At 41.3% G+C, this 108,325-nt stretch overlaps 5 protein-coding genes across 5 annotated transcripts in view; 4 read left to right on the plus strand and 1 right to left on the minus strand.

The window, feature by feature from the left end:
- Window positions 1-1,006: 1,006 nt before the first annotated feature.
- On the minus strand, window positions 1,007-5,406 carry gpr137ba (G protein-coupled receptor 137Ba). The gene is made up of 7 exons (XM_038737460.1): window positions 4,727-5,406; window positions 3,328-3,377; window positions 2,961-3,183; window positions 2,429-2,575; window positions 2,057-2,185; window positions 1,662-1,783; window positions 1,007-1,535 (listed from the first exon to the last, which is right to left on the minus strand). Exons 1-7 carry the CDS (start codon window positions 5,099-5,101, stop codon window positions 1,421-1,423), a joined length of 1,161 nt encoding a protein of 386 aa, XP_038593388.1. The 5' UTR covers window positions 5,102-5,406; the 3' UTR covers window positions 1,007-1,420.
- A 3,707-nt stretch (window positions 5,407-9,113) lies between these two features.
- On the plus strand, window positions 9,114-24,568 carry nid1a (nidogen 1a). The gene is made up of 20 exons (XM_038737452.1): window positions 9,114-9,404; window positions 11,155-11,457; window positions 11,531-11,757; window positions 11,866-12,164; window positions 12,318-12,458; window positions 13,072-13,323; window positions 13,601-13,801; window positions 13,934-14,167; window positions 14,375-14,512; window positions 15,087-15,215; window positions 17,664-17,807; window positions 18,804-18,923; window positions 19,464-19,682; window positions 19,854-20,017; window positions 20,825-20,951; window positions 21,371-21,542; window positions 22,208-22,365; window positions 22,455-22,578; window positions 23,269-23,381; window positions 23,974-24,568. Exons 1-20 carry the CDS (start codon window positions 9,201-9,203, stop codon window positions 24,102-24,104), a joined length of 3,600 nt encoding a protein of 1,199 aa, XP_038593380.1. The 5' UTR covers window positions 9,114-9,200; the 3' UTR covers window positions 24,105-24,568.
- Window positions 24,569-25,805: 1,237 nt separating this feature from the next.
- On the plus strand, window positions 25,806-86,869 carry lyst (lysosomal trafficking regulator). Its single transcript, XM_038737026.1, is given in 55 exon segments — window positions 25,806-26,098; window positions 27,821-28,080; window positions 38,076-38,167; window positions 44,011-44,209; window positions 47,406-47,496; window positions 48,393-50,496; window positions 53,642-54,590; window positions 54,707-54,892; window positions 57,067-57,220; window positions 59,165-59,376; window positions 59,501-59,567; window positions 61,602-61,711; window positions 62,461-62,818; window positions 62,901-63,060; window positions 63,177-63,350; window positions 63,451-63,611; window positions 64,259-64,449; window positions 65,124-65,369; window positions 66,343-66,516; window positions 67,396-67,545; window positions 68,366-68,503; window positions 68,587-68,785; window positions 68,870-68,998; window positions 69,487-70,004; window positions 70,006-70,112; window positions 71,126-71,306; window positions 71,676-71,845; window positions 72,009-72,239; window positions 72,464-72,630; window positions 73,311-73,463; window positions 74,152-74,343; window positions 74,456-74,667; window positions 74,771-74,980; window positions 75,433-75,609; window positions 75,824-75,900; window positions 76,019-76,207; window positions 77,610-77,755; window positions 77,858-77,954; window positions 78,115-78,176; window positions 78,385-78,440; window positions 78,551-78,703; window positions 80,288-80,532; window positions 80,919-80,985; window positions 81,067-81,223; window positions 81,813-81,953; window positions 82,079-82,296; window positions 82,385-82,615; window positions 82,740-82,929; window positions 83,030-83,166; window positions 83,330-83,428; window positions 83,907-84,046; window positions 84,201-84,298; window positions 84,414-84,570; window positions 84,675-84,746; window positions 84,884-86,869. Coding segments are annotated over 54 exon segments (11,514 nt in total). The 5' UTR covers window positions 25,806-26,098; window positions 27,821-27,999; the 3' UTR covers window positions 85,023-86,869.
- Window positions 86,870-87,444: 575 nt separating this feature from the next.
- LOC119917555 (guanine nucleotide-binding protein G(I)/G(S)/G(O) subunit gamma-4) lies at window positions 87,445-100,503 on the plus strand. Its single transcript, XM_038737927.1, has 3 exons — window positions 87,445-87,809; window positions 89,156-89,261; window positions 98,352-100,503. The coding sequence occupies exons 2-3, from the start codon at window positions 89,163-89,165 to the stop codon at window positions 98,478-98,480; spliced, it is 228 nt and encodes a 75-aa protein (XP_038593855.1). The 5' UTR covers window positions 87,445-87,809; window positions 89,156-89,162; the 3' UTR covers window positions 98,481-100,503.
- Window positions 100,504-103,599: 3,096 nt separating this feature from the next.
- Window positions 103,600-108,325, plus strand: part of b3galnt2 (beta-1,3-N-acetylgalactosaminyltransferase 2) — a 9,070-nt gene continuing 4,344 nt past the window's right edge. Inside the window, exons 1-7 of the mRNA XM_038737804.1 lie at window positions 103,600-103,846; window positions 104,489-104,615; window positions 104,982-105,082; window positions 106,819-107,018; window positions 107,249-107,344; window positions 107,940-108,050; window positions 108,166-108,244. Of these exons, the coding sequence (XP_038593732.1) occupies window positions 103,738-103,846; window positions 104,489-104,615; window positions 104,982-105,082; window positions 106,819-107,018; window positions 107,249-107,344; window positions 107,940-108,050; window positions 108,166-108,244 (823 nt within the window). The 5' untranslated portion in view covers window positions 103,600-103,737. The remainder of the gene's footprint in view (window positions 103,847-104,488; window positions 104,616-104,981; window positions 105,083-106,818; window positions 107,019-107,248; window positions 107,345-107,939; window positions 108,051-108,165; window positions 108,245-108,325) is intronic.

Consider the following 108,325-nt stretch of genomic DNA (forward strand, 5'->3'; position numbering starts at 1 on the left):
AGTGGCTTTATGTTTACACTTTCTGCATTAGATAACACTTCATTGCTCTGATAAAGTGAGTCCATAATCTGAAACATTTTAAAACCAATGCATTCCTCTTCCAAGATAATCTCTTAATTTAAGGCTTGCATGTACGTTGTGAGAATGTTAGTTACTTAGTTTTAAGTTTTAAAATATTAATATATAATTTCCATGGTACATAATGTATTAAGGCTTTTAGAATGAAAACAGTTCTGCACTAGTGCAAAACGTGTCCAGCCTGCTGGTCTTTTTGTTCCGCTGAAATTCTAATAAATGTTCCTTTTGGCTTTAATGTCCAGCTCTGAACCACAGTTTCAGTGGTTTGAGTCAGTAAAACTCTGCTTTATTATTCTTATTCTTCCACTAGGCTACTTGTTTCTGATCTACCTGGAGCAAGGCAAGGTGGAAAATATTTACCACCCAGTTCCTTACTGGAATGGAAAGTATATCTTTTTGAGCGGCTGTAAATTCATCTGGCTGTGTGCTGTATTCACTCAATTAGATTACCATCAGGGCAAAGTGCCTCCGGGCCACCGGAGTCATGCAGTGGTCATTATTACTAGAAGTCAGTAAGCATTTTATTATAGTGATCATGTAAGATAACTTTTAATGTAAATATGTGTGTACACTTTTAAGTGGTGTGATTCAGAGATGTATTTGTCACATACACAAGTAATCTGTGTAGTGATGCAATGTGGCTTGAAAAATAGGGATTGGAAAAGAAATCAATATACATAATCTGATATAAGTACAAATATGGTAGTGTACTTGCTGTCTGAAAGGATGGGACTCATACAGGAAACAGTTAACTTCTCTGCCCTGGTATTAACCTTTTTTTTTTTTTTTTCTTTTCTGTAATTCAATTCAATTCAAATTATTCCTCTCCCGCTCTCAGAATGAGACCGTTTTATTGGATTTATGAATATAATGAAAACTTTTGACGGTCACATGTTTTTAAAATGGTGACAAAAGAAATGTAACTGCATTTATCACAACACTTACAAATTTTAATATGAATTAAATGAATACCTCCTCTATATAAACAAATCTGTATGAAAAAAGAACATAGTACATAAAATATTAATACAGTACATATTACAAATGTCAGGAAATATATTAAGCAGTATTCAATATAAACTATACAATGAAGATGTTTTAAGTCAAAAATTAGATCATACTTTGTACAAGGAGTGTGCAAAATTAATGTCCAGTGGACCTTCATATACTGGCAGAGAGAAAAGTCGGTTAGTCCTGCTTCTCTAGACTAAATAGAAAATTGAATGTATCGAGTGGAGGGGCTGCGTTCAGCCCCATGTGCCTCAGTCACAAAGAGAGACCGTGCAAAAATATACAATAAAAAACAATGCCACAGGTCAGCAGGAGTCACTGTGAACTCCTGTCAGTAATGGCTTAGCTCCTCTGGAGGAAGAGGGAGGTGACAACTGTCGTCCCCTCCGATGTAGGCACCGATGCCGCTGCTTTGGCTCCCCCACTCATAGCTGTCAGCAGCCAGACTGGAGAATCAAATGCACACATTAAAATAAGCCATATTACCTCTCTATCTTTTGCCACATTCCAACTTCATGTGCAGTGTTTCTGCGATTAGATCATGGTGTTGGTTTGTTTTGGGGTTTTTTTACCTGGCTTGAATGTTCTGAGGCATGACGCTCCATGCCAGGTCATCATCGCTGTCATAACGCCGTGGGTTGTCGAAGAAGTAAGACCTAGAGGAGAAGACATGACCAGGAAGCCCAGAGCCACTCTGCAGGACATGCAAACAAGACAGTAAATATAAGGCATCATAGTAAGCAACAACAGTAATTTCTTACATTATAAAAACCTCTTGACTGTGTTTCACATAATTTGCTTATGACCCCTTAAAATAAAGCAATATTTACTTGCATCCTCATGAGCAGTGTAACCAAACAATGATTTTCTGAAACTGCAAAATTGTCTAGTAATTCAGAAGAAGCAGAACCACATTATCATGACCCCCAGTTTGGAAGCCGCTGGATTAGGGTAATTGCTGACTCACCCTGTCTTGGTTCGGCTGCCGAACTCTGAAGAAGAAAACTACGAGAGAAGTGGGGAGCAGCTCCCATACAAACAAGATCACTCCAAAGACGATGTAGCCGGCGTCGCCCAGAGTCGACTGTAAATCTGCCTGAAAAACACAACGCGTTCACTATTCCAACAGCCTGCAGTTTTACCCAGAGATGGAGGAAACTGTATAATCATACCACCTCCAATAAGGTTGAGGTTGTGTCTGCTGAAGAATTGAGCAAGAATTTAAAGAAGGTAGATCACATTCATTACACCTGATCAACTAGTCTGAACAGTCAACCAAAGTGTGTTCTTTTCACATGAATGAATAAATCTTAAGGCATTATGACCTCTAGTGGCTCACCTGGTCTGAAACGTTGTACCAGTCGTAGTCAAAGGAGTTAATACTCTTGTTAGAGAGTCCCAGGACGACCAGATTGTAGCAGGCCCTGGATGAGTACAGGAGGATGACGGTGGCTCCTACTGCTGTCACCTGGCACACTGACGTCCCCTGCACAGTTTGAAGAGTTGCAATAAGACGTTACACATTAGTCTGTCTTCATGAGGATGTCTGACATAATCTGATTACAAATCCTATAGAACAGCTGTACTTGTTCAAAGCAGTAGATCAGTACCTGTCATTCTTTGGGTCAGTGTTAAAGGACATAAATGAAAAAAATAAATATGCCGACCCAACTGTGCTTGATTCGAGCTTGTGAATGCACCCCAGTACAACCAGCAATGCACAAGAATGACACTGTGCTGCAGTCACTATGTACAAAGCATAAATTTGGAGGAGAGATCTTCACACAAATCTTTTATTCTGTTGATCCCAGAGAGTGTAAGCACAACTATTCAGATTGGATTTCTACACAGGGCAGGGGAGGACTTCTCACCTTGGATTCCAGGTAAATGTTGGCCAGTGACATCTTAGCGATCTTGTAAAGACACAGGGAGAGTGAGACGGCACACAGGACAAAAAGTGTATCGTTGATTGCGACCCTCACTAGCACAATGGTGTGGGCTTCTGCGGAGGACATCCTCACCAGCAGGGCACATGCTAAATTCACAACAAGAAACACCAGGCTGATGGACAGGAAGAGCAGGTATAGCGGCAGCCTGTGGGTCAGGAAACGAGAAACATATTAAGCCCAAAAAATTTTATTTTTTATTAGCCAGATGAATAGAAAAATATTATTTAATGGAAATGAAATCTAGTAAATGCACGATCCCCTTCTACTAAGGGTCACTGGCTGATCTTACCTGTATCTCAAAAGCTCTGGTGCATACTTCGACTTCGCCTTGAAAACAACCTGTGGGATAAAAAAAAAACAAATCCTAATTTATGCAAATGCATCAGGCTATTTTTGCAGCCCATTTTTCACTTCTGCATTCTTTCTTTTCAAAAAAAAAAAAGACGTTCTCGTGAAACAGGAACCACGCAGTTGAACACAGCAGAGCTTTTGACTTCAGATACACACTGGTCACACAGCACAGTTCCTCGTGTAATGCTTCGTGCCACACTGTCAACTCGAAACTGTGACTCAGATCTGCACAAGAGGATTATGCTAAAAATAAGCTTTAGGCAGTGGCCAGAGAAGCTATTTTGTGATATTTGGATTAAATCAGCAGGTGAAGGAATGACTCACTGCATTGCATTTTGGAGCTGAATGAGTGTGTGTTAAACAGACAGCAACAGGTAATATTCACTGGATAGTCCTATCAGGTGCTGTTAATATTCAGTCAATCAATCAGTCAATTAATAACCTTATATGTCCCAAGTGGGGCAATTGGTTATGAGGCAGTGGGATGCATACATTTAGCACACATAAAGCACAGGGCACATAAATACAACTCTAAAACAAAAATTAAATAATACATAATCAGTGTTGTCTTAGATTGTCAAAGAAAAATATGCTTATTTATAGCTGAGATGGTCAGTTCATTAACAGAAAATGAATGGTCAACAATTTTGATAACAAGGTAATCCCTTCACAAGCAAAAAGGTCAAACATTCGCTGGTTCTCTGGAAAATCATTGACTGTTGGTAGGACAAAGTCAGACTTTTAAAAAAATGCCACATTAAGATCAGGGAGCATGTGATGGACCATTTACACTTTCTTTCATTCACACAAGGCAATTTATTGATTCATTAACTGAAACAAATACTGACAGATTATTCAATAATGAGAAAACATTATCATTTGATTATCATCTCTAAATGATCTTGTACAATTTCACGTTATTACTGGAAGCCATTTTATATTTTGTCCCATGGTAGCACAATGCCAAAAGGTTTCAACCCACTGGTTCACAAGGGGTCAGTGTATGTTTAAAGATCCCCTCCTGAGTGTTTCATTACCCTGTCTATGTTTATGACATATAAAAGTAATAATTAATGTCTAATAAGTTTTTTTTCACAGCAACCAACAACCAAAACAACTGCCTTGTTAAATAAAGTATGTGGCCTCCTTGAAAAATCTATAAACTTTATATCTATAAACTGTCAAGCTGTGTACGTGTGTTATTCTGCACAACGAGGATCAAACATAAAAGTGAAATTATAATAACTTCTGACATTACAACGAAACAGGTGCTGATCCGTGACACACTACATGACACCCCCTGATAGTATCAACAACACCCAAGCCCGGTCACTCACCTGCGCAAAGTAAAGATTCATGAGGCTGAGTGTGAAGAACTGGAGGCACACAGGAAAGCAGTAGAGCAGCCAGAAGAGAAAGGGCCCCAAAGTGTTGGCTGTGACAAAGTTTCTGAAGTAGAAGGAGAAGAGCACGGTGCGCAGGGCCGACCACAGCAGGCACAGGGACAGGAACACGGTCTGGTAGCTGAAGCGCTTGTGTCGGTACCGCAGGACCAGCCAGAGCTGGACGTAGATGAAGATGAAGAGGAGGGAGTAGAAGACGGTGTAGACCACCGTCAGGCCCAAAGTGACGTAGGGAGGCACGGCCGGGCTCAAGGTAGGCAGAGGCAGGGGCTTGTCCATCGGCAGCGGCTCCTTCTCCGGGGCCTCCATGACCTGCGCTCCCGGCCCGGAGGGGGGGTGGAGGAGAGAGCGGAGCGGCCTCTGCCGGTGTTCGCCGCCGGTCTCTCTCGGCTCTCGCTGCGGGCAGAGGAGAGGTGAGAGCCGCGGCAAAAAATAGGAAGAAAATACGGGTGTGATTGGGGCTGTCAGGAAGAGGGAGGGAAGAAAAGCAAGGGGAAGAAAACAAGGCTAACTTCCTGCTGCAGAGCCAGAGACAGCCAGAGACCGAGGCACATGATCAGTGATGAGAACGAGCCGTTTGTCAGGAGCAGCAGCGGGCAGGAAGCTGCAGAGAGCTGCAGCCAGGAGCTCAGTGAGAGGACCAGCCTCCTGCCCCCCACCCTCCCGCGCTCCTTACGTGACGCTACGCATCAGCTGACGCACGCTACTTTACCTTTAACCCTGCGATGGGGCTTCCCACCACAGCGCTGATCCCAAGAGAGCAGCTGGGAGCTGTTAGATGTTTACTTTCATTTTATTAAGGTGCATGAAAAAGCCTAGACACTACCATGAAGCCTACTGCAGTCTTAGTGTTCCTGGTTCTCACTGTCTCACTTCATTGTAAACTGTCAAATAAAGGCGAAAGGCCCAAAAAGATAGACAGAAAAACTATTATACTACTATATAAACTAGAAGTTGTTTGCAATAGTAGCTTCACACAAGTCAATTAATAATAAAAGATTTTTAATCATATCTTATATATTAAAGATGCCTCCCTTGCCCAGTTGGTAATTCGGCCTCCACAAGATATTAAACGAGCAGAATGGTCAAATAATGTCCAGAATGATGCAGCAGGCCAACTTATTCTGACGTTTTGTTGTCTTGAATACGAGTCAAGCCCCAAACATACTGGATCCTACAAATTTCAAATCAGTAGCGTTTTCAATTAGACCCTCTCTGCCTGGAAAGCGCCTCCATCTTTCAAACTGTACACCCTCAGTTTGTAACACAGCCTTTTCTTTACAAATTTGAGGTCTCAACTCGAGGGCACGATTAAGTGAAACTATCTGGGTTGTTTTCTTGGACTGTAGAAGGCTCCTATAAAGCCAAGAAAGACATAATACATCTGTTTTCACAGGCTGAAAAGTCCTCCTCATGACGAACAACGAATTATGTGTAAAATCACATTTCTAATCTGCTCACAGACCTGGGTGAAGTTTGTTATGGTTAGCAGTAGTAGGGTTTTTTGTTTCACAGGACTGGGGCATGTGAACACGAGGAAGGCCAAGGATGAAGGTCACTCTTGCTCACCTTTGACTGTTGTGAAACATTTATCTTTTCGCACACTGGGTCACCACAGGCTCCACACCAAACAGGATGCTGTCAACTACAGTACTTCCCTCTTGGCTGTTAAACTTCACTTTGAATAGCCACATTATTAAAGATTTAAAACATTTGGTCTCTAATGTGTGATATGTAAACAAAAAAAATCGATTACATCATCATGCACCTTGTTTCACGCATTGGTTATAAGTAAATACAAACTTTATTTGTGTTATAATAAAGCTGAGGACTTGACCAGGAGCAGACAAGTAGCTGAAAGTGTTTCAGAAATGGAAGCAAAAGATTTAGTCAAACAAGGAGTGAATAAATGTGACACTTCACTGCTGGTTGCCAGGCAGAATGTTCAGAGACAACATGCTCACCTAACACACACTACAGTTAATAAAATCACTGGCCCCAGGGTAAATATCCCATCGGCCACTGAGAGTCCAACAAGGGCCCAATGTGTATCTCCAGTGCACTGAATATTGACAGCATTATAAAATACATAGGGTGTGTATATAAAGACAAGAACTGTTACTGGGTGTACATGTACATCTGGGATATTAATGTGCTTACTGTTTGGATGTCAATTTATATTAATCTCTGGAAACATTTTAGCTCTATGGAGAATATATTCAGAAACCAGACCAGAAGGTGGCACTGTTCAACTGAACAAAGATGGAAAGGCTGGGACGGCTCCAAGAAAGCATATAAGCAATGTTTCATTTATGAATTCACTTAATGGTCTCTTTCCAAAACACTATAGTATCCAGTTAACTATCTATCTAAAGTCCATATATGGTATCTAGAAAAAATGTTGTAGATATATAAAACTTAATACTATAGTGCTAAAGATGTTGAAATGATCTTAATACTGCACTACTCATCTTTAAGCCCTACCAATCAAGGGGCTGACAATGGAAAATTGGCCCTAAGGGTAATGCTAAAGAAAAGGCTGTGGAATCATTAGAATCATAAGGATTTATTCCCTTTGAAGCATCAATGTGCACTTTAAATTTCACAGCAATCTGGCCACTGTGGCCATTAAGTTTTGGTCTGAAGGTGGTGCAGGAGGGTAGCTCTCTGAGTGTCCACAAAAGGCTCATCCTCTAGGGTTTTGATTCATAACTGATTTGCCTTGTAAAAGAAATCAGTGTCTACCTGGGACCCTTCATCACAAGTTATGGCCTCAGTTTGCAAATGAGCTGTGAGCAGTTTGACCAGATTTATTTGATTTAAGTTTTAAGAGGCAAAAATAGAAGGTGAAAATATCCAGCATTTCAAAATGGAAAAAAAGAAAATTCAAAAGAACCATCCATATAAATAAACATATTTTGTGTAACAAAAATATGTATTTTTCATTCTTACTCCCTTACATGCATGGGCACTCCATACATTTCACACTTGAAGATCATTTTACTCTTCATGAAGAGAATCCTTCAGTTTATCAGAAAACTTCAAATTCAAAATCACCAAATTTGAAAATACATGGTTTTCACTGGACAGGAAGCTGTAATCTGCGAAGTAATAACTAAATGTAGTGGAGTAAAACAGTACAATGTTTGCCTCTGAGATGTAGTGGAGTAGAAGTATAAAACTGAAATACAACAAACTACAAGTACCTTGAATTTGTACTTAAGCACAGTACTTGAGTAACTGTACTGTACTCATAATACAATAATCTGTGCTATCAGCTATCTCTTGTGTAATCTGGTGGTAGGCATGGAAAAAGGTCAGGAAGTCACAAAAATATTATTAATCATCATCTGGAGATCATGATTGTCTACATCAAATCTAGTGGAAAAAAACTGGCAGTAATTTGTAGCTCATTTATTATTTTGTTTTCATTTTCAAAATGCATTCTTATGGACCAAAGTGTTGGCCATTTTAGACTTATGTTAGCACTGAACAAAAAGTCAGAGGTCACTAAAATTAGTGGGAATCATGGGGACCATGAATACCCGTATTAAAATGTCATGGCAATGTGGCCAACAGTTGCTCAGATAAGTGGACCAAAGTGTCGGACGGATGACTGACCATCCATTAGCAGTGCAGAAACCACTCCGAGTTGAATCATATTACCAGCATGCACTTCATTATCCCAGCTGGAGTCAAGTCTGATAGCCACAGCGGCATGCCTCAAATGATTAGTGTATGCTACAGTGCTCTGTGATATTGTCCTTTTCATAATGTTTCAATCAAACCAGCCATGGGGCTCTGTTGCTGGTAACTGGTCCATGCTCTGATGTCTATGCCCTGATGGCCCCTTGGCCTGTCTCCAAATCTGCCAATACAGCTCCAGTGTTGTCCCTTTAGAGACACTTGGACCTCTCACACAGTGGCCCCAGTATTATAGTACCTTATCATCTAAACAGAGATTGCTGTTTTCTACTGTATTGGCAATACTGAAACAATGAGTTGCAAGTCAGAGTTTAAATCAAGGGATATGATGTGAAGCTGACCACAGAGATCCTCAGTGCCTGCCCTCAACCAACCCACATAACTTCTGCCATGCAATGTTTTTGTTTTTCAAAGTGGGCACTGCAGATGCCAGGTGAACCGTGTCATTAAACTGACCCCAAGCATGCCAGCCTATAGTCACATCACTCCAGAAAGTTGTTTTAGGTACAGCATGAAAATAAAAGTATAAGCCACCTCTCATTTCTCTTTCCAGTACTATTTCAGCCCCCCCACCGTCCCCCAACTTCGCCCCACCTCCATCTCTCAAACTCAGACTGAACTTTCTTTAGTGGAGCCTGTGCGTCACTCTCCACTAACCTTGGGCAAACCACAGGACTGCTCAGCTGCTCCTGAAACACGAACTATGGGTTGGCAGGAGAAAGGATGGCTCGTCTGTGCGAGTTTTCTTGGATTTGTGGCGTCGGTACAGAGCATAACGCGGGGAGGGCTTTTTCCGTTCGGTCCAAGCGCAAGAGACCAATTACTGGAAGCAGGGAACGACCAGACGCACCGACTTGAACTGGACAAGCCCGTTTTGTTTTATGATGGCATTTTTGACAGCATATATGTAAGTTAAGCCGTATCTCTTTACACTATATTACTTTTTACACACACGCGTGGGATTTATTGGTCCGGGCGGGCTGTCCATCAAACTTGCGCTATTGCGCATAAGCTAGAAACTCCGGGTAGTTAAACATGAAAGGGGGTCAATGGTAACAACCTTAAACAATGCCTGGAAGTTACAAAATATTTCTGGGGCAGGGTATAACTTTTTCTGTCGCTCAGCGGTATTTGGAAATATTGATTTACTTATCACAGAGGCTGCTGTATCTTGTGAAATGCATGTGTCCCCGCATTCTTACAGCTTCCCCTGAGGTTATCATCTTACTGTTGATACAAAGACCAGAGTAGGCTACTCTAGGAACCTAATTTTGCAATCCATCCCCAAAACACATTACTGTGGGGCCAATGAGAATGAAGTAAGCTTATATGAACCAAATGTTTAAACTGTTCAGGTCCTGCAATATCTAAATAACATACAGTATGTAAACTGATGCAAAATAGTGGCCAGGTTAGTCTGGAATTCTTCACATTTGTTAACATGTTTATTATTTTCTGTTTGCATTTGACAGGTGGAGCTTTTAAATGGTCAATTGCAGAATTTAGCTGAAAGCTGCACCATTGTGTCAAGACAAACAGTCCTTTATGCCCTGTGATTTTCCTTTTTGAAGAAAAGTGCTGCATCCCTGTTTTAATTGTCCTGCATTTGGATAATATTCTATCAGAGAGTAATTATTTTCAAGAAGTATTTCCCTTGAAAAGCAGGAACTCAACCTTTGCCCATATCTTATATTTTATTTAAGAAAAGCCAGTAGTCTTTGTTGTTTATGGAACATTTACAAACACAGAGGCAAAATGTCATGGTTAACACATGAGCCTGAGGTTGAGAATAAATATTTAATTCCTTGTTATAACAATCAGTCTGGGGGAGGGGGGCTTCCCCACTGCTGACTACTTCCAAGTTATTCTTGCATCACATACCACAAACATATTTCTCTACTGCAATCAAGATGACCTAAGTATATTTGTTTGTTTCATTTATGAGACAGTCTACCCTGAACTGTCTGTGCCCTGAGGCTCACAGGAGTGTATTCCTACCAGATGCAGTTATAGAAAAAACATTTTATCTAATTATGAGGAGGTTTTATCGTCTGCTGATGGTGATTCATATTCCGCAACATGTTCAGATCCACTAACCTTAAAGATCTCTCTCTGCACTACGTCTTTAAAAAAATCAGAATCACTGATCACTTTCCCAGCTCGATCTTCCATTTTGGCAAGAAGTTTCTATAATGAAGATTAGTGTGCAATCTTCAGGCTTTCTGGGGCTACTCGTCAGGGGCAAGGACAGGAAACAGTGTGGCCCGGGCCAGCAATAGTGCTCTTGTTTTCCCCTGGTCAGGAAGTGGAGGAGCCCTATGTGCAGAGTGTCTGTGTGCGTGTATTTTTGACATAAGCCCAGATTTTCTTTATTTCAAGCCCTGAGTGTGTTCACGTTAAACCAGAAGTGTGTAAAATCTGTGTTATATGCCATTCTGTATGTTCATTAGTGCTTTTGTAGGACATGGCAGCTGACTCTGACAATTAGTCTAATGAGTTTGGAATAAAGATCAAAGTAGGTCAGAGTGGAGTGGGTTTGCCTCTGCTGTGAAACAGTTCTTCATATGTTATCCTAGTTATTGTAAAGACAGTCAAACGGTGTTGCAATCATCTAATTTTTTGTTATCCCCATTACCAACTTGAGCTTTTAATTTCAGATCAACAGCAATGGCTTTGTTGCCACAACAGAGCCAACAAGCGAGTCGACATATCTTGGCAAAATGCCCCCAATATTCGGCATGATTGCAGCTCTGCAAGGAGACCTGGACACAAGTGATGGTGTGGGGAAAGTTTTTTTCCGTCAAGACTCCAGTCCTGATGTTCTGCGTCGGGCAGCCGAGCACATTAACAGGGCCTTCCCTGAGGACGATGAAGTCAATCCCAACCATGCTGTGGTGATCACCTGGGTGGATGTCACCACCCATGCGCCTCAAAGTAGAGGAGATGCCATTGACAAGAAGGTGCGCATCATGTGGTTATGTAAGTGATTTGTAATGGAACTGTTCGTTTACTCTCAAATGTTTTATTACACAGAAAAACACCTTCCAGCTGGTTATTGCATCACTGGAGAGTGTCTCCTATGCTATTGTCCTGTACCCAAGGGATGGGGTACAGTTTTCCTCCACGCCTGTAGAAGACGGTAGTGGGATCATGCATGCTGGCTTCAGTAAGGGTTTGGTCAAGGGTTTCCTGTTTAACAGTCAGGGACCATACTACCGCACCACCACTGATGACGAGTCATCCGTCAGGGCTTTAGCAGAGTAAGTCAGCCAATGGCTGTCAGCACAGGAACACATTTCCCTACCAGTGTTGCTGTTTGGATAATCTTTCAAGAACAGTGACTGTAAAGGTCTCTTTTCTTCTCATAGGGAGACCAACTCTGGCTTGCGAGGTGTCTGGGTGTATGAGATTGGAACTTCTCCCTATTTTACCAACGTGGCTCCAGGTGAGGTCACTGAATTACCCATTGAGGTGGCACCACAGGGCCCCCCTGAAGGCCACGAGGATGCTGCTGGTGCAAGGAGGCCTGCGTCTACTGATGGACAGGAAGTAGAGTACCCTTCTTATGAAGGGGGGCAGATCAAAGTCCACCCAGTTCAGTACCAGCCACATCAGCCTGAGAACCCAGAAGTGTTAGTGGTGGACGACACAGAAATAAATGTAGATGGTGAGTCCACAGGAGAAGGGCTCAAACTGAGTAACAGTGTAATTTTGTTTTATGCCCATTGACATAACATTTAGAAACATTTCTTATCATTGCTGGGGAGATTAGTTATTTAATCCATTTTCTGTTACTGTCATATTTCTTCTGTGTTTTCAGTGTTCTCGTACAACCTTGGAACATGTGCAAACAACAGAAATAAGTGCTCACAGTTTGCTGACTGCAGGGACTACTCTTCTGGATACTGCTGCTACTGCCGACCTGGCTTCTATGGAAATGGGATACAGTGTGTCGCGGAGGGTAATGTCACGCTTCTGCTTTAAGTGGTTTCAATTTTGCAACAAGATTGAAACTGAGTATTACTGCTTTAGGGCAACAGAGTGGAATGGGTTTGGTTAAAATGCATGAAATATGTGGCAAACTTTAGAGTTTCATGCAGGCTACATTCTATGAGGTCTGAGCTAACAAATTTTGAACCTTAATGTAAAACACTGTGATGTGCCGTTAACGTAAGCCTAGCTAAAATTATCTATAACAAAAATTTTAATGTCATTAACTAGCTGGTGTTAAACACGGAACACTGACAGCATCAGTCCGAAAACATATTAAAACCAAATTATTCTACGCTCACATAGTGGAGCTTTCTTCCAGGTTGGTTTTCAAAAACTGTTTCAACTGTTTAAAATCATTATCTTAAACTCCCAGAAAGCATTTTATGTGTTAATTGTTCTTCTTAGTAGCTGGCAAAAGACGTTGAGGAAAGTCTTTTAGCAGTTTAACAGTTTTACTTCTTGAAATGTTCTTGGAAAAAAAGTGAATTTTTCCATTACACTACTCCTGGATTTCTTTGACCAAATTTGGCAAATCTGTGGGTTCAGTGACTAACTTTGATGATTTTGGTTTGTGTTTGCAGGGAAGCCACAGAGGATGAATGGTAAAGTGTATGGAAGAGTGTATGTGGGCAATTCTCCTTCTCCAGTGGAGTTCAACGGCAACGATCTCCACTCATACGTTGTGGTAAATGATGGCCGTTCCTATGTGGCCATCAGTGACATCCCTTACACCCTTGGGCCCTCACTGCAGCCCCTGTCGGGCCTTGGAGGTGTGATTGGGTGGGCGTTTGCTCTGGAGCAGCCTGGCTACAAGAATGGCTTCAGTATTATTGGTGAGGGGGAAAAACAACTGCACTAACAATATCTGTTCAATGGACACCCCGCTTCTCCTGTGACACAGCTTCTCCTGTGATTTTCTCATGCTTCGGTTGGTTAGAAAATGAAGCATGTTAATGCTGCTACAAGCAGTTTGCCATACAGCTGTAGTTTTACTCACTCTGTCCAGCTGAATTCCCCCCACGTTACCCCAGCTGAGACAGAATGCAGTAAACCAAAGTTCATCCACGGCCACGGTCTTAGAGTTAACCTCCTCTTCTCCATCCTCTGTAGGAGGGGAGTTCACACGGCAGGCTGAGGTGACCTTTCTGCCAGGGAATGAGAAGCTGACCATCAGGCAGGAGTTCAAAGGCATCGATGAGCACGACCACCTGGTGGTGAGCACCACCCTGGATGGCAGAGTCCCTGAGGTGCCTCGTGACTCCATTGTGAAGATCGACCCTTACTCTGAAATCTACCAGTACAGCAACAACTGTAAGATACAGCTTAAACAGAGAATGTCACTGTTTTTTAACACTGAACCCAATTATCCAAAATAATGTCAAGGTCTTTTTGTTTTGTAATCATATAAGTCAAGATATCTTACCTGCCTATCAAACCTTCCAGTGATCACCTCATCCTCCAATCGGGACTATGAAGTGAGCTTGCCCGATGGCTCCACTGACACGAGGACGTTTCAGTGGCGTCAGACCATCACCTTCCAGAGCTGCCAGCATGGCGAGCCTTCAAGAGACATGAAACCAACTCAGATGCTCAGCGTGGACCAGGTCTTTGTCCTGTACGACACTAGTAATGAAATCATCCGGTTCGCCATGAGCAACAAGATCGGGGATATCAATGGTGAGGTCATGGTGATTATTTTTGTCTTCCTGTTTTGGTCTGTGCTCACTTCCTTCCTGGAGCACAACATATAACATCCTCCTGAGCAAGGACAGTTTTACTAAACGTTAGGGCTATTGTTGAATTGTAAATAAGTTTGTCTCATTGAATCGCATGAATTAATATTATTGTAGTAACGTCTTCCTAAAATACACCCATAATTCTCAGGACGGCAGCCCGATGAGAACCCATGTTTCACTGGAAGACACGGCTGTGACACCAACGCTGTGTGCCGACCTGAACAGGGTACTCAGTTCACCTGCCAGTGTGCTGCTGGCTTCAACGGAGATGGCCGCACATGTTATGGTAAGAATGAATTGTGATATAATACCTTTGATTGTGGCAATAAAGAGGGTGTATCTCTCTTGATCTCTTGATTGTGTGTATCTCTTGATTCTCACCATATTATTTTCTGCTTTCAAGTAAATCCAACAGTTTCCAAATCTGTTTAGAGCCAGGATTTAATTAACCCAAACTTTCTAAAGCCTTCCTTCCTGGGGAACTGGGCAATCTTGCCAATCAGCAGAGGAAGTCTCTCATGGTAAACAAAGTTTCCCAGACTCCCAGACAAGGTTAACATGTCCAGTATGCTCCTCATCCCTAGCTCCAACTCTATACAACCAAGAATCTTTAGCATTAGAGACCAGACACGAAAAGCTCTGAGGCCAATACAGTAGAAAAAGGAAGGAAGTATTTCAGACAGATGCTATCTTCAAACATTGGTAATTAAGAAATTTAGTTAAGCTCTCTCCTCTGATCTCCCAACATCTGATAATGAAGGACACTGATCTGGCAAATCCAGACTTCAGTGCTCCAAACTCAAACTTGGACCTGCTGTGAAAGTGATTAGCATGTGATAATTGGCTCTTTTCTTTATCAGACATCGATGAATGCAGAGAGAATCCTCAGATCTGTGGCTCCCATGCTATTTGCAACAACCAGCCCGGGACCTTCCGCTGTGAATGTGAAGATGGATATCAGTTTGCCAGTGACGGGCAAACCTGCATTGGTAAGTGGTGTTTGTGGGCTTCCAAGTACAATTATATATTTCAGAAATCTCACCTGGTAGTTGGGATGTACAGGTTCAGACATAAACTGTAATAAAATGCCTTAAAATATTAAGTAGACCAGGGAAGATCAAGATAAAACACACGCATAAGTACACACATACAACTTTGAACTGACTGGTGCAGTGACATTACAATTTCAGAGATTATCTAGTTGAAAGTGTAATTAAGTTTCAGGCCTATATTGCATGCGTGACTGTGTCTGTAAATGTGTGTGTTTAAATAGCCTAATACACCCACTGTGCTGTTTGTCACCAACTGTAACCCACATATATTAAAGGTGCAATGTCTAAGATGTAAACAGGGCTCTCAAGTTTTATCAAAAGTTTAGAGTGAGATAACGCGTGTTAGAGGAGGAGCCACTCAAATATTTGCAGCAGTGGCCCCTCAGCCCCTCAAGCTTTTACTGGCAGTTAGATTTTACCTATAGTTAATAACTGACCTGAACAAATAGAAAGTATAACAATAGGTAAATCTGATTAAAAAAACTATTTATATATATATACTTATATTTCAAAAATACAACTGTATCAAAACTAAAAAGAAATTTGGCTCCAAACGAGCCCACTGAACAGGCGTGCTGTACACATAGGCCTACAGTAGGATGGCAGAACTTGCCCTACGCATGTATGCCAAGCTGTGTGTGTGAGTAGACTGCACATTTCAGCTTATGAATGGTGTTTTGTGTTGTAATTGTTTGTTGCACATTTAATGCCATGACAGGGGTAGGGGACTCCCACTTAAAGCACTGTGGCCAGCTATTTTCACTATCATGATGGATGATAGCTTTCCATCCAGAGCCAAATATAGAAAAATATCTGTAGTCCACTTTCTACTTCGACTTCACCACATCTCAAATGGAAATATTGTAGCTACTTTATCTGACAGCTTTAGTTACTAGTTACTTTAAAAATAAGATTTTTACACACAAAACGTATGAAGAGTTTAAAAAATAGGATGTTATGATATAAATTAAATTACTTAACAGTTTATACAGTCCAGCTATAGTCCAGCTAGTAGAACTACATCAGCTAGGCTAATTGACAGAAATGTCTGTGTTTAGAGTAAACAAAGGACTTCTCAGTGTGAGAAATACAAGGTTTGGCGTGTGACCGTGTGAACTGGCTGAAATGCCTGTGTCTCACGGTGAATGCGTGAGACTTGAGAGCCCCTGTAAGTGTTTTTAAGACTTTAAAGAATTAAAAAATTAACAAACTCCATCAACAGATGAAATAACAGTTTTGACATTATGTCAAAGACATATAAGTATAGTGTTGCAGATATGTAGAGATATCTACTGAAATTAGCGTGTCTGAAATTAGCATGCTAACTGGCTAGCCCCAGTCCATGCTGTCTCGTAATACCCACTTTGTACCTGAAGAGTCTGATAGTTTAGCTCAGTCCTTCACCCCTACCATGTTCAGATTGGATATGTGTGTGAGTAGCGAGCTCTCTACATTACACAAGCTCTTAGCCTTTTTAGTCTAATAAATAAACAAAATAAAATCACAAAATGTTAAGAACTGACTTATTCTTACACCTAATCTCCTTTTTAAACAGAAAAATTCTACTGTACACCTTCTGAATTAACGTTTCTCTCTTTCAACTAATTGCCTTGTAAACTCATAGTAAAACATACTTCACTTTCAAACAAAATACTGATCAAAGTGGCCTCTGTTTGTCTGGGAGAATGTGTTTGGTTCGGTCTGGTTGCCTGGTCTGGATGTGGGAGGCTACTAAGCCCGATTCTGTTGCTCGCTCGCCTGGTTCCTGTTCTAGTACCCATTCTGGACTCAGTCAGCTAATACGACTGATAAGTTAACTTCATGGCTAACTGAGCCAACTAGTTAACGGCAGTTAGCAGCAGTTTTGACCTGATATATAATATGTTGCCCCCTATTTTTGTGACATTGAATTAAACAGTTGGAGAGTAGTCTCAATTCTTACACATTGCACCTTTAAATAAATAAATAGTTCAAAGCTACAGCCGCTAAGCTTTGCGTAGCACAAAGATTGGAAACAGGAGGAAATAGCTAGCCTGGTTATGTCCAAATGTAACAAAATCTGCCTACCAGATACAACACATCATCTCCTTTGTTTACTCTAAACACAAACCAAAGGTTTCCCCATTTCCAGTCTTTATGCTAAACCAAGATAACCAACTGCTGGCTGTAGCCTTATATTTATGGGACAGATTATTACTCATGGCAAGAAGGTGAACTATTCCTGTTAAGGTAAAAAAAAATGACAAAAAGCATGACAAATGTTAAACTGTTTAAAAGTTAAATGTGATGTCTGGTCATTTTGAAATGCTTTAACGTATCAGTATCCGTATCTCAATCAAATCCCAAAATGAATGAACAGTACTTCCCTGGTCTTCTTCTCTTCAGAGGTTAATCGACCTGTGGACGCCTGTGAAGCAGGCACCCATAACTGTGACATTCCTGAGCGTGCTCAGTGCAGCTATACTGGAGGCTCGTCCTACATCTGCTCCTGTCTGCCAGGGTTCATAGGAGATGGCAGAATCTGCCAAGGTACTGCAAAGAGACACTAAATATTTGCCTGTGCTGAAGAATAATCACAGGAATGAACTGCTTATCTACAAAATGGGCCTCATTCAAAGGATACAGAATTTATTTAACATTAATGAGTAGTTATTGCATCTAAAGTATATTGTAACTAATTAGTTTTACATGATTTAGTTAATTACTATAACATTAGACTCACAGAACTGTATCAGTGGTTTGCATATTTTAATCCATATACATTACTGCCAGCCATTTAAGCTACAGAATGTAAGTTTTAAGACTGATCAACAACTTTAAATTAACACACTGGCTTCCATTATTTTTAGTGCAATATCAAAATCTAATTACAGACTTGAAACTTGCTGTAGATAGTACACCACAACGAATATGTTTTTCACTTTTGTTTTGTTTGTCAAAGTTTCATCAGGAGGAGAGTTTTAACTCCCTCCTTGCAATTGCCTTTTGTGTTGATGATTAAGTTCAACGACAACAAACATCTGCTGAAACTTGTAGGTGCTTAAATGGTGTGGTTAAGTCATATAACATGTTTAATGGTTGGTAATGTAATGTGAAGTATTTCTAGTCAACAGGCTAAAAGTCAACAGGATAGTCCTTGAACACAAGTAGTCCAGATTTCAAATCCATTATATGGACTTGGAGGCTATAATTGGTAAACCATCTGCTCAGGACTGGGGGAGGTGAGACTGCTTACATAATACAGCTGCTGTGATTGAACAGTAAAACCTGAAAAACAGATGGGAATTTCATGTGCCCTGCATTGGCGTGTAGGCTGGTCCTCAGTAGTGCTCATTCAGTTTCCATTCATTTCACCCCTTTTGCTTGGTGCTCTGCACTCCGAGGACAGTTATGGGCACAGTCTGACCCAGATCATAGTGTAGATCCCCGACCATAAAAGGACACAACGAATCGGACAAGCACGTAACATTTTAGCTCGTTCAGTTTTTCTCTGCCCTCGCTCACCCTCTTTTATCCTGCCTGAAGACATAGATGAGTGCCAGCCAGGCAGGTGCCATCGGGACGCTGTGTGTTATAACACCCAGGGATCATTTAACTGCCAGTGCAGGCCGGGTTACTATGGCGACGGCTACTACTGCTCTTCAGGTGAGTCTTTTGTCACTTTTTGACAAGCAAACACCAAGTCTTACTCAAACAGTGCATCGCTGTCAGTTGACTTGGTTTTATATTCAGTGTGGTAACATTCAGTCTGTGCTGCTAAGAGTTTATTTTGGTTTATTTTGTCGTGGGACTTTTGACAGTTTTGGTAATAGTTTTCTTTGATTTAGTCAATACTAGAATAATTTCCATTCTCAGCATTGTTTATTCCAACCATTTGGACAAGGGGAGTGTTTGGAAATGAGTTCCCCGCCAGAGTATATTGGTGCCAGCTGGAACCTGTTTTTCATTTTCTTCTGGATAGTGAAAGGAATTTGTCCTAAGAAGGATGTGGGAGTTTCTGCATAGCTGAAATTAAAGCAGAAGAATATAAAGGAAATATAAATTACCTTGTGAATAAGTTTGTGACATTGTTGCACAGCATCTGTGTTCACTGTGGAGCTTATAAATATATATATATATATATATATATATATATATATATATATATATATATATTTTTTTTTTTTTTTTTATATTTCTCTCCAGAGAGGACAAAAACACAATGTGAGACTCACAGAGATAGTCTCCAGGGTGGGTCTCCACGGGGCCCCCGACCTCCCATTGGACAGTACATCCCTACGTGTGATGAGAACGGTGACTATGAACCCATGCAGTGCCACGGCGGCACGGGACACTGCTGGTGCGTGGACCAAAATGGGCAGGAGATCAGCGGGACTCGCTCTGCACCTGGCACAAGACCAAATTGTGAGTGGACAACAAGAGACCAAAGTGTAGCTATCTCTGTGTATTTAAAGACCGAACAAGCATGACCAACTGAGAGTTTGAAGAAGTTTTTGTTGACCAGAAAACTAAACTGATTTGAGGTTGGTTTCCCCCCCACAAGACCCCTGATTTGTCAGTGTTTGTCTCCGGTAGGTGCTGATCCTGTGCCACCTATTGGACCCATCCCTCGACCCGATGTCCACCCCCTGCCTCCAGGAACACACCTGTTGTATGCCCAGAGCGGCAGGATAGAGCACATCCCGCTGGAAGGTTACGATATGAAAAAGGACGGTGCCAGGGCTGTCCTCCACCTCCCTGTAAGTTTCTTTAAATTAACTTCCTCCTTAGAGAGAAAGTTCTACAAGCAGTTTGAGTGGATCCGTGTGATCCATTTCTATTTTGGTTTTATTTTTTTTGTGGTTTGAAATGCTCGCCAGGAGTGATTTATTTAACATGTCTACAATCCAATACCAACATTTTCCGGTAGATTTTAATAAGCTTTTCTATTTGTGAAAACATATTTGGTTAAAATGTATTACGATGTGAGGTAAAAGGGAATATTGAATTGGGTTTACGTCTGTCCTAACAAATGTTTATAAGATCTTATGTTTCCTAAGATCTCATAGCTGTACAATAAGCACTTTTGAGTAAGTGAGTTACTTAATATGCGTGATCATTCAGATTATACTTGAGAAAACAATCCCAAAAAGCTACAGTATGTTTGGATTTCTCAGTTGTGTATACATCATGAGCTCAGCCTCTTACACAAGTCGCTCCCTTGCTGGTAATAATACTTGCGTTCTTGCATTTCTTACGATTTCCCCATGTGCTTCATGCATTCAAGGCCTGCGCTTTATTGGAGGCACATGGTGACATTCACACTAATTGCTAACATCTGTTTGACTTCTTTGGAATTGCAATCTGCATCACACTGACTTCCAAACCAGCTGGTTTGAAGCCTGGCCGGGTTGCTCATGCTCAGTGTGTGGCTCTGTTTGTTTGGATTCATGTCTAGACGTTAATGTCAAAAAAATACACATCTGCTCTTCATGTTTTTATCTCAGGCCACTCTTGTTTGAACAAAGTGCACTTCAAAGATTGTTGATTGTTGACCCCCTCTGCAGGAAAAGGTAATCATTGGAGTGGCTTATGACTGTATGGAGAAAATGATCTACTGGACTGAAATTACGTCTCCCTCAATCAGCAAGGCCAGCATCCAGGGAGGAGAACCCGTTGCGGTCATTAGATCAGGTAACGTCCCTGTTCACGTTTATCCTTCACTCTGCTGGTTCTCTTTCATTTTTCAGCCATTTGTGAATCAGGAGACTGTTTTCATAAAGCAAAGAAATAGGGCTGCAACTAACGATTATTTTCATTGTTGATGAATCGGTCAATTATTTGCTTGATTATTTGTTTGGCGTATAAAATGTCGGAAGCCCTAGATGTCATCCTCAAATGTCTTGTTTTGTCCACAATCCAAAGATATTCAGTTTACTGTCATAGAGGAGTAAATAAACTCACAAAAAATCACATTTTAGAAGCCGGGATCAGTCCATTTGACTCCAACCAATTATCAAAATAGTTGGCGATTAATTTAAGAGTTGACAACTCCAACTACTAACTTCTCCAACTACAAAGAAACCAATGTGCTAAATGTAACTTCTCAACAGATTTGGATAGCCCAGAGGGTATCGCCGTCGACCACTTGGGGCGGACCTTGTTCTGGACAGACTCTGTGAAGGATCGCATCGAGGTGGCCTCTTTGGACGGGTCTCAGCGTCGTGTCATTATAGACTCTGATCTTGTCAACCCCCGTGCTATTATCACTGACCCTCCCAATGGGTGTGTACTGTTTCACATTCTTTTCACATGGTACACATACGAGAGTGAGATACCAAACTGCTAAGTTGTTATAAGCAAAATCATCCCCTCTCAGTTCTGATTTGGCAGGACACAATAAAAACATTTTTGGGAATAAGCTGATTTCCTTTGTTTCAGAGAGTTAGAAAAGAAGATCAATATGAAGCTACAGCTAGCAGCCTGTTAGCTTAGCTTAGCATAAACACTGGAAACAGGAAAACCGCTCGCCTCTGGTTTTTGTATGAATTTAAGAAACGAGACGTAATGTGTTGTGTCTGGAGGCAGATATGTTCACTTCGGACTGAGCCTGCCTAGCTAGTGTCCCCTACTTCTTGTCTTTATGTTAAACTAAGTATACCAGCTTCTGGCTCTACATGAAAGCGGTACTGATTTTCTCATCTAGCTCCTGTCTATTCCTTTAAATCTTTGTAAATACACACCTGGATAGCACCACAGTTTGTGTTGCATTATTATCACATTTATCATAAATCATCAGACTCACGAGAAGCTTAGCAACACGTTTGATTATCTACTGTTAAAGCATCAACTGTATAGGTAAAAGATTTTATTAAATTGTGTTAAAATCTACCAAAATTTAAATCTGTTCACTTTGATAATGACTGACTCCACACCTGTCCCTACCACAGTCATCTATACTGGGCCGATTGGAACCGCGATGCCCCCAAGATTGAGACCTCTTACATGGATGGATCCAACAGAAGGGTGCTGGTTAAAGATGATCTCAGCCTGCCTAACGGATTGACTTACGACTCTCAGAGCTCTCAGCTTTGTTGGGCAGATGCAGGTAGCTACTGTAGATTTTTAGATGGATGACTCATTTATGAAATGATGCTTGCTTTGTGATCGGTAATAAGTGTAATCTCTTGCCTGTAGGCACACATAAGATGGAGTGCATGCATCCTGGCCGGGGTGACCGCAGACAGGTTATGGAGGGCATTCAGTACCCTTTTGGAATCACGTCTTTTGGGAAGAACATCTACTACACTGACTGGCGGAGGTTTGACTTTTTGTATTACCATGAACATGTTTGAAGTCTACCTTTTTCTCCAGTGACAACATATGGGGTGTAATTTAAACACATTTTGTGGTAGGGGTTTAGTTCTTGTGTACCTTGATGTAATTTGGACAGTTTAAAATGACTACACATTGGAATTTATAGCATCAAGTACATAATGCAGGCTTTATCCATGGTCCACTGTGCAATGTAAGAACCCAGATCTGTCAAGGTGGAGGAAGGAGAGGGGAGGTCAGAGGTTCTGAAGCTCCCAACACCTCAAGACTCTGACACTCCCACTTTGAAGACTGTGGAGCTTTCTTCCCATGCGCTCAGATTCTGTATGTTAGCCACTGCAAAAAGGCGGGGGTTGGGGTGTCTATTTGTGTGTGTGTATGTGGGGTGAGGAAGCATCTTAAAAAGTGGCAGCTGCTTGCAATTTCTCAGCGTCTGTGAGTGACCTGCCCAGGGCCTCTCTCTGATCTTGCCAGAGCAGTAGCCTCTCTGGAGAAGGTTGAGACGTGGTGGGGGGGAAGGCACACACAAACTATATGTCAGTTATGGCTAAGAAACCTACGCTAACATTTACTCATTCTCGATGTACTTTATACAAAACACTGGGAGGCAGGGGGACATTTCTCAAGCTGATAGTCCCGGATTGCTAAACTCCTGTGCTGACTGTGTTTACAACAGGGATGCCGTTGTGGCTGTGGACCGCTACACTGGCAGGCAGTCAGACGAGTTCCAGCCTCAGAAACGGACCAAGCTATATGGGATCGCCACAGCCTATGCCCAGTGTCCTTCAGGTAAATATGCCAGTTGTGAGGATACATATAGTCCCCTTAAATTCCCCTACAAATGTTTGCTCTTGAAGTCTATAAAATGTTTATTTATAGGTACATTTTTTATTTACCTAGTAATTGGGTCTTTTCACGCCTGGAGTCACCTTTATATTACAATTACATTTGCGGGTTGAGTCAGACTTAATATACTTTCCATATACTCTTCAGGACCTAGCAGCCCTGTTTTGTGACCTCTGTGCCCTCGGTACAAGTGCAGAGTGCGAACAAGAAAAATCACAGGTTCACTCCTTGACCTGGAACCAACAGGAGGAATTCTGCATTAAGTAAAGGGATTACTGATGTGCAGCATCAGGCCTTATCCTCCCTTCTAGATAAGGCTGCATGCATAAAGCCAGGGAATGTGGAGCCAGGGCGGGAGGGGGCCTCCAACATCTGGAGTTTGCTTGTGTTTCCTTTAAGAATATATCTGTTGAACAAACAGTGAAGAGACTGTTCTCTGCTGTTCCCTGCTATGGGGGCTTTGGCTTATGATATATACAAATGTCCTGGAATGTGCCACGTTAATGACAGTTGGTATGTTTTTTACTTCCACCAGGACAAAACTACTGTGCTGTGAACAACGGAGGCTGTACTCACCTCTGTTTAGCAACCCCTACCAGCCGCTCCTGCAAATGTCCCAGCAACGCAGTGGCTGTGGGCTGCGTGGAGAGAGACAGCGGGTACTGAAAGGAGGCGGCTGCGAGAGTTGACACTGTTTGGATGTTTGACCGCAAATTAGGAGCCACTCAGCATTACTAAACTATAGCTGCTGAAAACGCCACTGAAAACCAGAGATGAACTAAACTGTGCCTTTTATCGCTCAGTGTTATGCTTATCTACATTTTTACATTTCCCATTGCCTTTATAAAACCACAAATGCCTTTGAGAATTGTAAATACAAACACTATTATTTTTTTGTCTTTTCCTGAGTGCACATAACCTGAGAATAAAGCTCAAGGGATACATAATTTAATGTGAACTTCATCACAGCATGTCACGGCATGACATCATCTCATGTCAGATGCTGTTACACTGTGGTATGGTTGGATTAGTTTATCTCATTGAGGTATTGTGAAGTATGACTAGTTTCTGTACATGCTGGTGGGATGAGTTTACATGCTGGGCAGCAAAAGAATAAACTTTTTCTAACATGTTGGTCTGCACTGTCTGTTGCTTTAGTGTCATAATAGCGACACCGTGTGTTAGGTAGAGTTAATTACAAGTCCATATTTGGGTGCCAAAGCTTGTCAATAGGGTTGAAAAAAAATACCTGTCTAAAGCAGATTTATATAATGTAGGATATATAGTTTGTAGGGTCCCTAAACACTAATATTATATTAAATTTATCATGAAATACTCTGTAAATTAGTTTCACCTCATTTTGTTATATATTATATTATGTATTTCAAATTCATTAAATAGACGTTTACCTGAATAACTGAGCCAACCACCTGAAGAAGTGACGAAATGTGGCACTAGGTGGATTTAATTTACCAGGACACTGGACAAATGACTAGCCCTATCATGTTGCTTAAGAAATAATATAGAAACCTGCCTCTAAGTGCTAGTTTGTTGTTCTCACGTGGCCCATTTACAAAATGCAATGTGTCAACTGGATGACGTTTCTGATTTGTAATATATATATATATATATATATATAAACAAAAATGCTGCCACCCCCAGTCTGTATGCTGCCGCAACAAGGGAGACACTTGCTTACGTCAATGGTGCGTTAATGGGCTCTTGATAAACTCGGAATTTGGTAAATTTACCACACGAGCCTCAACCTTTGGAAACCACAATATTCACAATGGGGTTGCAACCTTGCAACTAAAGTTATTATTTATCAAAATATTCTTTGCTATGAGACAAATAAAAGCAGCAAATCTTGATAAGTGGCCGCGGTGTATTCGTGGATTTACCGAGACTCAATTCAATTAAAATTAGCTTTATTAACATGAATGTGTAACAACAATATTGCCAAAACATCATACATACCACATAAGAACAATCAACCCCATACATTTCAATAAACAAGTAATTAAAGCGTAAAGTAAAACAAACTCAAACAAGCGTTCCTGAAAGAAATGTATTGACTGATTGGGGAACTTGTGTGTTGTCCAATGGGAAGCACGGCAGGAGTCAGTGGGCATGTCACCGGTTAGGAGACTTCTGTGGCGACCCTCAAACTTGTCTGCGAGGAATATTTTGCCGTGGACAACGCGGATTAAAAACAAATAAATTAGTCTTTTGGATTAATTATTTTATAAATGGGACACCGAGACGCCTTTCATTTTAGCACGTTGTGTTTTGTGCCAAGTCTGATGATTTTAAAAGTCAAACTGTCTTTATCTAGAGGACTCAAACATGATAACTGTAGGCCTAGTCTGTGTCGAAATATGGGATTTATATCCTCTAAGCAAATAGAAATAAAACATTAACTAAACTTAACAGAATTAATTAAATCTTTGTTCCTAACCGCCATTAAAAGATATTTTCAGTTGCTCACCAGCCGTTGATGTTCTGGGACGTTCCAAAAATAACGGCACACAAGGAAACGGCGATATTGTACGGGATTGTCTTGCAGTCAGCACTTAGGGCAGAATCACACAGAGTAGTATCTGCTGGACGAAGGCTAGCATCAGCTAGCATTAGCTGGCTTTAATTTATGGGAAACGAAGGTATGTATGGAGGGTTTTCGGATTAAAACTTGGAACTGAATTTCATGAATGTAAAGATGTATCTATAGCTGGACCGTGTGCTTATAGTAAAAGCCTTTAACGATGTGTTCGTTGCTCTGTGTTACACAGTTTTGACAGCTGCCATACACAGTAACGTTACGATGCGATGCAACAACCACCATAACAGCTAACGTTATGCTTGTTATTAACAAAAGAACTCAAATTTCGGAACATGTGTTTTGTCATTAAAGTACGTTGTAGAACACATTAGATATAGCGGCTCTGAGGCTAATTTGGCGTTTATGCAAATATTACAGTTAAAATCATCGAGCTTTCTTGCTACCTCTTATGATCAAGTTAGCTACAACAATAAACCTAACTGTCGAGCAGAACTTTCAAAATAAAATTTAAATGGCAACTGAGAAGCACTTCAGTCCTCAAGTGGAAGAAAACAATATATTCAGTGGAAAATGTAAATTAAAAACAATTACAGAGTTTGTGGTACATAGTTAATATTTGCAATCATATATGAGAAGAATCTATGCTATTAAGGAATAGAATGTAGGATGTTAATTTATTATTATTATTCTCAAAATAATTGCTTTGCTGAAATTCATCATGCAGAAAAAATAAAGTATAGAATATATTCTTTATTTGTAGACTTTGGTATGTAGGAAATATTTGTTTTTAAATCCTATTAAGGAAACCTTGAACTAGGGCTGGGCATATGGCCAAAAATGTTATCATGATAAAATAATTAACACTGTTTGATATTGATAAGTTTAAAGGCTGATTTTTGATGTTGAGTGAAAGTTGAAGAAACCAGATGGTTAATTGTGTTTTTTAAACTATTCTTTATGGTCAGAACATGATAAACACAGGCTAAACAATTAATCTATTACCAAATCTGAGGTTGAACATTCAAAACAATTATGATAAAATATTAAGAAAATATAACAGAAATGCATGAGGAAAATTAAGTAAAACCTTATTTCAGTCCCTTTTTCCTCAACAAAATAAATATCTTAATAGAATAATTAAGTTCCAATTCGTTCATGATTCAAATGAATTAAACCAAACATTTATTAAACATTTGTTATGTTGTTATTGAGGAAAATTCTATTGCAATAATTATTGTTATTGTTTTTTTGCCCAGCCCAAGTTTTGGCATGGTGCGAGTCACCTCACTACTAAGACTTAACATTTTGAATTGTGGGAATGAATGCTTTACTATTACATATGCATATCTATTGCTTTAGCTATATTTACCATGTGTGGTTTGTAATTATAGAAACAAAATGGCCTTGCATTAGAATGTATCGCCTTTAAATTAGACTTTTTAAATTTACAGAAATTATTACTGCTTAGTAATTATTGTTATAAAGTAGTAAACATCTCATTTAATTGTTTTGTAAGGGTTTCTACCGAGATTATACATACTGTACCAATTTAGGTGCTTTTATTCTGAAAACAAAATACCTTACCGGAAATGAGTTGCTTCAACCTGCCAGAAGACTTGACGCAGGTTCTGTCAGATATCGCTAGCTAGCTTCAGTCAGTTGTTTTGGTGATGCAATTGTGTGTCAAACTAGTTCGTATGAAGTTTCGGGTTCAAATTAGGTTCAAGTGCTTCACAAACAACTGAATTCGTGGGCAAAAGCGAAAGTGGCTTTGTCAGCTAAATCTGTTCTGCTAACCTTTGACACTTGAATTTTTCTGCAGAAGCACAATTTAAAATGGGCAAAGCAGCGCAGTGAATTATGAATCTGCTATGAATGACTCAGGAGAAGAGTTGGGGCTTCATTCGCTGCTGCCCGGGACACTCTTAGCCGTCTGGAGGATTAGGGAGGAAAACAAAAGGAGAATTTTGTCGTTCCGGACTTCCTTGACGCCCTGACAACATGGCCAGTCCACAGCAGAGTGAGCTGTCCTACGCCTGGGAGAAGTACATGGACTGTAGACTGCAAGGAGCGGATCTGCAGGTAGGAGCTGCTGGCAGACACTGAAGCAGGAGCCGGGGTGATACAGGCTCAGCTCAGGGGTCTTTCTGTGGGCGGAGGTGTTGTTTACTTTCAGTTCCTCGACTGCAGGATAAAGCCTTAACCAAATAGAAATGTTATTTGGAAAGTCTTGAATAAAGTTAGCTATATCTTGTTCATTCTGATGGAGAAAGTAATTGTTTACATCATGTTTAAGTTTCCAAACTGGTCATGTACAATATTTAATTCTTAAAGACTTATAAAATAGGAAAATAAAGTTGATACAACTTGCAAATACAGCATAACTCATTTTATTGTAGCCCACTCTGAAAGAATGAGGGTTTCTTGTTGGTTTAGAGTTTTTTTTTTATTTGACACACCATAATCCAAATATTTAGTCCTTACTGCATCTAAACTGTTGCAGGGTGCTGGTGTCAGTATGAGATTTGTTTCATTCCAAGCAAATGTTCACAAGGTAACATCATCCAACAATAGCAAACATTGTTCACATTCTTTTAGTCTGCTCCTTTTCATTTAAGCTGCTTAAATTACCTTCCTGTTTTTCATTTGGCCCCAGATGCCACTTTTTAGAGTCAGAAATGTATCTGATACATAAACGCAAGCAGGACCAGCAGTGAGTCACTGCACAGAGGTAGAGGTGTAAACCACAGGTTGCACATTATGAGTGTTGCGCAAGTGCACTTTTCCTTTGTCGGTGTATCACAGGAGTGAGAAGCAGTGGTTATGAAATTGCCCCCCCCTTCTGTTCTCAGGGAACTTAACAGCAGCCAGATCACGAGACTTGGATTAGGATCGAACTGCAGGCTAAAAGTGATCATGACACACACACAGATTTAGCCATTATGTTAGTCGATTATGTTTGATTTATCATGTATAGGTCACCCTTACAAGACAGAACTGCAACCATTTTTAAAGCTAATGAGTGCTAAGAAAGTCTGTAGCGGTTTTTTTTTGTTACTTGGAAAACATGGCTTCCTTCCTCTACAGTCATCGCATCTGTGGTGTTGTGTGGTATGCTTCGTTGCTTTGTTAATCACGTAGGTGTGGATCAGGAAATCAGCTGTAGAAATGGTGTGGCTTGATCTCAGTTGCCATAGTAATGCTTGGACAGCACCAAGCAGGCTCTGCCCATCTTTTACTCAGTAACTTTTTATGTCACTTTTCTGTTGTGACAACTCTCTTGGGATGACGCTTGTCACCTTCACAGTGATCAAACTGTTATGTGTTTGTGTGTGTGTTTGGATGAGAAGCAGAAAGATGGCTGTGTGAGCACAGCTGTACTCTCTAGTGTGCTGAGACCGTAGCTTTCCCTGCTGGTTGAATCTGATGGGGGACACAGTGACAAGCTGTAGCACTCACATGGATACTGCCGCACTGCTTGCACATCATATTTTTTCTTCAGCTCATTCTGCCAATCCCATGAGTGCTGCACACGTGTATGCTGTACGTCCTTAGCATCTCACCCAAAGTGGCGTCTGCTAGTTGTTGCTGCCAGTACGCAGGTAAACGTGACAAAGTAATCATAGAAACTGTCCAACGACTGAGAGGGCAAATGTGAAATGTGGAGGGCAAAAAGACACCATCTCCTGCAGTAATCAATACGGTGCCAGGGGGAAAAAAGTGTGAAAGCACTGGTACTGCAGCCTCACTCTTTTTCTCTGCCTCCCTCATCTTTTATTCTTTGCATTCTTGTCTCTCATCTCTCTCTGCTTTTCATCTGCATTTCTGTCAGCATTAATCTCTCTCGCTGGTATTTCTGTCACGTATTCACAGCACACCATGATGACCAAGGGCAGGAACAGAACTAGGATGACTTGTTGGATGGGGTCAAAGGGTGACCTGATGTTTCACCGTAGTCTGCCTCTTTTTGTTTCCTTTTTTTTGGGGGGGGAGGGGGGCTTAACGAAACTATAGTCTCAATAGGGAAATAGTCTCAAACTGTTGTGGTGGATCTCCCTAGCTCTGTTTATAAAGTAGAGCACTGGTTCAGTTTCCCACTTGTTGCACCCATCCTCCTACTTGCTATATATGAACTGTACATTAATGTGCATTAATGCTGTACATTAATGTAAACAGCATTTACTATATGGATCAATCCACTAAAATCAAAATCATGTTTTGTATTTAATTTGCAGCATGTACTTTAAATAAGCACATTCATATCATAGCTTCATTATAATGAGAAGACTGGCATTAAGCCTTTCTTTTCATTCTTTAGAATTTCTTCCTTTATGGAGCCAAAGCTATCGTATTAGTGTGTCCTGCGGCAAAGCAAATTTGCCTTGGGCACACTTACATCGGAAAATCTGTGGGAACACTTTCCGTTCTGCCCGATCTCTCAGAATCTTGATGAGCGGAGTCAATTTAGTAAAATGGTTAACGAGCCAAACAATAGACCTGGTTTTGTTGCTTGTGGAACGTTGAGTTTCATTATGAGCTAACAGGATGTTTCAAAACACCAAAGCAAGTTGTTTGGAACACTTCACTTTTTTCCGTCTTCTCGTATCAAAGGGCTCCAGCTAATTGAGGTTTGCTGGCTCTTAGTTACTCTTATATCACTTTAAACTCAGTCAGTTGCAGTCTTGGACTAATGTTAATTTGGTTGAACTTAGCTTTTTGCATAAAAATGGATGACCTGTGCTTGAAAATACATTTTTCCTGCATGGTGTTGGGATTCATCTTGTGAGTATTGTTCTATGGCTACTCTTAACAGTCATGTTTTTAGAATCATGATGGGCTGTAATGTAAATGTCCATTGTCTGTATTTTGTTACTGATATACTTGTGTGTAAAGCTGGTTAAATAGAGTGATTTTCTGAATTACAACCCTGGTCACACATTCCACCCACATTACTTGTCATTAGCTTTCTAAGCTCAGTTTGGTGCTTTACATTCCTTCTGTGGTAAAGCCCCGAATCCTTGTCCAAAGAAGATTAAACTTGTCGAGCAAAGCATAAGACAAAATGTGTTGAATACAAAGGACGGGGCAAAGATGGCAATGCTGGTTCACCTTCATCCCCAGAGTTAATTATTTGGCTGTCAGGGCTGAGCAGAGTCCGATGCACCATACTTTATTTCTGTTATATTTTAGTAAAAGACAAATTGCACAGTGCACATTGTATGTATTATCAGAGACATGATGCTGTGTAGTTTGTCTGGCATTTATGTCAGCTGTAATATAACTGCTCTAGCTAACTAAATAAATTAACGATAATGTGCATGGATCATATTCCACATCTGCGCAGAGCAACTACGAGAACAATACTGTGAGAAGTAATTGCTACATTAATTGGTGTCTTTTTTTCATTTTCATACAGCAGTGTAGTAAAATGGGGAAATTATTTATGATATTGTTTTTATTTTGAGAGTGGATGACACTGACTAGTGTAAATCCAAGGTTTATTAAAAGGGCATCATAAATGATGTCAGTTTAACCCTAGGTAATGTGATTTTGTGTTATATATAGCCAAAAGGCAGCACTGTTTCTCAGCAAAATAATACAGGACAAAGATTACAGTACATAACCTGTCCTAGCAGTTCAACATCACTTAAGTGCATTTTTTGAGTATTATGGGATTGATTCAGATAAGTAATTACCTAAAACTGAAGCACTAACCAACCAGACCATGTTCAGACTGGAGATTTCTCAGCCTTCATCTTTTCAGGGTTAGTAATCCCTAACCTCAAGTGATGGGGGAGTTTCACACCAAGAGCTTTTGTTTCATAACTTGTTAAGTCAAACCAGTCACAGTCTACCTACTAGAATGTCAAAATCACATGTATGTTTCAGCCCTGAGAAAAACATGCAGTAGAAATTATATGCCTAAACATTTTAAACATATCTGGCAACACGTTTATTTGCCGTTAATGCTCCTATACTTTTTAGTCAGTTCACCATGACTAAGGTCATTGCACTTGAGAGAAAATCAAGTGCTACTGTTCAAATGTGTAAAGTGTGCAGTCAGGCTCTGATTATCATGTCTTGTGATCAACACAATACTTTCATCAGTTGATTGTTTACTGCCGTATCTTTAGACTTCTTGGTTGACCACAGGACCTGTTTCACATCTGCATTTATTGTTCCGCTTTGAGTTTCAACCCAACTCCTACTTGCTCTGGTCTCCAGGGCTGTTCAAAACGATTGGCTGAATGGATGAATAATTCATCTCTCTAGTTCTGGGTTGAGTCAGACTCCAACCATTGCTCTGTCTGAGCTTTTTCCACCCAGTGGCATGTTATTAAGTCAGATCTATCCTTCAAAAACACAGTCTCTCTGTCCACTAGGGAAGAGAAAAGCCAGAGCAGGCTGTTTGGATTGAAATTTTGACCAACACCAGCTTGCACACTATCTTCCTGTAATAAAAACAATGAAGCGGAGACCGGTTTTCATTTCCTCCACTGTGGCTATGCTCAAATAAAGGTTACTGCTTGTGTCAGTGTGGACCAGACAGTGACAAAAACAAAAACATGCTTTTTGATAGTAGCCTCTTGACATTTTGTCATGTGGCTTAATGGGGAAAAGAAAAAGTATTTGTGGTGTAGCGTGAAGCGGTTCTGCTCTCTTGACTCATAGTTTGTGAGGAAATGCAGAACGTTAGGGGCTCCTCATGATGCTCATCACCCGAATGTCAAATTAGATCAGTAGGGATCTCAAACCGGGAAAAGAACATTACATAACCAACGCCCCACGTCCTCTCTCACGAGGACAGGATCACATCGCTTTCACTGCCTCTGCCAAGTTGTGGTCTACCCAATTATCCAAAGAGAGCTGGAGAGGAAAGTCTGTACCAGTGTGGATGACTCAGCTTCAGACTCCCATGACTAGGCCTCCCATGATCGCCATGTTGGTTAAAGGCATTGTAAAAGAAATAGGGCACGGCCACCGTGTCCGAGCAATTGTGAGCGGAAACTTCACTCAGACTTTCAGCATTCAAACATGGATTCCTCTCACATAAAGCCAACCTTTGACAAAAGAAAAAGATAAAACATAGAGATAGATACACAATGTGTTTGCTTCTGAGATGTCCTTAAGCAAGTGCTTGCGTTAGGTATGTTGTTCTGTTGCTGAATCTGACCCCTGACCTTACAGGAATAGGCCAGAATAAGAGGATTATGTATAGTTAAACATTATCAAAAGCTGGATAGTTGTTTTCCTCAATTCTGATAAATCTATGCTGGTTGTGTTTCCATTATCATACGACTGTAGCGAATTCATTTCCCCTTGGCCTGGCTGCCCTTGGACTTGCACAGCAACAGTTAACCAGCAGAGATGAAAGGAAAGGCCTGCTTCACCAAAATGATATATGGTTAAATTATATTAAATAAATTCTTCTGTCAACAAATCATAAAATAGCCAGAAGAAATCGCTCTAAACATACCACTGTCGATAAGTGTAATTTGTAGCTGTATGTTTTGCCAAGAAAGCCTGTGTAAGGCTACATGACAAATGAGCAAATACAGCAATTTATCACTGCGGAGGAAAGGTCAAAGCTTTCTTTTTGTTTACAGAAATGTGTTCTCGGAGCTTTGTGAACTGTTGATTTCCCCTCCGAGCTGTATTAATCAGCATTGGCAGTCTCTCCATTATCAAATCACCCCGGCTGGTTTATGTGGAGGGCACTGTAATATTGGATTAAAGCCTCGGAGGAAAAAAAACAACCCTGTTGCTGGGAAATTAGTGTTATCGTGAATCACTCAGTTTCCCTTTCCCATATGAGGACCACTGCCACAACAGGTACACGGATAACACAAGGACAAACCATTTTAGATGCTCATTTTGGGAGATAATTTTTAATAGACTGAGTGCACAGCTCCAGCATAGCTCCAGGGCTTATTTATTAAACTAATAATAGTTTTGGCAACCTTGAAGCTTTGATTTCCTGCCAATCACTCCCCCTGTTTATCTTTGCTCTCATCTTCTGCTGCATTTATTTCTTTCGCCTTTATGTTCTTGTCAGCTTTTATGTTTTACCCCTGTCCTCTCCTGTCTCTCTCACGATCCATGCATTTCTTTCTTTTCCTCTTCCCCGTCTCCCATGTGTGGTGTTGTCCAGCCCCCTGGTGTGCAGTGACCCCCACCCATCTACCTACCCACCCACCCCCTCACTACTTGGGTGGGTTGGTTTCTCCGCTGTTGAAGTGTCACCTTCTCTGCCCCTCCTTGACCCTGGTGAGTGTAGTCAACTCTGCACCTTCATCACCTACAACTTAAGATATTTGCGTGCTTGACATAAATGTGACAAATCAAACAAATATGCAATATCGCCTGTTTGCTAGTTACATCTATTTTAATGCCCATCATAGAGGTAACGTGAAAACAAAACTTGCTGCGACAGTTCTAACACAGGAAGGAAGTTGACTCACACCCCACATAACTGTACTTTAGAGCTGGATTTTGCCGCGAGTAGCCTCCGTCCCTGTCCTCACTGTGCCTGTGAGCAGCAAAAGCCGAGGTGTGACGAAGCAGCAGGCACCTGAATAACCGATGTGAAAGTTCCCCTCTTGTGTTTTGTGTTTTAATGTAGAGTGAGAAAATCAGCTGCATCAAAGTGCATAGCTGTCTTCGCTGTTTTATGACATGTGAAGTAGGTACAGGAAATGGTAAGCACACTTTTAACTGTAACTGATGCCATATTTACTTTACTTTCAGTTTTAGTCCCTTTCTGCTTCAGTGTATGAAATGCTAAATTATTCCAGATTTGAGTCCATGTCGAAATCTGTGTCCATGCAGATAAATGAGCCACTGTGACTAAAGACACTTAAAATTAAAATACACACAAATACATTGTAATCTTTGTTGATGACTATTACTGGTTATATGCTGCCTGTAAAGTTGAGTGTCAGTGTTAGTTGATATTAGTTAGTTACATATTTTCTTTAAAGCAGGGGGAATTAAAGGGGCTATATGTAGTTTTTCAATGAAATAACTTATCAATAAATCACTTATTTTGGCTTATTTTTCAAAACGCTTTAACCTCACAGAAATAAACCACACACCTGTTTGCTCTGTTGTTTGGAACACCCACTTTTCTGCCTCTTACGTGAAGGAATCGGGTCTGGTCCTCTGCATGTGCGCTCCCGAGCCTCTTGATTACTATAGCAACTACACCGCAGCTAACGGAAGGGAATCCACTCACACCATAAAACGACTGGCTCCCAGCACAACACAGACTGGCTTTCATTTTAGCCTGCAAGAAATTATGTAACAGTACAAAGGAAATGTGGAACGGTATGTTTATACTAGCCTATATTGATGCAAGGCAGGGCAGCCAGCTCACGTTACCACTGATCTGCCGCTGTTTGCTTTGAAACATTCAGTTTAGCTTTATTGTGGTTTTACCGATACTCAAGTACACAGCTTCTTCACCTCTCAGTCATTGCTAACTTAATGCAACATAACGGCGCAGGACAACAACACAGTGGAAGACCCATTCACTGCAGTAACTTTACTTACAGTGTTATAACTGTTAAAAAGTGTGACAACAGTCTCATGTATAATATTCAGTTTAGCTCACTAACCGTTTTTGTTATCATCCAGTACATTTAGCTGCATTCAACTGTAGTGTTACAACAATTGTTTGTGAGTGCGTAAGTCACTGTCAGTGTGTGTGAGAGAGAGAAAGAGAGAGCGGCCCGTTTTTTTTATTTTCATAGCGTAGGCTAACTAAACCAGCTAGTTATTATTATTGACTTTGTTACGGCTTAGTAGACCCAAGTGCAGGACTAAGAGAGGGAGGAGACTGGAGTTAGATAAAAGAGGAATATTTATTGCAGGGTTAAAGGGATCGGAGATTGAGCGAGATAGACTGGAAGACTAGATGCTGCAGAACCGGGTTGGTGGCTGCTGTGCAGAGCAGAGGGAACCGTAGATTACAGTCCAGAGTGTGAGAGGCTGAGCTGAGCAGGTCCAGAGCAAAATACGGGAATAGTTAAGCTGTGCAGGGGTCCATGGAGAGTAGACGGGATGAGCGCTGTTTTCAGTAGCGGAAAGTAATAAAATGTTATTATGAAAAATTCACTTTTAACTTTTATTATAGCCTAATAAATGTTCTTCTTCTACAGTAGGCCTAATATAATTATTTAAAGGTGTTTATTATGTTGTTTTTGTTGTAGCCTACAGTTTACTGATTAAGTTTAAAATGTAGGCTATTTGACTTTTATGATCTGAAATTATGAAAATTTGGAATGAAATTAAGCAATTGTAAAACTAATAAAGGCCATAACTGCCACACTGCTGTTGTCATCTCTCGATTTAAAGTGATCCCACACAGCAGAGGTCTTCATTTTGTTTTCCCTTTGATGTGAACTGGACTGCTGCATTCCCTGCTGTGAGCGGCGGTCAGGTGTGCGAAAAACACTCAATATTCAAATCCCAACATAGAAAATCGTATGTGTACCGATTTGAATAATCAAATATTTGGGTCCAGCCCTATCACACACAACCTTCTTTTGATACATGCAGACATGCAGAACAGCAATAAACAGTACACATAAGTCAAATACAGCAATCATTATGGTAATCTTGATAAAATGTTAAACATGCAGTTGATTGGACGGCTTTACTTGAGGATTATTGAAGAGTTGTGATTGGTTCATTTCATGGACAGTCTTACAATTTTCAGCAAAAAAGTTAAAAATGTGTTGAATGAGAAAAGGAATATATTTGTCCTTCATTTGAAAGACTCAATGTTGCCTTGCATAAAAGGGACTGACTGTAGAAGTTGGGGCAGTCAGGAGAAGGACTTTAAATTTGATGTCTGTTGCTACATGAAAACAGTGCATTAAAAATGCTCACCACCTTGGCAGATTTATATTGAACTACTGACAGCATTCCTTAAATAACAAAATTTTTAAGCCCTAATTTTAGTTAATTTTATTTGCAGATTGTTGTCTTGTCAGTATCCTGTCAATGCTATTATGCTAGTGTAATGTGACTGGTACTGTGTGGAGTCTTTTCTTTGGCTTTGTGACACGACACGCCAGGAAGGTATTAACACACTACCCTGGAACCACTAATGTAGTTAAAAGCGGTCAGGTTGGTTGTGTGACTGTTAAGAAAGTCCCAATTGCCTTGCAAACTCTGGTGGTGAGAGTTTCCTATTCTAGGAATAAGGCTTTGACCGCAGCACTGTGACGAGACTTATTTCATGTTTACATGGTCTTTGTATCCCCAGATTCAGGGATTCTCCAGTAGTGGCTGACATTTTTTTGGTATTCCTGTGGGAATCCCGCAGGATGGGAGTCAATTTCAGTAATCATCACATGACTGGGATTGGAGAGGAAAAAAAGTCAATGCGAGCGGGCAGGACGGATATCATAGATCCATTTTTATATATAAATATGGAGTTCTAATATGAATAAATGCTACTTTCAGATTTTTTTTATTGGGATCAGGATGGTACTGCAGTCATTCTCCCAGGATTGGGAGGAATTTTAGTATTTTTGTGGGAGGGGGAAAGGGGGATGGGACAGGAGTGAAAACTCACTCCCGTGTCACCCTCTTACTGTTCTTTTATTGCTGATTTTAAATTGTGAAACACTGTACTGTCCACCAGACTATTGTTCAAAGTTATGAGCCTTTACTTTAAACATGAATAGGGGGAGTTTGTTCAGAGATAGAAAACACAGTATCTGAAATATGACTCAAGGTTTTGGGGACTGGATTCTTTTGGTATTATTTTGATATGTAAGTATAAGTATAAATAATTGCTTTTTTTTTTGTATTGGAAGGGAATCAAAAAAAATATACTAGCTTTCAGCAATGTCACTGACCTGATAAACTAATGGATTAATTAGTTCCACATAATGACATTAGTGGCTATTACATGGATACAGTCATCTAATTGACTGTACTGTTATGTGTAAAGATTACAAAACACAAAATGATTTATATTTAGAATTCATTCACGCGAGTGCCAATAATAATCTGGGTTTGATTCATGTTGCTTCTTGCCTGTCTTATGTGTGTCTCTGTATCAGGTCAGCCTTCAGGGTCTGGAGAATTTCCTCTGCCTCTTTCACTACATGCAGCATCAGCCCAACCACAGCACCAAAGATGCACTGAAATTCTGGTAGGTCTTGTTGTTATTCAACATTTTTAAATGTACTGTGATGGAGGTGTTGTCTCACCAAGGGTCGTAAACACCATGATGTGTAACGAAATACAGTATTATAAACTGCTGCCTCAAAGAGGGCATGGTGTTAAATCAACACGGCAGTGATGGTCATTATCAGTTGTACAGTGGGCAAGAAGAAAAGGAATAATGTTACAAATTCATAAATGTGATGCTGTAAGTCATTAGTGATCAAACAGCTTTGGTCAGTTTTTAATTTTACAATCAAAGGTGGCTTAATATCTGAATGGTTGTATGAAACTAATGCAAGATGGTACTCAGGTTGTTACCAAAGAAAATTGACAGATTTATTGTCATAATTTTCACTATAGTAGGGGTCGCAGACATTATGTAATGTTGGTGCATTAGCTTTAGTACCTTGGAATTTCAGCTGCATAGATTTACATATTTATGAGGGAAAAGTGTGGGACATTAGTTCCTCAAGTGCCTCTTGTTTCTATACTGTTCAGTGTAAATAAGTCAGACACACACACTATCTAGAATTAAGTGGGTGCATTAGCATTCGTGAGCTATGTGTTCCCTCAGCTGAAAAGTAATTAGTTTGAATGGGGTTTTGGTTAAAATGCCTGAAATAATGCCCTTGTTTAAAGACAAGCTTAAGGCCGTTTAATGTTTCGCTCTGTGAGATAAACTATTCAATGTTCTGTTTTTCTTCCATTTTTTCCTGCAATAATTAAGCACTTAGCTAAAAGATGTTTAACTACTAAGGGTTTGTCACAAAATCCTTAATTCATTATACTGCTGGAAACTGTATTTAAATTTGACTAGAATTTATGATATTATAATAACTTGCTTCTTATTAATCTGAATTACAGTGTTGCGTAAAACCTTTAAAAGCAGTACTGATTTATAACTGAACGGAACATATATGAATCTCTGAAACCTGTATTTTGACATCAATCAGAGCCCTAATCCTTATTCTTGATGTATTCATATATTCTGGGATTTTGTCAATACAGAAAATCAGACAGATATATAATCAGATAATCAGATATTTGGCATCCTTCAAAAACATGTTTGTAAAAGACTAATATTGTACTAGCTCCCTCTAGTTCATAGGACATTAATAGTTGCTTGCTAATGACATTTTTAAACTGAAGCATTCAAGTAAAAACAATATAAAAACACTGAAATAACCCAGTATCACTGACATCAAACAGTGCAAGTATGAGTGAACCATTTCATCTGTCGCTATGTTAGCCCTGGGTTCTGTCTTACATGTTGTCTTTGAGTCTGTCATCATCATTGAAGCGGTGTCGTGAACAGCTGACTCCTGAGCTTTCATGTTATTGATATTCTGTGCAGTGGTTAGTTTGTGGTCTTTAACATCAACCGATTTTTAACATAGTTTGCAGACTGACATCTTTAGAGCATCTTTAGAGCATCACCTGTCTTTTACTCTAGCACATGTGTACTGCACCCATGATGCACGATGCGGTGTATGCGCACACAGGAACCCTGGTTCGGGGCACTCTTGAATGAGCTGGAACCATGCCAACCAACACAATATTTTAATATTATCCATTTCTTTAAGTGTCCTTTAATCATTTGAGAGAATTTTTTGAAATGACAAAATGAAAGAGATATTTGCTTACTTCTAGCCAAACCGAAAGAGACAGAGCTGAACAAAGTCTGTACTGTATAATTAACTCAGTTGGAGGGAAGAACATCACAATAATTGGCCAGAGGGCCAAAATTTGAGATCGGCAGGGGAGAGAAGTGTTTTGCAGCGGGAAGAAATGGAAACCATTATCTCTGTTTACTAAGTCTCTAATCACTGTCCTGTGATAATTATAAAACTGCTGACAGACTGGTGGCACGAAGCTAGTCAATACATTTGTTAGAATAATGCATTCAACATTAGATTAGCAAATACTATGTTTTACAAAACTGGAAGGAACTGGAAGGATTTGTTAAATTGTATTATAAAGTTTCTTCTTTTTCTTAATTACAAGTTGTGTATAGTTGCTGCTATATGTACAGTATGTTTCTTGTTATTTATTTTTGATAGTGTTCTTTGTTGTTGTTGCACAGGACGTTACTCCCATGTGTTTTTTATGCTGCTACAGAATTGCCCTCCAGGGACAATACAGATTTATTTAATTGATTAAAATACATTTACACAATATGTTTCTCCTAGCCTAGTCTTTGTGTTAGCCTTTACAGATGAAAATGCAGGATGGGCTGTTTGATCAAAGCTCACCTCTTGATTGAGCCTTGTACCGTATGTGTGTCTTAGATAATACAATACAAACACTAGCTTTATTATAGCTAGCTGGTACACGTTAAGAAGTCAAATCTGACATATGGTGAGGCCACATTTTCTCTGGCTCATAATAAACAGTGACTCAGACAGTTGACTTTCATTTTTGTTCATTATCTTTATATTGTCTCCTCCTCCGGTATCCGTATCACCCACATTACAATACTATTCAACATGTGCAAATACTCTGTATACTGGAGAGATAAAAACAACTGTGATCTTGTCCTAGTTTGAGTACCGATGCGGTCACACTTGCTGATAGCATGTCAAAGCCTTTTAGATATGTGTCTGGCCTACTTGTAACCTGTGACCTAAATAAGCCCCATTCAATGGAAGGACATGTTTCACCAAGCTTGAATTTTAACTAAGGTTACCGTGTGTCACTAAATAAGTTGCAGTGAATAAGCGTAGTCGCTTCACAAGACAACGCCGTAGAAGTTCTGGACCGTCGATACGGCTTACATTTTAAATATCTGGATATGAATACAAGTATCTTTGCAATGTCAACATAACTAATGTATGCAAAATTACATATAAAATAATCAAATTGGTGATAAGTGCTTATGCTAGTATTGTGTATTACATTAGACAAAATTCTTCACACATAACAGAAAAAACCATAATGACTAATTTTGTTATTTTACATTTCGCTTGGAATCAGTATTTTGGACAAGATTTTTCTGATCTTTCTCTTGTCTTTTGCCATTTCCAAAATGTGTCCCGTACTTTTGGTCAGTCTCAAAGTTAATTGTCCACAGAGAGAGAGTTATAAAGCGTGAGTTATATTATACACTGAAGTGTTGTGGTGTCTGAGCCAAATGAGCCTTTTGGTGTATTCATTGGTATGGTAAGTTAAGGGCATACGCTGTATTTGCACCTCTACAGGTGGAATCTATGCAGGCAAAGTAGACATAAGTACTGTTATTGGTTTGTTTTGGCCGTGTCTTCAGCCACTTCACGCCATCGTCTTCTTCTTCCATTACCTCTTCTAAACAAATTTTAATGTAATCCTCTCCTTTTCAGTTATGCTCGAAATTAGCTCCTTTTTATTTAGCAAGGCCGCTTTCAGTGCATACCTTCTCTTTGCTGCTTTCTACTACACTTGCAGCCAAGTGGTGTACTATTTATCTGTGGCATAGGAACTGTTCAGTGATTCCTTAATAGAAGTAGAGTTCAGGCCCTACTGTATTGGAAATGTCCTGGCAAATGATCCCTGCTGAAGAATGGACACCATTTTGCATAACGTGTTTAGTCTTTGTGGAAGCTCGTGGTCTCGACTAAGAATAGAGCTGGAAGAAATTGACAACAATAGAGTTTTAATGTTGTACACATCTTTATGGAATTAGTGTTGACAGATTTCGTATTCACGCCTTTTTGTGCATTGAAAAAGACTCCTAAAACGGTTGTTATAGTGCTGAGTTCAAAGGCAGTTACTATGAATGATAGTTGAATACGGAGGTATTCTGCAGGGCAGTGTGGGCTTTTCAGTATTGCCAAGGGCAGTCCCCTCACCATGTGACATCACATGCTTTCATGTGATACGCTGATCTGCTGCGAATCTGGGAAGCTTCCATTTGAAATTCCAATTTAATGGAATTTGTGCTACAGAACAGATAATTCAGTCAGCAGTCGTGTGAGGAGGTATGCAGATGCAGCCAGCAGAGCTGCAGTCATGCTTGGGGCAAACACAAGATGACTGGAAGGAAACTGTTGGGCCCAGTAACATTTGGTAAGATGAGAACGACTATACAGAGGCTAGTGTCACAAATGAGTTTTTGTGTGGTTTTAAGTTAAATAATTGTTGTGAACTTTATTAACCCAGCACTCCTTTACATACTATATTATTATTCCTATGTTGGAAGTAGGTTTGGATCAGAGCAGCAGCTAAACGGCAAAAATGTAAACGTGGAAAAGTGGAAACAAAGTTATGTGGTTCCTGTCTGATGTTCGTTAGTTATGGCTCCTGAGGGCCTGTCTGGCAAATTCATGCTGAGTGGTGTAATTGGGGTTGTCCTCTAAAGGGGGTGTGTATCTTAAACGAAAAGAGGTGTGTGTCGTTGAGACGTACAGCTTATTGACAGTTACATTTAGAGGAATATGAGTTTATGGCAGACAGGCATACTAGCGCGGAGGCACTCTGTCAACACTCTTTATAGGACAAGTCAGTTATCTTATTTGCCTTCAAGCTACATGAGTCTAGATTCTAAGGTTTAACTACAACTTGCATGATTAGACCAAGTTAATAGTAGATTTGCTTATTGAGATGGACATTGATGGAACAACCTGGTTGTCTAGATTTGACCATATTGTCATCTTAAGCTTTTTTCTTGTATCTCACTGTGCTTGTATCTTAGGTGGTATCCAGGCATGTCCATTACTTTGACTTAACAGAATGACTAACATGATCAAACAGCAGATTTGTCACATATGTACAATTACAGAATCCCTAACAAACTAATGAGCTACGCTGTAATTTTTGTAAACCTTTTGTTCACTTTAAACTTTTATTATCTTTGCTTGTATGGCAAGAATGTATGTATGTATCAGCTACTTCCAAAGTCGTAACATGCATTCAAGTATCACAGCAGACATCATTTAATACTGAATATCTGCCGATCCGATACTTGTATTTTCCTAGATAACACAGTTGCACTGTGCACACTTCAAGTACATTAAATTAAATTTCTCTCTCCTTTTTAAAGTATCTTCCAGTGTGTGTTGCTTCGGGGCAGCCTTTGCCTGAGTTACCTGAGTGTACTCATTGTATACTGCAAGGTGTTTATTTTTTAGATGCCTTATCAAATTCGTAGCATTTAATGCAGCTCTTTTAACACGAGTAACCACATCCCGCAAATTTTCACTGTTAATCTGATTTACTACAGCGGTATGAACCCAAAATAAACATCTAGCTCTGATTTAATACCAATAAACTGATCAAAATGATGCTGATTTGTTTAACACTTATTACTTTGTCTGGTCTGTGCACGAGAGAACAAGCTAACACCTTTTAAAATGCTTGTTTTCTAAATGTCGTTCGGATCAATTAGGGCTATGCTATGCCAACTTGTTTCATAGCAAAGTACAACGATAGCTGAAATCAAGTAACAGGCACAGCTTCCTAGCTTACTTTTCTCCCAGCAATCTCCTGTTTTATCGGGTTTCTGTATTAATATGAAATGGTATCACAGAGCAACTCGGTGGCTTGCTGCAGCAGACAGGTTGAGAAGCGCAAGTGAAGATAAATCTTCTTAATCCCAAAATTTTATTAAAGAAATTAACTTTGAGCTCGTCCCACTGGTAAACGGCTCCGGATCAGAGCAGAATCCTGTGCGACTGGGTGTTTATTTGTCCAAAAAGCTCTGGAGCCACCAGAGCTCCCTGTCACTCAATATCTATAGTGGGTGAGCAGCGGCTCTGTCCCTCCGCTCTGCTGGCTCCTCTCCACACAACACTTGCGAAAAGCCACGATACATGCAAATTTTTCACTCAAGTTGAAGCCGTATCTCCTCTGTTGCAGCTCAGACATGAGTGGGGCCAGTAACACACTGGCGAGGGAGTTCCTGACTGATGTTCATCAACTATGCAGCGCGGTGGCCCAGAGAGCAGAGGCACGGGAGGAAGATGAGGAGGAGAGTCACATGGTGGCACTGGGAGAGTATCTGGTCAGGGGACGGGGCTTCCTGCTGCTCAGCACCCTGGACTCCATTATTGACCAGGTGAGGATGTTCACCACAAATTAATCATGAAAAGACGTCTCCACTGATCATTCAAGACCTACATACAGTATATCCCCTTGAAGCCACATCACACCGTCTGTGGATTTAAACTGTAGTTTCAGCAGTGGAGGTAGCAGAGTATGAAATTTTTCATTTGAGCAATCAAAAACATTTCAGCAGCTGTTTTTGTCAGAAATGATGTACATGCTAATGTATGCTAATACATTAATAGCATGCAGTTAGATTCAGTAATATTCACACAGAGCTTTAGGCCACTGCCTTTAGTTTCAAATTTGGCCTCACATTTTTGATTAATCAATTAAACTTTTTTTTTTTCATGCAGCTGTTAAAAATCAGTATACCCAATTAAAATTTCTGCACATAAGCCTGTGTAACCACTGCTGCGACTAATCTCATCAAAATGAAATTGCTTTGCTGTAGAGTTTTACGGTACAACGAAAACACACGTAAAAAGCAACAAAGATTATGCAAACATCAGACAGACATCAGCTGGTAAGATTAAAGGGGTATTTAGTGACCACAGTCCAATAAAACCCATTAGTGAAAAATACGTTATGCAACGATAAGATGCTGTATAATCTCATGTACAAACAAGATGGTATTCACTAGAACATACTGAATGTTTAAAATTTCTCGTGGAGTTTATGCTTATTTATTAACTAATTTCAGTGCTCTGCTCGCGATTTAGCAGTTTCACATTAGGAGATGCTTACATTTCTGTGACGGCACCTGAACTCAGATGTGAGAAACTGAATGCACGTTTTGATTTCCAGACACTGTACCCAGTTATTATACCACCACATAACCAATATTGTGTCCATATTTATTTAGCCTGCGTCTCTACATCGGTAACTGGTGTTATTACAACTTGCAGGGTGGTTTTATCTGAAGAGGAAATGAGCTTTGCAGGGCCCACACATTGTTTGATTTTCTGATTGACTGCAGAAAGTTGCTTTTCGTTCTGCTGCTGCTGCATGCAGGATGCTGATATGCAAATCTATTTAGATTGGTCTATTTAGATTAGAATGGTTTTTATCATACAATGCACACTGCCTACACATTGATGTACTGTCTGCACACTTCACCAGCAGTTAGCACACAGTTATGTACTGATTTGGGAGATGTTCCTATCCAGAGTGAATTATGATGCTTTCACATGACGAGTCGCACTCTGCACATAAAAGGTCAGCGTGAAACCAGGACAGAGTTTGAAACAGTTTGACCCCTGAGTGTTGGGGTTTAGCGTTTTTCTTCAGTGGTTTTCTGTGTCACACACGGTGCCACTGCTGTGTAGAGCGCCAGTCTACATGAAACATAATGGTTTAATCAGGTCTTAACTGATTTGATGCTTATCATGTGAAATTAGCCTTAAAGAAAGTAGACAGTGACATCAGTGAATAAATAGGCCTAATACGCACAAATAGAGTGTGCGACAGTGTGTCACGGGCATTGCCGTGATACAGTACTGATAAAGTACGAATGGTTTGGACAATCCATTAGCCCTTGTTACCTTTTGACATAATTTAAAGACCAATATGTTTTTAAAAGGCTCTGTAGGCTCCAGAGAGAAAGATGTGATCACCACATGCAAGAAGAGAGTCCTCTGACATGAAGTAACAAAGGCATTATTGAATGAAATATTGTAATCTAATGAATGTGACCCTGTGTGTCAACGTCCCTGTGGTCTTATATTCTTCATATCATTTAGCTGATTTCACACTCATTCATTATATTTGTCAGTGAGTCAAGCTTTTAGTGTAAACATTTACTTATTTGTGGTATATTAGAACTTGTGGCTTGCAGAACATGTTTTCAAATCATCACTCTTTTGAATTTAGTAGATTACAGTATTTTGAGTTGGGTTTCTTCCTCTGTGCTGATAAATACTCCCACCCTGTGCCACTCGGTCTCTATCTGTTTAGTTGTGACACTGTTTAGATGACTCAGATCTAGCTCAGGAAAATGTTCCTAATATAATGGTAGCAAAACTCTTATTCATTTTCAAGTGTTAAATGTCAGACTACTGTCATCTCTGGGTACATCATCAGCTGAATTATTCAAATGTTTAGCTGCAACCAGATAAAAGCTGTATAATAAGTAGCAAGAAATGTCAGGACAGAAATTAAACCATCATTAACTCCCAATAAAACCGTGTCAACATTACATACTTTGTCCACCAGAGAACACAGACAGGTTTATTTATTTTACATTGTAAAATAAACTGCTCAATATGTATCTTGGTCACAATTTAAAGAAAACAAATCTAAGTGACCCCGATCAAGATTGTTTCTGTTTTTTATTTTAAAAAGATAATGAAATGACTGACGGTCGGTGTTGTCACATTTTTAAACTCTGATATATAGTAAGTATCAGCCTCACAAATCCAGTATTAATTATGTTATTGTTAGTTTGTTAGAGTATCTGTAATTAAATAGAAGTAAAAGTATTCATAAAAATAACTGAAGTAAAGAATATCAAACAGACCCATTACCTTGCTTATTGTCTAATTCTCTGACCATTCCATGACGAATGGAGCTGCATACCCTTAGCAGTATTTCTTATTTTTCATCATAAGAAAAACAAGTAGCTGAACACAATACTTTGAAATGAGCATGGAGTACAACAGATTAAATGCAGTTTTTTGCAGTGTGTATTATACAGTAAAAAGAAAATTATTTGTGTTTTGACAGTTTAGTAGAATCAGCAAGCTGATCATTTTTAATTCGCGCATGGAGGAGTTGGTTGATTGTTTTTAATTAACACATGAGGGAGCTGGTTCTCTCTCTGCTGTGAGGTATGCCCTGGATAGCCATGAGATCCCCAAGGTCTTGAAGTAAGACTGTCATGTAGATGCTACATTGCTCCCTCACACACATGTACTGAAGACTAACAAACTAACTACCTACTTAGCTAACTGAAATGCACAGTTGCACACAAATCAACAAATACATAGCTAACCCCTGGGATGAAAACATTTTGGGGAAACAAGTGCATTCAAACAAAGCATATCTTAAAATAGCTAAATTCTCTCTGTTTAAAGTAGTGAAACCTAAAGGGACATTTGTGCTGTGCATGTACAAGAGTTTGTCTTGATGGGAGTGTCAGAGTGTTGCCAAAGGGAGGGAGGCAGGGAGAGCTTTCTAGGTAACCTCAATGTGTTTTGTTGCACTCTCAGGAATTGACCTGCCGGGAGGAGCTACTCACTCTGCTGCTGTCTCTTCTACCACTGGTGTGGAAGATCCCTGTGCAGGAGGAAAAAGCCCCAGGTCAGTACCCACAAATACTTGTTCATGTTAATGTGGATGGTAACCGAACATACCTCACACTGCCCAACTGTAGTGGCATGTGACTAACTCTTAATACTGGTTGGAAAATGATGAATTCAGTTCACATATTTAATTTCATGAGAATAAAATTTGCTGTGCATTACAGTAAAGTTGTACCGTTGAATCGTTTGTACAGACAAACTAAAATGCAGACTGCATTTCATGGGCCAGAAACATTTTCTAGCCTTGTTTATTTATGTATTTGTTTAATCTTCCGTTTTGTACATACTTTTTTTTAAAAACTTTTTTTTTTTACCATTATTATTAAGGTTAAGCAGTGTTTCAGCACTAGCTATTGTGGGTTTATGTGAAGGCAGTGTAATGTGTGCACGTTGCTTTTGACTGTAAATAATGTATGTGATGTTCTTATCAAATAATGATGAGTTTTGTTGTTTTATGAAGTATATTACTTAAAAGTTGTTAAACTTGTTAAGCATTGTAGTCAATGTCTCTGTTATGTTGAATTGTTTAAAACCTGAGCAGCCAGGCAGCAAGAGAAGACTAGTGGTTTCAGAGACCTGTGACCTCAGGATGACACTGGCATTTAGTACAGGACTGCTGATCCTCTCTAACATAGACCCTAGACATTTTTACTTTAATTAATTCTTACTCACTAAGTATGTTTTAGGAAACACAGAATGGCTGCTGATGTGCTGCTGAGCTTTATGTTACGCATCTCACACTTAAAAAATAAGTTTTTTAGAAATTGAAAATTCCTGGTTGAATGTTGCTGTTGAAAGTCTTATTTCCTAAAATGTGACATAAATTGGCATTAATACAACATGACTAGGTCAACATGTACATCCAGAATGAAACAGGTTTTTTTTGTTTGACAGATTTCACCCTGCCGTCCCTATTGGAGGTATTCCTTAGCCGGGAGGTGAAGGCCAGCCCTCTCAGAGCAGGACAGAAGGCTGCAACAGATGAACAGAACTCTGGGAAGAGGTCCCGTGTTGGCAGTGGCACCTGGAAGTCACGGCGATCGCGCAGGACAGCACAGAGATACTCTGTAAAGGATGCTCGGAAGTCCCAGGTTTCTACCTCAGATTCAGAAGCCTACCCTGAAGACAAAGCTGTCCCGGGCCCCGGTGGCGCAAGGAGCCGAAGGTCACATGGCTCCACCATCCGGGTAAGCTGTCAGCATCATCGTTCCGAGAACTCACAGTTAACATCCACCGCCACCATCACCGCAGACACCATGAGTGCACCATACCCACACCCCCGAGCCCCTGGGTCCCAGTCGGCGGACACTGAAACCCTGACAGACCCAGCTGCAATATCAATTTTCAACCGCATGGAAAACTCACCCTTCGATCTCTGCCATGTCTTGCTTTCCCTGCTGGAGAAGGTTTGTAAGTTTGATATGAGTATCAACCACAACCCTGGCCTGGCAGTCAGTGTCGTACCTACTCTCACTGAGATCCTGACTGAATTTGGCGATTGCTGTGGCCCAGGAGGGGGTGGAGGTGGAACAGGGGTAGAGGAGCTTGCTGGAGGATGGACGGAAGAGCCCATCGCACTGGTCCAGAGGATGCTTCTGCGCACCATCCTGCACCTGATGTCAGTGGACGTGAGTCAGAGTGAAAATCTCCCAGAGAGCCTCAGACGCAGCCTGACAGACCTGCTGCGAGCCACCCTCAAAATCCAGAGCTGCTTGGACAGACAGACTAACCCTTTTGCTCCTCGGCCTAAGAAGACCCTGCAGGAGGTCCAGGATGACTTTTCCTTCTCTCGCTATCGCCATAGGGCGCTGCTGCTGCCTGAGCTTCTAGAGGGAGTAGTACAAGTACTGCTGGGTTGCCTGCAGGCTTCCACACCCAATCCCTTTTTCTTTAGCCAGGCGCTGGAGCTCATCCATGAGTTTGTCCAGCACCACGGCCTGGAGCTGTTCGAGGCCACAGTGCTGCGGCTAGAGGGACTTTGCAGGACCAGGGATTCTGAAATAGTAGCAGAGGCTTCAGAGAGACTTCGAGGTCTTATTGCAGGCGTCTTCAAGATCATCAGTGCTGTCAAGAAGGCAAAGTCAGAGCAATTGCATCAGTCAGTGTGCGCACGCCGCCGCCACCGCCGCTGTGAATATTCCCACTTTCTGCATCACCACAGAGACCTGTCAGGTCTGCCCGTCTCTGCTTTTAAACAGGCTGCTAGACGCAACCCCTTTGAGGAAGACGGAGAAGGCAAGGAAGGGATGGAGGGTGATGGAGTACGTTACCCCGAGCGCTGCTGCTGCCTGGCTGCCTGCTCTCACCAATGTCTGCGACTCTTGCAGAGACTCTCCCCCAGTGGGCCAGCTGTGTTACAGGTCCTGGCTGGGGTGCAGGCTGTTGGAATCTGCTGTTGTATGGACCCCCGCTCAGTCGTAGAACCCCTGCTGCATGCCTTTCAAGCTCCAGGGCTGCGTAGTTACCAGTCTCATGTTCTCAGTGTCCTGGGCAGACTGATCCTAGATCAGCTTGGTGGAGGGCAGCCCTCAGAGAAAGCCAAGCTGGCATCCTGTAACATCTGCACTCTAGACAGAAGCCAGCTACCAGGCCTGGAGGCGACACTCCAGTACGGGGAACCTTCAGCCATTTCTACCAGTCTGTGTTACCGCTCCCAAGGTATTCTGCCAAGTGGAGGGGGGGCAGAGGACATGTTGTGGAAATGGGATGCTCTGGAGGCCTACCAAGAGCTAGTGTTTGGCGAGGACTGGCAGCTGAGCCAGCAGATAGCTGGCCATGTATGCCACCTGACTCTGCGGGGCAATGCTATAGTGCAATGGCAGCTCTACACGCACATCTTTAACCCTGTGCTGCAGCGAGGGGTAGAGCTGGCCCACCATGCCCAGCAGCTGGGAGTTTCCACTGTCTGTACTCAGGTCTGCAGCTATCACACACAGTGCCTGCCTGTGGAGGTACTACTCATTTACCTGCAAACGTTACCTGCCCTTCTCAAATCAAGGTGAGCAGTTTTAAATCAGTTTACGTTTTAAAGTTTAAATTAAGTTTGTTTTTTTCTTGAGTCCTATTTGCCTTTGATCATCACGTCAGTCTCTCTGAGTTTAACTTTTCCTTGTAGTATTGGAGAGCATTTCATGGTTCTGCCAAAGATGTATTTTATATTTAACATTTTTTAGATAGAAAGATGTGCAGCTGCAAACTGTTCTTAGCTGCTCCTTTTTTAGACAATAACGTACAATCGGCCAGCTTAAAGTAAGACACCTCATCCACTTGGACTTTGTTTGTCATTAGAGCCGTCTCTCCAGGTCATTGCTAATGTATGCTAATAAACTATTTATTACAGCTTTGTGCACAGAGTGACAGGTGGAAGATTATTGACTGTTTATGTAACACTGTTGCCAGTACAGTAGTCTGGAAAAAGAAGGGCGTTTGGTGTTTGTTCGGATACATTTAACAAACAACAAATTAATTGTTTAATACTGTATTAATTAGGGTTTTACTTTTGGTTTGAATCAGCTGAATGTTGTCTGTGAATGTGAGTGTGAATGTGCGTTAACCCTGGCGAAATGTCTGGGTTGTATGCCAGCTGCCTGCCCAAAGCATGCTGGGGTAGGTTGCATCCCCTTGCAACCAGGATCAGTGGGTATGGAAAATGGGTGGATGGATGCTTTGAGGCTGTCTGTCAGTGGTGGGCTGATTGCTTTCCTTATTAAAATTCAGAGTATATTGTTCCACTCTCTGCAGGTTGGATGATATTTAAAGTCTTTACATCTGTGATGTTTGTCAAAGGACCGTTTCAAAAGAGACTATTTTAGGTCCTTGATGAATATGGAACAGGCATCATTACTATACAAGTCTTATATTCAGTGTTGGTGGTGGTGTTCTACCTAAACTTAACATCGTAGCTTTTTTTTGCCCTTCACGTAACTTCAATGTATTTTTGTCCAAACACCAATTTATTAACGCTCAATGGATGTTTGTAATGTACATGCACTTAAGTAACCTCATTAAATAATAGGTTGCACCAGGGATGTATATTAGAATACCTTTTGTATTCATGATATATTTGTTAAGAGCCAAAACCTGTCTTGATTTTAAGGTTTTACCCATACTCAACGCACATTAAGTAAAATATCTACCACTATGTGAGGGCAAAATAAGTATTGGCTGTTAAATTTACACGATATGGCCATCTACCATCTTACTGTAGCTATAAGAGTGTAATGTCTTTTTATTCTTTTGTTGTTCAGAACTTGTCTAAGAATTTTACTTTTTGCAGCTTTTAATTGTCTGCCCAACACATTGAATTTACTCAGTTTTTATTGAAACTTCAGGTCACAGCACACAAGGTAAATAAAATAGTGGATGCTCAAATGTTCCTGCTTTTATGAAACAAACAAAAATGTATATAATGATGGTTACTGAACTACTTCTTCTGAACAGGGCAAAACCACACATCCTGGCATATATATGGTCAATCTCACTAGGTTACACTACACGGCTCCATCTTGTGGGCTAATTACATATTTATAGTAAGTATAGTATAGTATATATGGTTTTTTTTCTTTCTTTTGAAATATTTGCACAACATTCAGTGAGTCACAATAAAAAATATTATTTGTATTGTTAAGCTTGTTTGACACAGATGTGACCGAGGAGAAGTTTATCAGTTGTGTACACTTTGATGTGTGTGCGTGTGCTTGTTTTAATCTTCCACTAGTTTTATGTCTTACTAAAGTACTGATATCCAAAGTGAAATAATTACTTAAGTAAAAGTTTAATCAAACTGAAAAGTTATTGAGTGATCTCGTGATTTCATTTTTATACAGTGCACACATTGATTTAAAAGCATGCCCACAGGAAAAGTTGTTGTTCCAAGAAAGACATGTAATCTTTTCAAAGCTGTACATCATTTGACATCTCGCCTGCCTCTTCATCATCTTGCGCCGCTCCAATGGCTTTCTGCATAACAGAACTTCATATTTTTCAGAGGAGAACATTTAATATTCAGGCTAATGGATAGCCATCCTGATGGACTTGCACACCAGTAATGAAAAGAGGAAATGTACTGAAAAAGCAGAATTAATCAACTCTATATTAATTTAGAGGAAGACTGGAGAAAGGTTCAAATTAGTGAAATAAATCTGCAAGTTTATAATCTATTAAATTTATCTATTTCATGCACTGAGCTCAAAGTGTCAACTGAACATCTGTTTCAGTTCCATAACATACTGGGTAGACAATCCCATGCTGAGATTAAAGTGTTTTTATTTTAGTCAGTGCATAATGTCAGCACATCTCTTGAAAGTGTTGGTTTTTTTTCTCTCCAAATGCTGATTTAACCTTCACTCAGAGGTGACACATTGTTCTTTTTAGGTAATTTACCCTGCATTGTAATAGCGTCATTTATTATTTATCACTGCCTCGATTGTGTGTGCGTACTAGTAGTAAACAAATTTAAATGGGTAAAATGTCAGCTTTGTTTTTTGCTAACTATGTGTGATTCACATTCCGATAACTTTGACACAATGTGACTGAAATGTGTCTTCGGTGTGGCTCAGTAAAAGAAACAGAGGAGGGGGAAAAAAGATAACAAAGCAAATTCGTTATATAAAGTAGGAACTTTACAAATATAGCAGGTGTGTTTATGTGCAATTTTAGCGTGTGGTGCCCTTCACAGTTAATTTATCACGTTAATGGAAGTTGACTAATTTATTTGAAGGCGTTGTTGTGCCCTGGGGGAAATGATATCGGCAGCCTGATGGGAGGAAATTAAATCAGTGATGGGAGGAGTGTGAAGGGTCCTGTGTGATGGCAGTGGCTTTTCCTCTGATTGAATAGTTGTAGAGTTTGTTAGATTTGATTGAGTGGTCCCTTTTTTTTGATAGCTGGGAGATCTAGGAGAGTTTAAATGTGTGCAGTTCACATCTACCCTTTCTGTCACCATATTAATCCTTACCGTGGCCAATTAAAGCCATTTGCAAAGCTATATTCTTCCTGGGGGTAATTTTTAACTAAATGAATGGCATAATGCATTAAAATCTTAAAAATGAATGATGAGCCTTGCTAATTGCTCTATTTATGAGTTTGTGTATTGTCCATTTTCTGTTTTACTTATTGTAGCTCCTAATTTTTTTCTGTTACAGGGTGATCAGAGACCTTTTCGTCAGTTGCAATGGGCTCAATCAGGTGACTGAGCTCGTCTACCTAGACCAGACGCGCTCTTTGGCTTTGAAGGTGTTTGAGACGCTTATAATTGGCGTTGGACACCAGCAGGCTGACGGGGTGCTTCAGGAGCTGGAGAGTGCTGACGCTGAAGAAAGGGAGGCCGTCTTGGGCCTAGCTGAGGAACTAGGGTCCCGCGGGGCTGGAGAGGGTCCGCAGAGCCTCAGCAAGTTTTACGAAGGCCTAAAGGAGGCCTGTCCACGTCACAAGAGCCGGGGTGGGCAGGGCCGTGGGTCAGGGCGCAGCCGAGCAGAGACTCACCTCCATGTTATTAACCTCTTCTTGTGTGTGGCCTTCCTGTGTGTCAGCAAAGAGGCTGATTCTGACCGGGACTCAGCTAATGACTCTGAGGACACTTCAGGCTACGACAGTACAGCCAGCGAACCTCTTGGCGGGCGACTGCCTTACTTGTCCCCAGATAGCGTGGCTCTGCCCTCCAAAGAGCAGGTACGACGTGCTGCAGATGTTTGGTCAGTGTGCCGGTGGATGTACCTGGCCAGCCCCTTGTTTCAGAGGCAGTTCTTCCGGCTAGGAGGACTGGATGTCTGCTTGCGCCTCATGGCCATGGTTATTCAGAAACTTTCCTGTAAGACCAAGGATGGGAAAGCAAAGAAGAAGAGGGATGGTAAGGGCAAAGGCAGCCCTGAGTCCACAGCCCCAGCTACCTTAGTGGGACTGGAGGAGACACGTCACGATTCAGCCGACACCCCTGGCACTGGTCCAGCTGAGGGAAAGACCAAAGATCCAGCAAAGAAGCTGGAGGAAGAGTGGCAACTACAAAGTATCCGTCTCCTTGAGGCCTTGCTGGCTATTTGTCTGCACAGTGCTAACTCAGCACTGCAGAGGATAGAGCCTGAGCTTTCTTACCAGGTATGTCATTATTATACTAGTCAGCTAATCCCTGCCTGACCACATCATCCACAAAAAGAAAACACATTTGCCATATTTTCCCAGGCTTCAGTTAAACTGTCTCTTCTCATCTATAGCTCCAGTCAGTGGAAGAGACCCTGTTTGAGGTGAGAGACCAGCTCTCTCGCTCAGGGGTGGTGAACTCTGACCTTGCTGTTCCTCTGTTTGACTCGCTCCTGAGAGTGGCCTTAGCAGAGGTGTCATCTGGTCCTGATCCCCCTGTGGAGAAGCCAGACAGGGTGAGTCCTGCCTTGGGAGAAACTGTGAGTGAAGTTACTGCACTTTTTTTTTTAATATTCTCAAGTTTCTTTGAGCTACTCTTATATAATGAGGCAAGGTCAGGTTATAGACACTTATATCTGCAGCTACAGATAAAGATAGTGCTTTATCTTTATCTGTTCTGCTGGACAGCCTCTGCTCAATAAAATTATGCTTTTTTTAAATTTTCAAATTGGATATTTTTGTTTGCACCTTATGTGCACATTTTCTTACAACTGCAAAAATCCTCCCAAACTCACATCTACTCCATTTTTAATACCTGCTACTACCCAATAGACACTATAGTTACCCACTAAGTGAATGTTGCTACAGCTTCATTTGCTGCTATTTTTAAAAATTATTACCAACAGCAGGTTTTAAGATGCTGACCATAAAACCTTTGTTTGTGTCATTCTCATCTCTCTCCCATAATTTCCGGTCATTTCTCAGCTCCATGATATGGGACCAAATAGTTACATTTCTTTTTAGTTTCACGAATTTGCTTGTCTTTTGTGCGCTGTATTTTATATTTTATCTGTCTTGACCTTCCATTAAACAGATTCTTACCACTAGTTTCAACAAGATGACAAATGGGCTAATGTTTCTGACAGTGTCAGGCATACAATACAAAAAGCATGTGTGACCAGAACAAATGGCATTTTGTTGCCACCCAATGATCTTAACTTATCTCCCAATGTGCCCAAGGAGCTGTTGTCAAGGGGACAGTTATGGTCAGTACTACTGACCAATACAGGTGTTAATTACAGATGATTTGATTTTATACACAGCTGGGTTTTTTTTTAATGAAGCAGATTGTCTTCAGTCACCACATAATGCTTCTGTGGCTGAACACCATGGGAAAAATACAAAGAGCAGTGGTGTTTATTTAGGAGGCAACCGTACCAATCAAATTGAAACATTTTCTAGCCAAGCGTCGCCAAGCATCAGGGCGGCTGTGTATGGCCACTCACACTATGTTGCTAAGCAGCCATTATCTGCCTGATGTACAACAGAACAGAAGACAAAAATAATGATGGTTTAGATAAAGCAGTGGATGCAAACACGAGCAACCATGGCCCCATTTTGAAACTGACTTTATTTTAAAGATTTTTACATGTTAATGTAAGTTCTTTCAACAACATCCTCATGAGCATATAAAAATGTCTCTCAATTTTTGTAGTTTTCACATATGTTGATCATATCTCACAATAATGACGAGACGAGTGAGAATGAAGATCCTTCAGTCACGGAAACTCCTCTCTGTTGCTGGCTACATTAATAAACCATTCTCAAGACCATATATGGTTAGACCCAGACATGTAACTGCTTGTATTTGTTCAGAAAAGTTAGACAAACATAAATAAATAATGTAAATTGATGATCACTTTTTTCTTTTCTTTCACTTCTTCTGGGTGTCCTCACTAAAATGACTTCCCCCTCCCGATCTCACAGCCTTAGATGTGTTTTTCACAAGTCTTAAAATGCCTGTCTGACTAAGCCTGAACCAACACAGGAGGATTTAGCTTTTTATATAATAGATTTACCTATTTCTTAAGAGCTTAGCTCTTATTCTCAGTGAGCCCAGCAGAGTGTGATGTTCACTTAACCATTGCAAGTATGTGCAATGAAACTCCAAGATAAGTGTTTGAAATGTTTACTTCACCCGCAATTGAATATCAAAGGTTATTTGTTTTACAATAAGCTCTTTGAGCTAGTAAACGGTTTAGAGTTCGACTGTTTACTTTAATTTATGTGTGTGTGTGTTTGCCTACGTGCACATATGATGACTAACAGTTCACATCAAGGAACTGGGCTGTGTGAGTGCAAGTCAGCTGATATTTGTCTTCTGACCAAAATCATGTACTTTTTCCCCCTCATCACTTGAAAACATTTTGTTGGCAATTGATGCGCTGTAATAGTGGAAGGACCGCTGCTTGTCATGCTAAGTATATTTTAGCACACCATTCTTAGTCCAGGAAGTTTTTTATAAACAAGATTTGGGTAAGCTCTTGCGACATGAATCTTATCATACCAACCACTTGACAGTTAACCAGGCAATGATCTTTGTTTGATAGCATTGCATTGAAATTCATAACTGTTTCTTACCTTTGCTCCATTCTCTCTCTCTCTCTCTCTCTCTCTCTCTCTCTCTCTCTCTCTCTCTCTTTTCTGTCGTAAGCTCCAGGTGTTGGCGGAGGGGGTGGCCCCAGCAGGCGATCTGTCTGAGGAGGTGGACGAGGCGCAGAGCTGTGGCGTCAAGCCCCCGGGGGAGGAGGAGGGCTACGACGCTGACAGTGAAAGCAACCCTGAGGACATGGCCAAGCAGGAAGAGGGTAGGTCCACACACTCTTTAACTCCCATTTTCTCCTCCTCAAAAATCCACAGCTACTGTATACACCTGAGCGTTCCAAATAATAGTAGCTTAGGCTGGTTAAACATTACTTGCATTTGTTTGCTACACTTATAAGTCTTGTAACTATCCACTGCAGGTTCATTTTTTACCCTTTTAACTTCCATGGGGACATTTTAAGAGCGCTGTAAATCACTTTTATTTCATGCACTCTGTCTTCTTGACAGTTTGTTTTTGTTGGTGATAAATGTCAACAGACTAATCTTGATGGATTGAGAGGTCATGTATTGGTCTCAACCTCTAAACCAGCTGAATTTTAGCCTTGGGAAATCTTGCTTCTCCCGCTATAGAATTCAATTAGATCATTCAACGCATGAATTATTATTCATTATTGCATTTCCTTGCATTCACTGGAAGATTCTATGTTAAACAGTTTCATGGTTTTTGAGCAATTTGCATTGTAAAAACCACATCCTCCTTTGGTTTGCTGTTGAGGATATTTAGCAATAACAAGTGACTATTTTTTATTGCGTACATATGACATAGCAGAAAGAGGCCCTGAGCTCTTTCCCTCTCACAACAGCTTCTTGTGTCTGTCAGCTCTCTGCCTCTCCACTCTTGCAGGTTAAGAACGTGGCCTTTTTACTTTTTCATCCCCCTCAGAATAGAGTCATTGTTTTACATTTTACAACTGCAGGCAGCTATGCTCTGTGGCCTCATGAGCTAAATCTTGTGACTTTAAGTCCACATCAAATGGAGTTTAACTTCCTGGAAAACTCTTGCGTCCTTTAATGTCGAATGAATCTTTTATGTCAACCTCATGCTAGATAAATAAATAAATAAACTCCAACTAGTGCAGTAAATGTTTTTTTGGCAATTACGCCTCTCTCTGTCCTTCCACTCAAATTGAACATCCTGGTTGCTGCTTTAGTCGCAGAACTAAAATCTGTTCAAACTTTTTTACAAAAACATAGGATTTCAGTTGCTAAATGCATGGTTGCCATGGTGTGGTTTAGTAGCAGTGCTTTTGAAAATAATAGTTCTGTTGTATTTTGGTATGTTGATTGATTGACAGACAGGTGTCATAGCCTATCTAGTCCTCTGTGGCATTTGCCACTCACTCATCCTACAGCTTCTCTCCCCAGGCTTTTCTCTTTATGCCCAATTTGTGTGTTCTGGCTCCAAAAAGTGCTATCTCCTCTCAGTCCAATGCATGACATCACACACACTACGTCTATATTTTTTATTTTCTCTATGTCATAGTCTCTTCAATATATTTACACTTACAATACCAACTTCCTGTGTTTAGTTATACAACCTATGAGAAGAGGTTAATTAAATATGATTTGTGAATTAAACATTATTTTCCAAAAACACAATGAAAACTGAGAAGAAGTACAATCTGGTGGTTTGCTGCAAGTTCACCCACAGACCAAACCCAAGCATCTAGAATTTCCACAGAATGGTATCAAGGGATACTGGGATGACACTCTGTACGCAGCTTTTGCATTAACCGAAAGCTGTGTGTAGCTGGATGTGTGAGTGCTAGATGGAGACAAACTGTGTAGCTGTGCATGGGGAGAAAGTGCTAGCTTCATTAAGAAAAAGGAGGTCCCAGAAGCAGTGCAAGAGCCTGCTGGGCTGCTCTCCTGTAAATCATCACAGAGACTCCCATGCTGCTCTGAGGCTGAGCACAGGACTGAGGCTAATTCATTTTTATGAGTTGCCTCCAAGATGGGAGGTTGGAGCTGAAGCACAGATGTGGATCATGAAGCTGTTTAGGCACCACAGCCTGCCAGTGTATGTTTCTGTGTTACCATGCGTAGCATGCCAGTCAGAGTGACTTTTACCATTTCTCCATGTCTGTGTGCGAGTCTCTTGTTGTATCTCTGATCTTGTTCTGGTTTGTGTGTGGTTGTTCTTTTAGGAGTGAAGGTGGAGTCTGCTGTGCTGCGTGAGTTTGAGGCGGTGGTGGACGGGCCCGGGCGTGGCGTGCTGCTGTTCCCGCAGATCTGCACAATGGAGCTACAGCTTCTCGCCACCAGCTCGCCAGACCTGGAGGTTCTGAGTCATGTGTTTCACAGCCTGCGGGGTGCTGTACATGCCAACCACCGCAATGCTGCCTTGCTCTATGACCAGGTCAGACTGACCACGTTTTACTTTTTGCATTACTCTCAACGACCTCAGCAGTCTGTATTTGTCTTACTTTTCACCTTACTGTGCTCTGAGGAATATCGCTGACCCCTTGTTCTGGTCCTGACAGGGAGGAGTCAAAACCATTCTGTCTGGCTTTCACAACATCCTCAGCCAAACAGACCCCTCTTTTACAGGTTTGTTATTTCTTCTGGCTCATTTTTGCCTCTGGCACTGTAGGATATTATTCATGTGTGACATCTAAGGCTGCTGCTCACAGCTTGGCTGGGTGCTGTACATGCCAACCACCGCAATGCTGCCTTGCTCTGGGTCCTTGCGGTTCAAACGTCATACTAGGTATGAGTAACATTAGTAATTCTTAGGAAATCTGTACCCAATGGATTGATTTTATATAATGGATTGTATGTTTATCTTATTTGGATCATGTGCAAAGTCTAAGGTAAGAAAAAGGTGTATAGTAACATTTTGACTAGTTTATCAAATGTAAATGCTCCGTACTTGTATAGCGCCTTTCTAGTCTTTTCAACCACTTAAAGTGCTTTTACAGTACATCTGCATTCACCAGTCATACACATTCATACACTGAGCCTAAGTGCTCAAACGGAAACTAACATTCACACACATTCATACACTGGCGGAACAGCCGGCCACATATCATGGCTAAAACATTGAATACATAGTTAATATTAAAGCTGCAAGCAGCGTTGGACGGACCCTCGCATCGTGCCGCATGTCGGGGCGTGACACTGTCGCACCGTGTATTCTCCCGGGGACTTTAGTCAAACATGTAAAGTTTGGTTATATACTGAAGTTACATCAACTTTCGATTTTTTTTCACCGTTCGACGAAAACTCACCATTTGTACAACTTTTAGTCATCATTTGGGATTAGAGTAGACAGAGAAAGTTTGAGGTCGATCAGATTAATTCTCTAGGAGGAGTTCATTCAAGTACGCAGTGTGTAAATCATCCAAAAATTACCATCCATCCATAGTCAACCGCTTATCCTGCGTACAGTGTCGCGGATGGTGGGAGGAAGTCGGAGAGAACCCACGCGGACACGGGGAGAACATGCAAACTTCACACAGAAAGGCCGGGGCAACCGGGGTTTGAACCCACGACCTTCCTGCTATGAGGCGACAGTGCTAACCACCGTATCACCGCGCCGCCTCCAAAGTCTTTATACCATCAAATTCAAAATGGCCAACTTCCTGCTGGGTTTGGGGCATCGCTCCAAGAGGCTTTTTGGTACGTCTGGACATGATACATGTGCTGCAGAAATTTCGTATATGTAGGTGAAACGTGCCGCGGGGCTACTTCGTTAAAGGTCACTTCCTGTTGCCAGCAGGTGGCGCTATGACTGCGGGTGAATGTTGACATATACATGTGTTCAGGGCGGGACTTATTAAACGTGTAAAATTTGGTACAGATTTGAGCATGTCCAGTCAAGTTACAACAACTTACTGTGTCATAGCAAAGGGTGTTACTTTGTCGCCAGGCCACCGCCCCGCCGTTAACCGAAAACTTACAAGTTTTACAACATGGCATCGTCTATGTGTTAAGGGTTTTCTGGGACAGATCGGAATTTTATATGGAAGTTGATACTCCTGCTAGTAGTTGTCCATCGTAGCATAAAACATGACATTTCCTGTTGCCAGCAGGTGGCGCTATGACTTTGAGTCATAGGAGAATTTGAAGTCAATTGGATTGATTCTCTAGGAGGAGTTTGTTAAGTATGTAAGTGAGTAAATCACCAGATATGACCATTATATCCAAAATGGCCGACTTTCTGTTGGATTTAAGGCATCACTCAAGGAGGCTTTTTGGTATGTCTCCTCTTGATGCACGCACCACAGAAATTCTGTACACGTATGTGAAACTTTCTCCGGGGGCTGCTCTGTAGGGGGTGTTACTGAGCCATTTTGCCACACCCATGTGCGAGTCCCCATAAAATATGAAATTTGTCGCCCCGCCTGAATTATGTGCAAAGTTTGGTTTTTGAGCATGATTAGGCCTCCAAAAATGAGATTACTTTGCAGGGAAAAAATCCTCCAGTTTCAATAGGGTCCTTGCATGTTTCATGCTCAGGCCCTAATGCAAAGCAAAGGCAGTGGGTGATGCTGTTTTGTGTTTTTGCCTGGGCTGGTCTGTTGCATGCCCAAGTGAATGAAAACTGTTTATGTAATCTACTCTTCATTGGTCTACATTCAGATTGCCAGACTGTGCTCGTGGAGCTGCTGGTTGCCATGGTGAGCCACCGAATCACAGCGGAGGAACTGGCTCTATTGATTCGCCTCTTCCTGGAGAAGACCCCACCTACTGTAAATAGCAATCCCTATCAGTCACCCAACAATGCACTTTTCGCTTACATTCAGGGTGTTGACACTGATAGCTTGTGCTCACAGTGTATGCACATTTAATTTTTTCAGTACAAACAAGAACTTATTTGTACAACATCTTTCCTCTCACACTCTCTTCTCACTTCTTGGTTCTTTAAAACTCAACATAATGCTCCCCTCTTCAACTTCAACTTCTGTCTCTATACAATTAACACCAGTATGTGGAGAACAGATGTGATGCTACATCTTATTACCACAGGTCTGTCTTTAATTGGAATACGGTAGGAGACATCATTAATAACTTGTCTCCAAGAAAAGGGCTCCCAAAAGGGAGGAGAGGGGTTTTATTTTTAACCATGTGAATGTAATGACTTATGACCTGTGTTTTTCCTCTAGTGAATGAGACACATTAATGACTGCAGTGGCTACATGTATACTGCTACCCCGGCTTTTCAATTGTAACGTGCTTTGCTATATTCTTGTGTGTTTGTCACTTCTTTATCAAGACTCACAGGGCTGCCACAGCTTTAATGCTGAGCCATTTCATATTGATGACACTGTTAAAGCAATAAAACTGCTCAGTAATGGGATTTTTCTTAATTTCACTTAATCTAGGGATTAAAAAAAACTTAATTGAAAATGTTTAAACATGCAGTTAGCACATATCTGTCAAGTGGTTTCTATATAAAATGTACAACACTTTACTTACCATTTATTTTGTTACCTGCCAGGAAATTTTACTGAAAGGCATCCTACAAATTGTTGAAGCCAACATGAATATGGAACCTCTTCACTTCCTGACCTTTCCAATAATCTTCGGGGCTTCGACACCAGGAGGGCTGTCCACTGGCTCCAGACAGAACGGTGCTGCTGGAGGGAAAAGCGTTGGTTTGCTCTGGAAGGGTAAACTGTCTCCTGGGCGCAGAGAGGGAGAAATCGACCACCTCCGTTCCTCTCCCTGGCACATTGCTCCTCTCCACTTGCCCCTGGTAGGGCAGAACTGCTGGCCCCACATGGCCAGCGGCTTCAGCGCCTCTATGTGGCTGAGGGTGGCAGAGCAGGAAGAGAGGGACGGGGACAAAGATGAGGGTGAGACACAGATCCTTCACCTCAACACTTTTAGTCCATAAACATGAACTGGTTTTGAGATTCTGTAGTCATTGTTTTCCAGAGTGTAACGCCCCTGCAGCCGAGTCCCACCATGACTCCTCTCAAGCTGGGACGAGATTAGTAGAGGAAGGCCCTGGCCTCATTCATATTCTGTCCATGGGCTCCAAGGCACTGATGCTTCAAGTGTGGGCAGACTTCTCTACAGGCTCTCTCACATTCAGGTGAGCTCAAGCGTAGACTACATTCTCAAAGATATGTGTAAAGAATGGGTTATTGTTTCTTATTAAGTGTTTATATTTTATGGATGTTGAAGTACTGTAATGTTCTGTTCCCTCAGGATTTGTATAGACCCAAACGATGAGATAAAAGCAGGGCTGCTGGCGCAGGCAGACTCTGGTGAGGAACTAGTCACTACAGGCCAATGGCAGCACCTTGGCCTCACTTACACTCAGCAGCCTGAGGGCAAGAAGAACATCCATGGCCGTGTTGTTGTCTGGGTGTGTGGCATCAGGTGAGGAACATGTGGAACATGTGGCCAGAGTAAAAATGTCAGTTTGTCAACATTTGTCAATGTCAACATTAACCTTGTCTTAAACTGCTCCATGTTTCAGAAAATGTGAGGTTTCTTTGGACTACACCCTACCCAGAAAGTCCAGCTTATCATCTGACAGCAACAAAACCCTCTGCATGTTGGGCCACTGTACGCCGTCCGCTGGGGAGCTGTTGAAGCAGGGTGGACTCTGGAGCATGGGCACTGTGCTTCTCTTCAATGGTAGGACTCCTGTTAACCCCTGTATGGTTTATCTGACTGGAATCATGTGTCCGTAAGCTCTTAGACACTTAATCCCAGTCACTCTGTCATCATGTTACTTACTCACATGCATACGTGCAATCTGTTAATCCTTTATATAATTTTACCCGTCTGGCCTCAGTGCTGTTATCTGTTACTCAGATTACCAACGTCTCTCTTATAAGCAGTATGTACTGCACATAAATGTACATTAGTGGTTTGTGGTGCAGTTATATTTTAAAAGCGTATCCCGTCTAGTGGCTGTAAAAGGCTGGTATGATGTGTGGCATGCTGTAGATTCTCAGCATTCTCTTGGGAGGCTTACTGAATACTTCTCCTGTTGCCTCTAATTGGCTGTGAACGGCTCGCCTCTAGGCGATGTCAACCTGTGAACCCAACTGATGTCTTTAGACAGGCTTTAGCCTCTATGCTGTTGGAGGGAACAGTTTCTTCTTGGAGATGAATGACTTTGAGATTCACTATAGTTTTTGATGGAATAGTACAAATCATTTACTCATGGGGTTGATTTAGGGCCCATGTTGGGTTTTTCACAATTTCAGATAACAGAAATTTGCTGTGTTTGTCTCATTGAGACAGTAGTTGTAACTCTGTTTGTCTCCATATTTCAGGATCTAGAATAGGATCTGAAGAGGCTCTCTACCTGTACACCAGCGGGCCTGACCTCACCTCGATCATGCCCTGCAAATATGGCAAGCCCAGTGGGACATTCTCCAAGTTTGTCACTGAGGAAGGCCTGAAGTGTGAGCACGTACGAGAGCTTCTGATGAAGAACAAGGATGTGGACACAACAGCTTTGGTGGTAAGGGGTGTATTTTTTACATGAAGCATTAACTTAACATCACCATCGCAACACAAAACATGCACTTATAAAATATGAAATAGAGAAAGAAATGTTATTACAGTTGATGTTTCATCTGTTACCAAATTAAGTCAGTTGTGTTCAAATGTAGTTTGACACTGCTCTGGAACCCCATACTTGTGCTTTGTGATTCAAGTGCTCTGTAAGCAAAGCAAATCCCTCATATGTCTCATTTATTGTTTCATTTCACGGTGTATGAGTAATGTGCGGTTCCAATTAGCTGTCATTAATGACACTGCACGGTAGGAAGTAACTCTTCTCCACTGGAAAAAGCTATTACAGTTAAACTGCAGCTATTTGAGTGAGGCTGAAAATAGTTTTTCTCCGATTAAACGTTAATGGATTTGTTGATAATAGCTACTGATTAAAAAAAAAGGAGAGAAAGACAAGAAGAATGAATGATTTCCCCTCCACATCTTTATAACTTCTGTAACACTCTAACCAAGTCAAACCCAGGTGTAAATCCATGCTAGCTTGGGCCCCTTCTTTGGGTCTAATTGAATTTCAACAGAGAGATCTACCAAAGTAAATTCCTAACACTGTAAAGAATTCAAAGTTACAGGATGAAAGTTTTGCCTGAAAATGGTAATTGTGTGTATTGTGATTCTTTACAGGAGAGCTTGGCCGTAGTGTATGCCCCCAGCAGTCCCAGAGTCTACACTATATATGAGCCTGTAATCAGACTGAAGGGTCAGGCCAAGACGGTGGTTACCCAGCGGCCGTTCAGCTCCAAGGAAGTGCAGAGCATTTCCCTGGAGCCGAACTCTCTCAGAGCGCTGCTCCCCACTGAAACCCAAGGCCTGCAGAGCGTCCTGCACAAGATCGGAGGAACAGGAAATTTTGTCTTCCTGTTTGCACAGGTGTGATGGTCCATAATTTTAATGAGTCAGAGAGGTCATGATGAGTTCCAGTTGTTGCAATATTTTTGAAATGCTGTAGATTGAAGCGGATTTATTCCAGAAAGGGAAAAGTGATGGTTTGATTAAAGAAACCAGTAATATTCTGTGAATTTTACAAACAAGTGACCTCACTGCAGTGTAAAAAATGTCTCATAACATACTGATAGCATTAAGTTCTGCTTGTCAGTTCTTCCTCTATTACTCCTTGATTGACACTCATTGATTGGACAGATAGAAAAGGACGATTAACACCAGGGCTAGTTTAAATAGTTAGTATAGTATAGTTATCTTTGCTTTTAGTGAAAAGACACAAGATATTTGATGACATCGCCTTGGGCTCTAGGAAACATTTCTCACTGATTTCTGATATTTTATAGACCAAACAAACAATCAATTAATCCAGAGAATGATTGACAGATTATGAAATAATCATTACTTGCAGCCCTACAGTTCAGAGACCCATTATATTTTGAAGTATAGCCGCTACTTCCTACAAATGTTCATGAAGATGCTCCTTATGACAAACACTGCAGGGAAATTCATTTTTAAGCCCAAAAGATAAATGACAAATCTGTAATATTTTATAAGTACTGTATCTTCTAAGGCAATGAATGACCTCACGTTTGAACTCTGAACAAAATTACTCATCTGATTCTGACAATGTGAGCTAATCAATTATGTCAATTACAGGCCACCTACCTGTGTAGGATGAGGAAAGTCATATGAGTGTTGGTGCATTTGTATGATATTAGGCTTGTGTGTGCTTCTGTGAGAACACAGTAACTGTAGCAGGAACAGTGTAAAATGTTTTAGAAAGGGCGCAACACACAACTCCATTTTCATGCCTGCATTGTTCACATTCATACGTTTTTCTTTGCTCTCTGTCCTTCCTTTCTGTTCCTCCGTCCCTCATCTCTGGGTCTGCGGCATCCAGACGGTGGAGCTGAGTGACTGTGAGAAGACCCAGGCTCTGGCCCTGCGGGTGCTGCTGTCTTTATCCAGGTTTAACCAACACCGCATCCATGAAATGGACTGTTACCATGGTTACTCTATGATCCACCAGGTCCTCATCAAGTCCAAATGCATCGTGGGATATCATATGCTAAAAGTGAGTCACACTTTGAACTCTTTGCTGTCTTCTGTGCCCACAACCTCCGCTGATCTGTGCAATAAAACATATTCACCGCCACTTGTTTTTGTTTTTCATACCATGAACCTGATCCAGCCCGACACACTGGTGCCTCTCTGAGATGGTGTTTGTGACCCTGCTGTTACTTGACCCTCTGGCTGTGTCTGTAATTGAGCTGTGTGATGGCTATGTGCTGAAATGGATTCTGTCTGACTTGATGAAACACTGAGCTCCTGCAGAGTCACACAGCACCTCTGATCACCTTTGTCACTTTAGGCTCGCATTCGCTGTATTGTATATCACAGAACTGCACTGATTAGTGATATTAAACACTCGCAATCATTCGTGTATGATAAGGAACATGCAGTTGTTTTCTGTTTTGTGAGATGTGAAAGATCTCTCTTTTGCCTCTCTCTTAAAAATCCATCCATCCATCCATCGTCAACCGCTTATCCTGCACACAGGGTCGTGGGGCTCTTAAAAATCCTTTAACTGAATTAATTTCCACAGATTAAAAATGTGTGCAAGACTGAAAGCTTCTATCTTACCTTAGTCCAGAGACACAACAGATTTATAACCACTGCGGCGAAGCTGGTCAGACTCTGATCAATACAGATAGGGCTGCTCAGGGAGTAAATGGCATTGGTTTTGACGGAGTGATAAGCACTCCCAAAAAATGTCATTGAGAATTTATTGATCCTTCACCTGTCTGAGACTCTGCACTGTAAGGTTGTTTCTAGGAGATAGTCATTGTCAATATGTTGAAGTATATGTGTGATGAGCGTGACCAGCACTCTATTATAGAAACTGTAGAATTGACTGGATTTCTGATGTGGTGGCCATATTCTGTGTCTGCAGACTTTGCTGGATGGATGTTGCACTGGACCCATCCTCATCCTGGGGGACGATGGGCAGTTCCGTTTGGACACCGAGTCCATCGCTGTGGTGCAGGATATCAGGCTTCTCTCAGACATCCTGTTGGACTGGAAGATCTGGGCCAAGTCTGAGGTAAAAACAGAAATCATATGTTCATATTTCATTAGTGAAAGGAGACATAACAAAATGTGAGAAGTTGTCAGAATATACATGCGTTTAGTGTACACAAGCATCATATTTCCAACTGATGATCATAAATGCAACTTAAGACAACAAATAAATTGTTAAAAGACATATTAATTTTTATTTTATTTTAGTCAAACATGAAGTGAAACGACAGTGAGGATAAACCGACACATTCTGTACGTTTTTAAAGAAAAGTAGGAAAAGCGATAATTGTTAATGCTGAATAGTTTCAATGAATCTGCACATTCCCAGTTTCTCTCAAGATCTGTTCATTTATTAACATCCATTGCTGATGAGGGGAAGAAATGATGATGAGTTAGTAATAAATTCATACATCTTGGGAGCAACTCTGAGTGGTCACAGGCTCATCGATTTCATTTTTTACCATGTTTCAGCATTTAAAAGAAGTAAATTGGTTTAAACTCGTTTTCACATTGATTTTATGTCCAAACAATCCCAACTGTTTGGGGAGGAAACCCTACTGGACTGATGATCATGCAGTCTGATTAGGTATCAAATAAATGGTTAAACTTAAGTTTTCACACTAGAAATTGAATTTTTGAAATCAGAGTTCCACACAGATTTTAGTGTGTTTTAAAAAAAAAAAAACAAGAATGAAAAATAATGAGTCCTGTATGTTTTTCATTCTGTGTTGCGCTATTTTACAGTGATGAGGAGTAATGCTACTCTCAGTGCCACCATTAGATGATGAAGAATCGGTTAATGTGTCTGCGCCTCTGTTGTTTTACTGTGTTTTCTCTGTTAGTGTGGAGTGTGGGAAACACTGCTTGCTGCCTTAGAGATCCTCATCAGGGTGCACCACCCTCATCAGGTCTTCAACATCCGTCAGTTCCTTAAGGCTGAAATAGTGCATCGCTTCCTGCTCACCTGCCAGGTGTTACAGGTAGGTTACCACCGTTAAGCTGCTGTAGCAATACTCTTTATCTCATCAGAGATTGTTACTGACCCCATTGTGTTTGTCTTAAGGAGCATCGGGACGAGTATCTGACTGCCGTCCCGCAGGATGTCTGTCTGTCATTCGTCAAAATCATCCAGGAGGTACTCGGGTCTCCTCCGGACATGGACCTGCTAAAACTGATCTACAACTTCCTGCTGGCTGTTCACCCACCTACCAACACCTACGTCTGCCATACTCCGTCCAGCTTCTACTTCTCACTACACATAGGTGAGGATGCAGTGCAGTTGAAAGCAGCACCTCTGCATCATAGTGTCGTTAATTTAAGTTCTTTTGATGTCTCTTATTTGTCAGACGGGAAGCTGTACCAGGAGAAGGTGCAGTCCATTATGTACCTGAGACACTCCAACAGTGGAGGAAAGTCCACCTGCAGCTCTGTGGTGTCACTCTCCCCAACCGTATTCACTGATGCTCCACATGAAGGTATATCTACTTAAAAAAATCTGCTGGCCTTAACAGTAGAGCTCTTCTTTATTATACATCTCAAATATCTTGCAAACTATGCTATTTTTCCTCTTTTATGTCAGCTTTTATTGTTCTACTCGGTTTTACAATTATAAGCCTCTTTTATCCTCATAACCTTGCTTTTTGAATTTCTGTTCTTTTTATTTCTTGTAAAGGACTTTGTAACTCTAGGAAAGGGCTGTTAATCAAATAGATTTGGCTGTGTTACTACAACTGCCATTTCCTGCACTGACCCTGTTTACACAAGATATTTGCTCATCACAATTAATAGACAATTTTGTCAAAGAGCATCCACGATTCTGCAGTGCTACTGCATGTTATCGTCACAGCTGCAGGTCTATCAATATTGCTATTTGCATTTGCAAGCGTTGTATCATGTGACTGCGCGTAAATAAGGCTTTGTGGCCTTCAGTTCAAGTGCTGAATCATTTTGTTCTGTTTTCCAGGCCATTTCCACGCTACGTCCCCTGAACATGGAGGTGATGATCAGTCGTTACGGCTACCTAGTGTGGCACCGTCTCCGTACTCCTCTCCTCTGTTGACACCTCGACTCGGACACGGTAGCTCAAATGAGGCAGGTGAAGGCGATGGGGTTTCCCTCGCTACACAGCAGGCTCTTGGCAGCACGGAGACACTCAAGAAGGGCGGAGGTGATGAGCAGCTCGTGAGTAGCTGTGAGTCGGCCAAGACGATTTGTGATTCTAAGGACATAGGTGAGGGAGGAACCCTGCGCACTCCTTCCATCAGCGTGGAGGAGGAGCGGGACGAGGCGGCGGAGGTGGACAGCCTAGCGGAGGGCAGCGTGGGCGTGGCGGAGTCCGAGGACAGGTTTGACTGGGCTAGCGATGAGGCTCCGCGCCGCCCTGACAGCCTGAAAGGCATCCAGTCTTTCCAGAGGAGCCACAGCAACCTAGCCAGTCTGGGCCTGGCCTTCCCAGCTCCAAACGGCTCACTGGCAGTCGGTTCGCTGGCCAAGTGCAGCTGATCGAGGCTCCATGCCTGAAGACTGGGAGAGCTACACCTACTCTCCTGGTTATGAGAGGACGCACAGCAAGACTGAGTCCAATGACAGGTACGCTGTAATGGTGCCCTTTAACAAGGCATGTGTCACAAATACTCTCAGGATCAATATCATTACTAATTATAATATTAATTAAGTCAGCCCATACCAAACCTTGGCCTATCTAAATGGCTTGTGGTGAGCACTGACTGTCTCTTTCAGCATTTTATCTAATTTTTATCTAATTGCATTTCCATGTGGGTTTTGTTCTGGTACATAACTCCAAGATAAATACTTCGACCACAGGTGTTCTTTGATAAAGAAGACCTGGGATTTGCATAATCTAAATACAGCTTGTGGTTATGGTAATAATCCTTACTTTGAAGATGATTTGCACTGCAATGACAGTTTCAGTTTATTTCTACCAGCCATCTGGTGACTTAAACTGATTCATTCAGAAACAAGTTCATTGTAGTGCTGTTTTCTCATCAAAGTCCCTGTTGTCCTTTTATTAGTCACAATGTGGGCTGTCTGACATTAACACATCTTGTTTCGTTCAAGAAAAAATGATGGCTTAAATTGAAATTCATGGGAGGTGTTTGTTTTTTATTCTGATTTAATGCTTTAACTGCTTTTGCACTGTTAATGAAAATAGATCATTTCAACATCATTTCAACAATAAGTCTTTACTGATGAGTACGGCCGTTTGTTGTGTTCATTGATAAATAGCTTCTCTTACAACTGATTTATAACACGGAGTTTCAAAATATTCACTCTTACTTATCAAAACAAATTTCTATAGCACATGCTGTGTGCCACACACTAGTTGCCATTTTGTTTGTAAATACAAAAGTTCTAAGTTCTAAGATACTGAAAACTAGCTTTCTCAGTTCTAGCAGGGATGATGATGAAAATACCTCATTTGAACACTCTGCTCTCTTTATATAGTTGCCTAAATAATACAAGACATTAATCTCAATTATTACTTCAAAAATGTTGTGAAAAACCTGAAATGATATTAGAATCTAAAGCATATGCTTTCTTAAAATTTTGAGAGCACTGATAAGCTAAGCTGTGTTTCCCAGGTCCAGCACTGAGGACTGCCTGGTGCTGATCTGCTGTGGACTCTATGATCTCCTGAGGGGCATCTTGCTTCTGTTGCCTGACCTCATGCTTGAGGAGGTGATGGACAAGCTCATCCAGCCAGAGGCCCTCATTGTCCTGGTCAACCACTCGTCACCTCTCATCCAGCAAGGAGTCATGAAGGTTGGTCTGATTTAGAGTCAAATTTGATGCCAAATGTTTTTTCTCATTACCATTCCACATTTACGCATTTGTTTTACATTTTAGAGGAGCTTTAGCAGCGCTAGTAGCTGATCATTACCTTTCTAGTCTTTATGTTAAGCTAAGCTAACCGGCTGCTGGTGGCAGCTACATGTTTTATCATACAGACGATGTGAGAGTGCTATTCATTTTTTCTTCTCACTCTCGTCGTGAAGGCAAATAAGCCCCCCAAAATGTCAAACTTCTGTAAATGTCTGTGTTAAAGATTTCACCCCCTGCGCCTAAAGATTGTAAGAAAATTCTTGTACTCTGAAATCTTCGCCAACATGTTATTTCACCTTTCTCTCCTAGCTGCTGGATGCCTATTTCAGCAGAGCCCTCAAAGACCAGAAGGAGAAATTCCTGAAGAACCACGGCTTCTCGCTGCTGGCCAACCAGCTGTACATCCACCAGGGCAGCCAGGGGCTCCTCGAATGCTTCCTGGAGATGTTGTTTGGACGGCCGGTGGGCCTGGAGGACGAGTGAGTCTGGGAACAATACACTTGTCAAGCCATAATGTCTAGTGCGCCATATGATGACTGTTTTATCTTATAATGTAATGCATAGGATTGTCTGCTGTGAATAAATGTGTTTAATGCCCACGCATTTATGTGCACTTTTTTTCTTTTCTGTATTGCTTTCCAGTCTGGACCTGGAGGAAATGGAAAATATCTCACCCTTCAGAAAGCGCTGTATCATCCCAGTGTTGGGTCTTATCGAGAACTCCCTGTATGAGAACTCCTTGGTGCACAACATCCTATGCATGCTGCTGCAGCTCCTCAACGCCTGCCCCAAGCTGGCAGACATCCTGCTAGACCATGGACTTCTCTACGTGCTCTTTAACACCCTCTCCACCCTCAATGGCATGGAAAACGGGTACAGCTGCCAGAACAGAGGATGATGATTATTATTATTATTATTATTATTATTATTATTCATTCAAACACCTCCACGGGTTCATGGGTTTTGTCTTGAACCTTTGAGCCATGAATTAAATCATTAATCCTCTCACTGTTCATTGTTTTGGCATATACATGTGGTAGACTCACTTCCTGTGCCTTATATTTATATATTTTTTGTCTTTCTTCCTCCCTCTGTAGTATTCCCCTGAATGACTACAAGCTCCTGGTGTGTGACATCCAGCAGATGTTAGTAGCTGTGACTATCCACTCCTGCAGCTCTTCAGGGTCCCAGTACTTCCGCATCATCGAAGACCTCATTACCTTGCTGGGTTTCATGCAGACCAGCAAGATGCGTCGCACACAGGGTGAGGAGGGATAGATTTCTGAAATTCAGTACACATGCAAAATACATCAGTGTTGCCGTCAACCATGCTCTGCAGTTCTGGATGATATCAAGCTGTCAAGCTCTGCTGCAGAGAGAAACTGTGCTGTCACTTCTTTATCTACAACCGTAGAGTGGAAACTCATTTGAGAAAAAATATAATTTGAGAAATATCTCACATCTCCATCTTCCCTCTAAATGGTGCTCTCTCGTTTTTCCCTAAGTTTGCTCTCTGGAAAATATCTCCCCCATCTCTTCACATTAGCACTTTGCTGTTTTTTTCATCTGATATAATCATCCTATGATCACAAAAACATTACAAAAGCATTGTGGCTCTGTACATTAGTTTTGGTTGTTTGTCATTTAAGTAATTTTATTGGCTGTATCACTGCCCTCATTGTGCCCCATGCAAAAATATATTTTTGTATGCTTATCCTAAGATCGTGAATTACATTCGTACATGAAAAATCTAATTGATCGAATTATCTGTCTAATCTAGTTAAAATTGGTGAATACCACAAGTTCTCTTTTTTCAATTTTGTGTGCCACAAATCAGTTCGTACAGGTGGTTCTTGCATGCAGCTCACCATCAGTCACTCATGAAGAGCATCCTGTTAACTTCTAACATGACCAAGTTCGTTGTCACTTATTTTATTCCCCCAGAGATGGCAGTGGCTTTGCAGTTCCGCGTCCTTCAGTCGGCAATTGAGTTCATAAAGACGACAGCCAATCAGGAACCTCAGAAGCTGAGCAGCTCTGTTAATGCGCCGATCTCTCCGCACCACGCCATCCATCAGAAGCGCAGGAGCATCGCGGGTGAGTAATTCAATCTGATGCAACAGTTGAAATCTGCTCTGCAGTTTTTCTGATCCAGAGTGTCGAGGTGGAATTGACCACCAACCAGTGTATCCACTCTAACCTATCTGTTCATTGATCCTCTCCTCATCCCGATCTGAAGGTTCCATTGCCATGAAAGACTCCATTATCCCCCGCATCCCCAGACAGCACTCATGCTCTTATGGCCAGATCCCCCTGTCCCCTCCCTTCGGCTTCCTATCCCAGGACTCCCCCCTTCCCTCCCCCCATGGAGCTCCATCCTACATGCTCCACTGTGATGCAGGTAGCTTGGACTGCGGTCCGCAGCAGAGAACATCCTCCCTGTCATGGGGCATGTCTCCTGATTTTGCTGTGAACTCACCCTTTCGCCAACAGTCATATCAGGGGTATAATTTGCCCAGTACCCTCGTGTGCTACTGGTGCCTTTTGTGTGTGTGTGTTTGAATGCTTAACTAAATCGGTGGGTTTTTTTTTAGCACAGATGGCATTTTGATGAGTGAATACTAATCCTCTTCTCAGTGCTCAATGACTTATGAGATATTTGCATAACCTTACTCTGACCTTGAAAGGAAAAAGGCGAATGTGCTTCTACTTACGAATGGCGTACCATCATGTGCGTCCAATTTGTGTTTTCACAACTGAGCACATACCAATATTGTGCTTGTAGGCCGGCGGCGGTTTTCCTTGGCCCAGAGTGACTCTCTCCTGATGCGGATGCGCTCTGTAGCTAGCGATGAGCTCAATCAGATGATGCAGAGGAGGATGAGCCAGGAAAACCCCATTCGTGCCAGTGAGACCGAGTTCGTCCAACGGCTGCAGAGACTTGTGGTTCTTGCTGTCAACAGACTGATTTACCATGGTAAAATAACTTGTTCTTCTTCCACTTATCTATTTTCTTCTTTGCCTTACATGAGTGCAAACCAAACTTGCTTTCTAATCCTGGTTCTTTTTGAATGTGTGTCTCATTTCAGATGTGAGTCAGGACTTATTTGACCTGCTGAATATTCCCGACTCTCCAGACCAACAGCTTTTCACACCAGATCCAGGTGATCAACCACAGGATGAGAGTGGCTGCACCTCTGTCCCACACTCTCCTACTCCCTTCACCCTGCCGCCGGCCAGCAAGAAGAGCTTTCAGAAAGACATCCTCAAACTTATGATGGACGGGATCAAAATCAGCTTGGTATGACAACAGTCACTGAGAAGCGTTTTTTGTTTTGTTTTTTAGCTGTAAAGATCTAATTGTTTTATTGTGAGACCTTGTGTTGATGTTTGTGATCTCACAGGGCAGCACGGGTCGAGGAGGAGCCCCACACCAGCAGTGGCGAAGGATCCTATGGTCGTGTCGGGACACTTTTCGGGTCCAAATCGGCCGCTTGCTTGTGCACACGCTCAGCCCCGCTCTTCCCCTGTCTGACAGGAAGGAGGCGCTGGAGTTTGTGTTTGATCCCAGACATTTGGATATCCTCAAAGAGAGCCTCAGCCCGGGTCTAGAGGTGAGTGTGAAGGAAATACATCATCTATTGCATCGTGTATTTCTACCTTACACGTCAATTTGGCTTTTCTTTTCTGCCAAGTATAATACCCCAAAATGATCTATTTCTGGTCATTTTTACCTACCCAATGCAGAAATTCTTACTTTTTTGTTTGTTTCAGGGGAAAGTGTGATTGATGTACAGTATAGTAGCATTGTTTGTCATTTTCATTCCTACAGACAGGTTTTCCAGGAGCTGTCAGGCCTTGGCTCTAAAATAACTCTGATTGATGTTTTCATGCTTGTCTTCAGCCTCCTTGCTTTGCCACTGGAGTCTTCTTTCACTCTGCGTCCTCCTCTCAGTCTTTACTTGGGGTCATTCAGCCGCATAAGGCTTGTTTTCTGTCAATCACTGTATGCAACTTTCTTCAGACACAAATTAAATTGTAATCTGTTCTCTTATTTTTCACTCAGCATGGACCGAAGCTGTCACTGTACTTGTATGAGATGCTGCACGATCACAAGGACAGCCTCACCAGAGACGAACAGAACACCGTGGGTGTATTCATGACCTCGCTCAAGCTTTGTGGCCACCGCTGCATCCCACCCAATGCTCCACACAAACAAGACTTGCTCAAGGCAATAAAAGAGGTAACTCCTACAAAGACACAGTTTTTAAGCATATCAAGTCAAACTTGAATTTTCCTGTTTGACAGTTCAGCAGAATGAAATATTAATGTTCTGTACAGGTAGAATATCTTGGACATCCAGAAATGCTAAGTGCAGCCTGTTGGGTTTCTTTTTAGTGAGAGAATAAAGTAAATGAGTGTTAAGAGCATGTGTACCTGTCATTTTATTTATACAGGAAAAAATCAAATATGAAGCAGACGAGAAAACAAGCAAAGTGGCATGGGAAAAGAAAATGGCCAACACTCAGAGGAAGTGAGTAGGCGCTTTTTTCCTGATATGCGGTTAATGTTTGGTACCACATCACGATTGGTAAGAATCGTGTCTTTGTTCCACTCTTCTATTCACCCCATTCTTTCTCGTTTCTCTGCAGTCTTATCCAGAGGCTAGATGGAAAGTCCAAGGACATTTCCAAGATTGCAGCTGATATCACTCAGAATGTGTCTCTGCGACAAGGCATGGAGAGAAAGAAAGTCATCCAGCACATCAGGGGACTCTACAAGACTGACCTCAGCGCCAGCCGCCACTGGCAGGAGCTGGTGCAACAACTCACACATGACCGGTGGGCATCGTAATTTATCTCTCACAAGGGCTTACACAATATTGGAACAAAGTACTATAATAAAATCGTTCCTGTAATGATGATTATTCTTACTCTAATGTTGATTATATTTCTGGTCATTTTTAAAAAAACATTTTTAGAGAAAATTACATTATAATGTGAAACAGTTAAGAAGGGGTTTGTTTGAATAAAATAATAATTATCTCAGACTTGCAGAGCACCAGAATATCTTAGAAGAAAGTAAAATTAGTAATTAGTTTTTATCTATACATCCATGTCAGGCAGAGCCGTAGCCAGGAATTTTAGCACATCATCATGCTAATATTAACAAGTGACAGCACTAACATGCTGATGTTTATCAAGAATAGTGTATAGAATGTTCACCATCCTAGCATGTTAGCATTTGCTTATTAGCACTAAAAGTTTGACCTCCAGGTGGCACTACATGATATACATGTTATTATAATTGATTCTAAGGAGGACATAAAGAACTGTATATATTGTTTTATTTTTTATGTTACCATATTTCAATATAAGCCTACACTTAATTAGGCTATATGTTGTGTGTGTATCGTGAAGGAACTATGAATTTCATTTCGTTATGCAGCCTTGTGCTTTATAATGACCAATAAACAACATTGTACCTGCACAAATTCTAAAAGTGTGGCTGAAACATTTCAGTCTGGACCAAAGAGGTGGACAGATTGGCCGACATTATTTTTTTATTTTTATATAAAGTGTTTATTTCGAATATAAATAAAACAGAAACATCCGACAAGAAAATGCAATCAAATAAACAAATCAAAATAATTAAATAACACAATAATAAATACATTAATAATAATAATATTTAGCCTACAGCCAAAGTCATTTTTTGAAACTCTTGTCAATTTCTTTATATATTCAAAAAGGAGTGGGAAGAAGAAGAAAAACTCCCACCCCATGTCCACAAATCAAATGCTTCTAAATCTTTATACCTGATTTTAAACTGATTTATGTTGCTTTAGTTCCTCATTGAGACTGTTTAATAACATTAGCATCTGTAATTTTCCACAATTTTTCCACAGTTTCTGTGTTATGTTAACAGCTACAATACATGTTTGTTTCCCTACACAATAACCTAAATTCTGTGTGAACTCTTTCCCCACAGGTCAGAAATATTATTATGGTAAAGAATTACCAAATCGTGTTATTTTTAGGCCTGTTTCTGGCCTAAAACAGGCTTTAAAAAAACTCACCATTGAAATTGTGCAATATTCTTAGCATGTTAAACCTCCCCAAATTTCCTAAAACAATATTAACCTCGATGTCCTCACTGGTAGCCACGACCCTGCAGTAAGGTTACTTTTGTATTGTTATGAGTAGACAAAGTTTTTGAGAGGGCTGTAATCATCTGTTTCAGTGCGGTTTGGTACGATCAGACGTCCTACCCAACGTCCTGGCAGCTGGACCCCACTGAAGGCCCGAACCGGGAGAGACGGCGGCTACAGAGATGCTATCTCACCATTCCTAACAAATACCTGCTCAAAGACAGATGTAAGCCTGAAGGTGAAGAAACCCTTTTCTTGTACCAATATGGCAAACGTCTGTCAAGTACTAGCGTGTTTGTCCCCTTTAGTGTTCTAAATCTGACCTCCATGTCTTGTTTAGACACAGTGAAGCCACCGTTGTCCTTCCTGTTCGAGGATAAAACCCACTCCTCCTTCTCCTCGACTGTCAAAGACAAAGCCACCAGTGAGCCCATCAGGTATAATTTTCTAACTGTCTCGCTGCCTGCCTGTAAGCCTTTAGTAAACAGCATAACCCTCTTAGGAAGCCACATAAACGTCTTATCAACTTGTACTGCAGTGAGAGGTGCCTTTTGTTTTATTCAGATGGTGTATTCACAAATGTCTTTTTGTCCTTAGGTTCACCAGACGGTGCATCAGCGTAGCCCCCTCCAGAGAGACAGCAGGGGAGCTACTTCTGGGTAAGACACTGACCGTCTCTCACAGCTGCTCCATGCATATTCTATTCAGCCGGTCACAAGGCACACAGAGTAATATGGTCTCTCTGAGGCACTAGAGAATATTGTTCTCCCCTCACACACTAGTGTTTGTTAGTTATTCAGTGGGGAAAGCTTTTGTTTGTCTTTCTCTTAGTACTCCAAATGTCACTCACCCTGTGCTGTCTCACAGGAAAGTCTGGGATGTACTTTGTGGAGGACAACGCTGCTGATGCTCATGACAACCAGGTAATACCAGAGAGTACTGTTCAGGATTATTCTCTGCCAGAGAGATGGCACTGCGTTATGTGAGTCCACCTGGCCAACTCAACACCGGATGTGTTTATGTGTTTGGACAGAGCCTTCATGGGGAGACCGAAGCACCTTCTTTCTCCTGGACGTACGAGGAGATCAAGGAGGTGCACAAGCGCTGGTGGCAGCTAAGAGACAACGCTGTAGAGATATTCCTCACCAACGGCAGGACCCTGCTGTTAGCCTTTGATAATACCAAGGTGAGGCAAAAACACAAGTCACATGGAATAAAAAGGAAGGAAGCCATGTTTTGACTAGACACAAATACTGAAATGAATTCTGACATTGCTCATGAATGTCATGCAGTAGACGTTCTAGTGTTTAGCTGTTTTATTTCATTGTTGCAAAGAACTGAGTTTGCTTGCCATCCATGACTAGACTACCAAGCAGATCACACTGAAAAAATCAGTCCGTGTTTCATTTGAATATAAAAATGCAGCCACACAGGAAGGACTGTGACAAAAATGACAAGATGAAAGGCCCCGCTGATGCTCAAAGAAAAAGATGGTAAAAGTAGAAAAAATCATGCAGGTTAAAACAAATTGCAGCGAGATTTTAATGTTGAATTTCTGTTTTGGTATTCTATCCCCGATACCTGCCAGGCTCTGTAGTATTAGTGCCAGGAATCAATCATAATAATAAGATACAAGCTCATTATACTCTGCAGGGACCAACTGTTATCATTTTACACTTCTTTCAGTGAAATACTGAAAGAATTATTAAAAATGGTCAAACAACTGACTTTTAAACAAGTTGGGGGGTTAACAGCAGGTATTTCAAGATACTGAGCACATGGAAGCCAAACAGATAATCTGTTGGCCTCGGATTGTCTGTGGACTCACCAAAACCTTTCCTTGATAAACAGGCAAAAAAAATGTTCCTGTGCTTTTTGATTGATTGTATTGTATTTTACTTAAATGTCTCAACAACTATTGAATGGATTTTCATGAAATGTGGTACACACCTTTATGTCCCCCCTCTGGATGATTTGCAATATTTTGGTCATTCTCTGGCTTTTCAACTGGCACCGCCATCAGGTCAAAATTTAAATTTGTCCAAAACTTTGGTTTATGACCAAATGCCTACCAACATTCCCATCAGCCTCAGCTGTTCTTTGTGTTTTGTGCAAATTACATGTAGCAAATGTTAGCATGCTAAGCTAAGATGGTGAATATGGTAAACATTATAAGTACCCCCTTATCATCAACATGTTAGCACTGTCATTATGAGCATGTTATCATGCTAATATTAGCCTTTATCCCTAAGCCATTTGTCCCTAAGTACATAGCTGCTAGTGTGGCTGTAGACTCTGTTAAAGTATGTTTTGGGGAGAGAGCAATGGAGAACGACACAAAGGTCGCTTGGACAGGAAACTGGGAAATTGGGTATTATGGTTGACTAACTCTTCGGCCACTGTGACACCCCTTATGATTGTTGAAGGCTGATAGGAATATTTTAGGTGTTATTAATAGTTTAATATTTAATAGCAGCATTCAATATCTTTCCAGTTCTCTCTAAAGTATTCTCCCACAATCTTAGGCATGACTTGGTGGGAAGGTTTGATCTTTGAGATGAATGAAACTAAAACTCAAGACTAACTGAGATGTTCTATGTGCATTAGCTGTTGTCTTAAGGCACCAGGCTTATTTATAGTGGGTCAGGAAACTAAGTGAAACAACAGGTTTTAATTCTGCATCATTCAGATTGCATTTGTAAGTTAGTACTTTTTCCATGTTTCAGTCCTGACACTAAAGATGGAAAACACCTCTGTTTTCTTGCCTTAGTTCCGTGACGACGTCTACCACAACATCCTGACCTCTGATCTGCCCAACCTACTGGAGCATGGAAACATTACAGCACTCACTCAGCTGTGGGGGTCGGGTCAGATCTCTAACTTCGAGTACCTCACGCATCTCAACAAGCACGCGGGCCGCTCCTTCAACGACCTCATGCAGTACCCGGTGTTCCCCTTCATCCTGCGAGATTACATCAGTGAGACGATCGACCTGCAGGACCCGAACATCTACAGGTCAGTTGTTTAGGTTATGTCACGTATTATGTGAAAAGGAAATTTAATTAGACAATGACATTTATAATGTAATGAAGATTAGCATTGTATAAAGGATTTGTACCTGTAACTCATACTATCTCCTGTCACTGATGCATCCAATGCTAAGTCTTAAAATATTTATGCTGCTCCCAAATATTCTTAAAAAGCTTCTCAGAGCCGTTCCACACTATAATTTTAAATCAAGATAGATGCAGTTAATTGACATATTGTGGTCTTTGTTCATTCATTTATTTATTTATTTATATAAACTGGATGACAAATACACTCTCTGAAGTCAATACACTCATGTCAGTGTTAAACATCATGGTTCTTTACTGCTTTGCTTACGTGTTGTTGACATGCAGGAATTTAAGCAAACCCATCGCAGTCCAGTCGAAAGAGAAAGAGGATCGCTACGTGGATAATTACAGGGTAAGGCCTGTTGTACATTTTACCATGAGTTTCTTGGTGTGTTTTGGATGTTCCGGTGAGAAAACACATCTTTTTGTGCAGTACCTTGAAGAGGAGTACAAGAAGGGCATTCGAGAGGACGACCCCATGCCTCCTGTGCAGCCTTACCACTACGGCTCACACTACTCCAACAGCGGCACTGTGCTGCACTTCCTGGTCCGAATGCCTCCCTTCACCAAGATGTTCCTTGCGTATCAGGGTGAGCCAAGCTTTAACTTTTAGTGAAAGTCAAGGAAGAAAAATCTTAAACTGAGAATAATCAGATAAAAAACTGGAGTCTCCAGCTGTATTCAGTTTTACAGATCTAAAGTTTCAACAAGAACTGTAAATATTAATTGACTGACAGTCCAGGGCTCTTTAACAGCAGATAATTATCATACATCTCCAAAAAGCTTTTAGCAGCACTGAGTGCCACCTGCATTACATAGATAGCTCCATCTTGGTTGATGCTGAAGCTTTTAGCACTGAAATGCTGGAACATCCTGATCTCAGATCTAACTGAGCAGCGTGTTGCCGTAGCAGTGTTGCATCACATGCATTAGCCATGAAAGGTTACTTCATCTTTATTATTTTCTATGATCAACTCCTCGCCCTTCCCCTTCTCTTTTCTATTTCTTCCTGTTTTGTTAATTCCCCCCCCCCATTCATCCGTCTCTCTCTGATCCTCCGAGGCATCTTTTTATGTGATCGGAAATGTATTCAGCAAGCGTGGTGTCTAAGGTCGTGAAAGGGGATCTTTTTAATCAGTGAGTCGAATCTGTAATTAGATTGTCTTTGGCCTTAATCAGACCAGAGCTTTGATATTCCGGACCGGACGTTTCACTCCATGAACACCACGTGGCGCCTGTCCTCCTACGAGTCTATGACTGATGTGAAAGAGCTCATCCCAGAGTTTTTCTACCTCCCAGAATTCCTGGTCAACAGAGAGGGTAATTCTTTTCCACTCCATTTTATATTATTAATATTTACACCTGTCATTTATACCAGCATGCATATTTCATAGCTACTCATTAATGAACAAAGTATTTTTGCCAAATTTTTTTTGCCTTCACAGGTTTTGATTTTGGTGTTCGTCAAAATGGTGAGAGAGTGAATCATGTGAACTTGCCACCCTGGGCCCGCAACGACCCGCGCCTTTTCATCCTGATCCACCGACAGGCGCTGGAGTCGGACCAGGTCTCCCAGACGCTGTGCCAGTGGATCGACCTGGTGTTTGGGCTTAAGCAGAAAGGCAAAGCGGCTGTCCAGGCCATCAACGTCTTCCATCCAGCTGTAAGCAGCTGCATATTTCATCCCACTTGCTAGAAGTTATTGGAAAGTGGGTTGTTGCTTACATACGTTTTCATACCATTGTTCACAGACCTATTTTGGCATGGACGTTTCGGCCGTAGAAGACCCAGTGCAGCGACGGGCCCTCGAGACGATGATCAAGACATACGGACAGACACCCAGGCAGCTCTTCAACGGCTCTCATGTCAGCAGGGCCGGTCCCAAACTCATGATGGAGGGGGAGCTGCCGGCAGCCATGGGTCTCCTGGTTCAGCTGGCCTTCAGAGAAACCCGAGAACAGGCCAAGGAAATAGTCTGCCCGGTAATCTTCTCTGTGGTTATAGTGACTCTGGGAGCCTGCTGTGCGCGGAGGAAGACGTGATTTAATGCATCATCCATGAAATGATCCGCTGCTCACCTGGCAATTTCCTCTTCCTCCCCCACAGAGCCCACTGCCGTGGATCAAAGGTTTGAAGTGGGGCGAGTACGTGGGTTCACCCTCTGCTCCAGACCCGGTGGTGTGTTTCAGCCAGCCGCACGGGGAGAGGTTCGGATCCCTGCTGGCTCTGCCAACGCGAGCCATCTGCGGGCTGTCCCGCAAGTTCTGCCTCATGATGATTTACAGCAAGGAGCAGGGTAGGACGCCCACCAGTCAGTCACACGTCAGCCCTGGATGCTCAGGGTGTTTGGACAATGGCCTGTTGACTCCATTAACTTTATGTTCCCTGCTCTATAGGTGTTCGGAGCATGCACAGCACAGACATCCAGTGGTCAGCCATCTTGAGCTGGGGCTACGCAGACAACATATTGAGGCTGAAGAGCAAGCAGAGCGAACCTCCCATCAACTTTATTCAGTGTTCGCAACTTCACCAGGTGAAAACAAGTTAAACTCCCGAGCTTAAAAAGCTCCAGAGCACCTGTTATTGAAAGACATTACTGGTGTCTCTTCAGTGTTACACAACTCTGCACTGCACCACCAATAGGCTGACAGGTTTCTCCTTTCCTCTGTCCAACCGCCTGTCTCTCTCTTCTCCAGGTGACCAGCTGCGCCTGGGTGCCCGATGGCTGCCAGTTATTTACGGGCAGCAAGTGTGGAGTCATCACCGCCTACAGCAACCGCTTCACCAGCACCACGGTGGGTTTCCATGGTGATGTCCCCCTCTAACCTGCCGCCTCCACATTAACAACCCACCCACCTCCCATTACCCCCCCCCCCCCCCCCCACACACACACACACCCCTTTAGACCGCCTCACCGTGCTCAAATGCTCAGCTTCATTAGTCACATCACAGTTGCCCTTGAAATACATTTCCACCGAGCCCACAAGTGGGATTAGAGGTCTGGGAGTTCAGTCATCAGAGAGGCTTTCAGACTTTCATCGGTCCCCACCAATAGGCATGTAGATGTCTCTGAAGGGTGTTTCAGTAGCAGTTGATTTGTGCTGTTCAGAAAATGCTGTGGAAGATTAATTAATGGAGTATTTTTTTTTTAAGGAAATGTTGAAACTAAGATAACTCATCCATCCTAACACTCACATGCAACTATTCAGACCTGTATGTCCTCTGTGTATGGTCACTAATATGTGTCTTGATTTGGAAAATGTCTTTCCATAGCCTACAGAGATGGAGGTGGAGTCTCAGGTTCACCTGTACGGACACACAGGGGAAGTCACCGGCCTGTTTGTCTGCAAACCCTACAGCATCCTCATCAGTGTCAGCAGAGATGGCACCTGTATCCTCTGGGACCTCAACAGGTCAGTGTGTGTGTGTGAGAGATATGGAAGAAGAAGAAGAAGGAAAATGTTTTATTCGTGTATTTTTGTGTGCGAGGAGAAATGTAAAATAAAGTGATGCTTTTTGCAACATGCAGAGTTTGTGTGGTCTTTCAGCTGCTATGTGTTTCTTCAGGCTCTGTTACGTACAAAGCCTCACAGGCCACAAAAGCCCGGTGACGGCAGTGTCTGCCAGCGAGACCACGGGTGACATCGCGACAGTTTGTGACTCAGGTGAAGGCTGCTTCGCTCTGTATCCTCTCAGACTTCATCATGTCACTTTTCCAGGCTGACACAATGTGCTTTGGTCCTTGATGTGAGTTAATGACACACGATTCTTTGCATTCAGTGGGCGGCGGCAGCGACCTGCGCCTGTGGACGGTGAACGGTGACCTAATCGGTCACGTCCACTGCAGGGAGATTATCTGCTCCGTGGCCTTCTCCAACCAGCCTGAGGGCGTGTCGGTGAACGTCATTGCAGGTGGGCTGGAGAACGGTGTCGTCAGGTGGGCAGAAACTTTTATTGTTACATTTTTGTGCTTGTTTTCTTCTCGAGACAATGAATTATTCACACTGATTGTTTGTCTTATTATGTCTGAAATATTTTCAGGTTGTGGAGCACCTGGGATTTAAAACCTGTGAGAGAGATCACCTTTTCCAAGTCAAGTAAACCCATCATCAGGTATCTTATCAGCGCTACAGCCGTGCTATTATTTGCTTTTATGCCCCTTGCCACCATTGTAAATATTCTTCGGTATAAATATTCAGTTTTGTTGTGTGGTGAATGCTGATGAATATGTCCTCTCCTGTGTACCTCAGCCTCACGTACTCATGTGACGGCCACCACCTCTACACAGCCAACAGCGAGGGCACAGTGATGGCGTGGTGTCGGCGGGACCAGCAGCGCATGAAGCTGCCCATGTTTTACTCCTTCCTGAGCAGCTATGCCGCAGGCTGACTGTGTGTCTGACGTTTACTACTGTCCAGTTCTCAGCAAGAGGAGCCCCTTCTCTTCTTCTTTCTCCTCCTCCTCCTCCTCCTCCTCCTCCTCCTCCTCCTCCTCCTCCTCCTCCTCACGGAGAAGGACGTGTCAGCATGGCCTGAACCTACTGAACCCATCCTGACTTTTAACTAATGCCATCCCCAGCTGGGCAAACTCTACCACAGTTACTCCCAGCATTAAGAAATAATAATGAAAATAGTATTATATGTATATAATATATATATATTTATAAACGTACTGAAGTGGAATGTTGATGGGTGAATATTTGGCTGGCTGCAACAGACACTTTATACAAAATGCATTTCTGAGAGTGTGTTGCTTTGTGAAGTCTTTTATTATTTAGTTTCTTGCTGTTGAGTCCGGAGTTTTTGTTGTGCAACGATCTTTGCCTGATGTTGATTTAGCTGTTTCCCGGTAAGCTGCTACCGTCTGGCCAAAGCCAGACCCAAAGTGTGAAGACCCCCCCCCGTCTCTCACCTCAGCGGCACTCGGATCTCCTGCGGCGAGCCGTCTGACAAACTGCTCCCGTAGCTCGGCGAGTGCGTCGCCCTGACTCTGCAGCAGCCAGGAGGGAGGGAGCCCCTCCTCGCGTCTGTCACAGGGAGACGTCCCGCTCTGTGGGAGTGAGACGCCGCTCTGCTGGGCTGTCTGCTCCACTCAAGTCTGAACACTAGTGTCGCGGCCCTGCATCACTTCGTATCTGAGTTCAGTGGAGGGATGAGGGGGATGTCAGGATGAATTGTTCCTTGTGTTGCCTGTTGGTCTGTCCTACTTTTGCATGCTAGAATGATGCTGACCTTGACTGTGTATGTGGATGTGACATTTCCTGTCATGATACTTTATTAAGACCTGCCTTGGTTGAACCTCTCTTTTTGCATTGAGAAATGTTGATGTTCATTTATTTATTAGAAACGCTGCAGAGGCTCATCTTTCTTTCTTTCTTTCTTTCCTTCTCTTGTGTTTTACTGGTTTAAACTGTCCGCCACTCAAATGCACTAAAAGCTTTTCACTACTTAATGTAGTTGACTGAAATTCTGAAAAAGCAAATAACAAACAGCCTTAGAGACCTAAAGCTGGAGAGGCTGAGGGGAATCTCCTGAATCTACGAGGCATGCTTAGTACCTGTGCAGCATAACAAAAGGTAATAGTAGGCGGGAGGGTGTGGTGAGGAGCATCATGCCCTGCAAACTGTGTTTCCTGCGCTGATGAAGTTTACAGCTTATTTCCAAATCTTATACACTACATTGATGAGTCTGGGAAACTGTTCCTTTCCTTAACCCACCCATTGATCAATGCAGCTATTCTTTACATTCCCACTTAGCACCATTTAATTGAAGGAGAGCCAATGATTTGTTGTCTTAACATGAGCTTTGCTTTGCTTTAATTCCAGTGATAAATGTAATCTGTAAGCAATATCAGACATGCAATAGGTTGTTTTTTTGGTCACATTTCACATGGGCATAAACCAGGAGTTTGTTTTAACACAGCTGTGAACAAAGTTATTGTGGCTGCAGCAAGCCTTCTGTGATGAAAAATGATGTCTTACATTTCACACTTGGTGTTTGACTTTTTTTACGAGAAAGGGAATATTTCTTATATCAAGACATCATTCCTATTGTGTTGTTGATTTTTTTGCTTCCTTCTCAGCCCATGTGGACCCTTGCTGTACAAGACATGATGTTACTGTGTTTGTGGACTGTTTTTTCATGCATGTGTACATACATTTCCTCTCTGAAGTTTTTAAAAGTCTATGTCTATAAGATCCACAACCTTTCTTTGCTCTTGAACATCCACATGTGAGATCACATAAATGCCCCCCCTCTCCCTTTTTTTTTTGTTTTTGTTTTTTTGTTGAGAAAATGACCAGAAGGTGAACATGATAATGGACAGTGTTTTTTGTTCTGACACTGAAGGAAATGTTCTCCTGTTGATAAGTTAAAATAAGCATAATTTAAAATCATAGGCTTAAATAGTGTCATTTAGGACTGAGGTTCTGAGAGGTCATGTTTTATTTTTCCTTTTGTTTGTATATATGTGGGTGTGTGTATGTATGAACAAACCAAGTGATGAGTATATTATAAATATATAAATATTTGAAGAAATGTTGGTACATCTCGTCGTTTGTGTCCGTTTCTCACTTTGTGTGGAGAAAAGTGCGTTCAGGGGCATCCAAAGGGGGGGTGGGGGGGCGAGATGTCAACGCTGATGTAAAAAATGACAAGGGGAAAGCCTGCAGACCTCAGGTGCCTTCTGCAGCTATAAAGCACATTTGAAAATCAGCAGATCCTAATTTGACTAATAGGCTGTCCCGGTGCGTTTAGGGCCAGTTTGTACAGTAGAAACATCCTGGCGTGTTACTGCTGCAGCTCCTGGTCCACTGATCGAGTGCTCCCTGCCCCACAGCCTGTATCTGATCGTCATACAGAGGTTTCCCCCCCTGCTGCATGCGTAACATCTCTCCAGGTCCAGCCGTGGTGCTCACCAAGACCTCGCCGCTTGGATCTCATCTTCCTACACGGAATACGCACGACTCACGCAGCGAACCGCTGAGGCGAAATTAAAACGCAAGGATTTACCTCCCCGGGTTCAGTCCAGACCGAAACGAGGCTGGGATTTCCTCTTATCATTTGATATTTGAAAGATCCTCTTTTTTTGTGTGCGTGTGTGTGTGTGCGTGTGTGTGTGTGTTGGGTGGAGTCAACCCGGAATTCTCCAAATTGGAAAACCATTGGCACATTTCAGGTAGGTCGGCGGCTGTAGCCTACATTAATCTGCTCATAGCCGAGCAATGCAGCGAAGCATCAGGAGGTGTTTTATATATAATTCTTTAATGCAAAATCATTTGTTTTTTTCATGATGTGTGGTTTGCTGTTTTCTGCTCTAACCAGGGCCGCAGCTCGCACGGTGTGTTGTCCACAATTTAATCCCCTTAGAAAATGAGAGTCGCCCATGTTTGACAGATGCATCAACAATTAGCATCGTTACATTCGGATAAAACGGTGCAGACCCCGTTAAAGCCCCGAATGCAGCCGTGTGAGCGACAGGGTGGACGAATCGATGGGGAAAGGGCCTGATAGCTTCCTGCGAGGGTGTGATTAAAAGCTATAAATTGGCTTTAGAGCCATAATGGGTGGGATTGGAGAATTAATTTACCTGCTGCATCCCCCTATACAAAATATCTGCTTTAATAACGTCCGTTTAAATACAGTTAAATTCGGATATATGCGATGGAAATGAAAGAAAGAATTAACATTAAGTGTGAACTGATTCAACAGCACCCCACCTCAGTGAAATGCTTCATATTTTCATGCACATTATTATAAAACACATCTGTGATCAGGTGTCATCTCTCTCTCTCCCTCCCTCTCTGCTGTGGCTGCCAAACTGGGACATTTCAGGAGCAAGGGGGTCAAGGGGCCTAAAATGGGAGCAAGATTTAATTGTTACCCTGGTAGATGCACAGAAAGGCTGATTCTTGCAATGGAGCAGATTAAACACACTGCAGTTGCATTAATACACAATGTGGAGAAAGTTGAAGGCGCAGATATCTGTTCCAGTCTGTAGGTGCAGGGGCGGAAGAAGGGAAGTTGCAGGTTTGAAATCCCTTGGAAGGGCCCAAGAACAGATAATTTAAAAGGAAACAAGGCAACAAAAATACCTCATACTGAAGTGCCCATGAGCCCTGTGGGGAACCATGCAGCTCCAAAGAGGTGTGTGTGTGTTTTGATGCTTCCCTTCTCTGTAACATCTCCCCCAGCCTGTTATAAAGAACAACTTGACCAAAGAGAGGAAAAGTAATCATGCATGAGCGCCGACTGAAAAATGACAAACCGCTGTCCAGCTGCTACCTTCAAAGCTCTCTTCTTCAGATAAAATGGAGCTTGGCTGCTGTCCAACAGATTCCCCCAGACAAAATGGGGTCCTTTAAATAAAAAAAGGTTGTGGTAGAGAATGACTGCTCCAAAGGTGGGGGGGCAGAGACATTGCCTGGGGTGGGGGTGGGGGTGGGGGTTGCTGCTTTGTGGATTTAATGTGATGTTCATTGACTCTATGTGTTTCCTCTTTGTGCCATGCGTTTGGCGTCACAGGAGCACCATGAAGGACGGTATCGCCAACAACAGCACAGCCAGCATCTCCCACGCCAGGAAAGCTGTGGAGCAGCTGAAGATGGAGGCCTGCATGGATAGGATAAAGGTACAGGGCTTTTATTTTTTAATCTGTGTCTGTGAGCAAGTGTTTGCATGTCTTTCTATTTGGCCAAACATGTAGTCACACACTAATCGTTGGAAACTGCCTGTTCCCTTTTCATGCAACTGTAATCTTTGTTAGTTTTTTTAAAGAAAAAAAAACTATTTTCACTCATCAGATTATTAAACTAGATATTGCCATATTATTATTATGTGACAGCTAAACATAAATCTTTGTAAGCTGTAATGTGATTAATTGTTACACTGACTTATTTTAATAGCAGTAAAATAGGTGTGTAAATGAATGGGATACACGAAGGGTAAAAATTTGTATATCTAACCTCCACTGATTTAGACACATTGAGTGTTTAGAGCTGTATGAGTCTTTAGCTCCCAGCAAACATTTCTTTCTTTTTTTCATTTAATGTCTGCATGTAGCACAAAAAGCTGTTTTGCTTGCTTAGAATTGGTAACATTATCGTATTTGCCTGACATGTCTTCATATTTGCACACAAATAAATGAAAGTAATCATTTATTTAACTCACTTGGGAGGGTGAAACACTGATGTTCATGTATGTATGTATATGTAATCATCCACGGCTCTAAATAGTCCCCCATTAATACACTATTTAGTCCTGTTTGAGTAACATCTGATAAAAACTACAGTGCCCAGCTGTTTGGAAATGACTGAGCGTTTTGTTTTGTTTTATTAATGAAAGTAGGCTATATATTCATGAACTGTTTTCAAAGTTACTTCTTCATTAGGACCAAATGGGCTTGGGGGCCGAGAGTGACGGGAAGGGAACGTTTTGAGAGACGGACTGACACATTGTTGGTTTTGGTCATTTCATGGAATTTGTTTACTGTAACAACAACAGAGAATATTGCCATCCTTATCAGTTCAAGCTTCATCAGGGAAAATGTTGTTCCTTCCTAAAAAGAGGTCCGAGTTTAACAGGTTTATTTGCTCGAGCCCACACTACATGTGCCGGCATGGTGACATCGTCACCCTCCAAACACAAAATTAAAGTCTATAGTTGGAGATTTTGTGAAATGCTTATTCACATTCTTGCCGAGTGTCAGTTGAAAAGACTGATGCCAATCTTGTGTCTACGGTAAATATGAAGGTACAGCGAGCAGCCAGCTAGCTTAGCTTAGCTTAACATAAGGACATAAAACACGGTGAAACGGCTAGATTGGCTCTGTCTACAGGTGTTAAAATCTGCCTTCCATCGCCTCTAAAGCTTAATTAATTACCACATTATGTCTGGTTATATCTAGTTCTTTTGGAAGTGAGTGCCCAACTGGCCAAGAAATAATCTGGTACACAACAAAATAAAACAAAAAACTGAGGTGTTGTTTTTAGACACAGTTTTGGTACAAATCAAATAAACAAGATATAATAATGTTAATTGGTGGGCTTTAAAGGTGCTACTTCTTTTTTCCAGTCTGTGTGCTAAGCTGAGCTAACCAGCGGCTGGCTCCAGCGTCATATTTACTGAACACTGAGACTTTGGAGTGGCATTGTTCTTTTCATCTACTGTAATTCTCAGCCACAAAGCAAATAAGCGTTTCACTAAATGTCGTACTATTCCTTAAATGTAGATGCAGGAACAGACAGCGTATCAGCTTTACACTCCTTAACAGTGACTCCTTATGTTGATTCCTGCTTCCAGTAGTGTGCACTCTTTGTCAACCCAAACTGTATATTGGATGGACTACGAGTAAACCATCACCATCATCTTGCATCTGTCCTCCACAGACTCTCTGTTCTTTAAGAGTACTCCACTGATGTTGCACTCCTGTAACCTTATCAGACTCACGATGGACAGTTTAACAAAAAGGATTGAAATCAGCGCAGCAGGATAAGAGATATCATTAGTAATCCACATATTGTTCTTCCTGGTGCCTACATTACCCACAATGCAACTCAACCGGTGACAGATCGTACAGAGATTCGGGTAGGGAGCAGCTAATTTGGCCTCGAGCCGCTAGCCTCAGGCAGAGATGAGTGGCAGTAACTCCACACCCCCAGACTTTTTTCATTTACAAACCTGTAGTCCTCAGACCCTACCGACACCGGCGACATCACGTGAGGCAATTTATCTGCCACAAAAGGCTTTATACAAATTTTCTCATATATGTAAACATTCATAATCCACCATAATTAGAGTACTGTAATTTATTCCAACAAGATGACACCAAAATAAATGTCTGTCAGCTTCGTTTTGGTGCAACGTCTTCTGACAGGCGTCACACGCAGCCTCAGTTCACCTTGAAAGCTTTGGTGTCGCCACCTCTCTGTCAGAGTGGATCAGCTGTGTACAGCTGGGAGACCCAAGCAGCACCAGTGTGGTAACTGCGAGGGGTAAACCCAGGGGCACAGTGGGATACGGTGATTGTTGACCACTTCTGACAGTAGTTTCCTAAAAATTTGGGTCATGTTTTCTGAGTATGATCATAGAGATCGTCCTCGGTTAGCACTTTCTCAGGTCTCAGTCTCATCTTACATTGCAATTGTTTGATATTGGCAAATGTGCAGCAGACTTGTGAGGTTGAAACTCCCTGTCGCAGCAAAGAAAATATATTATTAGATAGATAGATATTAGATATTTAAATTAGTCAGTGTTCGCTTGTTCTATATAAAAATCATATTCCCGACACCTATAACCTCCTGCAGCTCCACCAGCCACCAGTTATTGTGAAGCAGTTCAGGCCTCATAAAGAGTATGTGTCCTCATCAAACAACGCCTGGTTAAATATTGACTTTTGAGCCGTCTTTATAGTTGAGGTCAGTCAGCATGTTTTAAAATGTCATAATACTGTTGCTGTAAATAGAGATTTCTGTATTACTTTGATTCATTAGATAGAACCACTTCAAAATCATCATATATTCACCCAAATAAAAGGCAATTTTACAATAATATGTTTTTGTAACATATTCTTCGCACCAGTGTTTATGAATGACTTCTTGTGCAACTTAAAAGGCCATGTCATCATCTCATTTGGTATGCTCCTCATGTGCTCCGGGAATGATTGCCCCACAGCCCCGAGGCTGTTCGCTCAGCATTATAGCCGGGCCTGGAAGCCTGCCATACACCATCATCCCTACTCAGCACAACAAAGGCTGCTTACAAGAAAACCTGCTCTAAAACTAAGTGATTATCCCCAACTTGTAATCAGGGTTCGGAAGATGTCTTACAAAGGTCTCTGATTTAACCTACAAGTTGACTTTTTGGCACATCTCATTTAAATCTTTCACTTTTCAGTCAAGAAGTCATTTTTTTTAGCGAATGTTAATGCCCAGACAAAACTGATAACCTAGCTACACACCCGTTTGTTCAAGTGCACAGATTCCCCTTACAAATATAATAATAAGATTGAATCCCCTTTCCCCAACCCCCCAGTACAAAGCCATAAACTGAATGCAACCCATATCAATATTGCCATTAAATAGCAAACCAGAAATGAACCTTGAAGCCTCAATGTGTTCAGCTTTTTTACCAAGATTTAATAGAAATGTGAATAGTAACAATGTGTGGCATTATTATATCAGCACAATGTTGAATGCAGTGGTAAAGATCCAACCTTTAAGTACTTTTAGGTGATTAGACTCAACCTCTGGCTGCCATATTGGAGCTCTTCCAGTTTTAAGCGAGCCTGCGACTTCGTCTGTTTCAACAGAATTGAAATAATGTAGTCGATTTCTGAGCTGCAACTTGAGACACTGAAATACAACAGTTTGCCCCTTGAGTCTCCTCTCAATGTGAGACTAGGACAAATGCCACATTCTCGTCAGACCATACTAAATTTGGGCGGCTGTGGCCCAGGAGGTGGATGACAGGGTTGGCGTTTCGATCCCCAGCTCCTCCTGTCCACATGTCAAAGTGTCCTTGGGCAAGACACTGAACTCCAAATTGCTCCCGATGGTCAGGCCAGCACCTTGCATGGTAGCTCTCTGCCATCGGTGTGTGTGTGTGTGTGTGTGAATGGGTGAATAAGAGGCAAAATTGTAAAGTGATTTAGATACAAAGCTCTATAAAAATGCATACATTTACCATTAATTTACCATATACCATAACAGGTGAGTGGAACAAAATTCAGAGGTGGTGAAAAGAATTACAAAAGTGTCAGCAAACTGGGAGCAAAATGGATTAATAGAGATTATCGCTGGCGATTACATATAAAAGAAATCCAATATTAACACTAATGATACTGTGAGATGATTTTGAAATGTTAGATTTTTGGCTATGTCAATATAGTCAAATTAACAGCAAGTTTTCTCGCTGATATGTGGCTAGCATAACAAACATCACTTTGGATATTTGGACACCAGTCTTAGCCGTCTCTTTGTTGTTATACATTTACACATTATATTCAGGCCTACAGCCAGTTCTCTAGTGGATTCTCATCATGGTGCCAAAAGACACAATTGGAAAAAATTGGTTTGTGAACCAGAAATATGTGTTTTCCATTTCCAGTTAGTTTGAAATGGAAAGAATAAATGCGCTGCTACAACTAGTGGGCAGAGCCATCATGACAAAAGGAAATAACAGAACATCCAAGCATGTCACTTATGGGTCACTAAGCAAGAAAAATGGCACCAGCATCGAGCGTAACAAGGCCGTTGTTAATTTGCACTTTAAGTCGTACACTGTTTACTGGTAGAATGCTAAATGATCCATAATAATTTGCTGTCATGCCCAAAATAGTGTCCAAGGTAAACACACTAGTTTATAGTATTGCTGAAGGTGAAAGGTAAGTAGTAAAAATTATGTTATGTTAAATGAGCTGAGAAGTGTTCACATCACAAAGAGTCTGACTAGATTTGACATGTTTTATTGTCACCTGACGCGTCAGACTCAAATGTAAACTAGTCTTAAATGTCACAGCTGATCTATATCTGAAAGGCTTTCACTCAGCTCCGGTGTGGGTCTGACAAAAATGTATGCTTTCTGAATAATTGACTTCACAGTCTCATTTGGCTGCAGTGTGTTTGCTCTTATGTGAAAACTTGTCAGGAACAAAGCAGCTGTTTTTTTTTTTAAAGACAGACAGCCATGACTCTTGATAATCAGGCATATTTGAGTTTATACAAGGTGTTTCATCAGGCCAAAATGTCCTATTTCTTTAAAAAAGAACATTATTCTTAAAGTGAAGTAAAATATGACATTAGTAAAGTTTGGTTTTAGCCAACTTTGAGCACATTTATATTCGGTTTTACTATTTTTTTCAGTGCTCACGTTTCACGTTCAAAGAAAAACTTAATGAATGCAATAAGGATGGATGTTTGTACTGATTAAGACAGCAAGCTCCATTACGCCTTAGGCAGTTATAAATATTATATCTGAGGTATTATAAGATTTTTGTCAATTCAGATCCTCAAGTCCTTTGACGGGAGAGTTAGTGTGTCAAAATTATGAACAGCTTTAGTTGCAGCATGATTTCACAGCTGTATTATTTCAGCAGTTGTTGGATGATTGATAGGCAGGCAGCTGTTTGTGCTTTAAAAAAACACTTAGCACGTCAGATGTGGAGATCCAAGAAATTCTTTGTTAATGGCCTCAAAAAAGAAGCCACTAAAGTAGAACGTGACTACAAAAGAAAGCAGAGAAAAGTACAGCGAAAGTGGAGAAAACAGCCAGTTGGCCACGTCTGGCGATCCCTTAAATTTAATTAAAGGATCTGATGAGGGAGAGTGTGTATCAGTGACAAGAGCAGTCTCTCTGCTGCTGATTGAGGGATCACCACATTCTCATTAATTGCTCAATCAGCCAAAGGAATGTGATCTGTGCTAATTAGAAGGACTCTCCTTCCATCATGGGGCTGCAGTGTAATTACAGTCAGTCTGGGCCTAATGACATACGCTATGCAATACCACTTTTTCTCCTGTGGGGCTCTCGTTCACTGTAGAAACCCTGGCTGCCGTTACATGATAATATAATTAATGTATTTACTTTGATTATGAGAACAACTAAGCTGTTTACTTGCATTGCAAGACAAGGCTTTGTTAATGTTAATGTTACCACTTTGTGAAGGCTCGGATACTAGATACTAGATTTGTGCCTGAATTAGGTCAAATACAGGACATTTTAAATAAATATGTAGCTAAACTAATTAAACATTTAAATATGTTATGTCTTCTGAGCGAGTAGATAATTTTTAATATGACTTTTAAGGTGACTAATATAACAGCTATCTGAGTAAGCTCTTAAAATCAACCAGTTACACCAGAATAAGTGTTTTCTGTGTCATTAGTTTAGTTTATGACCAAATACCTGCTAAACCAATCACATTCAGCCTCAGCTGTACTTTAGTGGGAATGAAATGACAGCATGCTAATATGCTAATATGCTAAACTAAGATGTCCGAAAATGGTAAAAAAAAAAAAACATTATACCTGCTAAACATCAGCATGTTAGCATTGTCATTGAGAGCATGTTAGCTTGCTAACGTTAGCGTTGAGCTCAAAACACTACAGTAGTGGTTTCACAGAGCTGTGGACTCATAGTCTTGTTTCAAACTTACTGGTACAGCATGAGGTATTTCAGTGGTTCCCAAAGTTTTGCTGTGTGTGACCCCTTAAAAAGAAACAATTGACCCCCTCAATACAGGTTATGGCCTTACGGTGGACATGATGTCTAAACAGTATCAACCACAGAGGGATTTCTTTCTCAGAATGCTTCATTTGAAGGATTTCTAGATGCCCTCAAAATATCCAGTATTTCACAAGAACAGGAACAGAAAAACATAATTATGTGTAACAGAAATATGTATGTTTTATCGTCCCTGTAATTATCTCGAAACTCCACAGATTTGTCTTGGGAATCCTTGAGGGAGTCCCAAGCCCCAGGTGGGGAACCACTGAGGTAGAGATACAGCAAGTAAACCTGAAGGGATTTTGCTTCAAAGGAAATAAGATATAAAAAAATACATTTTCTGGAATTTATTTTTAAATAGCTATGGGAAGGTGTCTAACAAGGTGAAAGGGTAAACTTGCATGTGCTATTCTGTATTTTTCTTATCATCAATTCCCATGAAAGGACCAAAACCAACAATGGATTGTTCCTGCTGACAAATGCTTCCCATGTAGCCAAAGCCTGATATACCTCATTCCTCTCTACCACCGTTGTTGCACTGGATCAAATACTTTAACTTTTACTTTGAATCCACAGCTGAAAATAGCCCCCAACAAATGCACTACTAACTCCTGTATGATTAATTTCAGAATTTTTTAAAAAACTAAATGTATCTATTTTTAATAGATCTACGTTGTCAGTATGAATTGGCTTGCGGTAGAGTGCCACAGGGTGGGAAATACAGAAAGAACTGAGAGATGAACCAACAAACTATTGGTTTTCATGGGATTTAGTGAAAGTAAGAAAAATACCCCGGTCTCATTGTTCCCTTTTAAAATACAGAAATCTCTGCACCTGATATTGATCAACAACCCAGCATATGATTTTATGCTGTGAGAGAAAAAATAATAATGTAATAATCCATGTTAAAGACTAAAGCTGAAAAGCAGCATGATGGAGTTTATGCGTTGTGTTCTCTTGTGAGAGCAGCAGTGGGTGAGGTGAAGTGCCAGGCAGGAGATCAGATGGCTCGGTCCTCCGTGTAGATCCCTGAGCCCTCACCGTCCCTCTGATGCAGCTGCTCCTCTGCTCTCAATTTGCGGCCTCCCCTCCCGTAACCTCCCACTCAGCTCCCAACTAGAAACCCACATTCACATGCACTCTGGCCATACTGTAAAATTTATAGTCACTGTTTGACTTTGAAAAAGACAATATGCTACTTTTGTGTTGTTAGCCCTCATCAGGGCGGTGTCTGAGTTTGTTTCCAGTTTCCTTATAGACCGTCTGTCAGTCAGTCATGTGACTCGTACATCATCATAGTAATCACCATCAAGTAAACAAAACAGCATTACTGTCAATGTGTAATAGATTTTACAAAATACAGTATTTGCTCTTAAAGGATAAAGAAATGATAAAATAGAAATGACCATAAATACAAAAACAAAAATACATGAATGATTAAAAAGGTTAAACCTCAATTTTTAGTCATGCTAATGGCGTCGTGCTGATGATTTTGGTGACCCACTGACATTTCCTCTAGCACCTCCTTCAGGCTAAACTAAAATGGTGAACATGGTAAGCATCATACCTGAGCATCCGCATGTTAGCATTGTGAGCATGCTGATATTAGCATTTAGCTCAAAGTGCTGCTGTACAGCCTCACAGAGCTGCTAGCGTGTCTGTAGACTCTTAATGTTGTGCAATACAAAACAGCTGATTCTATACTCTTTCAACCAAACATTTTCAAAACACAGTACAGTCAATTGTATTCAATCTCTTAATACTTAGAGGGATAAACCTAACTACAATTTAGTTAAGGTTATCCATGTGTATGTATGACTTGGCTAACACTTTTACTCCTAAACTACAGTTCATATTATTCTCAAAAACAAATGTAATCCAGTGAACTTTACAAAATGGCTTTAAGTCAAGTCCTTATTTGACCTTTTGGGCTTATAAGAGCTGAGTTGAAAACCCATAAATGCCTCCCTCTGAACAAGTAACGCCTCTAAATCTCTCTTTCTCTTTGACAAAGGTATTTTGTTAATGTAAATGATGTATTGAAAGGATGAGACCAGAAGATTCATTTCCATAATATGTGCAAGTTCCTATATCTAATTGCAGCATCTACAGTGTATAGTATTTTTATAAAATTATTTTGGGGACATTTTATGCCTTTTTTTAGATAGCTACAGGAGAGAGATGACAGAAAATGATGGAGAGATAGAGAGAGAGATGCAGCAAAGGTCCCTGGCCGGATTTGAACTTTTAAGTCTGATGAATTATATATCAGAAAACCAGAAACAAACAACCTGATGAAGGAAAGACAGCTGAAAATGTTGTAAATGAAGCATGGTGTGCTGGAGAAGAGTGCGACTGGTTTAAATTTTCATCATCGAAGATAGTTTTCAGTTAAGGAGTTGGAGTCAGGAGGCATCTCTTTGTATTTACGTTTGTGTAATAGTTATTATATCATAGTCAGCAATGCATGTCCTTTTCCTTTGTCTCAACCTTTCAGGTGTCCAAAGCAGCTGCAGACCTGATGGCGTACTGCGACGCCCACATACGCGAGGACCCCCTCATCATGCCCGTCCCCGCCTCCGAGAACCCTTTCCGGGAGAAGAAGTTCTTCTGCACCATCCTCTGATGACCTGCCGGTAGAGCTGTACGGCTGCAGGCATGGCGTTGCCTGGCTTCTCTGTCTTCACCACACCTGAAGCTACTGGCCATAGGCGTTGAGTTGAGTTTTGCCAGGTGGACACTCTGTTGTTGGTCAGCTCTGTCCTGGTGGCTAAAGGTTTTGGGGGAGTCAGCTACCAAACTGGCAACCCAGTGAGCGTATCATGTCTTGTTAAATAGGTTCGTTATTGCTTTGTTATTAGAGAACAGCCTTGCTCAGTGCTTAATGAGATGAGAGATGTTTTTTCTTCTTTTTTTTTCTTAAATTGTGCTAGATCTTAACATGCCTCAGGAAACAGAAATTTGCCCAGTGTCTATGACTTTTTTAAACAGTTATTTCCCTTCCCTTTATCTGAATAAAAGAGCGTTCATCTTTGTATTATCTGGAACATAATTTAAGTTAGTTTTTTCACTTCCTTTCAGTGAACAGGTCTGACTATTTGTAGCACCACTTACCGAAAGTACTACTGAAATTTGACACTTCCCTTATTAGTGGCTTCTCTTTTAATTTTCCTCCGGAGTCACCAATGAACCTGCTCGTGTCAGTCCAGAAGTATCTGTTCCCACGGACTCAGATTAGAGCGTGGGAACAGAAACGTTATCTCATATAGTAAATTATTTCAGTTTGTGCAAAATGCATTCGTAATATGAAGGAGGTGGCTACACATCGGCTCTGCTGCAAATAAATAAACAGAGTATTTATTGAAAGGTGTGGAGCTAACGTTTCAACAGCTAGATGAGTTCTTCAGAGTTATCACTGTGCAAACAACTCTTAAGTCAAAAATAATTTATGAATCTGCCACCTCCTTCCCAGGCCCGCTCTAATGCATTCTACCTTTACTGCGCTGTTTGATTTACTCTTCATATAGGCTACTTCAAATCAGAGAAACTATCACTTAATCCTGCAGCCCCCCCTCCCGACTGGATCTTCTCCTCTCATGTCCTTAATGGACTCATTTGTTTTCTGGGCATGTTTCCTGAGCCTGATTCTTTTTGCCTGTCCTAGAGTGAATGGCAAGGCCTTTGACATTAATGCCAAACCAAAGGCCTGCATGTTTCTCTGCTCCTTTTTGACAGCCTCCTCTGTTTCTGAGGGCCTGCCAGTCTTTTAGAGTGTACAGTATGTTACAGTGCCAATTTCTGTGAGAGCAGTGTGATCTTCGCACTGCGGTCCCGCAGCCTTTTTTTCCCTGTTTTGTTTGTTTTGGAATAAAAAGCACACTGTCGAAACATTTCCTTTACATGGTAGTTGAATAGCATTTGCTAATTTTTATGATGAATTGTTATGATCGTTATTAATATTGTTATTATCAGTAGTATTATTGAATATTTGTTGCACAGCACTGACAGCTAAATGACGTGTAGTGCTACTAAGCTTGTATGATACTTAGGAAAAAACATTTATAAATCATGCAATTATTGATACTATCTGAGTATTTTTTAAAAATAATGGTAAGGGTCGTTTACATAACATGATGCCTTTGGTGGTTCAGGCTTTTTGCATCATCGTTTCTGTAAATTTAAAAGACATGTCCTCTTGGTACTTGAACAGCCATCGCATTAGGAGTCAAACTGATACTGGACTGTCACAAACACAAACTATTAGACTCAAATTGTTTTCAGGATCATTATTGTCTTTTTTTCCTAATCTAAAAAACCTGAGACTGACCTCAGGGTGCTCCCAATGACCTCATGTTAAGGATGGTGCCAAATCTGGAACAAGAAATATAACGGCTAGAAATGAATATTGCATGGATTTATTTCTATCTAAAACGGAGAGAACTATTACGATATGAAATATTGCCTCTTCATTGACTTTCTGGGTGCTACTCTGCACATAATTGGAGTCCGGATATGTCGACAATGTGCAGCTGTATTCATGAATGGTATTATCGTTTTGGTAAAAATAAATAAATAAATAAGCATTTAAATAGCAGGCTTTGTAAATCCTTTGATGGATCAAATGAATTAAAGGAAAACGGCAACCCAAATGTGCTGTGTCTTCAATATTTCTGCCTCGTGTCTCTCACTGACGTCTTGAGCTACAGTCTGTCTGATCACACCGATAACATAAAAGGCTGCTGCCAATCGTTCTGGGTCACACAGAGGAACATGATATTCTGGTGTGAACTGGAGACCTCCTGTGGCTGAGCTGAACCACAAGCCATCTGGATGCACTATTCATGTGTTGTGGCATTTTTTAAAAGGATTGTGATTCAGCTCAGCCTCAGGCAGTTTGCCTTTTTACACAGTAGACAGAAGAAAAAGCATCAGCCGACACTGCAGGTTGCACAAAGAATGTCCCTTATAATAATTCAGGGTATCAGCCGCTGACATGAACATTCACGTTTTCTGCTGTAGCTGTTTCGTGTGTCCATCCATGCATGCATTTACAGTCTCACCTGGGAACAGACTGAAATTACAGCTTCTTACCAAGTTTAATTGAATGTGGTTGTTTATTTTTATACACCTATTATCTGACTTTCAATATCTTTTACTGCACTTTAAGATCTGGTGATCATAGCAGAGTGAAAATAGCTTGTTTTAACCTACCATTTGCTATCATAGGTCACATTCAAGTTAGAAAAACTGCCAATAACTTCAGTCATTGCACACCTTTGATATATGACATTAGTTAAGACAAGTCAGGTTATTGATTTCTCTGAACCAATCCCAAAGCAGCATGGATGTAATTAAAGAGAAACAAAGAGGAAGAGGGTTTTTTAAGCCTTGGCACAGCTGTGGTGTGCATTATTTTCTCCATTTATTTCACGTCAAAGGCCCTGAAAACCGATTTTCACGATGAATGATGGGGTCCTAAAGTTAGAACCCTTTTTTTGAAATGTGAGATTTCTTTATATCTTTTTCTTTCTTTCTTTCTGCACAGTTGTCACTGTTTTGAAGTGGGCAGGACTCAGTTTGGAAAACATGAAGTCACAAAGATTTTGCAACATTTGAGTCAGAATATGATCAACGGTGGTGGATTGTTTGGTCACTGTCAAAAACATCTCGTCCAACCACATCCAAACAGTCCCGATGAAGCAGATTATTTTTGAGTGTTTATAAATATCTATGTAATTTATTTTTCTAGCTTTAAATTTTTATTGTTGGTTAATTCATCATGACTAATCGAGGTTATATAAGAATACTTAACAATGACAAAATTAACAAAAATTTGCAGTCTGCACAACATGCAGCACCCTGTTTCATTAGGAAGTCTATTCAGAAAAAACATTTTATGGGAAAAAAGTGTAAGTACTAAAATATGAAAAATATAAGTTAATGCACTAAAATTAAAAACAGAAATTCAAGAAGCAGGTCTCAGTAATAGTGTGTGCATGGTTCACAGCTGGGACCATACTGGATTAAAAGAAATCTATACAGATCCACAGAAATGTGTGGTTAGTGCTGAGTGTTTTGAAGGCTGCAAAAAAAGACATATCAAACATTGCATATGCAAAAGGTTGAAAGAGAATAAACAGAGCATAAATAGGTTTTAACATATGAATAAAAAGTTAAATCAGAGTTGAGAACATAAACAACAAACTAGGATAGAGGAGGGCTGGAAATCCGCAGTAGAGCAGGATGTTAGGTTGTTTCAAGAAATCCTGAACAGGCTATGAATAGCCTTTGCCTTCCAAATGAATAATGCGCTGCAGAGATCATTGTAATGAGTATATTCATGAATATGACTCCAAAAAGAATTATATAATGCACAGGAATGTAATTATCCCCAGGGCAGTAGGTTATCTAATACAGAGAATCTGTGCTAGAACAATTATCCAAATTGAGCAGTGAGCCCCCAAAGTGTACGCAAAAAACACGAGAATAGTAGTAATTTCTGATAAGATTATCTACAGTCACAGCATGCTGTGGTTTTATTTCTACTCATAACACTGGCATACAGTGTGTTACATGCCAGTGTTTCCCATTACATTATTATTTTTAAGGGGTGGTGAAGTCTCCAAAATAACATTTATGCTTCACAGGAATGAAATGTCTACAAGCACTGCAGCAGGCACTCTGGGTGAGGTTGTCCACTCTTCCTCTCCAAACACTGGTGCTCTCAGAGTCAGAAGAAATCCCCTTCAAACATCCCTCTCTATGCACAATAGATTCTATTTAAATGATTTATGTGCAGCACAGAGCAATGGGTTTAATAAAGTTCTATTCTAATCTTAAAGCCACAACATGTCACCTGGGTTTTAGAGGGATGAAATGATTCATATGTTAATTTTCTGCTCTGCTTAGAAGGTTTTTCTCATTTCATAAGGTAATCACAATGTGGGCTGAAGCAAAACAAACCACAAAGACTGAAACGTCTTTATGAGATAAACAAGGAAAGGTCCACCTCAGCTACACTGGTTGTAGCTGTAATCAGTGTTTCAATTTACTTCTAAAGACGTGTGATAAACTATTTATTGTGCTTGCTCTACCATTCTGTTTACCTTTAGGTGGTTTGCATGGAAACTGAAACTGCATGATGCACGCATTTATCTCTTAATATGTTATACAAAATGATAGTAGATGTTGTTTAGTGCAGAAATCTCAATTGGAATACATCATATTTTAAAGGGGCTCTCATTATATTTTCTAACACCTGAATATTGCGTATCATAGTATATGTGCAGTTCATGCTATATGATTAATACGAGTCACGACACAAACAGGTGAGACACAAAACAGAAACAAAAGCATGTGGTGTACACACAAAAACAACAAACAAACAAAACAACTCAGCTTATATAATAGTTTACTTAACTTAACATTTAGTTGACTAATAGTTATCTCTTTTTTTTTATCTGCCATACTTTCATACAAGTTCATACAACTGCAACTACTACTGCAATACTGCTATTACTACTACTACAACTACTGATATTAATAATAATAATAATAAACTGTATCTAGAGGTTAATTATATCTTCACAAATGTTTATATTTTACTGTAGCTTCTATATTACAATACTGTTCTGATTGGCTAGAGAGCGTCGAACTCCATCTCCCATGGTGCACCGCGGCGGGGCTCCTCGTCTACCATTGGTCTGTCTCTCCGAGCAGCGGAGGCAGACATAAGGCAGTGGTGAGAGCCCGGCGGAGAGCTGCGGAGCTGAAATGAAGCGCACACTCGGAGCGGCTCACACCGTACAGCGCCGTGCGGCTCAGGAAGAGGCTCCGCGCCGCGAAAGCTGAAGGCTGCTCCGGCTGAGTGAAGGGCTCCGTCCATGCGGAGGCTAGCGCTCATTCTGCTGCCCTGTGCTGTCGCCGTCCTGGTGCACTTGTGGTTGGCACAACGACCCTCCTCCACCCCGCTGGACAACAACATACACACGGGTACTTTATAGCCACAACCCCGGGCTTCTCCTAAAAAAAAAACTTTTTTATTATTTTGTTTTACAGCCGGGCTGCTTTCTAACTTTGCTTTTACCACCCCGGAGTAACATGTTTGTGTGGGAACAGGTAGTTTGTGCTCGCCCGCTTGACTACGTGTTTCCGCACTAGAGTGTGTGTGTTATGTTGTTTTAGTGAAGAATAATGTGAACGTAACAGTTCAGTAGTGTTGGGCGTTGCTGGGATAGTCTAACGGCTAGAGACAGAGAGACTGGAGCGAGCTGAGCATGGCATCTCCGCCTTGTTACAGTGCAACTAACTGCGCTGTGTGCTGCTTTGAAATGGATTACCGCTTATTATCAGGGGTGCAGCGGAGGGTCAAACCGCTTTTTTTAAACAGAGGAAGATAGTTTAACTACCTTTTGATGCATCGGTCATTGGATGCATCTTAGTCAGGTCAGTGCAAACTATAAATACCAGAGGAAGCTGCTGTCAGGGTCAGGAATGTAAAGCAAGTGTGATTTAAAGTAGGCTAGTTGCCTTATCTTAATGTCACCAACCAAGGGGTCATATGTTAGGGTAGGAAACGACCTCCTTTTTGTTTGACATTTGTTTTTCATGCATGGCTTTCTGTTTCCGATACAGATGAAGCTCTACCTTTCTGTGAAGTTTTGGTGGGAGTGCTGTCAGCGAGACATCATTATGAACTGCGACAAGCGATAAGAGAGACCTGGCTGGGCTACCTCCGAGATCACCCCCACTTCCAGCACAGGTCTGTCTGGGGTGAAGTTCCAACTTTACCACTTGTTTATCTTTCTTTTCTTTTGTTCCAAGGCCAGATTCATACAGTGGAAATAAAGCCTGCGGCTGGCAGCAAGTAACTGACTGCTCCGTCAACCCTTTTATCTTTATGTGACCAGAGGCCAATATTGTTCTCTCTTTCATTCTTCCTTTTTGTCCATTTCCTCCTCCATTCAGCGATCTGAGCTCAGATAAGGTGTGATGGCCTTTAAGCAACCCTCAGTAACCATGGCAACGGAGGGTGGATAGATGGACAAGCTTCAGAAATATTGCAGCCTAATATCGCACAAAAAAAAGGTGAATGAATTATAGCGATAGTGTTTGTGCTTATTTCCAGAGTGGGGGTGAAGTTTATTGTGGGTGAACATGGGTGTCCCATTCCAGAGGAGGACCGAGAGGATCCGTACTCCTGCTCCCTCCTAAACTTCACTGAGCCAGGTAAAAAAAAAAAAAACTCACACACACTAATGAGTGGATGTCTGTAGCTGTAATATGGAAAGATGTATGTCAATAGCGGAGTGAAAAGAACCAGTGTTCAGAAGTAAAACCTTTATTCATGTTCACCCACAGCTCAAGGACACCGTTCTTTTCCTTTCCATACCCAAGGCCAAGGCAGAAACCTCTTACAGTCACTGCAGCCGTACCTAGCACTTAAAGCTATACCAAGCACTCACGCAGTATAGGAAATAATTGAACAGGCTCACTGTCAGATTGAACGTCCTCAGTAATTGTTCTGTCTCTCACCTTCACAGAGCCGGTCCAATTCAGGCGTTTCACTACTTTTCCTGGTCGGTTCAGTGTCTGCTGCCTTCATGAAAACATAATTACTGCTCATCGGAATAGGCTTTTTCAGACGATGGCCTTTAGGGTCACGGTGATGTTTTATTTTTCCAGCCCATTCTCTGCTCTCCACCGTGTTAATGGTTGCAAGTATTGACGTGATTTGTTTCAGAATCGGAGGCAGGCGGGCAGCTTTGGTGCGAGATGCTCGGTGTGATTGGAAGAGAAAGAGACAATGGCTGCCTTTAAACACAGTTGGGTACCTGACTCAGGATTCAGGTCAAAGCACACGTTAAGCGGACAATTAATTGTTGTTGAAATTTGTTTGTGTGCTGCATTTCCCTTTGGGACTACAATAAGGTGAATGCTAATTAGCTTCTCAGACTTCTCAGACAGAGCTTTAGTAATTCTGTTGCTCACACTAGGTGTGTGATTGATTTGATTTTAATAAACAATCAATTATTTAAGTAAATTCGCTGGTTCCAGCTTCTCAAATGTGAATATATTAGTTGTTGAATATTTTTGGGCTTTTTATAAGACAAAACAAGCAATTTGAAGAAGTCAACTTGCGCTCTGGGAAAACGTGATGGCTAGGTTTATAGACCATAGTTCATCTATTGATCAAGAAAAAAATATGCAGATTAACCAGTAATGTTTGTAAGTTGCCTGATTTACTGTTGAGCTGGACACGATCCAGAATATTAAATACCTTTAGTTGTTGCCCAATATTGAAAAAAAAATCACCAATAAATTCTAAATAACACTGACTTTGCTAGTTAATTATTTATGATGTATGCAAAGTTTGATTCATTTTCCCCAGAATAAACAAGCATGCTGTCCAGTAGCAATAGACGCACTGCTGTTATTAATTTTGACAAGTGAGCACAAACAAATCATTTATATTTAGTGAGCTTAGGAATATTGAATATATCCTCACACACTGGTAAAATCCTGCGGCTCAGTTCCACTCCGTCATTGTGAGAAACATTTGGTTTGATGAAGTGCGGCTTTCTCTGTGTTTGATTGTTTGCCTCTAATTGTCTTTATTTTGGATTGAGCAGCGGAACTTGTGTAGAACGCATATAAAGTAAAAAGCCTGCTTCCATTTAACAGCCTTGATCTTTTCATTGATCTCCTGGGTAATAAACTGCTCTTTTGTAATTAACAAACCACACTCACGAGCAGAAGCATGCTTTGAAGACAGCGGTCCTAAGAACCAGCTCCTCAAAGTGCTGATGGTGTAGCTTTAGCGGAGTCTGCCTTCTTCTCTGAGCGCTCTCCCTCTCCCCGAATCGCCCGGTCTTCATCACCAAAAAGAGGCGGTCAGCAAGTTGGGATCGTAATAAATTTCCCTTTTCCTTGTGCAGTAATCTCTGCCCATCCCTCTGTCCCAGGGGCAGGCCAGGATGCAGAGATAGAGATTGTAACGTTGTCTGACCCCTCGACGCTCGCTCCCTCCGACGTGTCGGCCATCGCCCTGGATTTCAAGGTCCTCCACCCTGTGGTGATCACCAGGCTGGGGGTGTTTACCAGCGGGACCCGGCCGGAGCTTCAGAGCAATGTGACGGTGAAGCTTCTCCAGCTGGACCAGGAGGTAACAGAGCCTCAACCTGTGAGCCTAGAGGCAGACCCAGTGCTGGTCCTGTTCACTGCCTCAGTTATAGATAAAAAAATAAAAAATAAAAATGTAGCTCCTTTTGGATTACTGTCTGTAGTAGAGGTTTTCGGTGTAGATATGGTAAATTTGCACAGAGATAAAAAAAAAAAAAGAAAAACATGAATTCTTCAGGAATTCTTGATGGATAAAATTTGTGATTTTTGCAGGAGGCTGTGGTCACTGCTCGCTTCAGTGCCATCAGTACAGGGACCATGGTGAACGGGGTGTGGTACAAACCAGTGGAACAGTTCATCTTGCCTAAGGTCAGTTTCCACATCTACTCAGGGCCATAGCCAGGACCCACATTTTTCATAGTTAGCTGTTTCAAGTTTTGTTTAAAAGGAGCAGTTATAAACAAAATAACTTAATCTTCCCTATAATTTGTACCAGATTCCTGTACATAATTCTTTCCAGGAAGCAACCCAGGAAATTACTTAATTAATTATTTCCCAACAGAAAATAAAACTAAATGCAATAACAAGGCCCCACAATACCATCAAATAGCAACCAAACATCATGTTAAAAAGCAGTGCTTCACTGCTTTCTGTGGTTGAAAGTTTCATGTTTGCTTTGTTGCATCTGCAGCCAAACCCAACAGTGATGTCACAGGGTGCTCGAGTACACCTGTCGCAAACCAGGGTAAAAACAAGATTTTCAGGGGGTGTTTAGTTAAGCTTAAGTAAAAGTGTACTGGCGAATGTAAGTTTGCTAAAACCAACAAATCCAATGCAGATGACATGAAGTTAGTGTCCTCAATAGCAGCTACGGTGCTGCATACCGTATTATATTTAAATAGTGTTTGATAGAACAACACCATGCTACATGTGCAAAGAATAAAATGTCTGTTTTTTAATCCAGGGTTTTGAGGGGACGCTGGTTTGGAAGAATTTGGACTCTGCTGGTCTGACCACAGTCAACTCTTCCTCTGTGCAGCTCAATGATGGAGGAGGTGTCCTCAAGATCTCCTCCGTACGTACTGGTGTGCTGTCAAATAAATCTATAAAGAATATTCTCTCTAAAGTTTTCAAGTAAAGGAAAAGTTCAAGAAGTTGAAAACTTTTTCTGCTGTTTCTTTGAATTGCAGATCGCAGAGGGCATATTGCCTCATAGAAGTGCGCTTGGATTTCCCGGTTTGGCTGGAGGGTTCACATTTACTATCTATGGTTAGTCCAGCAACAGAATTAATTTAGAGCTTTTTGTGAAATCCGTTAACTTGCACTATGAGTCAAATGTTGTATTAAAAA

Source organism: Micropterus salmoides, unplaced genomic scaffold, assembly GCF_014851395.1.
Source record: "Micropterus salmoides isolate LMB-PRFRI ecotype aquatic unplaced genomic scaffold, ASM1485139v1 Ms_hic_scaffold_22, whole genome shotgun sequence".
Lineage (NCBI taxonomy): Eukaryota > Metazoa > Chordata > Actinopteri > Centrarchiformes > Centrarchidae > Micropterus > Micropterus salmoides.

Bases quoted from the DNA above. Each gene is read 5' to 3' on its own strand.
- gpr137ba (XM_038737460.1), bottom strand. From the start codon at position 5,101: ATGGAGGCCCCGGAGAAGGAGCCGCTGCCGATGGACAAGCCCCTGCCT. The intron at 3,378-4,726 runs GTGAGTGACCGG...TTTATCCCACAG, and splicing joins TGAATCTTTACTTTGCGCAG to GTTGTTTTCAAGGCGAAGTC. The intron at 1,536-1,661 runs GTAAAAAAACCC...TTGATTCTCCAG, and splicing joins CCTCAGAACATTCAAGCCAG to TCTGGCTGCTGACAGCTATG.
- nid1a (XM_038737452.1), top strand. From the start codon at position 9,201: ATGGGTTGGCAGGAGAAAGGATGGCTCGTCTGTGCGAGTTTTCTTGGA. The intron at 13,802-13,933 runs GTAAGATACAGC...CAAACCTTCCAG, and splicing joins CTACCAGTACAGCAACAACT to TGATCACCTCATCCTCCAAT. The intron at 17,808-18,803 runs GTACTGCAAAGA...TCCTGCCTGAAG, and splicing joins AGATGGCAGAATCTGCCAAG to ACATAGATGAGTGCCAGCCA.
- LOC119917555 (XM_038737927.1), top strand. From the start codon at position 89,163: ATGAAGGACGGTATCGCCAACAACAGCACAGCCAGCATCTCCCACGCC. The intron at 89,262-98,351 runs GTACAGGGCTTT...TCAACCTTTCAG, and splicing joins CCTGCATGGATAGGATAAAG to GTGTCCAAAGCAGCTGCAGA.